Source organism: Taudactylus pleione, unplaced genomic scaffold (genome assembly GCF_031769625.1).
Source record: "Taudactylus pleione unplaced genomic scaffold, aTauple2 ptg000258l, whole genome shotgun sequence".
Classification (NCBI taxonomy): Eukaryota; Metazoa; Chordata; class Amphibia; order Anura; family Myobatrachidae; genus Taudactylus; species Taudactylus pleione.
Genome location: NW_028284660.1, coordinates 1,083,552 through 1,227,730, shown reverse-complemented (window position 1 = coordinate 1,227,730; position 144,179 = coordinate 1,083,552). Strand labels below are relative to the sequence as shown.

General features: G+C 46.5%; 1 protein-coding gene across 3 annotated transcripts; it reads left to right on the top strand.

Moving 5' to 3' along the window:
* The first annotated feature begins 38,031 nt into the window (after positions 1–38,031).
* SCNN1A (sodium channel epithelial 1 subunit alpha) lies at positions 38,032–138,634 on the top strand. Of its 3 annotated transcripts, none has more exons than XM_088480924.1 (13): positions 38,032–38,156; positions 69,233–69,541; positions 72,250–72,505; positions 76,539–76,729; positions 78,537–78,643; positions 83,587–83,750; positions 99,001–99,099; positions 104,876–104,993; positions 107,258–107,336; positions 111,198–111,255; positions 112,136–112,179; positions 116,635–116,710; positions 137,825–138,634. In XM_088480924.1, the coding sequence occupies exons 2-13, from the start codon at positions 69,234–69,236 to the stop codon at positions 138,218–138,220; spliced, it is 1,896 nt and encodes a 631-aa protein (XP_088337050.1). In that variant the 5' UTR covers positions 38,032–38,156; position 69,233; the 3' UTR covers positions 138,221–138,634. The 3 variants fall into 3 exon arrangements, with proteins under 3 accessions (XP_088337050.1, XP_088337049.1, XP_088337048.1); XM_088480923.1 differs by having other exon boundaries at positions 38,032–38,204; XM_088480922.1 differs by having other exon boundaries at positions 38,032–38,342.
* The last annotated feature ends 5,545 nt before the right edge of the window (positions 138,635–144,179 follow it).

Below are 144,179 nucleotides of genomic sequence, written 5' to 3'. Positions count from 1 at the left end.
AAGCATAGCTTTGGGCTATCACCCTGGGCCTGGGGTGTCCCAGGAGGGGGTGACACCTTTATTGGGGGAGGTCCCCACTTCCCGAGGAATCCACAGCCTCAGCTGACTAGGGAAAGATGCTGAATGCTTCAGCCGGAGGTACCAATATAAGCGTGTCCCCAGGCTGTGGCATTATATCCCGCTAGAAAGAGTCCGGTGCTGATTGTGTAAAATACGGGGGACCCCTACTTCATTCCCTCTCCTCCATATCTTACACAAACAGGACTGGCTCAAAAAAGCCCGCTGCTGGTTGAGCCTTTGGGGGGACCCCACATATATTTTGTTCTCCAATAATTAAACCTTTATTTACTTTTACAAACACAGAAGCACTTCACAGATCACACTGATCTGTGTAGGCTTCTGCAAACACTCTGTGAGGTGGTCACAATTGATTGAAAATTACTGTAAATAATTGTTATTGAGGTTAATAATACTGTAGGAACAAAAACAGGCCCAAATTAAGTGATCTTTAGTAGGTTTTTTTTTCATGTTTTGAAAAAATACAGATCCAAAACCAAACAACGTGAGGGTGGTTTTGCAAAACCAGAACCAAAACACGAAAGTTAATCAAGATTCAAAACCACAACACGGGGGTCGTGCTGTCCCAGTTGTAATGTCCTTGGCAGCAAACGGATCTAAAAAACAGATATGAAAAAACAAAACAGGAAGGTGCTCACAGTGTAGTAATTTGACTCATTCAAAGCTTGTGCAAAAGTAAATAATGTACAAACTTTGAAATTATTAAAGTTTAAGGCGAGATGTAATAGAGTGTGAGTTTTTTGTGTGCTGACCTTCTCGCACATTTAAAGGTCCGAATTTGTTACACAACTCGCCAAATGTAATAGCCTGCGATCTTGTGAGTTTGAGGCTGTTACATTATGAGTTCTCTCCTATGAAAACTCGAACCTTTTAATGCGACTAGCATTAAAAGGTCAGAGTTATACAGAAAACTTCACAGATCAATGAGATCCGCGAAGGCTTCTGTGTAAATAGTAAAAAAAACAATGCCGTGCCCACTCCCCCCCCCCCCCCCCCCCACATCCCACAAGCATAACCAGCCCCAGTTGTCCTGGTTCTTAAAATAAAGGGGGAAAAAATGCAAAGGGTCTCCTGTATTTTAAGAACCAACACCGGGCTCTGTTGACCCACACAGTGAAAAAAACAACACATTGGCCCCCACAGTAAAGAAATAAAACACACTGGCCCCCACAGAGAAAAACAACACATTGGCCCCCACAGTAAAGAAATAAAACACACTGGCCCCCACAGAGAAAAACAAAACATTGGCCCTCACAGTAAAGAAATAAAACACACTGGCCCCCACAAAGAAAAACAACACATTGGCCCCCACAGTAAAGAAATAAAACACTGGCCCCCACAGAGAAAAACAACACATTGGCCCCCACAATAAAGAAATAAAACACACTGGCCCCCACAGAGAAAAACAAAACATTGGCCCTCACAGTAAAGAAATAAAACACACTGGCGCCCACAGAGAAAAACAACACATTGACCCCCACAGTAAAGAAATAAAACACACTGGCCCCCACAGAGAAAAACAACACATTGACCCCCACAGTAAAGAAATAAAACACACTGGCCCCCACAGAGAAAAACAACACATTGGCCCTCACAGTAAAAACAAAATAAAAAATAAGACACATTGGCCAAAAGGATAAAAAATCTACTGGCATTGCCCCTCCCAGAAAATCAACCACACCTTAATTATTGCCCCAGCCCCCCGCATAATACTGACCTGACATGTTGGTAGCAGGAAAGAGAGAAGAGCCCCCAGTCCCTCCCTGTATGTACTCACAGAAATCAGTGTTAGGCAGCCAGCAGAGCAGACACAGCCTCACAATGGGCTCTATTTATTATCATTATTTTTACTAAAATAAAGTGAAAAAGGGTGTTTTCACACCCTTTTCACATTATTTTAGTCTCACCTTAAGTCACTAAAGGGCAATTGGAGTAGAATTCATAAAATTCTACTCCAACCCCTAATTATCACTTATTTTTAGTAATCAGATCGCATTTCCCATCATTGCAATGGGAAATGTGATCTGCCTGGTAGTGGTATAAATTGTGAAAAAATTACCGGGGGAAGCCCTGTGATAATAAGGCCACTTGGAGGTGGCGTTATCCAGGGTCTCCCCCGGTTACCGGACTCCTGCTCCACTCTAACAGGCAGAGCCCGGAGCCGGCCCCAGTGATCAGCTGTGTGGTCTAAACAGACCACACGCTGATCTCTGCTACAAAAAGAAAAAGAAAAAATCCAGTCCAGGGACCGGAGATAGGGGCTCTGGTGATGTCCTCCCTCCAGTCAGTTGGTCTCCCATCCTGCACTGGGACCCGGTCATCAGGTGACCGGGTCCCAGTGCATGATGGGATGTCAGCTGACCGGCGGCAGTGCCAGATTAATGTCCACATGGGCCTGGAGCTGAAAGTTATGAAGGGCCTATTGTGTGCCGCTGCAGGGGGTGTGACCAGCGCTGCAGCAGTGTGACTGGTGATGTGGGGTTGTGACTAGTGTGGTGTAGCTGTGATTTACATAGGGGTGTGGCCTGTGTTGTGGGTGTGTTTTGACTTCATACAGTGCCATAACCGCAGGTATGCGACCGGTGATGCTGCACAGAGCGCAGGGCTCTGTTTGCAGCACCATCGCTACCCTATGGCCTTTGTTACTGGCTAGCAGGGTGCTTGCACCCTGCAGCCAGTATCACTGCTGCAGTACTGCCCAGACAGACACCCTGCTGTCTTTGCAGCCTCCTCCGGATGCTCTGGGCAGTGTTGCACTTCCAGGTGCCGGTGGCCCAGGCCCCTCTACACGACAGCATGACGTCATGTGGTTATGGGGCAGTGCCGGCACAGGGCGCTCTGGAGCCAGCTGTTTGTGTGTGTGACACTCTGGACGGCTTGTATAAAACACACTGACCCGTTTATGTAAGCAATGTTTCAGAATTTGTATTTGTCATTTTGCTAATCCTGACGAAATAATGAATACAAGTTCTGAGACGTTGATTACTTAAATGTATTCTAGTGTGTTTTATACAAGCCGACAGTCATAATGTCAATATTGATTATGTTGACATTAAAGTTAATTTAAAAATGACTGTGTGTGTGGGGGGGGGTTAGGCCGGTATACAATCGGGAAACCGGCTGCCTTAATACCGACAGCCGGCTTCCCGACTGTCATATCCCGGCGAGGGTGAAATGCCGGGCGTCTATATCTAGACGCCTGTCATTTCCCCGATGCCGGGAGACAGGCGCCTGGCATCCCGATCGAAGGGATGCCGGGCGCCGCGAGCGGACAGCCACGGGGGGGGGAGGGTTAGGCTAGGGAGAGGGAGGGTTAGTGTTAGGCACCCCCCGGGGGACTTGGGTTTAGGCAGCGAGGAAGGGGGGGGTTAGGGTTAGGCACTTAGAAGGGGGATTAGGGTTAGGCACTTTGGGAGGGAGGTTAGGGTTAGGCACGCCTAAGGAGGGTTAGGTTAGTTTATACTTACCTTAGCGACGATCGGGATTTCCAGCGCTGTCGGGCTTCTGCTGCCGGGAACTCTGCTTTTGTCGGCCAGGCGGCCAGCGGTATTTCATACCGATTCCGGTTAGGCTCTAGGGCAGGGGAACCTTTTCTCTTCCAAGGGCCATTTTATAACATTATTCGCGGGCCAGGTGCAGGCCACGCTCACTCCATGTGACATTACATGAGGCGGGGCCACTATCCCTGGCGATTACAGCTATGCCCGGGGCATCCTAAGGATTTTCCAGGGAGCTGTAAGGGCTCCTGGCGGCACTGGTGCATCGATTCTGGCTGCAGGGTGCTATTCTAGGCACCCTGGTAGCCAGATGAGACTAGCAGAGAAAAGTTCAGAGGGCCAGACCAAATGACTCCGCGGGCCTTATACGGCCCCTAGACCTGAGGTTCCCCATCCCTGACCTAGGGGAAGGTTAAGGCTAGGCGGCGGGGGAGGAGGATAGGTTTAGACACTGCACGGAGGGTTAGGCATTAGGGGAGGTTACAGTTAGATTGGGGGGGCGTGGCTAAGGTTAGGCCCTATAGGGAGGGTTAGAGGTAGGGATTAGGGTTAGGCTGTGCCGGGGCGTTAGGCACTAGGGGAAGGTTAGGGTTAGGCTGCAGGGGGAGGAGTGGGTTAGGCACTACAGGGAGGGGTAGGGATTAGGTTTAGGGATGGGGGTAATACTCATCGGAAGGCAGGAGCAGCAGAGGTCATGACTGCTGGGACCCGGAAGCCGCGCTGGAGCTGCTACAGCCATCAGGAGCATGTTAGTGGGCCAACAGGGATGATATGTCGGCATTCCATCACTGTCTACATGATGAATGTCGACATATAATACCACACCCACTTTAGTCCCCATAAGTGTGCCTCAAGCTCCTGTACCCTCTCTATTTACCAATGTGTGTTATATATATATATATATGTTATATATACAGTATATCACACAAAATCAATCGGGACTCACAGTCCAAACTAAAGGCAGGGTGCCCAGGTGCCCTCCCAAGGAATATTCATACAGTAGGTGCTTGTTCAATCCTAGGAAAGAAGAGGGGGCACTCCGGGACTTGAATGCACAAAGTATTTACTTGAAAATTACCGACATTTCAGAGCCCACCCAACTCTTTTATCAAGGTTGGCTCTGAAACGTTGGTCATTTTCAAGTAAATACATTGTGCACTCAAGTCCCGGAGTGCCCCCTCTGTCTTTCCTAGGATTGAACAAGCACCTACTGTGTGTGTGTGTGTGTATATATATATATATATATATATATATATATGTATACACATACTGTACGTATGTATGTATGTATATATATATATATATATCTACACATACTGTATATATATATATATATATATATATATATATATATATATATACATATTTATACATTATATGCTCCTGTACCCACCTAATTTAACACACACATATATAGCCATGTAAATAAATATATATACAAAACAAATATATATACAAAACATACATAAATTGTACACAGGGGCCAAACATTACACTGACCTGTGGAATGTGACATGCTGGGCTGAAGTGCCTTCCCTCCTGAACTAGGCGATTGGTCTGGTGCACAGTCACAGGACACAGCTCTGCAGTAGGATGTACAGGAGGCGGAGCTTAAGGCACATAGGGGCGGGGCTTCGGCGGGCTGTAGTGGGCGGGGCTTAGGTCGAGCAGCCGAGAGGAGAGGTTGGGGGTGACAATGGGCTCAGCTTCGGGCGGCCAGTAAGTGAGTGAGCTGGGAGGTGAGTGAGCCGATAAGTGAGTCAGTTGGGCTGTCGGTGGTGACAGGAAAAAAAAAATCTTTTTTTTTTCCTGTCTGCACTGCAGTCCTTGTATCCTGTGGGCCTATTTTCAATGGGAGGCCTGGAGCTGTAGCTCCATCCGCCCCATTGTTAATCCGGCCCTGACCGGAGGACATCGGAGGACATCACCGGAGCCCCGATCACTGCAGGTGAGTGCAATTAAGTGAGGGGGGGTCGCGGGGGGGAGTCACGGGTGGATCGCGATTGTGGGGGGCAGGGTTTTGTAATGGGGCCGGGCTTAACGGCGCCCGGTCGGCGCATGCGCGGGCACTTGTCAGGGGATTTTTTTCGAAATTACCGTGATAATTGTTCGGAGGGGATTCGCAGGGACAGAGTTTTATCGCAAGCTCTGTCCCTGCAAGGGATTTTTAGTAAATCCCTGTGATATTGCCTGAATTCGCAATGCGAATTCAGTCGGTAATTTCACACTACAGTCTGCATTCAAAATGCGGATTGTAGTAAATGAGCCCAATGACTCACTCCCATGAGGCTGCGCTGCTGCTGATCTCCACGGGTGATCTCCAGCGTGCGCTGAAGTTAGCAATTTCTGAGTAAAGTCAGACCTTGTGCAAGTGTGCATGAGGCTCCGATGTTACTCGATGTTACCGATGGTTTTGCAGTCTTGCTAAGTATTACGGATGTGTGTAAGGTAAGGTGGGCGTCCTTATGTTAGGCTGCATATGGCATTGCGATTGCAATCTTTAGCATATCTTCGCAGTGAGACTGCGTGCGTAATCGCTATTGCGATCGTAATAGCGATCCTTGCTGAATCAGGCCCCACATTTTTTAGCCAAAAATAGAGATTTTGCACATTTTATCACCTGCCTCTGAGATGGTGAAAGCTTTTCGTTGGTTTCTGCCTATTGCGTTTTCGCACATGGGAAAACTCCAGCAATTGGATAGCGCGATATACACATATGGGTGAAAACGTTGAACGCTTTTCAACAAACGTGACTATTTACACGTAATTGAATACAGGCCTATATTGGAGATATCTGCTACAGTCCCTCTGCTTTCCATCACAAAAGCAGCTCCCATTGGTTTTTTTATGGGAGCTGCTAAAATAGTAAGTCTCCACAGCTCCAGATACTGTATCTTCCCCAAGCCTGGTCCTGACAGCTAACGCTATCTTTAGATGCGGTGTGCCATTGTAGTCTATGGGGTACAGTTATGCAGAATTTGAATCCCTTTCTATAGTGTCTGCTTGCACATACGCAGTAGCAATGTCGGACATGAACCTAAGATAATATTTGCCTACTCTCCCGGAAGTTGCAGGAGGCTCCCGAATTTTCGAATATAGCCCCCCCGCACCCCCGGAAGAGTGTCCAAATCCCCTGCATCCCCTCCACTTCCTAGAAAGTTGGCAGGATGGGGAGATAATTGCTGGGAATCACAGCTTTGTACATTATGGAGGGGGATACTCCAAATAGCGCAAAATTACATCATTCAGCCCCGCCCCCTCCTCGCAGTCCTGTGAATCGTGGCAGTTAGCAATGACTGGGTGGGGCCTAATGAAATAGGAGCCCAGCCCCGCCTCCAAAAGTGGCCTCCATTGCGTCTCCTCTCAGGGCTGCTGCCTAGAAGTAAAGTAATCACATTAGCGTGTGTTTCACTTTTTAGTATTTTTACACATCACAAGGAGGGGCTGTGATTCTTGATATATCATTTCTTATTGCTGCGATTTGCGGTGATAATTCATTATTATCATGGCTATAATGGGAATTTTAATGCACTATGACCCTCTTACTACTATCACACTTTACTAAAGCAAACTTGCATTTTCGATTCCTTGTTGACTGTTGTTTTCTTCTTCAGTGATATATCTGAAACAGGATGTATTATTATTACAAGTGTAACAGAAGTGTACGGTGGCTCAGCTGTAATAGCCACCAGGGGGAGAGCCAGCCAAAATCTACAGAGACTTGGGGGTATACTATATTTACTAAAGTGAGAGTTTTTAGAAGTGGAAATGTTGCCCATAGCGCAACCCATCAGATTCTAGCTATTATCTTCTAGAAGGTGCTAGTTAACTGTTAAGTAGAATCTTATTGGTTGCTATGGGCTACATCTCCACATCTAAAACCTCTCACTATAGTAAATATACCCCAGTAAATGAAGGCACTCAGGTAGGGCTTGTTCAAACGTATCTTATAGTGGAGGCTCAGCAGCAACATTTGGGAGCAGTGACTGCTTTCTAGCATCAGACAGGAGTCAGTTTCTCCGAAATGTTGCACAGAGACTTCACCATAAGATAAGTTAGAACAAGTCTTACCTGAGTGCCTTCATTTACTGGTTATTATCACCCACCTGAACTTGGTGCCTAAGGTATGTGACTGCACCATTTACATTTAAAAATCAGACATGCTTTGCACTCTCCGTAATTACACTCCAAACTGTGGGCCTGATTCCGACCCGGTCGCTCTGAATCAGGGCCGGCCTATTTTGGATTTCTGAACGGCCTCCTGGCCGCTTGCATAGCTGTGGGTGACCACCCACAGCTACAGCGAGCGGCCATGATGATGGTCGCGATGGTCAAGACCATCGTGACCCTCGGGCTTGCGACGAGACCCTTGTGGAAGGGTCTCGTGGCTGCAAGCCCCAGAGAGATTTCAGCTCTAACAGAGCCGGAATCTCTCCACTGACATCACTTGTGATATCAGTGGGGCCGCCCCCAAATGACAGGCGTTCTTATGGGAACGCCTCCGTTTGGGCAGCCAACCCCCCGGCCCGCCCACCAAAGGGGGCAAGCTGTCACTCAACATCGACAGCTCGCCCCCTTTGTTGCAAGACCCGGAGCGACGGATTGCCCGTCGCTAGCCGGGTCTCGCGCATGCGCACGACGGAGCCGGCTCCGTCGTGCGCATGCGCTGTGGGCCACCATCGACCCGGTTGCGAGCGCTCAGCGCTTGCGACCGGGTCTAAATCAGGCCCTGTGTTTCATTTAAATTCAGGGAATGTTTGTTCCAATGATTGCAATCATTTGTGAAGTCGGTCAACTACGTCAAAGCCTCCCCCCTGGCAGTGCCTGCACTGACTCACAAAATTATGAGAAATGCTCTGCATTCTTTGGCACCAGGTACCACAGGTTTTATACACAAACTATGTTTTTTTATGGGTTGAGTTCTGCTACCTCATATTATTATTAACAGTTATTTATATAGCGCACACAAATTCAGTAGTGCAGAGTATTTAGTCATTCACATCAGTCACTGCCCCAGTGGAGCTTGCACGCTATGGCCCTCATTCAGAGCCGTACGCTCTGAGCAGAGCGCACGCTCTGAATGAGGGCCGGGCTCCATTTTCATGGAGCGTCCTCCTGGACGCTCGTATAGCTGTGGGTCACTACCCACAGGCTATACGAGCGTGCATTGTGATGGTCGCGATGGTCGAGACCATCGCGACCATCGAATTTGCGAGCCGGAGCCTGCGGTTGAGGTTTTCAACCGCAAGCTCCGGAGTGATTTTGGCTCTATCAGAGCCAAAATCACTCCCACTGACATCACTAGTGATGTCAGTGGGCCGGCTTCTGACGGGAGGCGTTCCCGTGGGAACGCCCCCGTCAGGGAGGCACGCCCCCGGCACGCCCACCAAAGGGGACGTGCTGTCAATCAACATTGACAGCACGCCCCCTTTGATCGGACACAACGAGCGAAGGACTTTCCTTCGCTTGTCGCGTCTGGCGCATGCGCACGACGGAGCTCCCTCCGTCGTGCGCATGCTCAGTCCATAACATCGACCCACTTGCGAGCGGACAGCCGCTCGCGAGTGGGTCTGAATCAGGCCCTATATTCCCTATTACACACACACACACTATGATTTTTCTTTTTTAGGAGCCAGTTAACCTACTAGTGTATTTTTGGGATTGCAGGAGTACACAAAGTTTACTTAATGGAAGCACAGGGAGAATATGCAAACTCCACACAGTTTGGGCCGTGGTAGGAATTGAACCCAAGACCTCAGTGCTGTGAGGCAGTCATTGGTTTGAAGAGACAGAACCTCACCCACGCATTTCAATTAATGGGCACATGGGGAATTAGCTGACAAGAATTGGCTTACATATGGGAAAAAGGGATGCAGGAGAAAATGTGGCCAAATTTGTTTATTATAAACAATAGGCTTTAATTCACTAAAACCATCTGCAGTGCTTGAGTTATGTGACCATGCCATTTAAATAAATAATACACGTTCTGCACTTAGGTTGGGTACGGGAGGCTGGCAGTCGGAATGCTGACCGTGAAAACACCGATAATGTGCACTACAACATGGGGCATTGCATAAGGGGCACTACTACTGGGGGTACTGCATAGTGTGCACTACAACAGAGGGCACTGCATAAGGGGCATTATTAGAGGGGGCATTGCATAAGGGGCACTACTACTGGGGGTAGTGCATAGTGTGCACTACAACAGGGGGCACTGCATAAGGGACATTATTACAGGGGGCATTGCATAAGGAGCACTGCTACTTGGGACATTGCATAAGGGGCACTACTACACTGGGCATTGCAAGAGGGGCACTACTACTAGGGGCATTGCATAAGGGGTACTACTACTGGGGGCATTGCATTAGGGGCACTACTACTGGGGGTACTGCATAAGGGGCATTACTACTGGGTACATTTCAAAAGGGGCACTACTCCTGGAGGTACTGCATAGTGTGCACTACAACAGGGGGCACTGCATAAGGGACATTATTACAGGGGGCATTGCATAAGGGGCTACTACTACTTGGGACATTGCATAAGGGATACTACTACACTGGGCATTGCAAGAGGGGCACTACTACTAGGGGCATTGCATAAGGGCCACTACTACTGGGGCATTACGTTGCATATGGAATGGAAAGGAATGTTCCCAGAGTGATGAGACAAAATGGCACGGCCCCATTTTTCAGTGGCCATGCCCCTTGTGACATGTGACCATGTCCACTTTTTCGGCATGCCCACATGCTTGGGGGGGCTCCAAATACCCTAGTTATGCAACTAAGCAGGAAACATTCAGGGTTACAGTATGTAAGAACCTTAAGTGTTTTGTTTGTCCTGCTGACATCATCACTTATAGAGTAAAAGTCTGGGACCGAGGGATTGGGGAAGATCTAGGTGAAGTTAAGTGGGGAAAAATATTTAAATTAGCCCATGCATGTTCTTCCAATATTAATGTTATAGAGACCCAATACAAGCTTCTTTCCCGTTGGTACAGATGTCCGGACACTCTCTCTAAAATGGTGATAGGCGTGCCAAATATTTGTTGGCGATGTTCTAATGCCCCGGGCAGCCCTCTCCATATTTGGTGGCAATGCCCTACCCTCCCATCTTTTTGGAAGGAGGTTCTTACCCTATCTGCAAAAATTTTAGGCGAAGCAGTCCCTACAGACCCTCTGTTTAGGTTGTTCCATTTATTGTCCAGACCCCTCTCAAAATATAAGAAATCTCTGTTGTGCCATTTGAATAATGCAGATAAAGCAGTTATCCCGGTTAGATGGTGTTCCTCTTCTCCTCCAATGGTGATGGACTCGTTCAACAGAATAGATTTTTATATGGATATGGATGATATACTGACTTCTGCTGACGTTATGAGTCTTTTGGAAACACCTGGGTTCGTTGGATGGATTTTAAGGACTCTGATACCTGTAAGGCTATTCTTTCCTGCTCACACTCTTAGATTTTATGGGTATGTTTCTCAGTGTGTCATACTAAGGCCTCTGTTACTTGCTATTTTGGCCACTCTGTAACTTCAAAATATATCTATTTTAGGTTTAATTGGTTTCTGTAAATATGAGTTTAGACTTTGGATCGAAAGTGAGTACTTCTCCCCCTCCTTCTCTTCCCTTCCCCTTTCCTTCCCCTCCTTCTCTTCCCCTCCCCTTCTCTTCCCCTCCTTCTCTTCCCCTCCCCTTCTCTTCCCCTCCCCTTTCCTTCCCCTCCTTCTCTTCCCCTCCTTCCTTCCCTTCGTCTTGATGCCTTTTTGCTCTTTATTTTCATATTATGTTGGAAAATATTATTGTTTTTGTAGGTCTGTTTTTCTTTTTTTTGTGATTTATTAACTATTGATGATAGGTAATTCGATGTTAGATGTTTTTCCAGTGGTTCTGAAAGACTAACTGAATTTTTCCCTTATTTTCTATGTAATGATAGCTCTGCCACTGTTTTTTCTCTTTGAATGTATGTATTATTTCTATTTTGTTGAATTCAATAAAATATAATTTGCACTAAAGAGTAATGAGAGGGTGTAGGTGAAATTATATTGATAGAAGACGTGTATATACAGTATAAGGAAGTGATTGGCACAATTAGGTTGTATACCAAAGCACACACACATGGGCTGATGTAGACAATACAGATCCTTGCTGTGATGCATGCTTCTATGCAGCTGCACCACCCCTTTGCATCCATTTGTGGAAGTAGCCGCTATTCCTATCAGCATGCACAACGTGCCCTCAGAACACTACTACATGTGGACACCCCAATGACACCAGTTGAGCCCAATCAGCTATAAAGTGGAGATGTGACTAAGATGTTTACAACTTGAAACCCCCCCGTAGTTGCTCATGGTGGTAAACGCTCGGCCACGCAGCAGGTGCAGTACTTACAAAACCCAAGTTTCATTTGCAAAAAGGAATTTTGCTCCCCACTGTTTCACTGCATAGGTGCTAGACAGCCTGTATTGATAAAGTGGTCTGTGCTTAAAGTAGGTCTTGGGTTGGCCATAAAACATGCAGTATGTAACTAATGCAACAATATAATGTAACTCATTTTTATATGAGTTTATATACTGTATTTGTAGCTAATTGAAAGCTGGTACTGATAATTATTTTTTTAACTTATAGGAAGTTAGTATACAGTGTGAAACTTGGGGTTAATTAGCTCGGTAGACTGGGGTCAGTGGTGCAGTGAGTAGGTGCAGAATTAGAGTCCAGACGTAGCATTCCAGTTAAATAAACATAAGTAATGCTTTACTTCCAGCATGTGAAATCAGGAAACAGAAAAATAATAAACAAGCCTAGCCCTTGTGTAGGGCACTAGCTCACTTCTTGAACCCTCTCTACAGAAACAGCTAATCTGCATGAAAGTCTCTCTCAGTCTCTGAGATTGGTGGTCCTTCCTGCCACATGCAGGACTGGACACTGGCCTCCTGGCCTGGTATAGCTTTCTCAGCTTGTTGGCTGCCGCTTCTCACAAGGACAGTGTCAGAGGTAGAGGGATCTCCCTGCCTCCTTACAGGTATGACCCTGAACACATGGTCTGCTTCACTCACACTGCAGCCCCACCTGGACTGTCTGGCTGTGTCCACTAGCAGCCTCACCTGGGCTCTGGTTATACGGCAGCCATTGTACATCTTCCCACAATGCTTTTCTACTCTGTGTGGGCGGATCTCCCCTGCCCCACACAGAATCTGCTGCTCACCAGTGCCACCTCTGGTGATACTGCCACAATAGTAATACCAAGTGTATAGCTATATGTGCATGTTTTATTACTTGTTCTTTTAATACATGTTCTTTTAATAAATAATATGAACATTTTATATATGTAAAACTATATGAGTGGTATTGTCATCACACCAGCACAGTAATCGTCTTAATTATTACACATTTTTCTAGGGGTTGACAAATCCTCTAATTATCTGCTGCAGGGGTGGGGAACAAAGATCCAAAAGGACATATTGATTGTGCAGAACAAGCACTGAGGTTTTTGGAGTTTATGGAGACGTACACAAATCAACAAGCTGGCTTCAGCCCCTAGGAGCCAGATAGAGCGGCCGTTATAGCAGGGGAGTGGCTTCCAACGGGAACCACTCTCTCTGCAAATTGCAGTCCTCCAGACTGGCAGTCCAAGGGAAAGAAAACACCGCTCCCTGGGACTGCCTGTCCCGCATGTGATTAGCAGGGAGAGCTTCCAATGGGAAGTCACTGCCACTACCATGATGGCACTGCGGGTGGCAGATTTTACATTAAAGGGGGGGCTGCAGCCCTGCCAGAATAATACAGCTATACTCACTGGAGGATAGGACCCCAGCCACTCTTTGAATTATGTCTCTGACAGAGTATGGATGGCAAGTGGTCTTTTAGATATAATATTCAAACTTATTTAGCTAGATTTAGTAATATTAGAGCTGTCACAGAATAGACCTGTGCACATTTTATTGTTGTGTCAAGGCTTGGACATTTTATACTTTGTTTTTTACTTTTGTATATAGTATATATATATATATATATATAGTTGCAAGATCTTGTTAAGGAGTGTCATTTCCTAGGGTAAATGGACACACTCTGCATGCAGCAGCCTCATCAGCAACAGATATCAGTCCAGGGCCTTGGTACAAGTATCCACAGCTAGTTTTATTTGTGTAGCAAAATAAACAAAGTCATACAAATAAATCATAGTCTCTAACTAAACAGAAGTCTCCCTCTTTAAGGGTGGGAAAATATAATGTCCAACTCACACAAAACAGCATTTAAATACAGCACTTACATAAAGCCATAGCAGTGTCTCTCAACAGGTCTGTCAGCCTGCTTCCCAGGTAGTGAGAGACTGACTAGAGAGACTGCCACATCCTTTATCAACCTATCACAGAAGGTCTGGCAATCAAGGCTGCTAGACAGCTGTCTACCAGACAAAAGCAAAACATCTGGGGCATACATATATATCATCATTAACTTATCCAGTACTTTGTCACAATATATATATTCATTGCTGAGATTGCTATTTTGGGGTGTTAGAAGTTTGTAACCACTATGCTAATAATATAATAAAATATAAAATTTGTTCTGACATTGTAAACACTTTTATATAACTTGTGCTGTATTATCATATTTTCTATCATTTTCGTTTGTGGAGTTTTGCACACCCTCTTAGCCCCATAGTGCACCTGACTCAAAGTAGAGCTTATGCTGGCCATACACTAGAGCGATTACGGGTCGATTGCCCGATTTTAGACGCGTCGTTTGATGATTTATGTCGAATTCGTGTAGTATTTAGGTAGGATACAATCCGATGCACGCTCCTGCCGCTGTGTTATCATATCGTATGATCAGATGTACAGCCCATATTATCGATCGTAATCGTATGCAGAACGTGTGTGAGAAATAGCACCAAATCGTGCGGCCTGGACTGCCAGGGAGCTGCCGGGGAGTTCAAGGGAAAACATACGATGAATTGCATCATACTGCATCGTACTAGTGTATGGCCAGCATTATATAAGCAAAATAATCAGAAATTATAAATTCCAAACAAAGAAACAGCAATGATAATCAACATAGAAATAAAAATAAGGAAAATATTATATTGGGATGTAGCCAAAATGTCCACATTTTACTATGTCGACATTTTCACATTGTTGACATGTGAAATTTCAACATGTGAAATGCCGACTTTTAACGCAGACCAGCAGCAGAGGGTTAGGGTTAGGCTATGGGAGGTTAGGTTGGGGTTAGGATGCTGGAGGGTGGGTTAGGGTTAGGTACTAGGGGGAGGTTTAGCGGTTATGGTTAGTGGTCATGCATACTCGCTCACAAAAGAACGACTGGATCCAACAGAAGTCATCCCTAGGTCGCTGGACCTAAAAGACATAGCTGCAGGTTTTGGGACCACCCTACCAGGTAAGTCACCACGAGAACAACAGGGATGTTTTGACAATATTCTAATCAGCTTATATATGTGCTATTATTATGCAGTACACTAATTTGTAATTATATGACCCAGAGTGGGTGCTACTATTATGTAGCAATAATTATTTTGGGTTGAGCGTTTGGGAGTGGGGCCCCCGGAGTTGCTCTGGCTGGACCTTTTTCAGGGTATCACCACTTAATCACATATATATTTTCTATCACTTTTCTAATTGTTTGTTTATTATTTATGTCATTTTAATTCTTTATCATATCATTAACACTTATTGATTTATCCTTACACATCTATCCTTTACACTTCACTATCACCTTTTTTCCCCTTTTCGTGTGATGCCCTGGGGATGGTCCTTGGCTGGAAGTTTTTGGGGTACCTTGCTTCTCAGACGTGAACCCCTTAATGTTAGGGACGCCAGTATAGAGGAGCCTTGACGATGGCCTGGCGCTTATTCCTATATTTGCAAATGTATGTAACTAATACCTCTGAATCTCTATTAACATACAGGATTTAAGTATTTTTTGTTGATATTGCTGCAGTGAGCTGGAGGGAATCTTTTTTTTTCTGTGGTTCAGTGTAAACCATGCCCTTTACAAGCACCTGTGCTATGTCATTAAGCTGATATGAGCGACCACCATACTTTTTGTTGACATTCTAATCATGCCAACATCTCATCAGTGTCGACATGATTAATGATGACCTGGTCATATCGATATCCTCATGATGCTAAATATACCACACCTATCACTGTAAAGATATTTAAGGTAACTTAAATGTATTATACATAGAAAAACAAGTTATGCAACAACATTGAACTGATATAGTACCGGGGCCCCCGACTTTTGTCATTGCAGCCCTAATTCAGTCCATTTTTACAGGAAAAGAAGAACAGTTTCTCTGTGCAAAGAGTGGAATTATTTATTTATTACCAGTTATTTATATAGTGCACACATATTCCGCAGCGCTTTACAGAGAGTATTTGGCCATTCACATCAGTCCCTGCCCCATATTCCCTGTCACATGCCCACACAAACACACTAGGGTTTATTTTTGTTGGGGCCCAATCTACCTACCAGTGTATTTTTGGAGTGTGGGAGGAAACCGGAGTACCCGGAGGAAACCCACGCAAGCACAGGGAGAATATACAAACTCCACACAGTTAGCACCGTGATGGGAATCGAACCCACAACCTCAGTGCTGTGAGGCAGTAATGCTAACCATTACACCGTCTGTGCTGCCCCAAACTAGCAAAATCAAACTAGCTTAAGTGAAAGTGTCCTTTAAAAAGACTTGTATTTGTCATATAGGCAACTAGGCAGGGGCCTATTTACTACTGAGGATCGTAAATGCAAAAGAAATATATAAATTCTGCGCTCCCCAACAGATGAAAATGCTGCTCAGCAGTAATGTGATCCCCACCACATTAAATGAACTATAGAGAAAAAGATAAAACCAAGCGCAAATTCTTTTTAGGATATCGATACCAGATTTCTTCAATCCTCTCTGTCTGATTCCCCAAACAAGGTCCAGGTCTTCTGCAGTCACACTAACGCGTTTCAGTGGTAAGCCTTTATCAAAGTGACAGAGATGGTGAGGGACCATTTGTTGGATTGTCCTAGTCCAGAATATAGGAATTTCTATATAGGTGTTTACATCCTGCCTTGGTCTGAAGGCCTCTTAAGGTACACGGGCACTCTGTTGTATGTAAATAAATTTTGTTGAATTACACTATGGGATATTCCTGTTTTTGATTACTTTGGAGGATCTATTGATGTACATTTGAACTTTGAAGGCTCGATGTTATTATCAGAAGAGAGAAAAAGAGGAGTTGGACATCTTACACTTAGATGTAAGTAAGAGTATTATAAATGATTCCACTAGTTTGACATCTATTGATTGGTTGATTCCTTCTCTGTTTTGAGGATTGAAGAAATCTGGTGTTAAGAAGAGGATTGTTTTCATGGACATATTATAGGAGTCATCTATGGACATTTACATATGAGAAATCGATATCCTAAAAAGAATTTGCGCTTGGTTTTATCTTTTTTACTACTGAGGATGCCTGTGTACAGTGGGCCCCATTCTCTGAACAGTGGTCCCCCAGCCTCATAGTTTATCTTGTGCCAGGTCCCTCCACAAGAGAGCAAATGCTCTGACACAGTGACAGATCTTTGCTTTCACTACGCAGTGCCTTCTTCCTGAAGTTGTCACTGGGCAGATGGCACCGCGGAGGAGCAACCCACTTGCCAACAGAAGGTAAGTGTACTCTGGGTGCAGACTGTGTGTTGTGTGAGGCCCCCCTGGACCCACACACCCTGCACACCTTGTAAATACACCTATGCAACTAGGCCTAGCCATGGAAAGAAATGTCCAGGGGCTCTAATCTCCTCTCTTTCTGATTCCCTACACCATGAAGCCTGGGCTCATAGCTGCAAGTAACGAGGACAAGAACTTCTGAGCAACTCTCTGACCTCTCCCCATGCAATCTGTTGGGGGGAAAAAAAGACTCAAAGACCAGCTGCAGCTTGGAGAGGTTTAATTTGTCTCCCAGACTAGCGGAGGGACTAACATGTGGCCTGTACCAGAAACAGGCCCTACAGCAGGCAAGCAGCTGGTGGATCAGCCTGCTTTGAGTTATGATTCTAATTCAAAATTAAGGCCCTCATTCAGAGCCGTACGCTCTGAGCAGAGCGCACGCTCTGAATGAGGGCCGCCCTCCATAATTCTGGAGCGTCCTCCTGGACGCTCGTATAGCTGTGGGTCACCACCCACAGCCTATACGAGCATGCAGTTTGATGGCCGCGATGGTCGTGACCATCGCGACCATCGAAACTGCGAGCCGGAGCCTGCGGTTGAGGTTTTCAACCGCAAGGCCTGGAGTGATTTTGGCTCTATCAGAGCCAAAATCACTCCCACTGACATCACTAGTGATGTCAGTGGGCCGGCTTCTGACGGTAGGCGTTCCCTTGGGAACGCCCCCGTCAGGGAGGCACCCCACCAAAGGGGGCGTGCTGTCAATCAACATTGACAGCACACCCCCTTTGATCAGACACAACGAGCGAAGGACTTTCCTTCGCTCGTCGCGTCTGGCGCATGCGCACGACGGAGCTCCCGCCGTCGTGCGCATGCGCAGTGCACAACATCGACCCACTTGCGAGCGGACAGCCGCTTGCGAGTGGGTCTGAATCAGGCCCTAAGTTCAGACCCAGCAGCCTGGAAAAGTCATGAGAGTGTTAAATTAGTTCTCACAAGCCAGAAGAAATGAAGGAAATGAAGAAAAATGAATGTTTGCCAAAAATTGTGAAGATGCAAAGCAGAGAGATGAAGGAAAAAGGTAAAATGCAGAAATGTCAATTTCCACCACAATACCAGCAGCAGATGTCATGTTGCAGTGCACCATCATCACTGCCAACTGTAACATGTGAGGATCCACAGTAATACCAGTTACAGATGACAGGTGGCACTGCACCATCATCACTGCCAACTGTAACATGTGAGTATCCGCAATAATACCAGCAGCAGATGACAGGTCACAGTGCACCATCATAACTGACTACTGTAACATGTGAGGACTAGCAGTAATACCAGCAGCAGATGACAGGTGGCAGTGCACCATCATCACTGGTGGTAACGTGAGGATCACTAGTAATACCAGCTACAGATGACAGGTGGCAGTGCACCATCAGCACTGGCGGTAACACATGAGGACTAGCAGTAATACCAGCTACAGATGACAGGTGGCAGTGCACCATCAGCACTGGTGGTAACGTGAGGATCACTAGTAATACCAGCTACAGATGACAAGTGGCAGTGCACCATCAGCACTGGCGGTAACATGTGAGGATCACCAGTAATACCAGCTACAGATGACTAGTGGCGTAACTAGGATATTTGGAGCCCAGGGCAAGATGAAAAATGGAGCCTCCCCCCATATGTGCGCACTTGCCATAAAAAAATGGGCGTGGCCACCTGCCACAAAGGGCTTGGTCACTGAAAAATGGGGGCGTGTCAACATGACACACCACCGTTTCTCGTCACTCTGGGAACATTCCTTTTCATTCCATATGCATCTTAATGCCCCCAGTAGTAGTGCCCCTTATGCAATGCCCCTAGTAGTAGTGCCCCTTATGCAGTGCCCCCAGTAGTAGTGCCCTTTATGCAATGCCCTGTTGTAGCAGTGGCGGACCCCGGGGGGGGGGGTGTGGGGGCGATTGGAGCGATCGTCCCCCCCTAGCATAGTCCGCATCATCCGCGGAGCTGCACAGGCTGTGTTCAGTGATTGGAGCCTGTGCAATGCGCGGGGAGCGCATTACACAGGCTCCAGTCACACCACAGGCTAAACAGCTCAGTGCATGATCCAGGGCAGGGTAGTGAAAATGCCCTTCGTCGGAAGGACCTTGTCGATGTCAGGCGATGGGCGGAGCTGGGGGCGGGGCCAAAGGCAGTGGCACCTTGGCGGGAGGCACAATAAGTGACAGGGCGTCTATGGCTCCGTGCTGTATAGCTAGCAGCCAGGTCACGGAACGGAAGCGGGACTCCAGCGGGGGAGGATGCGGCAGCAGAGCAGCGGGAACCCACGAGTGGATGCGGCCAGTGACTCTCCGGCTGGCTGATAGTAAGGAGCTTGGGCTGCCTGGCAGTGGGATGCTGTAGGACAGTAGTTTCAAACTCGCCCCTCCAGCTTTTGTGGGACTACATATCCCAGCATGCCCTAATCCCAGCATGCCCTAAAACTGTGGCAGTGCATGCTGGGATGTGTAGTTTCACTGCAGCTGGAGGGCCCGAGTTTAACACCACTGCATTAAGAGGAGCTTGGTCTGTCTGGCAGCGGGGTGGAGGGGTACTATACCTGCTTGGCAGTGGGGTGCTAGGGCTGGCAGGGTGATAGAGGGGAACTATACCTGCCTGGCAGTGGGTTGCAGGGATGCTAGGGCTGGCAAGGGGATAGAGGGGTACTGTATCTAGGGCTGTCACATGGTGCGTATATATATAATGCTGGGGGCTGTCACGTGGTGTGTATAGGGCCACAACTAGTGGGGGGGGGCTGGAGGTGCACGTGCACCAGGTGCGCTGCTGCACCCACCGCCAGTGTCCTCCAGTCCGGCACAGCAGGGAGGCTCCAAGACAGACGCCCGCTGGGACTTTATTACCAGCAGGAGCCCGGCTCCTTCCCTGCAGCGCCGCGATAGCCGGAGGATGGAGTTCTCTCCTGAACTCCAGCTTCCGGCTCTCCCCACGGGAACTATGGGAGAGACGTCATGACAGCTCTCCATCATAGTTCCGAGGAGCAGCCGGACGGCGGCGGACGCAGGAGTGGGGTTTAAGGTAAGTATTGGGTTTTTTTACCATATGGGCACTACTATGGGGGCATTACTATATGGGCATTATCTCAGGGGGCATTACTGTAGGAGCACTGCTGCAGGGGGGCATTACTATGGGGGATTCACCAGGGCGGGCACCAAATGACTGTCTTGCCCCAGGTGACAAACAGAAAGGGGAGGTGCCAATACAGGAAAGAGAAGGAGTCATAATTAATCATTAAATCGCCCCCCCCTAAAAGAGCAGTCTAGATCCGCCACTGTGTTGTAGTGCACATTATGTAGTGTTCCTTATGCATTGCCCCCTGTTGTAGTACCCATTATGCAGTGCCCCCGTTAGTGCCCCTTATACAGTGTCCCTAGTAGTGCCCCTTATACAGTGCCCCCAGTAGTGCCCCTTATGCAATGTTCCCAGTAGCAGTGCCCATTATGTAATGCCCCCCGTAGTAGTGCCCTTTATGCAATGCCCTGTTGTAGCAGTGGCGGACCCAGGGGGGGGGGCGATTGGAGCGATCGACCCGCCTAGCATAGTCATAGTAGTGCCCCTTATGCATTGCCCACTGATGTAGTGCCCATTATGCACTGCCTCTTACACAGTGCCCCCATTAGTGCCCCTTATACAGTGCACCAGTAGTGACCCTTATGCAGTGCCGCCAGTAGTGCCCAATATATAGTGCCCCAGTAGTGCACATTATGCAGTGCCCCCAGTCGTGCCCCTTATACATTGCCTCCAATAGTAGTGCCCCTTATGCATTGCCCCCTGTAGTAGTGCCCATTATGCACTATCCCTTATGCAGTGCCCCATTAGTGCCCTCAGTAGTGTCCCTTATACAGTACCCCCAGTAGTGCCCCTTATACAGTGGCCCCAATAGTGCCCCTTATACAGTGCCCCCCCAGTAGTGATCCTTATGCAGTGCCCCCAGTAGTGCCCAATATATACTGCCCCCAGTAGTGCCCAATATATACTGCCCCCAGTAGTGCACCTTATGCAGTGCCCCCAGTAGTGCCCAATATATAGTGCCCCCAGGAGTGCCAAAAATATAGTGCCCCCAGTAGTGCCCCTTATATAGTGCCCCCAGTAGTGCTTCTTATACAGTGACCCAGTAGTGTCCAATATATAGTGCCCCCATTAGCGCCCATTATATAGTGCCCACAGTAGTGCCTAATATATAGTGTCCCTTATACAGTGCCCCCCAGTAGTGCCCCTATGCAGTCCCCAATATTTAGTGCCACTTTTATATAGTGCCCCCTATGCAGTGCCCACAAACACATAAAACACGCAGACACAAACACACAATATTATACTTACCGGAAGACTCGCTCCTGCGCCAGCCACTGTCCGCTGCTCCTGTTCCGCTCGGCACTATGGGAGAGAGACGTCATGATGCCTCTCTCTTCAGCCAGTGCGGGAGCCAGAAACCAGAGCTCACGAGTGATTTCCAGCCCGACTCTGAATGCAGCAGCCAATAAGAGTCTGTTTGACTCTTGTAGGCTGCAGTGCTAAAACAAACAGACCGCCACCAGCGTTTGTTTTAATATGTAGTGCCGCGGACCGCACGTGCCCTGGACTGCGTCCGACAGCGCCAAGGGCACATGCCCTGGTCGACCCCCCCACGTTACGCCACTGCAGATGACAAGTGGTAGAGCACTGTCAACAAAGACTACTGTAACGAGAGGATTTGCTGCAATACCAGCTACAGGTGACAGGTGGCAGTGCACCATCAACACTAACAACTGCATATTGTGTTTCCCTTACAGTAATGCAATCATCGCTTTGCTAAAGGTCAAGTCAATTAGGACTAAGGGGCCTCGCCTTTACGCCGCCTTTATGAGGCCTCGCTCCTGCCAGTCTTTAGATGAGCAAAGTTGCAATTAGGTTTCAATGCTGGCGCTTCAGAGAGTCCTGTGTCATCCGCCTGTTTATACACTGCTTTCTCCAACTCATTTATATATTCTCTTCATTCTTCCTGTTTATTGAGTTTCCAAATGTAAAATGGGTTACCAAAAAAAAAAAAAAAAGGGGAAAAGTACAGAAGGGGGAACGGGGGTGTACACAAAAACCTCTGTTGCAGCCAGAGATACACACAATATATCACATTTGCATGAAAACAAAACACATAACATCCCCACATTGATTAGCAAACACCATCAGAATGATATAATAGAGTCATGTCCAAAAGAAGGGCACCCTAAGAAGTGCATTACAGGAGCCTACCGATGGGTATCATGAAGAGTTAAATTCTTAGAAAGTATAAAATCCTAGGGGGGTTTATGTATATCCACCCAGCAATCACTCCAAATAATTAATTAACAATTAAGGGTGAAGAGGAGGAGTATTGGTACCCAGCTGTTTCTTGTACACAATGGCCCGTATTCAATTAGTTTCGCACCCGCGATACTTTTTCACATGCCGGACTTTTCGCCTACATCACGTATTTTAGTTGCGTAAACTTTTCACGCGCATCTCCGCGATTCGCCGTATTCAATTCAAAACACGCGTAAACGCAATCCGGCGAATGCAAACCAGGCGAAAAGTGCTGTCAGAATTGGGGAAATCAGCCTGACACCCCCTAAAATATGCACTAACATTGGGGACCAATGTACATGCCCCCGATTAGCCCTAATAAAGTTATTTGGGGTACTTAAGGTGTGTCATTTTCTCATAATTAGCGTCTTTGTACATGTGGTGAAGAATAGCATTAAGCAGTTTTTTGGGGGGGGAAATAAGTAGTCCTGTCAAATTTGGGGTGCTTGAAAATGGGTGCAAGCATGGTTTAAAGTTGCAAAACCTAAGTTTAAAAAAACCTACTAAGTGCACCAGAAGCAAGCACCTGCAAACTAAAGAACACTTCACCCCTACTTGCAGACCCCCCAAAAGTCTATTTAGCTAGTTTGTGAGTTTTTACCCCCCCACTTTGAACTTTTACGCCCCCTATTTTCTAAGTCTTTTTTGGGGGCGTTCCTCTCTTTTTTTTAGGTTTTTTTTTACGCAGTTATCCTTTGGGGGGCTGTCTCAAGGGTGCTGTGTGGTTTCCCCATCTTTGCACCCCTAAATAGCGATTTTGCAGTTTTTTTCGATACCTATTCATAGGCGAATCTTTTTCGCCTATTACATTGCATTGCGTTTTCGCGTACACGAAAAGTGAATGCAATTTAATACGGCGATACTTTTCAGACAGGCAAAAAGTTGCAATCAGCTAAACTTTTTCGCGGATCTGGGCTTTTCACACCTAATTGAATACGGGCCAATGTCTGGTAGCTTTCGCTTCAATTATGAAAATCATTCAATCAGTACATGTCCCATCACACAGCGGTCCCCTGAGGCTGGGACGCCTATATGAATTATGGTCCCATGGTTGTATTTTAAACCTGGGCCATCACCTCAACTTGGGGGCGATTCAATTGTTTTCACCGGCAACTGATAGTGCTGGGCGCCAAACAGAGCAATTCAATTGTTGCTCCGTTAGGGTGTGAAGAGCCAGCAGTGCCAGCATTTCTGCTCACCAGAGGCACTGGTCTAGGAGGGGCACCTCCTTGTTCAGCCTGCCAACCCCTAAAGGGCCTGTCTGCTACCCAGATGACCCATTCTAAACTTTTATTATTATTCATTACATTGAGCTTCATTTCCTATGTTTTAGCTATTTTTGACAATCTGAGGGAGGGAATGGAGCATCCCATGTCTAGTACCCGGCTGCAGCTTCTGTATCTTAGTGGGCAGGTCCATCGGCTGTACTCAGACAGAACAACCCAGGGAGGTTGGGCTCTGTCCATGAAGATGGAAGTGACAACGGCACTGAAGATTTAGAAGTGAGGAGCATGCAGCCTGCTATCTGGGACCTTGTCACTGCTAGAACTGGACAATGGACACCAGGAGCTGCACCCAGTCACCACAGTGGGGCTAAGCTTCCTTACTGACCCTTTTCCACTAGTATTGTTAGTATAGAGAATGCTCATATCATTCTGACTATACCCTGCAGAACATCGTTCAGGGGGAGTATAAAATGACAATCTATTTTCCTAGGTGGAGGGGGTATGACCAGGTCACAGAGGGATGTGACTGATGTTTTAAAAGATTCCATCTCAGTTGCTACCGGTGTGTATGCACCCCTGCCGGGTCCCACCACTAGCGATATCCTGCTGGGTACACATCGTGTAGTGTGTACCCAGCTTAACTCAGGTCATGCTCCCCTCTCTACGCTCTTACTAAGGTCATGTCCTCCTCTTTACACTCTAACTCAGGTCATGCTCCCTTTCTACGCTCTAACTCAGGTCATGGCCCCTTCTTTACACTCTAACTCAGGTCATGCCCTCCTCTCTACACTCTAACTCAGGTCATGCCTTCCTCTCTACACTCTAACTCAGGTCATGCCCTCCTCTCTACACTCTAACTCAGGTCATGCCCTCCTCTCTACACTCTAGCTCAGGTCATACCCTCCTCTACACTCTAGCTCAAGTCATGCCCTCCTCTCTACCCTCCTCAATGTCTCCTTGCATTCTCTATATTTTACCCCATGTTTACATATATCCTGCAAGGCCTCACATCTTGCCCCTCAGTCCTTCCCCCTATCTCATTACACCTCTCCTGCACACTGCATTTAACATTCTTCCTGCCCAACACACCTACCCTTCTGCCACTATTACAGTAGTCATCTTCCACAGTTTTCCTAAGGACCACTAAGTCCATTATCCCACCTCCCCCTAATAATAATTATATGCCCTATACAGCACTGATGTCCAAGAAATAAGCAAAAATTATTATATGGATGATGAGGAGATGAGTCTAGTCCTTCACTTTGACGAGGGTACCCGGACCCCTAGGTACGGCCCTTCACCAAGCACAGAACATCCATCCACTCCTAAGCATTACTGGATAAAGCAAACTCTGTAGTCTGAGTCGTAGCTCCCAGCCCCTCTGCCCACTGTCACAGCATCGCAGCCGTGCAGCATCATTAGGAGCCAGGCATGTGGTGGTATAACTAATCAGCTCAACTTCGGCACAACGGGGTAGATGAGTTGTGGATGCTGCTGGCACTCCCTCAAGGTCCGGCAGCCTAGTCTACAGCCTGATCAGCTTAATGACTGGGTGGTCCTGAGTCCATGCCCCCTGTGCGCCACCCCTTAATCCAGCTCTGTGACCAGTGTCTATTCATCTGTAGGCAAGAGCCTAAGGGGTCTGTTCATAAAGCAATGAAAAGACTGGAGAAGTGTGCCAGTGGAGAAGTTGTCCATGGCAACCAATCAGCTTTGTGGTTGCATTTATCAAGTACATTATATAATTTAATAGGTTGGAGCTGATTGGTTGCCATGGGCAACTTCTCCATTTTTTTCACTGCTTCATGAATAGACCCCTAAGTTGCTTAAGCGATGATTTGGCGCTGGGATGGAGACTCTGCCACAGGTGGGCGGAGCCTCAGTACAGTATGAGTCAGTATAAATTCCTGATCAACCTAGCAATGCTGTAAAATGTAATAAACAGCGAGGATGGATGCATTCTCATTACGGCACAAAATAAATGGAACATCCAGTCTTTTGTCATAACTATCAACTAGCGCAATATGGAATGAAAATTGTAAAGTAAATAAGTAATCTTCTGTTGCCGGGACCTGCATTCCCAAGTAACTAAGGGGTCTATTTACTAAGCAGTGTCAGGAGACAGAGTGAAAAGTGATAAGAAAGTGATAAGGTGCCAGCCAATCAGCTCCCAACTGTTATCTCACAGGCTGTGTTTGAAAAATGAAAATTCGGAGCTGATTGGCTGGCACCTTATTACTTCCTTATCACTTTTCACTCCGTCTCCTAACACTGCTTAGTAAATAGACCCGTAAGGCTACTATTTTGCCCAGGGCTGGCAACAGAGATCTTGTAGCCTATTACACTGATATCCCATCCCCCCTCGACCACCGCACTCTCTCTCTCTCTCTCTCTCTGTATATATATATATATATATATATATATATATAAATTTTCCGGGCCGTGGCGGCAGTGAAGGGCCGGCGCCTTTGGCCGCATCATGCGCAATGATATCACGATTTGCTACGTCATTCTTATTGTGTGCAGTACTGATAAGAAGCGGACTAAGGTAAGGACGCAGCCTGAGGCCTGATAGCGTGCGTGGAAGTTAGCAATTTCTGAGTAAGGTTAGGGCTTGTGCAAGTGTGCGTGAGGCTGCGATGGTACATCGATTGTACCGATGGTTTTGCAGTCTTGCTAAACATTACGGATGTGTGTAAGGTAAAGTGGGCGTCCTGATGTTATACTGCGAGAGCATTGCGATCGCAATGGATTAGCATACTATCGCAGTTGAACTGCGTGCGTAAATGCTATTGCATGTTGCATTCCGCAGTGAATACGGCCCTAAGTCACTGACTGGGTGTGGTAGAGCATCTTAATACAGGCAGGGGCGTTTCAAGAGAGGAGGGTGCCTGTGTGCAGTCTCCGACACAGGCCCCCCTCCTCTCCGTCCGGCAGCGCAGTGAGCTGTGCGCGGCCAGAGCCGGAGTTATAGACTCGGGGCACTAGAGTGCGCCCAGAGTCTATAGACTATGCGCTGGTAACCGGGAAAATGGCCACGGCGGCCATTTTCCCTGTGCTGCGCATGCACAAATGACGGAAAATGGCAGCGGCGGCCATTTTCCAGTCATTTTTACATCGCCAGACCCCCGCGCCGACGTGGGACTCCGGAGAGGTAATACTATGGGTGCAGGATGTGCGGTGCGTGGCCCCACCTGGACCCAGGGGCCCGTGTGCCCCGCACACCCTGCACCCATTATAGATAACACCCCTGCCTACAGGCTACAGTACTTGTGCCAAACGGGTGACAGGATCGTTATAATAAGGTGCTGTAGACCCATCTTGTGCCCCTGAACTTCTGTCCCCTCTGTCCTTGGGGCCCCTCTGAACCTCAGGACCCAGGACGGGTGTGCCCATTGTACCCCTGCTGTCGCCGGGCCTGATTTTGCCAGGTATATTTATCTACATAGAGAAGCTCCGACAATTGGCAGAGGCTCTGTTCTGGAAGCGTTCAACTTATATATAAACAGATGCCTGGTAAATACTTCTCCGAGATTGTTTGAAAACAGAGGAAAGGTCTCAGCCTGGTCAGAGAAAGCAGAACGTCATCTGTGACTAAGCAAAGTTTATGATGAGCACCTTGTATGACAGGACATTGGATAGATGCAGTGACTTTAGGGTCTGACTCTGCTTGGATCACAAGTCTGCAATCGCATACGCACCCGCTCACCGAGAAATTATGCAAATGAATGCGATCACAATGTGACCACCGCACGATATAAAGACGCCCACCTCCCATTACATACATCCGCAAGTCAGCAAAAGGGGTTATGTTTCGTTGCTAAGTGGGGGCCTTAGTCTGGAAATAAAAAACGAGTTACCCAGACCACAAACAGCGCTATGCTGTATCTACAGTATAGCGCTAGCTAAGTGACAGGTTACCCACGAGGTTTCATGCATTTCAACTGCTCTTAGCCAATCAGCGGCCAGTTACTATGACAATGGCAGGCGGACCCTTAGCCAATCAAGGCTAAGGTACAGGTCACCCACAAGAGTTTACTGTACTTTAGCCATGAATGAGTCTACCTGTTCTTAGTAGAGATGAGCGGTTCGGATTCTGTGGAATCCGAACCGCTCCGAAAATTGGGGATCCGAGTCTGAACGGCGGCTGCCTGATGTCGGATTCTCACTAGAGAATCCGACATCAGGGCTCCTATTGTGTAGGGCAGAGCGCTGTGATAGCGATCTGCCCTACACAGACACAAACACACTGCCGCCAGCGGCAGCTGTGTGTTTGTTACAGCAGCCAATGAGAGTCACACAGACTCTCATTGGCTGCTGTACGGAGGGAGCCGGCTGGAGCTCACACATGAGCTCCGTCTTCCGGCTCCCTCCTCAGCGTGTGACAGCAGAGCGGATGGCGCAGGACCGGGGATTCAGGTAAGTTTTTTTTTTTTTTAATTGTGTAAGGGCCGGGGGCGCTACTTGGGGGCGTCTGCTACTGGGGGTGCGGGGGGGCCATACTACTGGGGGGGCCTGCTACTGGGGGGGGGCTATACTACTGGGGGGGTCTGCTACTGGAGGGGGCTATACTACTGGGGGGGGTCTGCTACTGGGGGTCCATACTACTGAGGGGCCTGCTACTGGGGGGGTCTGCTACTGGGGGGGCCATACTACTGAGGGGCCTGCTACTGGGGGGGGCTTACTACTACTGGGGGGGGCTTACTACTACTGGGGGGGCCATACTACAGGGGGGCCAATACTACAGGGGGGCCACTACTGGGGCAGCCTACTACTGGGGGGGCATACTACTGGGGGGGCCATACTACTGGGGGGGCTGCTAATGGGGGGCATACTGCTGGGGGGGCCTGCTAATGGGGGGCATACTACTGGGTGGCATGCTAATGGGGGGCATACTACTGGGGGGGGGCTGCTAATAGGGGGCATTCTACTGGGGGCACTGCATAGGGGACCCTACTACTAAGGGGACTGCATAGGGGGCACCACTGCTGGGGGCATTGTGTAAGGGACACCGCTACTGTGGGCATTGTGTAAAAGGGGCACTACTGTGTGTCGTAACATAAATAAGAGACACTACTTTATGGTGTAATGTGAATCAGGCCCTATGTGCGGTGTAATGTGAATAAGATTGTGCACTGTGACTCATTGGGCCATAGCCCACTATGTAAACAAGTACTGTGATTCTACTTTTCATTTCTGCCACTGCTGTGTGGCAATGTGTCATAGATGTGCTTTATACCGTGGTGTCTGTGTCGTTGTGCCGCTGCTTTGTCGCTTAGTAACCAGTCAGCTCACTGCAACCTTTGGCCAATAATGTTGAAAACAATATTATAAGCTGTGATATGGTCTAAATTGACTGGAAATTAATGTTATTGAGGTTAATAATACTCTAGGAAGAAAAAAAAGACCAATTTATGTGATTTTAGCTTTTTTTGTCAATTTTTGTAAAAACAAAATCCAAATCCAAAGCCAGTCACCGCAGTTTGGCAAATCCAAATCCAAAGCCGGACGACGAATTAGAACCAAATCCAAATCCGGCAAAAATGGTCCGGCGCACATCCCTAGTTCTTAGCCAATCAGTTGCCATTGTCATAGTAACCAGCTGCTGATTGGATAAGAGCAGCTGAAGCGCAGGAAAGGTCATGGGTTCCCTGTCACTCATCTAGCACTATACTGTAGATACAATATAGCGCTATTTGTGGTACGGGTAACTCGTTTTTTTACTATCCAAAGACTGCATACCTATTGGAGAAGAGGACCGACCTGCGTCAGGGAGTTGGTAAGTATGTAGTGTGAGTGGAGGTTAGTACGGGTGGGTGAGTGTGTAATAAAATACGGGGGGAGGGTGTCTTGTCACTTTCTTTAATATTTTATCCACAGTGGGGGTACCAGTGTCAGTGGCCTGCTGGCACTTATAGTTCTACAAGTGCTGCAAGGCAGGCCTGCTTGTGTCTGTAGCCCCACTGTGATAAACAATACTTACCCTTTAATTACACCTGTACCCCTCCACCACCACCAGGGGGTGCCGGGAAGAGCCCGAGGATTGCCAGCCCTGAGCTGACCAGTTTGGGGCTACCGTTAAACCTTCTATCGGATGAGGTGTTGTCATGTGTGCAAACCACTTATCATACTAACATAAAATAAAGACACTGAGACGTGGATTTGGCAGATAACTTGATGGCGATTTATTGGAGAAATTAATATTATTTATTAATTCTTAAATTAATTAAGGATGTATGGTGGCAAAGAAAGGACGGCCAGAAATCAGCCAGATCTGCTATGCCCACACACAAACAACAAAAGACATAGCAGGCGTAGATCGCCCAGAGTGCATACACATAACCATGTAAACCATGTCAAACACAAAAGGTAATGCTCACCCTCTAACTTGACTACCCACCTGTTTAGGTGATGATACTGCCCCCCGTTAGGTTGGTACAGCCAACTACCAGTCAACGAAGGGAGAGCCCTTAAATCATAATTGCACCTGGACTGGTGAACTGCCGTTCTTTCCCGCCACTACATAATTAACTACAACAACCTGCCAATAATTGCAAAGGGAAGGGAGGGTGGGCAATCTGGAACCAAGAGGCTTTGGCCCTCACTTCTAGCCCCTTATATAATGTCTCTATTGTAAACCCGCCCCTGCTAACGATAGGCTAACTCTAAACAGTAATTTGCATACATGCCGGCCCCCATCCTAGAGGTTTAACACACCTCTTTTCTTATGCAATCTTTCGGTTTCACTAAACCTTCTATCGGATGAGGTGTTGTCATATGTGCAAACCACTTATCATACTAACATAAAATAAAGACACTGAGACGTGGATTTGGCAGATAACTTGATGGCGATTTATTGGAGAAATTAATATTATTTATTAATTCTTAAATTAATTAAGGATGTATGGTGGCAAAGAAAGGACGGCCAGAAATCAGCCAGATCTGCTATGCCCACACACAAACAACAAAAGACATAGCAGGCGTAGATCGCCCAGAGTGCATACACATAACCATGTAAACCATGTCAAACACAAAAGGTAACGCTCACCCTCTAACTTGACTACCCACCCGTTTAGGTGATGATACTGCCCCCCGTTAGGTTGGTACAGCCAACTACCAGTCAACGAAGGGAGCACCCTTAAATCATAATTGCACCTGGACTGGTGAACTGCCGTTCTTTCCCGCCACAGCAAGGTTCAGCTTATAGAACCGCCGCACCGCCACCATACCAAGTACTACCCCAATAACGCCAACTCCTCAAAAAGATCCCCAATAAACAATGACACACCCTCCTCTGTTAAATGAACTCCATCAGGTCTATACATATAACTAAATCGAAATTGAATGTTATTATGGTAAATGAAACGGCCATAATTGGCCATCACAAATTTGGCAACTGCGAAATTAAGTTTCTTCCTAGCTTCGTCATTAGCAGGAAAACTCCTAACCCCACGCCAGACCTGTCGAGGTACAATGCAAGACCAAATTAATTTACACAAGGGCCAGGCCGATAGCACCCTCGCCAAATCGTTGACAATATCAACTCGTAATTCTACAGTGGACCTCTGCCCTAAGTCGTTACCTCCTAAATAAGCCACCAAAATACGTGGCCTACCAAAAAGCCTTGCATACTCTAACAGTTTAGGACAAAAGGAATGCCATCTCATACCTCTGGAACCTATCCAACGGACCCTAGCTGAATATTCAAAAATTGGAGCTTGATTTGAACTCAAACCTAGCAGCCCAGAAAATATATGAGTGGCCTATAACCCAAATGTCCTGCGTGTCAAAGAGCAATCCTAAAGGTGGAGGAAAGCAGTAAATAAAAAATTAGTAATTGTCATAAAACAATAAAATTTTATGGTGTATTAGTGGGATCTGATAGAACATAAGTGAGTATCTGCCAAAAAGAAAAATTTTCTATTGGTCGCCGACTTTACTATTTGAAGTGGCTGAGACAAACAGAAGACACAAAGGGGAAGAATGGGTGGGGGGGAATTGGGAAAAAACAGGTGAACTCGGCAAGAGGTAAAATAAAAACCTGCTGAGGGATGGACTATGGCCTAATTAAATGATTGAGAATAGCCGAATTGAATCCGTCAGTTCAGGTAAAAATTGTAAAATCCCTCAAGACTCCCATTGCCAGCAATGGCGAGTAGCTAATCCCGAGTAGGACGGACAGGGGTAACAGACAAGACAGGACAGTACATGAGACAAGACAAAAACCAGGCAAGCATAAAATATAAACGTAACCGGAACAGACTGTGAAATGACTTTAAACAAAGGGCCTTCATGCCTAGGTCGAATGTAACCTTTATAACTATCCGATTTCCAATGTCCTAGGGCCTTAATTTCTGATGCCGAGAAACCCGCAGCTGCCGCCGAAGTTGCGGCTCCGATCAGAAACGAGTGTGTACCAAAATCTTGAGGCGGGAGGCCTAAAACTGATACACACCTCTTCAAAAACCAACCAAACTGGTATTTGGTAAGCGGAGTCCTGTCCATATGCATGAGTCATGAACCAGGAACATCCGGCCGCAATAACTCATACCGCATAGCTAGTGCCACGGGGCAGATCTGTTCGTCCCTAGATGGACCCAACGAGATCCACCTACCCCTACCAGTCTGGTCGGTCTTCGACTGCCGAATCCTACAGAGAACAGACCTCTCACTGACCAGGATATCCGAGAGGAGCATGGCGGCATCAACCCATTTGGATGATGCCACCAGCTCCGATACCCTCAAGGTGCCGTGAAAAGCCTCCGAAAACACCACTTGAATCAGGACCGCCTCATACGCAGTAAGAGCCACTCCGAGAACCGCCCCTAATACTGCCGGAAGCAGATGAGCGTCCACAGGTCTCCTACGGTCAGCTACTGGCCGGGAGACCCGTGCCCAACCCTTTAAAGCCTTCACTATCAGAAAACTTTTAGTAAAGTCAGGTTGGCCCTTCAATTTACAATAAAATGCAATGCCCCCCAAAGAGCGCGCAACAGAAGCCCTGGATCTGCCAGCCAAACGGAGACTCCAAATAAAAGAAAGCATCGAACGATGCTGACTCTTACCTGCCTGTTTGCTGCTACGGGAATAATCTTCCCATTCATTCCATGCCTGCCGATATGCTCGCAACGTGGAGGGGGCTAAAGACTGTTCTGCTTAGCCCTCTATGCCGGCTCGATCACCTGCCAAACATAAGATGGGCAAAGCACAACGTCAGCACCAGGGCCACAGATCGGGACCTAGCCCACTGGAAACGTGATAACGCATCGTCTATCTCATTCTCCACCCCAGGAACGTGTCTTGCCTTAAACATGATGTTACAGCGCAAACATGTGAGCACAGCTGCGCTAGCAAGCGCAAAACCAGCAGGGAAGCCGCATGTTGCTGATTGTATCGCATGGACCATGCCCAGGTTGTCACACCTGATAATGATGCTGCGATTGCGTAACCATTCCCCCCAGATTTCCAAGGAAACCATTATGGGAAAGAGTCTGAGAAGGAGTAAGTCCTTAGTCAAACCCTTTCCCACCCATTCTTCCAGCCAACGGCCAACGCACCAGGAGCCATCAAGGTAACATCCGAACCCCGTGGTGCCTGCTGCGTCGGTGAACAGCTGCAGCTGCAAATTGTCAGCGGCTGGAGACATCCACAACCGAACGCCATTAAAATCCCAAAGAAACGAGACCCAGACAGAGAGGTCCTGCTTAATCTCTGAGGATAAACGTAGCAAATGTCTCGGTTAGTGACACCAGCCGTGGCCCTTTCCAATTTACGTGAAAAAGCTCTGCCCATTGGAATTACTTTACAGGCCCAGGAGGGATTGCGCCTGCCGCAGGGTAATTCTACTGGAAGCCGTGCATTCCGCTATGGCATTACTTGACAGGCTTATCGAGGGGAATGCGACAAGAACCCACCGAGGTACAGATCTCGATACCCAGGAATGACAAGGGGAAGGGCCCTCCGTTTTGTCCACAGCAACGGGAACTCCAAATGAAAAAACAGCGCTCGTAAAGAAAACAAAAGATAACTGCATCTGCCTGAACCGGAAGGGCCGACACACAGAAAGTCATCGAGATAGTGGGCTATTCCATGACTACCGCAAAAATTAAATAAATAAATTCCGCGCACCAGTGTAGGAAGGTGCTAAAATGCTCGAAAAACGCACAGGACACAGAACACCCCATAGGCAAGCATTTGTCTATGCAATATCCGTTGTCCAAGCTAAAAACCCATAAACTGGAATGACTCTGGGTGCAAAGGAAGTAGACGAAAAGCTGACTCAACATCTATCTTAGCCATCAGTGCGCCCGGACCATAACACCTAATGACGTCCAAAGCATCGTCAAAAGACTGGTACACCACCGAGGAAACCTCAACTGGTATGGCATAATTTACTGACGAGCCTGGCGGATAAGACAGATGTTGCATGAGCCCTTATTTTCCTGGAATTTTCTTGGGAACCACTCCCACCGGGGAATTCACAAGATCCCTAATGGGGGTTCTGCAAAAGGCCCAGCAATGCGCCTGCGCTAACCTCGCCAGCCACTTTTTCCCTAAGAATGTGAGGCAATTCAAAGGCAGACTTCAAATTTCTAGGCGAATATGTGTCGACATCCCTGCAAATAGGTAAACGAAAACCAAAACTGAAGCCTTTTAACGAAAATTCTGCGTCCTGCAGAACCGGGTACCAACTCAACCATTTTGCTATCGCTGTGACACGGACAGGGGATGGAACTTTACTTAGCACTTGTGCCTTTTGCTGGCTGTGCAGGCTGCTGCTGGGCACCCCCCTTGAAACACTTGGCAACTGGGTGATTGCCACCACATCGCAAGCAGAGGTGACGAAAACGACATTTTAATGTGGAATTATTAAAGGCGAAGCATTTTCCCCAGACGCCTGCTGTTAGCCCTGACGAACTGAACTAGCTGCTTTGCACGCGTTGTACCCCTCATAGGCAGGACGCGAAGGCTGCGTGACCTCCAGCAATGTATATTTGTCGAAGTAGAAGCATAGCTGAGAATGGAGCTTCCCGGTGATAGCTGCTTGGGGCAGTGATTGCAATAATAAGCTGTGCACCCTGTAGAAATTCACTGTAGCACATGTATTCTGTCTATTTTGTAAGTTAAATGCTCAGAATACAGTATATAATACAATCTCCTCTATTGGCTGATAATAATGATTCAAAGGAGATAAAAGCTAGATCTTAGGTGCTATAGATAAATAAAGCAGTGTCAAAGCCATTACCCCTTACTGTCAGATAACGCATCACTAAAGCATTCTATTCCCCCAATGATACCTCAATGCCCAGCATAATACTGACACTGTTTGCTGCAACTGTTTTCTACCATTAAGAGGGCATAATCAGCACTTAGACCAGCTATAAAATACATCATACGAATGTACTGAATGATATAATTCTGGCATATACAGGACCAGCAAACACAGTAAGTAATTATATGTAGAAGTAGGGCCATCCTGTCTGAGCTGAATCTTTTTATTTCATGTGCCGGCTCCTTTACAGATCATATGAGCAAGTTGGGGAATCTGGGAGAGGGCAGAAAAAGAAACCATGCACTGTCCTGGACATAGATGCACAGATCGGTCCCCCTATGTACTGGATGGTGTATTATCCAGTATTAATAATTGATCCAATAGGTGATCCATATCAGTGCACCCCGTACAGTGCATGTTTTCCAGATCTAGTTGGTGCACAACAATATTCATTACTGGCTTTTTAACTTTTTCTACTGGCTGACACATTTAAAAGATCAACAGGGACTGTAGTGCTAGTTATTTCATTTGTGACACTGAGGGGATCCTAAAAAACATGCAACTTTAGTATTATATGCTATTTCTATTGTAGTCATCATGGTGTGGGCTGAGGGGGGGTTCAGGCAAGGCACTCATAAACCCCTCCTGCATTTGCCTATGGTGCTGGCCATTGCAGCCACAAAGATAATATTGACCAGGGGCATTAAGGACTGAAGGGAAGCACCCCTCCCCCGCACTGGCACACCTTCCACAAAGCTGCTGCAGCCTGAGGGGGGATAGAACTATCAATAGGGGAACCACACCTGCAGCTCCTAATAACATGGGGGCACTGTGGAGCCAGGGACCAGGGTCTGGGGAGGCTCATTACTAGGCAGGACATAGCTACACCCACCCCCAGCAGAACAAGAAATCAGAAAAGACACTGATTGAGGACAGAAAGGAAAAGTAAAAGCAATGATATGAAGTAAATGAAAAGAGACTAAATACAATAAGGAAAAGGAGGAGAGAAGAGGAGAAGAAGGAGAAGCACTAAGAGAGTTTTATTAAGGAAAATGACAACTGACAAAATGCACTTCCCTGTCCTGGAGCAATCTGGAACCAAGAGGCTTTGGCCCTCACTTCTAGCCCCTTATATAATGTCTCTATTGAAAACCCGCCCCTGCTAACGATAGGCTAACTCTAAACAGTAATTTGCATACATGCCGGGGGCACTACCAGCTGCTGCCATTTCCCACCCTAGGCTTATACTTGAGTCAATAAGTTTTCCCAGTTTTTTGTGGTAAAAGTAGGTACCTCGGCTTATATTCGGGTCGACTTATACTCGAGTATATATACGGTAACTTACATTATGGCAGGGGGACCCCACACTGCGTGTGTTCCTGCTGTAGTGTAATCCCCCTGGCTGGTTCAACCTGGTGCTGACTAAAGGAAAATAGGGGGAACCCTACATCGGTTCCCCCCCCACCCCGATTTTCTTTTACCAGACCAGGCTCAGAGGACCACGGCTGGTTACCCTTTTTATTTTTTTGGGAGGGTGGATTTAACCCTTACATGACTTTATTACACTAAGAAGACTGCACAGATCACAGTGATCTGTGCAGCACATCTGTCAAACATGCAGCTGACAGGCAGCTCAATCCAAATATGACTGAGCACACACACTTGCAAACATGATTGCATACTCCATCCACAGATACAATTCAGTCAAACACCATGCGACGCCCAGCGTGTTTAATACGGAGTCAGACACGATTCTAAAGGTGCGTACACACTTGCCGATATTTTGGACGACTGATCGATAACAATATCGTTATCGTTCAGTCGTTCACTATACCGTCCAGTTTGTACGCAAAAACGATGAACGATAACGACCTATGACCAACGATGCACGCTCCCGCAGGTTGTCGGTCTTTGTCATTCATCGCCCAAACATGCAGGCCAACCTGGCGATACTGTCAGGTTGTTGCATGTTCTGGGATGAGGGAGGGAGCCCGCCACTGAACGATATCGTTCATGATATTGTTCAGTGTTTGTGCTCGATGTCGTTAACGACACTGAGCACACCCCTGCCGGGGACACACTAGACAATGTCGCTCCTGAAGCGAATCGTCTAGTGTGTATGCCCCGTTAGTAAGTATACCCCTAGCAATCTCCAAGTTGCTAGGCTGGGTGAGTGCAACACAGCAATGACATCATCACTCTCTTCCCACCATCATACCTCCCAAGGTTGAGTAATCCCACACCGGGACGTCTCGCTTGCCAGAGGGGGCGTGGTCTCATGCCTGCTAGATCACTCATCTAGTGCATGACTTTTAGGGGTGTGATCGCAATTCACATCCCCATGTAATGCTGGAGGTGAGCCCAGCACTCCGGCTGCCTCCTTCTTCTCCCATAAAATGGATGCCGAGTGCCTGCATCCATCTGCCGCTGCTCTGCTATGGAGAAGTAGTACGGAGTCTGCACAGAAGGACTCTCCATCTTCAGCAAAGAGGGCAAAAGGAGAGGTCACTGATTGGTTACTACGGGCAATTTCTCCATCTGTCATCTTTAGGTTTGATACCACTCCTGCCATAGGCTGCCCAGTAATCACACCTCTTTCAAGTCTCCTCTTGCAGCCAGACCATCTACAATTAATGGGCACTAGGGTTGTCCAACAATTTCATTCATGACCTCGGCCATGCTGGAAGGCTACAGTATGTAATGAATCCACGAGCCCTTGCTCCCAACATTCTTCCTTTAATCAGATATTGTTTTTGTCCACCACCTGGGTTAATATTGATCTGTTGCCATCATTTATAATTATAGGAACACACTCACATGCATGTATGACAACAACCTGCTGGATGTGATTTGCTGTTGTGATCTCACCTGTCGGTATGATGTAAGGTGAGCTGTGTTTCTCAGGTCAGAAGCAGCAGAAGGGAGGGAGAGGGGAGGTTCCCAGGTACCGAGCTGCCAGATTCAGCTGGAAAAAAACCAGTTCAAACTTTACTTGGTCCAGCTCACCCACTGAGGAGGGGAGGGGAGCTGGGACAGAGTAAGCAGGTGAGGAGGAAGAAGCTATTGTGAGCTGGTCATTCTCAGTGGAGGAAGGTGAGGAGCAGGACACTGTGACCTGGGAGAATATATAAGTGGAAACCTGGACTAAATCTGCTGCTAAGGGGAACGGAAGCCACTCAAGAAATTAAATGTTCAAAAGTTCTTAGACTCAGCGCAGAACCAGGAGTTCAGGTTTGTCACTTCTGCCAGCTAAACCTATAGTACATAATTAGACAGCAGTGAGAGTGGTGGTGAGGTGCCACCTACCACAGAGCCAGAACTCTGGGTTATTTTCTATGTGATACCTGAGAATGGTTTCCGAACAGGTGCCCCCTCTCCCTGTGTACCTAGGTGCACATCTCTATATCTCTTAATGTAGTGGTTCTCAACTCCTGTCCTCAAGTACACCCTACTGGACATGTTTTTGCGATTTCTATCTGTGGAAGCAGGTGGGATAATCACTGACACAGCAAAATAGATTAACTCACCTGTGCATGATTAAAGACATCCAGAAAACATGACCTGTTGGGGGTACTTGTCGACTGCAGTTGAGAACCCGTGTCTTAATGGATTCATATCTGATCTTGCTGGAGAAATGTAATTCTTATGTGCTTAAAGAGTAAGGTAACACAAGGGTTGGATTGGGGTAACTGAAGGGAAGCAATACAGGGGCAAGGTCTGGGCATCCGTTGTAGATGGTGTCCATACAGAAGATACCGAACGTTTTATGTCCATGTGCCCTCTGTGTACAATTAGGAAATAGCTGTTACTATATAGGGAGCACTTCACTTCTGATCAATGGCCACGACTTGCCGGCATTCCGCCTGCTTTCCTGGCAAATCCCAACCATGAATGTCTCTGTTTTTTCCCCAGCATCCAATACAGGTGTGGTGTCGATTATTTATGTGTTTTGATTTATCAATTGTGTTTTGAATAGTGAGTTCTGTGAGCCCCAATTCCTTTTTTCGTGCACCTTATACTTGCATGCTGCAACCACGAAGATGATGTCATTTACATCAGTGGTCAGTTTTATTATATATCTTCTAAACGCTATATCATAATAAGGAATAGCCTATATCTTCAAGTATTATTTTTTATGTTTAATGCAGATTTCATAGCATTAGTACTTACCACTTATAAAACTATTATAGACTTTGGTTTGCACATATATCAACGGGATGTAGTCAGGAAACCGGCAGTCGAAATGCCGATCGTTGGCTTCCTGACAGTGAAAGCCTGGCATGGGACTAATGATAGGTGTCTAAATACCGACGCCTATCATTAGTCCCTCACCGAAATCCCGATGCCTGGCATCAGGGGCACCGAGAGAGGGTGGGGGGAGCAGGTACAAATTGCCCGGCTTGATAGATGGGCCCGGCGGGGGCCCTTGTCCGGCACCGCCCCCCCCTCCCTTCTACATCACAGCAGCCCAGCACACGCTGCAGTGGGAGACTGCTCGCAGCAGCTGGAGCAGTCTCCTATGCCTATGGAGGGAGCGATCATGCTGATCGTGCCCCCCATTGGCTGTGCGTCGGACTGAGGGTCTCACAGTGCCCCCCTCCCAGCGCGCGGTGCTGCTAAAATTATTTTTTTTCTGTTTTTTTCCTAAGGGGACATGGCCACGCCTCCCATGATTAGGCCACGTCCCCTGTCACCCGGGCCCGGCGCTGCTCTTGGCGGCCCTGCCTGGCATACCGAATGTAGGTAAGCCGGGCGTCGTGAGCTCATAGCCTCCCGGGGGGACTTAGGGGTAGGTATCCCCCCGGGAGGGTTAGGATTAGGCTAGGGGAAGGGGGGGTTAGGGTTAGGCACCTCCGGGGGGAGGTTAGGCACTAGGGGGAGAGGTTAGGGTTAGGCACTAGGGAGGAGGTTAGGGATTAGGCACCCCTAAGGAAGGGTTAGGGTCAGGAGGGGGAGGGCTGGGGTACTTGCTCACCTCAGTCGGGGTCTTCATCTGCCGGCCTTTCGGTGTCGGGATTTCATCCGCCGGGCTTAGGTCCAGCAGTAATACATACCGATTCCATATCGACATCACATGTGTATTATAAATATATTATGTATGCACTCCCAGAATGTTGACCTACCACTTGGAAGTGTGAGTGCTGTTCTTTTCCTGACTGAAGCTTTCCACTCTCTATTTTGCTAATTAAAGCTCAAATGTATGAGCAGGAATATGAGTAATCTGTTCACTTGCATTAATATTTTTTTCTCCTTACAGAATATTTTGTTTATATTAATGTTGGTAGTAGGAAGTTCCATTCCCAGCCATGAGTCTATCTGTGTGGAGTTTATATGTCCTCCCGTTTGCACGGGTTTCCTCCAAGGGCTCTGATTTCCTCCCACATTCTAAAAACAGAATTGGATTCTGACAAAATTAACATTAGTAGGTACGCGCGGGCACACTTGTATGTTGGGTACTTTAGGGGGTCTATTCATTACCACTTAATTTCTACAAAAGCAGCTGGAAATGAACATTTTCACCTGCTTTTATAGAAATTAAGTTTTCAGGCCATTCATCATAAAGGTAACGCAGGAGATATCACAGATAACTACTGCTTACCTTTCTCTCCCGAAATGTCCCCATACACTAGTATCACAGGAATCTCCTACTTACCTTCCTCTCCCGGAATGGCCGCTGTCCCCATACACTAGTATCACAGATATCTCCTACTTACCTTCCTCTCCCGGAATGGCCGCTGTCCCCATACACTAGTATCACAGATATCTCCTACTTGCCTTCCTCTCCCGGAATGGCCGCTGTCCCCATACACTAGCATCACAGATATCTCCTACTTGCCTTTCTCTCCCGGAATGGCCCGCTGTCCCCATACAGTAGTATCACAGGTATCTCCTGCTTACTTTCCTCTCCCGGAATGGCCGCTGTCCCCATACACTAGTATGGGGACAGAAATTCATCAAGCTCCGAAAATACAATATTTTTGGGGCTTGACTGTGGGATAATTCGCTATCTTCAGATGGCCTTTGCTCCCACAATGCCCTCCTTCCCTACGGGAAGGAGTCCACGGTTACGAAGAGGGATCCTTTCGTATCCCTCCGCAGCCCTGTCTGGCTCCTACCGCATACTATGGCTTTTATTCGCCTGCGTGAACTCTAGATCACGCAGGCGCACTAGTTTTACTGCTCTGAAAAGGTTCACTGCTCTGAAAGGAGCAGTGAAGAGATTTGGGGGGACTGTTGATTTTCAGATCAGCTGTTTCCGCGCCAGGCTCGCGGCGAAATGTTAATTATCGGGGTCCCTGATATTGAGCGTAATGAATAGAGCCCTTGGAAAGAGAGATAAAGTGGTTGTTGTTACTATGTCTCCATCCAATCGGCTCCTGTCATTTTTTTTCAAACGCAGCCTGTAAAGGGACAGGAGCTGATTGCTTGGTACTTTATCTCCATCCACTTTTATCTCTCTCCAAGGCTTAGTACATAGACCCAATAGACTGTAATCTCCAACTGCTGAACGACCTATACTCTCGGTACAGCACAGCTATATAAATAAAAACATAATGACCCTTCCAGAACATTATGAACATGCTCTGGGTGCTTTCCAGGCCTGCAGTACTGGGAAATTACCAGTAATGTTCCAGTGATTCTGCAAGAGATCATTTATGACCCTCGCTGCCTCTCACCTGTACAGCAGCCCTCTGGGTAGGACACTCTGTATAGGAGGAAAGAATAACAATGAGGTTTTTGTTAGATCTCTTTGGGAGATAAATCTGCAAGGGTTTTGGTTCGGTGAGCCTGGGAATTTTCACTCTTATCTACATAGTTCATCATTTGCCGCTACAATGATAAAACCTATATTTTCCCGACAAGATACTGGTTCTTGTTACCGAGTGTTACTGAGTTACACAGCATTTCATGATGTGTAATATACTGTGAGAATTGCTGAACAGTGCATCTATCTAAAGTACATAAAAAGGGGAACTTGACGTGGGTTTACTTAAAGAGCAACTGTCACCAGCGCAAAGGAGGCATTCATTCTGTGGGCAGCGCCAATACTACGCAGAAGGCAGCCTATCTAATAACAATCCTGAGACATGAGGCACACTGTGCCTCAAGCCTTATGGTGCATACACAAGGTCAGATTTTTCTTCGGATCTGAACGATAACGATTTCAAAAATCGTTCAGTCGTTCATATCTGAAGGAAAATATGACATATCTGACATGTATGAACTATGCGCGTTCCCGATGGTCAGATAACGATATCTGACATCTGATGTGTTTGCAGTCAGATTTGGACGAATCCATTCACTTTAACGCAGTCAAAAATCGTTCGTCGTTCAAATCGTTGGTCAAATCGTTCATCAAATCGTTCAGATCGTTCATCTGACAAATCTGACCGTGTGTATGCACCTTTAGTGATGTCACTAGTTTTTGTAAATTCCTTGTGGATTAATAGGCTGCCCTCTATTGTATATAGGTGCAGCCCACAAAATGGCTGCCTTTGGTGCACTTCAGTGATGTGTAGACTTTAACACATACTCCCTCCCTTTAGGTAGCCCCTCATTGCCCCCCTAGAATGAAACTCTTGCAGTTAGGGCTGTCTGTCCCTCTGTGGAGCAGTATAATTAGCTCATATATAGATTTTGATTCTGTTTATTTGTAACATTTGTGAATGTCTGTAACGGTTCTGATCATCAATCAGGGGCGTATCTACTCCCTTGGCCGGGATGGCAGTCACCAGGGACTTCAGCCGAGGGTGGGCGCCGCTCGGCAGTGCCACCTGCGGCCAGGGGTTAGAATCAAGACTGGCAACTGCCAGGACTGCAGTCCCTGGTATGCCCCTGGCTCCTAGATGTCCAGGGCCGGGTAGCCGCTGGCACTTGCCGGGAGCTGCCTGGTACATAGAATGTCACGCGTGCCGCATTGCTGCACTGAGGCGCCAGCTACAGCGCCAGCCAGAAGATGGAAAGTATCTGTGGGCTGCGGGGACAGGATGCGGGCGGCCAGGGGCTGGTGTTGGGGAGACAGGAGGGGGCTGGCTGGGACGACATTGTGAGTGCAGAGTGTAATTAATCAGAAAAAATGGGGGAGGGGTGCGCCAGTCCATTATTTTGCCAGGCATGCTCGGACCCCTAGATACACTCGTCATCAATGTGTTATTCAGGGGTCTCTTTACTAAGCATTGTTAGGAGACAGAGTGAAAAGTGATAAGAAAGTGATAAGGTGCCAGCCAATCATCTCCCAACTGTCATTTTTCAAACACAGCCTGTGAGATGACAGTTGGGAGCTGATTGGCTGGTAGCTTATCACTTTCTTATCACTTTTCACTCTGTCTCCTAACACTGCTTAGTAAATAGACCCCTGAGTTAGCTGCATGTACCACTCACAATGTACAGCACTATGGTACCCTTGTGCACTGTGCAGATCAGTCGATGAGACATACCTCACAATTTTCTGAGCGGCGGGTCCACAGTCAGAATGCTGGGACAGAATCGTTGGTGTCCATTTACTAGACATTCGGTGATGGGTACAATTTTCTATTAAATCATTTATAGCCGCAAATTGGTGGCGTAACAACGGCCCCGTGGTGGTTGGGGGGGGCGCGGGGGCAGGGTGTTGATTTGGAGTCCCACTGACAGCCAACCACCTGCAGCACGCATTGAGACTATACAAACAGTACAGCCATCTTCTAATGTGGCGCTGGTCACGAGACAATCAGAGCTCATGGACCGGCAGCCAATCAGCAGTGGCTGACGGTAGATGAGCTCCAATTGGTGCGCGACCAGTGCCAGTATGACCGAGGTTCTGTGTCTCAACTGTTGCTGCCAGTGCGACTCCAAATCAACACCCTTGGCAATCCTCACAGGAGGATAAGAGGCTGCTGGAGGGGGAGAGAGGGTGGGTAAGAGGCTGCTGGAGGGGAAGGGGCATAATGCATAAAAGGGGCACTACGGTGTGGCACAATGTGTAAGGGGCATTACTTAGTGTGACATAATGTGTAAGGGGCATTACTGTATCACAAAACCACACCCTTTTTATGGGAGCACGCATGCATTTTTGCCTTTAGTACATCACGCCGACAATCCTTGTGTTATCAACATCTCAATAATAATAATAATAATAATAATAATTTTTTTAATAAAGCATTTTTACATTGAGGAATAGTTTCAAAATAGAATTCATATTTTATTTAGGTGGCGTTACCCAATAGAAGCCTATGGACTTTTCTCAACGCTACCCCTTGGGGGGGATTTGATCCCACCCACCACCCCCTGCGGCATTCTGCGTAGGACACCAGAGGAACTTACGGGTGTGCCATGCTTAGTACATCCCACCCTGTGAGGATAAATGTACCCCCATGATGGGTTGTGCTGGCAAGGTATATTATTCTAGTTTTACAACTCTTCCTCTGGCGTCAATGTCCTTCATTTCTGCATCACTGCTCATTACTATCTGAGGCAGCTTGATAGGCAATGTACAGGTGTGAATGCCAACCCACAAACGCCTTGATCATAAATACATTGTAATCTATTGCAAGGCAGGTGCACTGACAGCACAGTTAATCTTTTTGTCAACACGCTGCCTATTGTTTCATTACGAGAACTGTTCAGTATCTCCTTCTTAGCACCTGCCACTGTATAAAGCAACTGAGTACTGAATCCTAATAACAACTGAGTACTGAATCCTAATAACAGCTGGGTACTGCTTCCTAATAACAGCTGGGTACTGCGTCATAATAACAGCTGGGTACTGCTTCATAATAACAGCTGGGTACTGCTTCATAATAACAGCTGGGTACTGCTTCATAATAACAGCTGGGTACTGCTTCATAGTAACAGCTGGGTACTGCTTCATAATAACAGCTGGGTACTGCTTCATAATAACAGCTGGGTACTGCTTCATAATAACAGCTGGGTACTGCTTCATAATAACAGCTGGGTACTGCTTCATAATAACAGCTGGGTACTGCTTCATAATAACAGCTGGGTGCTGCTTCATAGTAACAGCAGGGTACTGCTTCATAGTAACAGCTGGGTACTGCTTCATAGTAACAGCCGGGTACTGCTTCATAGTAACAGCCGGGTACTGCTTCATAGTAACAGCCGGGTACTGCGTCATAGTAACAGCCGGGTACTGCGTCATAGTAACAGCCGGGTACTGCGTCATAGTAACAGCCGGGTACTGCGTCATAGTAACAGCCGGGTACTGCGTCATAGTAACAGCCGGGTACTGCTTCATAGTAACAGCTGGGTACTGCGTCATAGTAACAGCTGGGTACTGCGTCATAGTAACAGCTGGGTACTGCGTCATAGTAACAGCTGGGTACTGCGTCATAGTAACAGCTGGGTACTGCGTCATAGTAACAGCTGGGTACTGCGTCATAGTAACAGCTGGGTACTGCGTCATAGTAACAGCTGGGTACTGCGTCATAGTAACAGCTGGGTACTGCGTCATAGTAACAGCTGGGTACTGCGTCATAGTAACAGCTGGGTACTGCTTCATAGTAACAGCTGGGTACTGCTTCATAGTAACAGCTGGGTACTGCATCATAATAACAGCTGGGTACTGCATCATAATAACAGCTGGGTACTGCATCATAATAACAGCTGGGTACTGCTTGATAATAACAGCTGGGTACTGCTTGATAATAACAGCTGGGTACTGCTTGATAATAACAGCTGGGTACTGCTTCATAGTAACAGCTGGGTACTGCATCATAATAACAGCTGGGTACTGCATCATAATAACAGCTGGGTACTGCATCATAATAACAGCTGGGTACTGCTTGATAGTAACAGCTGGGTACTGCTTGATAGTAACAGCTGGGTACTGCTTGATAGTAACAGCTGGGTACTGCTTCATAATAACAGCTGGGTACTGCTTCATAATAACAGCTGGGTACTGCTTCATAATAACAGCTGGGTACTGCTTCATAGTAACAGCTGGGTACTGCTTGATAATAACAGCTGGGTACTGCTTGATAATAACAGCTGGGTACTGCTTGATAATAACAGCTGGGTACTGCTTCATAATAACAGCTGGGTACTGCTTCATAGTAACAGCTGGGTACTGCTTCATAGTAACAGCTGGGTACTGCTTCATAGTAACAGCTGGGTACTGCGTCATAATAACAGCTGGGTACTGCTTGATAATAAAGAGTTGGCTACACACAAAAAAATACACCATAACACAGGCCTCCTTCTCTGAAATTAAGGCTGATAATGTTTTTTATATGTATGCACATTGCACATGCAGCTAACCTGATGATACCGTTCTGGGGCAGTAAGAGTTGACTTATGTAACAATGTCTCTTGAGATGCTGGTACAGGCACGGTGGAATTTGAATGGATTTTTTTTTTTACACTTGTTACAATTATAAAAATAAAAAAAAATGTTTAAGGAAATGGATAATAAACAAGAAATCGTAAAAAATATTTACGGCTTGATGCACGACTCATCTAATTTGGGATGTGATGCATGCTGCCGCTATTCGCATGCATGACGGCGTTGGTAATGCTGATATGCATGAAGGAATATGCAAAGGACCGCTCTCTCTGTAAGATCAGCCCTTTGCGAATGCGGGACTTTTGGGTCTAAGACCCAGAAGCACCACTGGCATCCTTCTGCACAAGCACAGGAGGATGCAGGTGCTGCGCGGGGTGCTGGGATTGGATCCCTCTGGCAGTACTCTCCCGATAGTAGCCCATAGGCTTCTATAGGTTAAAGCCGTCATGAGATGGCGTTACCCACCGCATCCAAGCTCCGGAGTGCATCACATTCCAAGACTTGGTGCATATGAGGAATGCGGTAAAACCTGCATTTTCGGGGTTTGACCGCATTGCTCCCCTTGCTGCATAGAATACAGCATTTTGCAATGATTTTCATCTGGTTTTGCCATCCTAAGATACTTGTTTAATAGACTTCACTTTGCAAAGGTCGAAATGCGAAAAACCTCATTGACTTTTAACAAATAGTCATGATAGTCTGAAAGTCTTACTGCTAACACAGGTTTTATTTATTTTTTTTATAGTTGTTTCACAATACTTGCTGCTTTCCCTAACTTACTGTTTTATTAACCACCCTCAACAATATTAACAAATATTACTGTAGCCCATTGTCAGACCCCATTACTGTACACCCTGTGCACACAGGCAGCATTTCTGAGAGTGGCGTGAGTTTTATGACATACCTTATTCATAATATCATGGTGTTCTCTACATAATTAATTCGCTGAAAAATCATAGACTTGTCTTGCTCTCACCCTGCTTACCACTCTAGTACAAGCCCGTCCCCCCACACAGTATCAGTATTTAGGTTCAGGGGCAGGATCTGAGTAAAGCTGGCAGCACACAAATGCCGCCAATTATACCAATCTTAAGTGGCAGGGTCATAGTCCAGTCCAGCCACACATGTGATGGTTAAATTGGATAAGATCTAGGGGTTTGGCACTTGGGGTGAGCAGTCAGATCTTTCAGCAGGGATATTAAGGTGTTTGGGAGGGGATCGGTATGAAATACCGCCGGACCTATGTCAAATCCCGACGCCGGAGGACTGGCAGCAGCGGAGATCACGACAGCTCCAAAGGTAAGTATTTACTAACCCTACTCTTCCCCAACCCTCCTTTTAAGGGTTGCCTACACCTAACCCCCCCCTTCTCTGCAGCCCAAACCTAGTTCTCCCGGGGGAGGGGTGCCTAACCCTAACCTCCCCCCTGGGGGTGCCTAACCCTAGCCCCCTTTCCCCTAGCCTAAACCTAAGCCTCCCAGGGGGGTGCCTAACCCTAAGTCCTCCCGGGAGCCCTAAAACCTAACCCTCCACCCCCCTTCCCCCCGGCTGTCCGCGCCCGGCTTACCTTCGTTCGGTATGCCTGGCGTCGGACTCCCGGCGTAGGTCTAATGACATGCATTGGGATTTTGATGCCAGTCATCAGTACCTTCCCGGGATTTGACAGTCGGGAAACCGGCAGTCTGCATTTCGACCGTCTGCTTCCTGACTGCATCCCATATTTATCAATAATGTCACAACAGCCCCAAAAATTACCACTCCTTATAGTCACATATAGCAGCAATTTGGAATGTTTCTTGAGGTTTATTTATGATCATGGCAATGCTGAAACAGCTGCTATGATAAATAGCTGTCCCAGCCAATGTAAAACTCTCTATTTTTTTTTCTCTTTAAATAGCGCAGTCGCAAAATTCCCATATGTGCTACTTTCCTGACATTTTAATGCAGGAAATATCTGCATTAAAATAAATGGCAAAAATACATAAATCGTTAGGGCTGAAGACCTTGATAATTAGGCTCTACAGAACAATAGATGCTATTTTTGACTTTTGTTTTTATTTTTTATTTTTTTTAATTGGAATAATGGAGTGGCACCACACTAACCAAACTCAGTTCTGCTATACTAATAAAAAGGTGCACCCTCTGCCTACATTCAATAGTGTACAGTAAGGCAGCCGTTCTTACACTGTGATATTATTTGTTGAGGGGGTGCTGCCTTTCAACTTATTAACTACAAGTACACAGAAACAAGAGAGCCCAGCAGGTCCAGATAACGCATAGTTAATTCTAGCACCCTGCACGTAATTGGTGAGGAGCGCATATTTTAATTTGGAAGGGGCTGCATTTTAGACTTGACTTATCACTATACCTACTGTAGCTGTAGTGATACATCATGTATAAAATTTTGTCTGTCAAAATTAAAATATGCCCTCACTGATTACATGCAGGGTGCTAGAATGGGGATGTAGTTATGTGACCGGTGGCCGCAAGTTGGGTCACAATCCCAACTGCAGAATGCCGCCAAAGGATTTATTATAGGCGTTGAAATACCGACGCCTATCCTAATCCCAACGCCGGAATCCAGGACGACGCCTGCCCTAACGAGGTAAGTCCGGGGAGCCCGTCCTGTTAGCCGCGGGGGGGAGGGTTAGAATTAGGGCAGTTCGGTTTTGGGGGGCGGGGAGGGTTAGGCACCCCCCGGGAGGGTTAGGTTTAGGGGGTGGTAAGGGGGGGTTAGGCACCACCCCGGGAGTTCAGGGTTAGGCAGCCCTAAAGTAGGGGGGGAGGGGAGGGTTAGATCACTTACCTGCTGCTGTCGGGATTTGCATTTCAATCCCATTCCGCTAGAATGAACACTAGTTTACTATGTATAACACTTTCAATGTGTATTTTTGTCTAAGTCATTACATAGTTACTCTTGTTTCAACAAATGTGTTAAAAACAGTGAAATAGGGGTCTATTCATCATCACTGAATTTCTACAAAAGCAGGTGAAAATTAAGTTTTCGGGCCACTCATCAAAAGGGTATCTCCTGCTTACCTTTCTCTCCTGGAATGGCCCGCTGTCCCCATACACTAGTATCACAGATATCTCCTGCTTACCTTCCTCTCCCGGAATGGCCGCTGTCCCCATACACTAGCATCACAGATATCTCCTGCTTACCTTCCTCTCCCGGAATGGCCCGCTGTCCCCATACACTAGTATCACAGATATCTCCTGCTTACCTTCCTCTCCCGGAATGGCCGCTGTCCCCATACACTAGTATCACAGATATCTCCTGCTTACCTTCCTCTCCCGGAATGGCCGCTGTCCCCATACACTAGTATCACAGATATCTCCTGCTTACCTTCCTCTCCTGGAATGGCCCGCTGTCCCCATACACTAGTATCACAGATATCTCCTGCTTACCTTCCTCTCCCGGAATGGCCGCTGTCCCCATACACTAGCATCACAGATATCTCCTGCTTACCTTCCTCTCCCGGAATGGCCCGCTGTCCCCATACACTAGTATCACAGATATCTCCTGCTTACCTTCCTCTCCCGGAATGGCCGCTGTCCCCATACACTAGTATCACAGATATCTCCTGCTTACCTTCCTCTCCCGGAATGGCCGCTGTCCCCATACACTAGTATCACAGATATCTCCTGCTTACCTTCCTCTCCTGGAATGGCCCGCTGTCCCCATACACTAGTATCACAGATATCTCCTGCTTACCTTCCTCTCCCGGAATGGCCGCTGTCCCCATACACTAGTATCACAGATATCTCCTGCTTACCTTCCTCTCCTGGAATGGCCCGCTGTCCCCATACACTAGTATCACAAATATCTCCTGCTTACCTTCCTCTCCTGGAATGGCCCGCTGTCCCCATACACTAGTATCACAAATATCTCCTGCTTACCTTCCTCTCCTGGAATGGCCCGCTGTCCCCCATACACTAGTATGGGGACAGAAATGATCAAGCTCCGAAAATATAATATTTTCAGACCTTGACTGCGGGAGCATTCACCATCTTCCCGCAACCTGCTCCTTCCCTATGAAAAGGAGTCCTGGCTTGCAAAGAGGGAACCTTTTAGATCCCCCCCCCCCCCATTCCTGTCCAGCTCATGCCACCAGACACTGGGACTTTTGTGCGCATGTGTGATCTGAAGGCATGGGTCCCCCTGGATTGCTTTGATTGATCTGACTCAGTGCACCACAGTACAACAAATTTTTCCTTCAACACATTGTAACGCTTCACTGTTTGTTTTTTATATATGTATTTCACACTTTTTTTATTTTTATTCTTCATATGCAACTGCGGCTGCTCTTTAACCATTTCTTTTACACTTCACGTTTCTTATTAGAACGGCGTCTTGGGGTGGCTTAGCTGGGCTAGTTTGGGGATGTCCTGCGCTCTGGATTTGAACCCTAGTATGTTAGGGACCTACCCGACAGAGGTTACCCAGATGTGGTGGGTAGGCCCATAACCTTGGCAAAGATTATGCCAAAAACCTCCTATTCAGTGCAAAAATGTATTTATATACAATCAGTTAATTTGGAGTTGAGCATCTGTATTTCTTTTTGTGTTACTCAAAGTACGCCAGCATGTAAGGCGCCTTGCTCTCTCTACGGAGCAGCACATGAAACTCCACCCTCCCGCCCTGCCTGCGGGCCACTCTGAACTGAGAGGTGAGGGTGGCGCTCGAGAAATGTGCTGCGTACCTGATGCAGGGGCAGACAGACCTAACTGCAACTGGGTGGGCATTTAAATTTTGCCTGCCCAGTTGTGATGTCATTGTAGGCAGTTCCTGCGGCCAGCATAACTGGTCACATTATATCTGCAAGACATATGGCATCTGCCATGCTGCACGACTGATGCGATATATCTGTGAATGACGTCATTCACCGATATATTGTGTGTACATACAGGAACGATATATATGTGTACCCTTAAATGTCGGTAAGTATGTCTTGGGCCCCTCCCAACCTAAGAAGGTTCTGACACCCCTGTCCCTAATATAGCTGTTTCTGGACAGTTGCTGCACAGATACTCCCATAGACAAATACTTGCATTAATATAAGACAGTACATTTGGCTGCCGCTGACTTAAGCCCTTGTGGCTGCATTGCATCCAAATCGGGCCCATAGTGGCTATTTACAGGAAGAAAACCTTGCTCTTATTTGCTCATACTGTATCTCTAGGGGAAGTGAGCAAAAACAAGTTAGGCCTTCCTGTCTGGATAACCCAAGTAATATTGGTGCTCGAGTTTCAGGTAGAGATGTGCGCCGACCCTCGTGTTTTGGATCTGGATCCCCCTGGTTTTGGATCTGGATTGGTTTTGCCAAAACCTCCCCTCCGTGTTTTGTTTTTGGATCTGGAGTCTTTCTTAAAAAATCATAAAAATAGCTAAAATCACATAAAATGGGCCTGTTTTTGTTCCTACAGTATAATTAACCTAAATAACATTTATTTCCGTTAATTTCCAATCAATTTTGACCACCTCACAATATTATTTGCTTCATCTAGGCCAAAAGGTTTCATCCAGCTAGCTGGCTGACTAAGCTAAGTGACACAGTGGGCGGCACTAACGTGGCAGTTCAGTTTCTAATTTCCAACACTGATACAGTGTGTTATACCAGGGCTCGACAAATCCCGGTGGCCAGGTCGCCATGGCTACCAGATTTTGCTGCCTGGCTACTAGATTTTGCAGTGAGGGAGGAAGCAGATCCTCATCACCTCCGGCGGAGATTCGTGCCTATAGTACTGCAGTGTTCATATCATGCACAGGAGTGCATGTGCTGAGTGTCGCCTGTGGTGACTGCTGTGCCTGTGTCCGTCCTGGCCTGTACTGATGACTCCTCTCCATCCTGGCCTGCTCTGATCCCTGCTGTCTGTCCCAGTCTTCGCTGATCCTCCTGTACGTCCCGGCTGTCTCCTATCTCCGGCTGCACAGAGCTCCTCGGTAGTAGAGTCTATGCGTGGCCAGGGATTGCGGAACGGCTTCAGAGGGATAGTGGTGTGACCGCGAGGGGAGGGGGTTTTGTTGTACTTTCTGGCACCATTTTTTTATGTAAAATGTGGTCCGTTATTACTGGAGGGTGAGGGGTGGAGCAGGGGAGTTGTGCAGAGCAGTGAGGGGGCCTTCATTTTACTGTATCCATTCAACTGTGACTATTTTGTGGACTAATATAGTGTGTATAACAATTACATAACACACAGAGCTGTGCTCCTCACTCACTCCTGTCATTTTTTTGAGGGGACAGTGGTCTGGCTCCTAGATTTTAGAAAAATTTGTCAAGCCCTGTGTTATACAGTGTGGGTTGGATACACCAATAGTGCACTTACTGTGACAGCAGTGTCGGCAGAGCGGGGTTGCTGACTGTGTCCTCAGTACATGGAATGGCAGTGCTGCGGTGCTGGCAGTGTCCTCAGTGAAGGGTACCGGTGATGTCGGCAGTGCAGGTGTGCCAGCGGTGTCTTTAGTGCAGGTTTGCTGGCTGTGTCGGCAGTGCAGGGGTGCCAGCAGTGTCTTTAGTGCAGGTTTGCTGGTTGTGTCGGCAGTGCAGGGGTTGCTGGCGGTGTCCTCAGTACATGGAATGGCAGTGTTCTCAGTGAAGGGTACCGGCGGTGTCGGCAGAGCGGGGGTGCCTGCGGTGTCCTCAGTGCAGGTTTGCTGACTGTGTCGGCAGTGCAGTGGTGCTGGTGGTGTCCTCAGTGTGGGAGTGTCGGGGTCGCTGACTATGTCCTCAGTACATGGGGCAGGAGTGTCAGCAGCGGTGGTTTTTGCAGCGGGGGATGCTGCCAGTGGGGTTGTCGGCAGCGGGGTGTGCCGGCGGTGTCAGGTGGCGGGGGATGGCGGGCGCCATCTTCTTTTTCCCTCTCTGTGTGCATTTTTAATGGGCTTAACACTGATTGGCTGAGAGCCATGACAGATGGCTCTCTCAGTCAATCAGCGTTGAGCCCACTCAAAACATAACCTCGCGACCCGACAGCAGGGTCGCAAGGTTTTGCCTCATGTGAGGGATCCGGGGCAGGCAGTGAGATCTGAGCTTCGCTCGGATCGCCCCAGACCCCCGAAATTCGGGTGGGTTTGGATCTCTGAGCTCCGAACCTGCTCATGTCTAGTTTCAGGCAGAACATTGTGGCTAATTGTAACTCCCCTTGGTGTAGTAAACTGCTTATTTTTCAAAACTAAAGTTTTTTTGTTTAACATTTGCATTTAGAATAAACAATTTTGGGACCACAACTCTGGTGCCTGGCTCCACATCCCGTACCCTTGTCTAAGGGCCTGATTGAGAGGTGTACGCTAATGGTGCTGCTATTTTTGGAACTGTGGTTGTGTGAAAATTAGATGAGCGGGTTCGGATCTAAGAGATCCGAACCAACCAGAACTAAAGAGAACCGAGTCGGATCCAAGCGGGCTCTGATTGTTCCCGCCAACTCGGATCTCCAAATCGAGGCAAAACTAGAGAGACAAAATCTCGAGGCTCGCAAGCTTTCGTCTCCTGTATATATAAGGGACGTGGCGGGCGCCATTTCACTCTGGCTGTGGAGACTGAACAGGGAGAGTGGGTAGTGTAGGGCTGGGAGAGGTGCTGGTGCTGCTGGTCCATTCTTGGCTGGTGTTGTGTAACTTATGTTGTGCTGTCTGCTGCGTCCATCTGGGCCCAAGTTCTGGACCCAAATAAAGTTGTTGTTTTTTTTTTTTTGTTTAATATACATTTGTCTGTGTGCATGTTAGGCTTAACCGCACAAAATACAGCAAGTCGGCAATGCAAGCTAGTGCTGCCCGACTCCAGCCCAAAGTTCTGGAGCAGAAAAAATTAAAAAAACTTGTCTTCATTTTCTAATAATAGATAATTGTCTGTACGTGTTAGGCTTAGCCGCACCAGACCTATCAAGTCGGCAACGCAACGCAACTGCTTCAAAACCACAGAAAATATGGAGGGCTGTCGCATGACAGGAGAGCAAGGCTAATAACCACATGTTGTAGCTGCCACCAGCAGTGCAAGACCGTCAACTTCCTCATCCTCTATGAAGGCCCATGCCCCGGGGCTTAAGTCACGCAATCGATATGGTAAAGCTACTTTTACGGAAGTAAAGAAAATCAAAAGGCAAGTTATCATTCGATAAACAAAACATTGCCAATATGCCCTTCACTACACGAAGTGACAAGGAAAGGATAAGGCCTTGGACTTTCTTTAGGAAGACTGCTGATTCTGATAGCCCTTTGGAAAAAAACAACTGTGTGCCCTGAGAAATCGAAATTACAAATCCCCGAGGAGAGTGCAAGTGTGTCCGCGATTGCCATGTGTGAGCCAGACTTAAATACTAGTGTACTGGAGGATCCTATGATTGAAAACCACAAAAGAGAAGAGAAAAAAGGACTCTTTGTGGGGGCACACAATAGGTATAGAGATGTAGCTGATATCAGCGAATTTAAAAATTAACCTTTATTCAACATGATATTAAAAAGATGAGCAACTCAAAACAATACAACAAATGGAAAAACAGACAATACATATATGAATAAATCAAGGGAGATGAATTCTCCGCTGAAAAGACAGAAAAAATAATACTGTGATGCTATGAATACTTATATGTGCCTATAACCACAGCATAATATTGATATCGATTGGTTCAAAATTCATGCTTGATTGCCTAGATACATATATACATAATTCAAGGGAGATGCTTTCTCCACGAGGAAATTCACCCCTGGTACTAATGTCTCTCTTAATGATATTGTAAGAGATAGACAAACGTATATAGATAGATCAGGGGAGATACATGTACCACTGCGTGAACCTAGTAAGATAATACTGTGATGAAATGAATATTTAATATGTGCCTTTGGCCACAATACAAAATTTCATACCTATTAATTCACAGTTAAACCATATCAGCATATGCAACAGATTATACGTATATGTTTAAATTAAGGCAGATGTATTATCTACAGATTAAATTTATATGATATCAAGGTATCTCTTTGTGGTATTTAACAAAGATAGGCACACAGAAAAAATTCAACAAACAAGACAAAAAATACATGTATACATAAATCAAAGGAGATATATTCTCCTCAGGGGAGATGTATTCTCCCTGTGGATTGAAAAAAGCCGGGCGAGATAATGCTATAGTAGCATAACTATAGAATATGTGCCTATTGGCCACAATATAATGTTGTTAACACAGTATGGGCATATGGTATCAAGAAAAGATCACTTTAAATGATAGTGTCTCTCTCCTAATGGGATAAATTCCCATGAGTTAACATACACGCATTTGTATGTATGCGGGCAACATCTTGCAGACGTAGTCATTGAGGAAGCTTCTGTAGAATTGCACATGGAGGAGGAGTATATTTTGGTAGTTGAAGGCGCTAAGGATGATGAGTATGTTGATGATGAGGATGTTGATGCCTACGATGTCCTTTGTGTAAGTAAGGTAACAGCTGTTGCCCATGGATTGGAAAAGCCAAAGCCCATTGTTGTCATACCGGGACAAAAGACAAAAAAAATCCACTTCTCATGTATGGAATTATTTCCACCCCGATATGGACAACAGTTGTCAAGCCATATGTGCCCGTTGCCATGCAAGAGTGAGTAGAGGGAGGGACATAAACCACCTAGGAACCTCCTCCTTGTGACATCACTTGGAGCGCATTCCTCAAATATCAAAGTGTATGTCGCCAAGTTCCTAAACTCACTGTCACCTACCTGCTCCCTCTCTGTGAGATCCATGCCCTTTGATCTCCAACACCAACACCTGCATCATCAACATGCTCATTAATCATCGGGAGTAGTCTTGCATCCTATGTTGGTATTCGAAGCATGATTGACTCCTCTCCTATCCGTGATTCCTCAGAAGGATCCTTGATGACTACGCCTGTTGCTGCTGGTGTTGCTGTCAGTGGCTCTTCATCCCAGAAGGAGACCAGGAGGAAGACTACTTGTAGCGTATCCTCCAAAAAACAATTAACTGTCAATCAATTGTTTGCAAGGGCAAACAAGTATGACAGCAGTCACACAGTTGCACAGCGGATTACTGACGCCATAACAGCTATGCTGGTATTAGATGTGCATCCAGTATCCGCCATTACTGCAGTGGGTTTTCAACAGTTAATTCAGGTGCTTTGTCTTCGCTACCAGATCCCTTCTAGATTCCACTTTGCTAAAAGAGCAATTCCAAATCTGTACAAGAACATTAAAAAACTTTATTAATGTCCTCAGAAATGCCATTGCATCCACTGTCCACTTGACCACTGATATGTGGACAAGTGGGACAGGGCAAACTAAGGATTACATGACTGTGACAGCCCACTGGGTAGGTGTATTGCCTACAACAGCAGCAGCAACTTGGACTCTCCTCGGGTTTTGTGATTTCAGACAATGCTACCAATATTGTGAGAGCATTACATCTGGGCGAATTCTAACACGTCCCATGTTTTGCTCACACAGTTAATTTGGTGGTGCAACATTTTTTAAAAACTGACACAGTCGTGCGGGATATGCTCTCGGTGGCCCGCAAAATATCTGGACATTTTAGACATTCGGCAACCGCTTGTCGAAGATTGCATGACCAGCAGGTACTGTTAAATATGCCCTTCCATCAGCTAAAGCAAGAGGTAGTAACTCTGTGGAATTCTACCCTTTAACTGCTTCAGCGGATGGAGGAACAGCAAAAGGCCATCCAGGTCTATACAAGGGATTATGACATAGGCCGTGGAGGGGGAATGCACCTTACTCAAGTGCAGTGGAGAACAATTTCCGTGTTATGCAAGGTTCTCAACCCTTTGAACTTGCCACACATGAAGTTAGTTCAGACACTGCCAGCTTGAGTCAGGTAATTCCTCTCATCAGACTTTTGCAAAAACAGCTGGAGAAACTGAAGGAGGAGGTGAAACGGAGCGATTGCGCAAAGTATGTCGGACCGGTGGATCAAGCCCTTGATTTACTTCACCAGGATCCAAGAGTTGTCAATCTATTGAAATCTGAAAAATATATTTTGCCCACCATTCTGGATCCTAGGTTTAAGTCCTATCTTGTGAGTTTTTTCCAACTGACAAAAATCTAAAACTGTGCAACGATGTTGGTAAAAAAAAATTTCAGCTGCAGCCGCACGTGAAACTCCATAATCTCCTCCTTCAGTTTCTGCAGCTGCCAGGAAAAGACTCAATTTTCCTTACAGAATGCTTGCTGGTCATGCAGATCAGTCACCAAAAAATTACATCTGGTCGGGCCTGAGAGAACTGCCTACTAGTGACATGTCTTCTACCGTGACTTGGGGCTCTATTTACTACAATCCGCATATTGAATGCGGATTGTAGTGTGATATTACCGAGTGAATTCGCATAGCGAATTCAGGCAATATCACAGGGATTTACTATAAATCCCTTGCAGGGACAGAGCTTGTGATAAAGCTCTGTCCCTGCGGATCCCATCTGCACTCTAGTCGCGGTATTTTTGGAAAAAATACCGCGACTAAGAGCCCGTGCATGCGCCGACCCACCGTAGCTGCTAAGCCCCGCCCCCCACGATTGCGGACCCCCGCGACTCCCCCTCCCTTCATTACACTTACCTGCATCCTCCTGGCCTCCGATGATCTTCTCCGGGCTTACCGATCAGGTGATCTCCCATACTGCACTGTGGCCCGATCACCTGATGACCGGGCCGCTGGGCACTATGGTAGACCAGCTGACCGGAGAGGAGCCATCACCGGAGGCCCGATTACCGGTCCCTGGATTCAGGTAAGTAAAAAAAAACTTGCAGTGATCAGCTTGCGGTCTGTTTAGACCACATAGCTGATTACTGGTACCGGCTCCCGCCATTGCTCTCTCCGTTAGAGCAGAGTGGGAGCCGGGTAACCGGGGGAGACACTGGTATTTTTTTCACAATTTATTTTTAGTAACTATGGTCGGATCACATTTCCCATTACAATTATGGGAAATGCGATCTGCTTTACTAAAAATAAGTGATACTAGGGGTTGGAGTAGAATTTTACTAATTCTACTCCAATTGCCCTGTAATAACTACAGGTGAAACTAAAATAATGTGAAAAGGGTGTGAATACACCCTTTTTCACTTTATTTTAGTAAAAATAATGTTAATAAATAGAGCCCTATGTGTGATACGGCCTCCATTCACAGAATGGTGGAGGACTATTTCAGAGATAACATCCTAATAGGCATGTCAGACAGTCCCTTTCAGTGCTGGCAGGAAAGAGGCAATTTGGAGGCCCATATACAAACTGGCTTTGCATTACTTAAGTTGCCCACCTTCAAGTTTGTACTCCGAAAGAGTTTTCAGTGCAGCTGGCAACCTTGTCAGTGATTGGCGTATGAGGTTACTTCCTCAAAATGTGGAAAAGATGATGTTCATTAAAATTAATTACAAATTCCACGAGGAAGACCTCTACCAACAATTACATTAAAAAAATTACAGAGGCGCCTATGGTGGAATCCATCGGGGACGATTTAATATTGTGTGAAGAAGAGGATGTACACACTGATGGGGAGGATGAGGATGACGACAACTTGTAATGTAAAGCCAGTTTGTGTATGGGATTATTTTCATTTCTATGTCCAATGCACATTGGCAGCTTGTTTTATGGGGGTCCAAACAAACCAATAATTTCAGCCACAATTGGCAGTCCTTGTCGCTGAAATGATTGGCTTGTTAAACTGTCCTGTTGTGTATACAACATAAGAGTGGGTGGGAGGGTCCAAGGACTATTCCATCTTGCACCTTTTTCCATTCCATTATGTGCTGATTGGGGCATTACTGCCTGACATTTTAAATTAATGTTATGGTTTGTTTAGGAACCAATGATTTATTTTTAAGTTAATGTATTATCAATTTAACAGCCAGGGGCTGTACCAATGAATTGCTTTTTATTAATTATTCAGCCAGGGGCTGCACCCAATTAATTGTTTTTAATTTATTTATTATCAATTTAACAGCCAGGGGCTGCACCAATGAATTTATTTTTATTAATTATTCAGCCCAGGGCTGCACCAATTAATTGTTTTTTTTATTAATTTATTATCAAATTTTACAGCCAGGGGCTGCACCAACTATCAATTTTTAAACCTCAAGGGTATCCCAACCATCATCTTTGCACAGTCCTCAACTCTATTAATAATTATATCAATCAGTTTTGAGCCAGCAAGCTGGATGCAACCTTTTGGCCCTATAACTAGATGAAAAAATCAATATTGTGAGCTGTGAGGTGGTCAAAATTGACTGGAAATGAGTAGAAATAAAGGTTATTGAGGTTAAGACTGTAGGAACAAAAAAGGCCCATTTTATGTGATTTTAGCTTTTTCTTTTTTTTTTTTTAAGAAAAGATCCAGATCTAGAACCAAAACACGAAAACAAAACATGGAGGTGAGGTTTTGGCAAAACCAGGGGAGATCCAGATCCAAAACACTGGGGTCGGCGCACATCGCTAGCGAAAATATGCTAATGCAACAGCCGTGTTTCTGCAACTCCAAACCCTTTATCTCCCCAGACAGCACCTGCATCCAGCCCCTTACAGGCCACAGATACTTACCTTCTCCTGTGTCTCTCAAGGCAGCACCCCTCCTGTCTCAATCCTCCCTACACATTTCTGTCTGTGATCCCCCGACATAGATAGAGAGATAGATATATATATATCGAGAGAGAGACACGCAATCGCGCTGTCATGCACCAATGTTCCGCCCCCAGTGACGCGGCAGCTGCCGGGCCCCGTTCCCTTTGACCGCATCACGCCCCCAGCCGTGTAAGCCCGACAGCTCCCACCCAGAAGGGGAAAGCTAAATGTCGGCAAGCCTTATTCATCGTCTTCTTTCCCCCAATAAGCCCTGCCCCTTTGCCCTATCAAGCCCCTTGGGTTCCTGGGAAAGGAAATCTGGCTCCCCATTGGTTGGTGGCAGCCATCTTTCTGTAGCCTGCTATGGGGGCAGCCATTTTCTGTTAGCCACTGGTGCAGCTTCAGTCTGCCAAATCTCAAGCAGGCGGCCCTGAATCATTAATGGAACCCTGCCCCCTGGCCCAGCCTGCCCCTGATCGCTGGACGGGCCCGGGACTTCAGACTTGGCAGTCCGTCCCTGATGGAGGCCCTGCATACACAGCATCGGACGCAGATCAGGCACGCATCAACTCCTTGAGTGAATCTCTGGTGGCGCAGTATTGCAGCCGTACATGAGAAGCTGGTGCCATGTTATTTGTGTACAGGATCGCAGTCACTGACAGAAAAACACGCCCTAAAAACGGCCTTAATTTTAGCTGTCACTCCCCATTACCGCCCACAAAACATTTGTTTACTGTCAATCACTTGCAACTGAATCCTCACGGCAACCGTAATCGCAATTCAATCGCCGCATGTGCGCATTGTGACTGGGAAGCATGTGCAGACCCAGAGCCGGCCTTGGGCATAGGCAAACTAAGCAAATACCTAGGGCACTTGAAATGTCTATTGGCATTCAAGCCTGCCTAGGGCCGGCGCGGCACGGGGCACCTGCTGTCGGCTGGGGAAGATGCTATTGCCGCAGCGCCCACTGTTTGCTGCTGCCGGACCCGATCGGAGCTGTCAGCTGAGCTACGTTTGGGCCCGGCAGCAGCAAACTGAGCAGGCAGTGGCGGAACAGCCAGCGGTGGGGGTGGGGCACCTGGGCAGCGGGGCTCTCCTAGTGGTTAGACGGCCGCGATCGGAGCTCTCAGCTCTGATCGAGCTGACACAGGCAGCTGACAGCCAGCAACAGTCAGCGGACTGCCGCTGTGGGAGCAAGCCGATTCAGGGAGGCTGGAGTAGAGTAGCAGACTCTGTACAGTGGGGGCAGTGGGCTCTGGGCATGAACAAAAATGGCCGCTGGTCTCTGGAGGTGGGCTGCTGTGTATGCCCAGCCGCAGCAGCTCCTCCTCGCATGGGTCCTTGCGGAGTCCAGCAGGCTGAGCCTGCACTGACTCACTGCCAGCGCCACCCCCACAAAGCGCAGTGAGGAGGATTCAGCAAAGAGCTGCAAAACAGCAGGGATGGACGCACAGGCAGCCAGCCAGTCAGTTTTACAAAGTAAGTGACTGTGTTATACAAATGTTTTGATTAAAGTCAGCTCTGCATGTAGTGAGGGGTGCTGGTGCTGTGTGATGGCCGGGTGAGGGGTTATTGGTGATGGGTGTAGGGCATACTTACTGACATTATACAATTGCTTTCCGGGTGGGTAGATGATTCTGGCCAGTTCAGGGGGGCGGCTGGGCTGTAGATGTAATTAAGCCTACGAAAGTCAGCGATTTGCGTCATTTAGCCCCGCCCCCTTCATACGGACTCGCAAATACTGCATTAAATCTCCCCATTCTGCCCACTTCACTAGGAAGTGGCCAGGATCCGGGTGATTTGCCTACACTGCCGGGGGTGTGGTGGGCTACCCGAAAAATTGGGCAACTTCCGGGAGTGTAGGCAAGTATGGTGTAGGGCAGGCAGGGCCGGTTCTATGGTTACGCATAGTACGCGGCCACGTAAGGTGCCACATAGTGAAGGGCACCGCGGCCGCGACCATGCAGATTTCAGTGGCTTACCGCGGTGCAGACTGTGTCTCTGTGACACAGCTGCACCGCGCGTGTAGCGCTGACCGGACGGAGTTCGGTCAGCGCTACACAGTGCCAAACACACAGCCGCCGGTGCCGGCAGCTGTGTGTTTGTTTCAGCAGCTGATGAGAGTCTGTCAGACTCTCATCAGCTGCTGCAGCTCCCACTGCGGGAGCCATCTTCCGGCTCCCGCAGTGGGTAATGGTAGAGACGTTGTCATGACGATGTCTCTCCCATAATGCAAAGTGGCCCTGGAGAATGGTCGAGAGTAGCTGATATCGGCGGCGGTAGCAGGAGCGATGGGGGTTCAGGTAGGTGTTTTTTGTTTTTTTTTATTGCGTGTGTGTCTACTGGGGGGGCTACAAGGGGGGATTACTACTGGGGGCACTTGAATGGGGGATTACTACTGGGGGCACTTGAAGGGGGGATACTACTGGGGGCACTTGAAGGGGGGATTACTACAGGGGGCACTAGAAGGGAGGGCTACTACTGGGGGCACTTGAAGGGGGGATTACTATTGGGGGCACTAGAATGGGGACTACTACTGGGGGCACTTGAAGGGGGGCTACTACTGGGGGCACTAGAATTGGGGCTACTACTGGGGGCACTTGAAGGGGGGCTACTACTGGGGGCACTTGAAGGGAGGATTACTACTGGGGGGGACTACTACTGGGGGAACAACAATGGGGGGACTACTACAAGGGGGGTCTACTAGGGGCACTACAAGAGGGGAGATTACTACTAGGGGCACTACAAGGGGGGACCACTACTGGGGGCACTGCATGGGGGGAGGACTACTACTGGGGGCACTGCATAGGGGGACTACTACTGGGGGCACTATATAAGCTTACTAATGGGGGCACAAGGGGCACTGCATAGGGGGGGGCGCCAAAAAACCTACTCGCTTACCAAAAAATTTGGGCTAGGGCCGGCCCTGAGGGCAGGGATGGGGAACCTCAGGCCCGGGGGCCATATAAGGCCAGCGGAATCAGTTGGTCTGGCCCTCTGAGCTTTTTTCTACTAGCCTCATCTGTCTAGCAGGATGTCTAGAATGGCACCCTGCAGCCAGAATCTATGCAGCAGTGCCGCCTGGCGCGTCCTTAGGAGGCTTCAGACGGTGACACCGCTGCTCTTACAGCTCACCGGAGCATCCTCAGGATACTCTAGGCATTGCTGTAATCACTGGCGATTGTGTCCACTCCCTGCGTGACATCACACAGAGGGGGTGTAACCTGCACAAGACCCACAAATAGTGTTCTATATATATCAAATTGGCCCTCGGCAGAAAAAAGTTTCCCCACCCCTGGTGTAGGGTGTGGCTTTGATCTGTGCTGCTGGGAGAAGGGAGAGGGGTTCTGTATGAGGGGTGCTGAATGAGGATTGCTGTGTGGGAGAGGGGTGATGGATATTGTTGGCTGCCTCTGTGATCTGTGCTGCTGGGTGCTGTGCTGTGAGACAGGGCAGGGGCAAAACTAGGATATCTATCACCCGGTGCAAGGCAGCAATTTTGCGCCCCCTCCCTTCCTGTATCTGAAGTTTGTCCTTGCTCGACCATGCGGACGGCTGGAATAAACCCCCTGGCAATGAGCATAAACCCCCCCTGGCCAGTAAGGACCTCTAGCACTTGTCTCCTCTTTGGCGGCAGCCATTTTTGGATGGCCGTTTTCTGAGTCTGCAGCCCCCAAGCCACCTTGAGTCAGCTTTTTTCACCCCCTGCAATCTGGCACCCGGTGCACGTGCACCTCTAGCACCCCCCTAGTTGTGGCCCTGGACAGGGAGAGGGGTGCTGGGTCAGCTGCTGAACTATCGGTGGTGCAGCCGGTACATTTGTGCATTTAGCACCTGTTTCTTTCACAATAAGAAATAAGCCATAAACCAATGTGTTCTATTTGGTATCGGTGTATAAACACTAAGCTTGGTGGTGAGATTAACAAAAATCTTGCCTAGGGCTCTGCACAGACCTCTGATAATAGCTCATCTGTGTGAACACTGAAATAGCGTACAACTCAAGACACCTACAGTATGTCAATAACCAGTGTCCCCACTGTATATCAATTGTCGGTGACAAGAAACGTCTTGTAATATAAACAACAAATGTTCACCGCATTTATGACTCTAATTAGCAATTCTTAAACGTCTCTGAAATACCAGTCATACTATAACAATGTGTACGTTTTCCTTTTGGCTGAGGAATTGCATAATATTCATTGCAGATATCCTATTACAAAGGTATTACAATGTTTTCAAGTGGTGTCAGTAAGCGTCATGTAAATTTTGACATTGCCTCGCGAACTAATAAAATCTGGGCAGCATCACCGCTAAACACTTAAGTGCTAGAATTATTTCTATAAATAGGATAATAACAAGGTCTGTGTCCAAACCACGTTCCATTAAGAACAAGATGTGATTTATTCATGGGATGATTCACAATTATTATCATTTCTTGCCACTGTTTTCTGTTTAATTGCTGACTCACAAACCGTTTTCTCTACTGATTAGAATAGTTGTTCTTAAGAGGCATCCCATTCATACTATTTCATTTACACAGTGCCTCACAGAGGAGGCAGCCATTTTGTGTGCAGAACCTATGTTTATATAAAAAAAAAATGTTTAATGTGAGCAAACAGTTCATCAGCGACTGAAGCACTTCCTGACTTGTACCCCTTTCACACCACATTGCTGGGTCGCACCCAAGATTTGTACACTGGTCCATCACGGGGGAGCCCCCTTTCACGCTAGCGGCCTGACCCAGCTTATTGCTGGGTCAATGACATCACCGCAGTTACGTGCCAGGCCAGCGCTTTGAGATGATATAATCTCCAAGCACCCGCTCTTCCTATGCTGTGAACTGTTCCCTGTTCACACTGCACCGCGAGCCGGGCTGAACGCGTGCTCAACCCTGATCGTTACCCGGGTTGAAATACTGGGTTATTTTAACTGGGGCCCTTTCACACTGGGCAATATCCTGGGTTGCTGCGCATTCATATGAAATAACCCAGGTTATTGCTGGCAGTGTGACAGGGATATCATATTTATGATGCTGGTTTCTAGTGAAGTGATAGATAATATTGGTTCGTCCCACAAAATGGCTTCCTTCTCTCAGATAGGAGTACCTGAAAATAATAAATCTAAGTAAAGGATTTCCAGTGGAAATATATAGTATATATCAGGATGGGGATAATAATTAATGAATCCTCAAAAAGAGCAAATGAAACGGGGGAAAAAGTTATAGTGCTAGACTGATATCATTTCTCAGCTTTGTTAGTAGACCCTACTCTGTGTCACCCTCTCTGTGGCCACCTATCTTCTATCTCAGCGTACCAGAGCCCAGTCCTTACTGGGCCCAGCAGTGCTGGTCCCCTGGGTCTGCGGTGCTCCATTCACGGGCAGGTGTTGGCCGGCACCTGCCGCTGTAGTCCCCTCATTGCCAGTGGTCTTCTCCAGTCCCGCCAGCTGCTGCTGCTTGTGGCTCTGGTTGCAGAAAACTGTGACTCCCATACGGGGGCACGCGCTGCTCTGCTTGAGATTTAAAGAGACAGGTGTGCCAAACCTGATGGGTCACGTTTGGTGCTAGATTTTAATTCCCTCCCTGTAAAAGGAAGTCTGTGGGCACTGGTCAAATGCCTGAGTTTTAGCTCCTGCATCTGTTCCCAGTGAACTCCCAGTGCAAGTCATAACGATTCTTCTGGTTTACTTATCTGGTACTGTTACTAGTGATTTCCTAGTACTACAGTAACTTTGGCTATTCCTGATTCTGCTCGCTCCCTGGTACCGCATTGCCTGCCTGGTTTGGACCCATTCCTGATGACTATGCTGCAGGTCGCCCCAAGGTAACCAGTATTACTGCCTGCCCTCTGTTCCTTCATACCTGCTAGCCCGTACATTAGAACCCAATCAGAGGGCCGTGACCTGCGTATCGGGTGCAGTGAAGCAAAAAACCCTTGGGGGGGGGGGGGGGCGTCATCCCTGTTTTGGGTATATGCCAAATCCAAGTGTACGCTGAGCATCCACACTATCCCCTAGGAGCAGGGTCCTCCTCCCCACTGTCTCACAGCCTTCTTCTCTAGCACTTCTACGACAGCCTTCACCTTCCCAGCTGTATTGTGTATGGAGAATTGTGTTGATAATTGTTACCTGTGCTCTGTTTATAATTTGGTTACTGTATTATAATGTAATGTTCTGTGTACAGTTTACTGTATGTACGGCGCTGCAGACCACTTGTGACGCCCTATAAATAAAATGTAATAATATCCACCTAAGAGTTGACCCCCTTCCCTCTGATCCCCATATCATAGCAGTGCCCCCCTCACAAGCCACCTTGTTCTAACTTACTCAGTCACAGACACGAGTACCTACTACAAGATCAGTACATTAGCCTTCTGAACTGCTTTACATAGTCCTCAAATCCTCCAAACAGTCCTAGTTTTAGGCATATCCATGCTTGAGCACATGTGACTTAATTAGCACTCAGGAACTGTGCTCCATAATGGATATCCTTACAACCTGCACTGTGAGAGGGCTTAGAGGACTAAGGGGTCTATTTACTAAGCAGTGTTAGGAGACAGAGTGAAAAGTGATAAGGTGCCAGCCAATCAGCTCCCAACTGTCATTTTTTCAAACACAGCCTGTGAGATGGCAGTTGGGAGCTGATTGGCTGGCCCCTTATCACTTTCTTATCACTTTTCACTCTGTCTCCTAACACTGCTTAGTAAATAGACCCCCAAGTTTGGAAAACCCTGCTGTATGGTGTCCTTACTATTCTGATGATCTGTTGGATTACAGGTTGTTTGAGACAAGACACAGTCCAATTCAACTAAAGAGTGCGCGGAAGTTAGAATATTTCAGAGTAATGGCTTCTTAGCCTACATAAGGAGAGATGTATCAAGTCACGGAGAGACATATGGGGAAATGTACTAAGCCGTTGAGTGATAAAGTACAAAACAATCAGCTCCTAACTGTCACTTTACAGGCTGTGGGCCGTATTCAGTTAGACGCGAAAAGCAGAGATCCGCGAAAAAGTTTTGCCGTGTCGGAAACTTATCTCCGTATTCAATTCCAAATACTTTTCACTTCCGCGGAAAGTCAATGCGATGTTATAGGTGGAAAGGATTTGCCTCTGAATAGCATTCATTTGGAGTGCAAAGGTGGGGAAACCACTCGGAACCCTTGGGACAGCCCCCCAAAGGACAACTGTGTCAAAAAAATACCGGAAAAAAAGTTAACATCCCAAAAAAAGTATTTTCATTTTGGGGGCAAAAAAGTAAAATGTGGGGGGGACAAAAACTAGCGAAATAGACTTTTTGGTGGTCTGCAAGGATGGGTCAGGTGTTTTTGGGACTGCAGGTGCTTGCAACACGTGTGTGTGTTTTTTTTTTTTTTTTTGTTTGTTTTTTTTTAACTTCACTTTAGAGACTTTAAAATATGTTAGCACCCATTTTCCTGTACCCCAAATTTGACAGAACTACTTATTTTTACCAACAAAATACTGCTTAATGCCATTCTTCACCACTTGTGCAAAGACGCCAATAAGAAGCTATTGACACAACTTAAGTACCCAAAATAGCTTTATTAGGGCTATTTGGGGACATCTACATTAATCCCCAATGTTAGTGCATCTCTTTGGGGGGTTCAGGCTGATTTCCCCATTTCTGACAGTACTTTCCGCCTGTTCCGACTTGGCGGCTTGCCGTTTTCTTGTGGTTTGGAATTGAATAGGGCGAATAGCGGTGGCGCGCATGATAAGTTTCCGCGTCCAAAACACGCAATGTAGGCGAAGAGTCGGGCAGGTGAAACTTTATCGCAGACGCGAAACTAATTGAATATGGCCCTATGTTTCAAAAATGACAGTTAAGAGCTGATTGGTTGGTACTTTATCTCCATACACTTTTTTACTATCCAATGCTTAGTTCATCTCCCCCACAAAGTGGAGAAGTTACCTAGAGCAACCAATCTGCTTCTTACTATCATTTATCTAGCACAGTCTATGGGGTAAATTTACTAAAGTGAGAGTTTTTAGAAGTGAGTTTTAAAAGTGATGTTGTCCATAGCAACCAATCAGGTTCTTGCTATTATCTTCTAGAAGGTGCTAGTTAAATGTTAATTAGAATCTGGTTGCTATGGGCAACATCACTTTTAAAACTCACTTCTAAAAATTCTCACTTTAGTAAATTTACCCCTATGAGCTGGCAGACGGTGATTGGTTCCTTTGGGTAACGTCTCTTTGTCTCGCGAATACTGTGTTACCATGTTTGTACTTAAATTTAACTCAATTTCCATTGTAGGCACCTTAGACCACTCTACCTCATTAGACACACATACTAAGGGCCGTATTCATTTGGCGATGAAAAAGCCGTTCTTTGTGAAAGCGTTTCGCTGGTGACGACATTTCGTCAGCAGTAACTTATCCCCGCATTCAATTGTGTCGACTTTTCGCCGGTGCGGGGACTCAATGCAATGTACCCGGTGGAAAAGTTTTGTTTATGAATAGCTGTTGGGAAAAAGTGCAGAATAGCGGTTTTGGGGTGCAAAGGTGGGGAAACCACCATGCACCCTTAAGACAGGTCCCCAAATGTAAACTGCGTCCAAAAAAATCTTTAAAATATTAAAAGAACACCCCAAAAATTGACTATGAGAAAGGGGGAGAAAAAGTACTAAGTTGGGATACAAACTAAAAAACTCGCAAAATAGACTTTGGGGGTGTCTGCAAGTATGGGGGAGGTTTTTTTATTGCAGGTGCTTCCTGATGGTGCAATTTTCACGTTTTTTTAAAACCTCACTTTTGCGATTTTTAACCATGCTGGGACCCATTTTCATGCACCCCTAATTTGCTAGGACTAGTTATTTTCACCCAAAAAAACTGCTAAATGCTATTCTTCACCACTTGTGCAAAGGCGCTAATTAGCAGCTATTGAGATCATTTAAGTACCTCAAATACCTTCAGCAGGGCTATTCGGGGGTATCTGTAGTGATCCCCAATGTCAGTGAGTATTTTGGGGGGTGTCAGGCTGATTTCTCCAAATGTGACAGCACTTTTCACCGGGTGCCGATTTCTAATTGAATACGGGATAAGCAGGGACGCACGCGATACTTTTTCACATGGAAAACCAGCGATGTCTGCGAAAAGTCCGGCATGCGAAAAGTACGGGACTTTTTGCGTCTAACTGAATATGCCCCTAACAAGGTTAAGTATTATGGATTATTAGGTTTTCATGTGAACTTGCTATAAATGAAATGTTTGGAGCAGTAGACCTAATTCCTGAAATTTGGTTGTTTGGTTTTGTCTCTCCAGGATGCAGGAGGAGAAGAAATCGGAAAAGGAAGGCCTCATTGAGTTCTATTCCTCGTACCGAGAGCTCTTTGAGTTCTTCTGCAACAATACAACCATTCATGGGACCATCCGGCTGGTGTGTTCACGTAACAACCGCATGAAAACGGCCTTCTGGCTAATCTTGTTTCTGGCCACTTTTGGACTCATGTACTGGCAGTTTGGACTCCTTTTTGGGCAGTATTTCAGTTACCCAGTGAGCATTAATCTTAATGTCAACTCGGCCAGATTGCTGTTCCCAGCTGTGACTGTGTGCACCCTAAACCCATACAGGTGAGGAATGCCAGAGATAACCTTGCTGCAGTCCTCTAGTTAATGGACCCATGAGATGGTCAAAGTCAATAACCAATACATCATTAGTTTCTAGACCAGAGATAGAAAAAGCATTACAGTAGAGGTCGTTCACAAAACCGCAATACTTGTGGGACTGCAAGTTATACTTTGTGACCCACGATCTCCTATTATTGTACACGTTCTCCTGGTTTTATTAGAGATGAATGGTTCAGTTTTGGCTCGGATCTTCCCGCCAAGTTTGGATCTCAGAAGGAGGCAAAACGTCCTCTTTCACGGACATCACGATACAGATGTCTGCAGAAGATGAGGTTTTGCCTGGTTCTGAGATCCGAACTTGACGGGAAGATCCGAGCCAAAACCGACATCATCATCTCTAGCTTTAAAGAGAAATGCGCGGATCTGAGCATCAAGATGATGATGATGCTGATGTGTCCGGGGCCTTATCCTGAGAGGAGTTGAGTGGATCTGAATATTTCGGGCGGGATGCAGCAAAGGGGGAAATGCGGTTAAACCCCGAAAATGTGATGCATTCCGGGGCTTGGAGATGGCGTTACCCTATAGAAGCCTATGGGCTTCTGTCGGGAGAGTGCTGTTAGAGGGATCCAATCGGATTCCTCCCCAAATGCGATGCATCACGCATCCCGCTCTGCATGTTGGACCCTTTCTAGATGCTTAGGATTTTTACACAACCTTGGCAGTGAAGAATGGACCTTAATTATACTTTCAGTATAATGTGCCTACAACTGAGCTTTACTGGAAGGTACATAACACCCTTCTGCCAAAGTAATACAGGTTGAGTCTCCCATATCCAAGCTGCTTGGGACCAGGGGTATTTTGGATAACGGAATATTCCGTATTTTGGAATATTTGCATTTAATAATGAAATGTCTTGAGAATGGGACTCAAATATACACACAGAATGCATTTGTGTTATATACACCTTATACACACAGCCTGCAGGTAATTTTATACAATATTTTCAATAATTTTCTGTCTCAAACAAAGTTTGTGTACATACATGAAATGTATTTGTTTCATATACACACGGCTTGTAGGTCATTTTATACAATATTTTTAATAATTTGTGCCTTAGACAAAATTTGTGTACATTGAACCATCAAAACTCAAAGGTTTCATTATCTCAGTCATGCCAAAATAATTCCGTATTTCGGAACATTTGGATATGGGAGACTCAACCTGTACATATAATTAAACCTTTAAGGCTTGAACAGGCAATGTTTTCTGAGGGGAAAAAAGATAAAACATTTTAGGTAATGAAGTTCATTCTCTTTAAGCAGTAAAGGCAGGAGTTTTTGTGTGCCCTTCCTGCTCTTTAGGCCTTGAACATATCCAACGATAACTCTTATTATACAAAAGTAGGTACAGAGTGATCTTTTTAAAAGAATGTGAACGCAATGTGGAAAGACTAGAATGTGCACCTACTGTCACTTAGCGTGTGCATGGTATGCGGTGACTTAGTTTGACATAGTGAAAATGTTGATATTTATTTATGAACGCCGATTTATATAGCGCATACATATTTAGCAGCCCTTTTACAGAGAATAATTGTCCGTTCACTTCAGTCCCTGCCCCAGTGGCATGTATACACATATACACACTAGGGTTCATTTTTGTCAGGAGCCAATTCACCTAAGTATATTTTTGGATTGTAGGGGAGAAACCCATATACTAACTCCACAAAGTTAGGGCCGTGGTGGGAATCTAACTCAAGACGTCAGTGCTGTGTGGCAGTAATGCTACCCCTTCTGGGACATGTAGAAGTTTCTTTTCCTTTCACGTTCAAGACTAAACGTTACGACCTATGTATACTGCCCCTTTACCGAGCCTCTAGCAATTCCAGTATGTACTGTACAGTCCTGGCAGCAAAGCTAACCAGTACACTGCCACTAAGCAGAGCAGTGCTATCATAAACTAAAGGTGCATATTTATCAAAGTTTGCAGCCAAACCCCAAATGTTCCTTTATCACCACATATTGCAGCGATTTGGAATGTATTTTCAGGGCTATTTTTTTTATATCCGGTTGAGCTCTACTAATCAATTGTAGACCCCCCCAACACAGTCAGAATTTGCTGGTAAAAGAGAGTGAGTGATCTACAGTAACATATAGCCATCATATAGTTGCTTTCATCTAACAATAATTAGATGGATTAAAGCAAATTGCCAAATGCTTTCTTTGCGTTACTGAGCAGTTGTCTGGCCTGGTTTGATTATTACTGGTGCATACTTCTCTCCCATCTTACAATGGCACTGAGTCATTTGTAGCTTTCTCATAAATAAACGTCATAGAGGGTATTTATCAGAGCTTGGAGAGAGATAAAGTACCAACCAATCATCTCCTAACTGTCATTTTTCAAACAGCCTGTAACATGACAGTTGGAAGCTGATTGGTTAGTACTTTATCACTCACAATTTATCTCTCTGCAAGCTTGGATTAATGTTATGCTATGATGTTTATCTATTTCTCTCGACATTCTTTTTTTAATTTTGTATTCATTGATCCACCTATACACAAGTTTATTGAGCCAGTACAGCAACAGCAAGACATTTCATCAGACACAGGACAGACAGACAGGACAGTCTTTCGTTATAGTTACAGATGGGCACATTGGTCTGTTTTTTTAAGAGTAGTTTCTTAACCTGCATTTGGGTGACTCTCCATTGCCAGATACCATTCTATCCTTGATGACCTACATATACTGGACAGAGAAACACAGGAGAACTTATATGCTCTATATAAGTATAATGTTACTGGGGTGCAAGGGAGAATCCCCACAAACAGAAGAAAACGTGACACCAGGGAAGGTCTTCCTTACCCTCTTGTGAGGATACCGGTTGGAGAGAGCCTTCACAGGGAGGTCCGAAGTGTGGACAATGAAGAGCTGCAAGTCAAACGCAAAGATTGGAATATAGGCTTCAAACTGGTGAGTAGAACAGTCGTCTCCTACTGGTACCTTCCTTTGTCACTGCTTTAAGTTACAGGGTAATGCCACAGCATACCTCGAGGGCTGGGCTACAAGGTGTTTAGGAAGCTTCCCCAGAGCCACTTTGCCTCATAAAGAGGCCATGAAGAATCATCAAATCATATTATAACATCATAGTACCAACACAAATGGAAATTAAATCTAAACAGGAGCCCACTCCCCCATAATCAATTCTGTTGAGCGCCTCAGGTAAATAATAGTGATGTATCCAAACAGAATCTCCTCATTTTATAAAGGAAAAAATCCATCCCAAGATAGGTTAGTGGACCTATGGGTATGTGAGAGGGCTGGAAAGGGTCACACCCACGCATACCTTCAGGATGTTGTCCCTCTCGTGGTCAGTCCTGGAATGAGGTTAGTCAGGACTCTAGAAGACAGTCAACCTAGGTGAATGACCTCCTCACTGTCACAAGTGCTGCAGACACCTGCCTTCATCTATAAGCAATCGCAGGCTCAGACGATTTCTGTCTCTAGCGCTCGCATGCGTCAGACATGGGTTCTTAACCGGCCTATAATGGTGCGTACACACTAGACGATATGCTCCCTGAGCAATATCATCTAGTGTGTTCCCGGCAGGGTGTGCTCAATGTCGTTCATGACATTGAGCACACCCGCTGATTGATAACATTAACGATATCGTTCAGCGCCGGGCTCTCTTCCCCCATTCCCCAACATGCAGCAACCTGACGAATTCGTCAGGTTGGCCTGCATGTTAACCCGATGAACGATGATGACGAACGACCCGCAGGAACGCGCGTCGTCGTTATCGTTCATCGTTTTTGTGATTAAAAATGGATGATAAAGTGGACGACTGAACGATAACGAAATCGTTATCGTTCAGTCGTCCACTTTAATCGCCCCCTGTGTACCCACTATTAGACCGGCAGCGTGTCTTCTACACGTTGCACCCTGCGGGCTGCACACTTGATTGACGTCCTCTGAAAAATGAAGGCAAGCCCTCCCGCAAACGTGCCTAATTCCCGACTAGAGCGTACCACCCCACTGATCTAACACACAGAACATGACAACACTAGCAGTACTGACCCGAATAACAACTTACTCTGTGGTCAGCTACGGTACAACTAAACAGCGGGTGTTGTGTACTACCCTATCTAGCTCCCAATCACAGTCCATCAATATAAGTAATAGTACAATCAAATGCAGTCAAAACAATCGGGCCCAATCACCCTAGCCTACTGTTAATGGAGACCTGACTAGAGGATCTATAATTGCAGAATAGCAGGGAGAATTTGTAAATAGGATTATTACAGCTACCTACCAATTTGGATCTAGAAAGGAGCCACTCCTATGTATTTAAGTAAACCCTGTTTTAGCGGGAAAATGTCATCTGATATGATCTCTAAAGGTTAGAAAACTCCCCTCACAGTGGCTAGTAGGACACACAAACAGAGGGCCTGATTCAGAGCCGGATGCTCTGACAAAGCGCTCGCTCTGAATCAGGGCCGGTCTTTTTTTTTTTTTTTTTTTTTTTAGAACGGCCTCCTGGCCACTCGCATGGCTGTGGGTGACCACCCACAGCTATAGCGAGTGGCCAGAAAGATGGTCGCGATGGTCAAGACTATCGGGCTTGCGACAAGACCCTTGTGGTAGGGTCTCGTTGCCGCAAGCCCCAGATAGATTTCGGCTCTAACAGAGCCGAAATCTCTCCCACTGACATCACTCGTGATGTCAGTGGGGCTGCCCCCAAACGGAGGCGTTCACATGGGAACACCTCCGTTTGGGCAGCCACCCCCCTGGCCCGCCCACCAAAGGGGGCGTGCTGTCACTCAACATCGACAGCACGCCCCCTTTGGTACGAGACTCGGAGCGACGGATTGCCCGTCGCTATCCGGGTCTCGCGCATGCGCGCAACTGAGCCGGCTCCGTCATGCGCATGCGCTCTGGGCCACCATCGACCCGGTTGCGAGCGCTCAGCGCTTGTGATCGGGTCTGAATCAGGCCCAGACTGGCCAGTGCAGCCAAATGAGGGCTGACTTCTACCTAACTACTGTAGGTGCCAAAGAGATGTATCAATCCTTCGAGAGAGAGAAAGTGAAGAAGTTAGTCAGAGCAACCAATCGGCTTCTGGATATTCTTTATCTAGTACAGTCTATAAAATGACAGAGTCTGATTGGTTGGTGTAGAAATGTCTCTACTTTGGGGGAAATGTATCAAGAAATGTAAAGAGTGGAGAAGTTGCCTGTAGCAACCAATCCGCTTCAATATAGCATTGATCAAGTATAGTAGATTCTATAAAATAATAGGTAGAAGCTAATTGGTTCCTAAGGGTAACTTCTCCACTTGACCTCTTTCTCCACTGCTAGATACATCTCCCCTTTATCTCTTTTTAAAAGTTTGATTAATCTTCCCCCTATGTAAGGTAGACCTAGCAACCTAATGCACTCTACACATATCATTGGTGGTTAGTTGAGTATGTGGACCGCACAGTCACCACTTAATGGGTACTTGGGCTTAATGCCCGACCTAAGGCACTGCTGATGGCATGGGCTCTAGCGGCCAACGTGGGGCTAGCAGTAGCTAGGTCTACTGCCTTACTCTAAAGGGCACTGGATAGGATTGGGCTTAAGGCCCACATTGGTAATTTAGTGGTGCCCCAATTACAGGAAGTAGAAAGTAGGAAGTGCCCAAGGATAGCTACTTCTCCTGACACATACAGCTTCATTCACTGGTTGCCAAAAACAGAGGAAGTTCCCAGTCAGCTTCACCTGGGTAGCAGAGGGTTTGTTGAGATGGGTTTTTAATCAAAAAGCCCCCTACCATTCCATGACTTCGGTACCTTATTTCCAGTCATCCATCATGAGGAAATGTGGTGTGAGGAGAGCCGCTATTGGCTTGCTGTCGGCACCAAATACAGAGGTCCAGCTGCAAGCTCTGATTGTCTTGTCACATTGCCCTACCAGTGGATGAGCTTGAATCTTTGCAAATTCAAGCTCTCCCAATGCCAGAATACGGAAGCAACCTACCAGAGTGGGTTCCCACAGTGCAACCTCCCTGCCACATGGAACCAGCGCCCCTTCACAGATGGGTAGCACAGAATAATCAGAGGTCACACCAAGGTAGTGCACATCAATGATTTATCGTAGCCAGACATAAAAAGCAGTAAGACACTGGATGGCTATAATGATGTTTGTGTGTGAGTATTGTGCACCAGGCTGGGACAAGTGGTGAAGATGATGTTATGCTGTCCCTGTCTATAGTAACAAGTGTAGGGGGCTGATATAATGTACCTCGGCTCAAGCTTGACAAAGATGTGCAGCCACGCCCCCGAAATTATGAGGCCGCGCGCCTTCTGTAACAAACTGGATGGGGCCCATATTGTCCTAATGTTGTTTAGCCACATTTGGCCCGACATTTTTAATCCTGTCCTGGTTGTTGTCCTAAAAAAGCTCAGCACTTTTTGTGGCACTAGGGGGTATTTAACAACCTTTCTAAAGAGGATCGGTGGAGAATTGCTAATGGCAATTCTATATGTCATTTATCTAGTAAATACTATGAAATGATAGTCGTGAAGCTGATCGGTTGCTACAGGAGACCAACTGTCCTCTCTTTTTATAAGGTTTGATGCTTCTCCCCCACTGTCTCATAGCTTGTTACAAAACGCTCAGAAGCTATTACCTATACTTACACACTGAAACCATGCCATCCATTGCAGGTAATTTGTAGGTCTGAATATACCATTGGTGTCCCCTATTTTGTTGCACCCTCTTTCTTGGGAATAGTAAAGAGTCATTTTCTAGACACACAGGAAGACATCAGAGTAATAGTTGCAGGATGCCATATACAGTATAAACCACAAGAAGAGTCATTTGCAAGTTGTCTGCCCAGTGTTAACTGACAGCTCCAAATACTTCCAGGTGTTCTCCATGAACTGGTCGGTTGAGTCAAAGCTTGTAGAATCTGAAACCTTTTGCCATAAACTGAATAATCCCCATATTATTTTTCTTTTCCGTAGTGTAATGAGGCCGGAGACGATTGTATCTCCAAAACCTACAGCTCAGGGGTGGACGCCATCCGGGAATGGTATCGCTTCCACTATATAAATATCCTAGCCAGAGTACCAAACAATGATAATGTCAGCAAGGAGCTGCTGGAGAACTTCATCTTCGCCTGCAGATATAACGAGAAGCATTGCCTGCAGGATGGGTGAGGAGAAAGCTGGGGGCAAGGATGGAACTAAGGGGGTCTACTTAGCAATAATCACCATATTGGCTTGAATATTGTTGGACAATTTTGTCGCGTTTATTCAGTGGCGTCGCTCTGGGGGTGCGGGTCGCACCGGGTGTCACCCTCAGAGGGGGTGACTCCAAAATGCTGGCTCCTCAGTGACAGGAGCTGGGTGCTGCTGTGTGACATTCTCCTCCCCATCACAGAAGGGGAGCAGACAGTGGGCCTGATTCAGAGCTGAACGCTCTGACCAGAGCGCTCGCTGTGAATCAGGGCCCTCCTCCATGAAAATAGAGCGGCCTCCTGGCCGCTCGCATAGCTGTGGGTGACCATCCACAGTATATGCGAGCAGCCAAAGAGATGGTCGCGATGGTCTTGACGGTAGGGTCTCCGTGCCGCAAGCCCTGGAGTGATTTTGGCTCTATCAGAGCCAAAATCACTCCCACTGACATCACTAGTGATGTCAGTGTGGCCGGCTTCAGACGGTAGGCGTTCCCATGGGAACGCCTCCGTCTGGCAGGCACGCCCCCGGCACGCCCTCCAAAGGGGGCATGCTGTCAATCAACATCGACAGCACGCCCCCTTTGGTGCGAGACCCGTAGCGATGGCAAGCCCGTCGCTCGCCGGGTCTCGCGCATGCGCACGATGGAGCTCCCTCCGTCGTGTGCATGCGCAGTGGGGAACATCGACCCGCTTGCGAGCATCCTGCCGCTCGCGAGCGGGTCTGAATGACCCCCAGTGCACGCCCCTGGGCCCTGAGGGATTTCCCACAAGGCCTTTTAGGCCATGCCCCTTTTCTGGGCGAAGTGCACACTGGGTGTTGCTATGCCCAACGACGCCTCTACGTTTATTATCAAATTTTACTTTTCCCTGCTATGCAGCAAAATACTCAGGCACAGCGTTTGTGTGAACACACTGTGCATGCAAAGTCCCCACAGGCAGTCTGCAAAACAAGAAGGCGCTTATACTGTAGTATGTAAAACATTGATTACTGTCAAATAAGTACTGTGCGTACTTTTTTGTAAAAATACGAATGCTTATCTCAAAGCTCTTCCAATTGGAGGTATGGTCAATCAGGATGAGATCCTCTTTGGGGACGATTTCTTCCCCACTTTGTGAAGATTTCCAAATAAGTGTTGGTTGCTTTATATCACTGAGTTTATCATTTAGAATAATATAAATTGTAAGTAGTGCCAATTGGGAAAATAAAAACAAGTACCTATTGATAAATAGGCTCTATAGTCCTCTCTTTATGTAAGGGTGGCAACATTTATTGCCGACCAAAAATGGGCGGTGAACCGGCGATTAATACTTGGCTGATCTTGTGGAAACAGATTAATGAAATGTGCAATAAGTAAGACCTATTGGTGATTTAATTCATGACAACAGGCAATGAAATTTTAAAACTATAATGGTCTTTTTTTTTTTTTTTTCCCCCAGAAGGGTAAAATAACAAGTGACATATTAGTGTCGGCATGCTAAATGTTGACCTTTTAATTGTGTCCACCATTTAACCCTGTTGAGCTAAATACATGTGTACTGGTTGACCTAATGAACATGTCCACCTTTTTACTGTCGACATTCAGAACCCGTCGACTATCTGAATGTCAACCTTTATACTGTCGACATATTTATATCATACCCGAGAAGACAAGGGGCCCCATGAATTCGCTATGTGGCCAAGCAATTTCTAGCAATTGTCTGTGTTTGTGCAACAATCCGCAAACCCAACTGTGATGTCGTTTATGAAAGTTGGATATAAAAATGCTTTTTGTTCCTTCAACAGGAACTATTCGCAGTTCCACCATGCGATCTACGGAAACTGCTACACGTTCAACTTTAATCGTTCTGAAAGTGACACGTGGAGCTCCTCTATGCCTGGCATCAAAAATGGTTTGTTAATGTCGATATTTTGTCAAGTGTCTGTGTACCTAAAAGACGTTTGTAACATTTTCCGCAGTAGCGTCCTTCCAAGTGGTGCCACCGGATGGGGATAGGATTGTAGTGCGCCGGCAAAAAGGGACGCTTGTAATGGCATGGCTTCGAAGGTAGGGGGCGTGGACTCACGACCCAAACCCCCGTTTTAGTCACTCGGGGGTCCCGGAGGTGCTGACTGCCACCGGGGACCAATCTGTGTGCAGTGTCTGCTCCCTCACTGTGTCAGGAGCCGAGTGATACATGTAATGCTACAGTGCAGCAACCGGCTCCTGTCGCTGAGGAGTCCGCACTTTGGTGTCACCCCTCGGTGGGTGACACCCTGGTGTGGCCCGCCCCCCCCCCCCCTTGTGACGCCACTGCCTGTATATTAGAGATGAGCAGTTCGGTTTTGCTGAAAACTATTCGGCTCTGAACACACCCGAACTTTGGGGTTCCGAGTTCCTGCTCAGATCACTTTGAGGTTCAGAGTAGAACAGAGTCCCGACTAAAAAAAACTGATCTTGCGTGTTTTGGATTACATTGAATTCACTCCCTTCGTGATTTCAGGTGCTGTGAGGTGGTCGAGAATGACTGGAAATTAATGTTGTTGACATTAATTATAGTATAGGAACAAAAGCAGGGTCCAAGTTACATGATTTGAGCTGTTTTTATGAATATTTAAAGAAATCTAGATCCAAAAGCAAAACATAACCTAAAAAAGTTGAGGGTGGTTTTGACAAAACTAACACAACAACGGTGATTTAGAACCAAAAAGAAAACACGGGGGTATATGCGCACACGCACAGACATACTAAGGGACATTATGTATAACAATAAGGCTGCTCTATGCAGCGCTGAGTATGTTGGATTCAATTGATGGGGCGTATATCTTGTTGAATTCAGTCTAAAGACTTTTTTTTTTTATTATAGTCCTCCTTATATGGGAGACCCAGCGCTATTTGTCAGCAGGAACTCGGGGCTTGATTCAGGCTCGCTCGTAAGTTGCGTTTGCACGCAGCCGGCAGCTGCTAATATATGCAGGAGCTGCGATCGCACGGTCAGACTTTAGTACGCCCACTATGTCTTAGCGTGCGATGGCAGTGCGATCGCAAGCCAGTCTTATAACACCCCCTTTCCCTTCGCAGCACATGTCATCTCCACGAAGTGTATGCAATATCAGTAACATCGAGAGCCATCGGACGCGCACGCAGCACTTGTGGTTGACCATACCCTGCCGCTAGCACTGCGAACGCTGCAGTGTGAAACACAGCCAGGTGACGTGTACAATGACGCTCCATGTTAATTATGCACGCCCACGAAACACCGCTAGAACGCACAGGCACGCCTGCGTTCGCAAATCCACCCCCCCCCCCGTTTTCATTGACCTTCCCGTCAGTACCCACAATCGGCTCGTCCTGTCACTCAATCTTGCGAGCCTTCTGAGCTTAACGTGTGATCGCTTCCCGACCGCAGTGACTGGCTTTCGCATGCACACTGCGACTTATACACATGCGCAGATAGCAAAAATCATCCAGCTGCGAGCGAATGCAGCCTGGCGAGCGGGTCTGAATCAGACCCTCAGTTCCTGAACCTCTCATTAACTATGACGTTATATCCTGAGCCATAATGTATTTTCCATAAGATAAGTTTAACTTTAAAGCCCCTAATGAGTGCATACAGTATATGTGTGTGTATGTATGTATATGTGTGTATATATATATATATATATATATATATATATATTATATATATATAATCTTATATATAATAGTTTTCCTATAGCTCCACCCCCAGTAGCTCCACCCCCAGTTCCTGAACCTTTTTTTCCAGAAAGATCGCCCTGGGGAGACCTATAACAAGTAGGCAAACAGATTATATTTAGTATTCTTCTAAGGCTGGTTAAGTAGAAGTTAAACACTGTGTATCAATTTGTATCCGAGCACAAAAAATATTAATTGCCTACTTGTTATATGTATCAATTTATGCTAAACCTTAAATAGGCATCATTGTCCATGTAAAGCAATTGGCATTGATTTAAAAAAGGAGCTGACTGATTAAGTGAATGCTTTTTTGTTCTAATAAGTTGTTTTTAATTGTGGTGATTTTTTTTTTTTTAGAGTCTTATACCCCTTTTACACCGGAGCTAAAACCCCGGGTTATTGCAGGGTTAACCCGGGTAGCTCCTTGGTGTAAAAGGGGAGAGGGTTGAATCGCCGGGTCGAGGGACCCTGCAATCCAACCCAGGTAACTTGCAGGGTTTAACATGGGAATAACCCGTGAAACCCTGCAGTGTGAACAGCGCACTCCGGGTCACGGTGACCTGGAGCGCGCCGCATGCCGGCTGATTGGTCCGGTTTCAGTTGCGCTTGGAGATTACGTCATCTCCAAGCGTCTATACAGACCCGACTCCGGTGTGAACGGCGCCGACTCGGGAATGTCCTGGGTCGGCGCTGGCTAAATTCCGGGTCTGAGTTGGAACAAAGTGGTATAATACACAAGTTATTTTATATCTGGTATACTGTATAAAATCTGATCGAGAGTAAGAATCAATCATTGGATTATAAATATTGCTAGCCAGCATTTGGTACATTTCATTGAAAGAATATATTTTATGTACTTTTAGAAGTTATTAATTTGTTAATAATTATATTTAATTTTGCTGTTTTCAGCGCTTTTTTTTTAATATATATATATATATTTATATATTTTGTCACGTGTGAGATTAATAGGTTATGAGTAGATCTCCCATATAGAGAGCTGCAGATTCAGCATTTATTATTTTACTGCTTTCCTAACTTAAATTGTGTTTCAAAAAAGATTGGCGCCAGGTACATTTTTGTGTTATTTTTCTGTTATCTGATGGAAGGATTGTCTGATTACTTTTGTGGATGTTTTAAAGTCATACATACGGATACAGATCATGGATTAGGTCTCCCATATAAGGAGGACTATAATATACAAAAAAAAGCCTTTAGACTGAATTCGATAAGATATGCGCCCCGCCACTAGAATAAAACATACTCAGCGCTACATAGAGCAGCCTTGCACGCAGCAGAGTTTTTTTTTTTTTTATAAGGCGCTTTTTTGCAGGAAGATTCCTATTTTAGATAGTTTCGTTTCGCACCAACTGATGCCCCCACACACTGTAGCTCCACCCACCTCTGCCCCCTCCCCAATGGTTCCTGAACCTATTTTTCTTCAAAAATAGCGCTGGTTGTGATGCAATAAATTGTGAGAACGTTCTGTCCCAGCAAATAAGAAGCAGATGGCTTACCGCATGTGCGATGTCTTCACGTTGCACAGCTGATCCCGGTCCAGCACTGTCCCCTCACCCAGCCATCGGGGTCTCACCCTGCACTCCTGGTCCCCATAGCGCCCTGTGGGACCTTTATAGATGCCATGCCCGTGAGCCTTGCCATCCTGCCAGCCACTGTAGTATGAACCCTGTCATCAAAAATGAATCTTCCCTCCCCACTAGACAAGCGTAGAACTCTGTCCATTCAGCAGTGCGGGGGGCTGTGGCAGTGCCGGGGCAAAGGAGGAGGTTCCTGGTGATCAGGTCACCCCAGTAGCGGCTGCTACATCCTGAGATAGAGTCCATGGTTCCACACGTGGAGGTGCCCCTGCAGTGCTCAGCTCCGAGTGGACCCCACACACCCCAGCATATTGGGGTGTGAGAGGAGGATCTCCTGGCTGGGGAGGGGGTGTTGGGTAAGAATAAAGCTGCTGCAGGTTATTAACACTCTGTGCTATGCCCTCTTTCCTCTATGCCAATGTCTCCCCATATGCCAGCTCTCCTCTGTGCCCCTGCACCCCTACCTCCTCTAGGGATCGGTATGGAAAACCACCGGACGCATGTCCGGCACCAGTGAAGATCCCGACAGCTGTAAAGGCAAGTACTAACTAACCTAACCCCCCTAACCCTAACCCTCCTTTAGGGGTGCCTAACCTCCCCCTGTAAGTGCCTAAACCTAACCCCTTCCCTTCCCCGCAGCCTAACCCTAACATCCCCCCCGGGGGTGCCTAACCCTTAGCCCCCCATGGGCAGGGGCGCCGAGAGGGGGGGGGAGCGGGTACAGTTTACCCGGGCCCAGGCTTCCAGAAGGGCCCGGCAGGGGTCCGGGTCTGGCGCCGCCCCCCCTCACTTCCTCCCTCCCTCCCTCCCTCCGCAGCAGCCCAGCACACAGCGTGTGCTGGGCTGCAGCGGGAGAATGCTTGCTGCTGCTAAGTAGCAGCCACAGCAATCTCCTATGCCTGAAGGGGGGAGCGATCACACTGATCGCACCCCCCACTGGCTTTGCGCCGGGCTGAGGAGCTCACAGCTGCAAAAGTCTTTTTTTTTTTTTCTTCCAGGGGGCGTGGCCATGCCTTCTGAAATTAGGCCACGCCCCCTCTTTACCAGGGCCCCGCGTGGCTCTCTACGCCCCTGCCCATGGGAGCCCCTAACCTAACCCTTCCCCCGTGGCTGTCCGCACCTGGTTTACCTTCGATCGGTATGCCGGGCGTCGGGCTCCCGGCGTAGGTAAAATGACAGACATCGGCATTTTGACGCCTGCCATTAGACCCCTGCCGGGATTAGACAGTAAAATATGCCTGTGCTTTATTTACAAACTACAACAATATCACTGTAATAATTAAATGCATTGTTATTTTCTCTGAAATATATATATATATATATATATATATATATATATATTATAATATAATTTTTTTTTCATTAAATGACCTTCAATTGTTCGGTTATTAGCCAGATTATTTTTTTTTACAATTTTAGTAGCTCTTCAGGAGGTTTCATTTTTCTAAAGTAGCTCACACCTCAATTGACGTTGGAGACCACTGTCCTAGGTAGTGATAATGTTCACTGGCTGTGTAAGTGGGGACTGCCGAGCCAGCTCTGAAATGTTTCCTCTCCCTTCTAGGTTTATCCCTCGTCCTACGCACAGATCAACATGACTATATCCCGTTACTGTCAACCGTGGCCGGAGCTCGTGTGCTGGTCCATGGCAATAAGGAGCAAGCTTTCATGGATGACAATGGGTTCAACATCCAACCTGGCATAGAGACTTCTATTGGCATGAAAAAAGTAGGTAACTTCAATTGCTCCCAAAGAGTAAAAACAGTATTTAAATGGAATTGGTTTATATCTAGAAAATATTAACTTATAATCAAAAAGTGGTGAAATTGGCAAATATAATATTATTATTATTAAATATTCTTATTTATCAAGGGGTCACATACTTTGTACATTCCCTGTGGAAACCGTGTAACTTGAGCTATCCAAAGTACCTATTATTATTATTTATCAAGGGGCCACATACTTTGTACAGGGCTGTGGAAACTAACAGTGTAACTTGACCTATCCAAAGTACAGTAAATGTAAATTGACATACAGTATCTTAGGAATAATACAGAGCAATAACCCAACAAACTATTGAGAAAGCAGACAAGGGAAAGGGTTGGGTAACTTGTGGCTTGATGAGAAAGTGGAAGTGGAAGGCATAAAGTGGATGCAGAGGCAGGAAGCCACGGATGCCAGACTTAATAACCTTATGTGAATATGTAAACAAGGACAAGGGGAGGGAGACACAATTGTACAAGAGTAAATTGCACCAATCAATATCAGGAAATAGTGATAAAAAGAGAGAGAAATCAGGGGGTGCTCCCTGGAGTATATGTAATGGTATGTAATAGAGTAAAGAAAAAAAGAACTCCTTGTATGAGGCACACCCTGGATAATAGAAGAAAAAATATATAAAGAAAGATATAGAAAGGAAAATGTTTAAAAATTAACCTTTCATCAATTATACAAACTATAAAACCAGGCATAGACCAACAAACAATTATCAATCCACAGACAAACAATATTGAGACAGTGTTAAACCAGCAGGAATATCTGCATGAAGAATCTCTGAATTCATGGACCATAACCAGCCTGTATCATGATAAGCACTGAACCAGTGTTATAGCTGTAGTGGCCGGTTGATTGGGCATGAATTATAAACATGAAAAAAAGTTAATAACATCTAATATTCATAGAGGGTAGCATCCTCATATGACTAGGCGAAAATATAACAGAACAACTAGCTGTACACCTTACCCAGATAGGGCCGAGAAATTCTTAGGTATAAAGTAATAAGAGGCGTCCCTCTTTTGATATGTTTGGAGAATATAATAATATCTACATAGATATGAAAGGCAGTGTGTGTTCTTATGGGTCAGCTTCTGCTGTTCCACGTCTTATGAATATAGAGGACGTTGAATGAGTTTCACTGGCATACATAGAAACAGTGCAGCCCACTTCTGTTAGTGTCAATATTGCTGTGGAAAACCTGTTGCTCAAGGCAGCGCAGGGACTCACAGTATAGACAGCTAATGAGAGAGCAGGGAAGAAAGATTAGAACAGTACCTGACAAGAATATTCTCCAAGTGGGTATAGGGTGAAGGGGTCCTCAGTGCGCACTGAGATCCCCCAGCTGACAAGCCGACGCGCGTTTCACCGGAAGCGTGCTTTCTCAAGGAAGCTGACCTGCTGGTTTAACACTGTCTCAATATTGTTTGTCTGTGGATTGATAATTGTTTGTTGGTCTATGCCTGGTTTTATAGTTTGTATAATTGATTAAAGGTAAATTTTTAAACATTTTCCTTTCTATATCTTGCTTTATATATTTTTTTTCTTCTATTATCCGGGGTGTGCATCATACAAGGAGTTATTTTTTTCTTTACTCTTTTATAACCTTATGCGAATGCAAGGATTCATGTGTCTGCACGTAGAAAGCTCGCACCTCCAATTGAATTTACGCCAGTGACTGTGGTCATGAGTTATCTGCACGCTCACCAGCCTCATTCTAGGTGCAAGAGATATGTTAGAAACTGGCTTCCCTACCCCGTACTCGCCCACAACACACCCACAAATCAGAACGGTTCAGTGCAATCGCATTGTCGCCGCCTAATTCACACCCAAAACGTCCATTCGGCATAGGACGGACATATGTAAAGATGCCCAAATTCACACCTGGGCATGCTGTGTATGCTGAAATTCTTCATTTGCGCCCTTGAGCAGAGATCTGTCGTACCCCGGTTTAGCCCCAGAGTCGCTGGGGGGAGCTTGGAGATTAGGGGAAAGGAGCACTGGAAGAAACAATGGTGCTGGGCTACCTTTGAGCGTATACACACTACGAGGCGTCAGCTGTTGGGCCTAATATTGTACTGCGGTAATCAGAAGATTCACAGCATTTTTATATTTTGAACCTCTAGCTTCTGGCGAGCAAATGAGTTCCAGAGGAGGGGTGGACAATCTGGAGAAATCCTGGAGATGGGCGTGAGAGGAGGTAATAAGAGTGGAGTAGCCGGGGCAATCACAGGAAAAGCAAAGGGGGCAGGAGAGAGTGTGGACAGAAATCAGGTTGGAGATGTAGGACCGGGCACAGTGATTAAGGGGGAGATGTATAAAACCTCCGAGAGAGATAAAGTGGGAAAGTTCCTAATGGCAACCAATCAACTTCTAGATATTATTTATCTAGCACAGTTTTTAAAATGGCAGCTAGAAGCTGATTGGTTGCTATGGGCATGGTTTGTTAGATAAGAGCTTTATAAATGCGGGTCAGGCAATTGTATGAAGTAGGTGGCAGTTGGGAGGGGTCAGTGCAGAATGGTTAGAATGGAAAATGAGATGAGTAGCCGCGTTCATGAAATCTTTGAAGTCGGGAAAAGTGAGTAATGAAGAAGGAGATGGTGAGTGTGTGGGGATAAGGATTTTGGTGGCATCAGGGGTGAGAGAGGGCCTGATCTTAGAGGTATTGCAGAGGCGAAAACAGCAAGTGAGAGATTTTAAATGTGCAAGAATAAGGAGGCAGGCAATGATGACACCCGGGCAGCGGACTTGAGGGACAGCCGCGAAGGAGATGTTTTTGATGTAGGGCTGGATTCAGAGATGGACGCAAATGCCGTCGCTGCTGAGATCCCTTACGCAGTGGCCATGCGAAAAACTGATGCCCCCGCTGATATTTGTATTGAGGCGCCCACCAGCAGCATCTCAAGTTCACTACTTGTGTTCAAGGACACGCACATTGCTCGATCTGACTACTCAGTAACCCTTTGGCCGCGCAGAATTGCCAACGGAATTAAGATGCCGGAACCTTAACCACTGCATACGGGATCGCAGACACAGGCTGTGACGTGCCCTCAAAATGGTCACTACATGCCTGTGTTTAAGTCCCCACCACCCGCCCCACCCCCCCATCACAGCCCATAAGCAATCCCTGACTGTCAATCACTTTGTAAATCCTCTGCAACCGTCGTCGCAAGACCATCGCGGGACACATGCGCAGTGCGACTCTGACGTATTCTCATTTGCAAAAAACATCGGCAGTGTGTCCATTTCTGGATCAGACCCATAATGATGGTTGGGGTACAGGGTAGGGGACCTGGAAGCGGGACAGAAGATGAATTTTAGTTCTGAACGTGTTTTTGAGGAAACCCTGAGGCATTCAGGAGGACATGGCAGAGGGGCTTGTCCCTGAGAGAGGACTCTGGGGGAAGGATAGGTACATTTGTGTGTCACCAGCATAAGGGCGGTATTAATGACTGGAGTAGCTGATGAGTTTTGTGATGGAGGAGGTGTAAAGTAAGAAGAGGAGGGGTCCCGAGATGGGTCCTTGGGGGATGCTGAGTGATAAAGTGATACTAAAGAGAGAAAATAAATGGATATGGAGGTTAGTCTTGATCCATGAAGACAAGGTAGAAGGGGAGGTAGGGGATGGAAAAGAGGGGGTCCGAGGGGTGAGAGATCTTTGCGGATGGTGTCAATTTCAGAAGTGAAGTAGATGACTAAGCCAGGACAAACCGTGAGGAAGCCTAACAGATTTTCCCTTAAATTGCCATTACTGCACCACCCAAATGTATTGGATCCGAATCATGCATATAGGGCCGTATTCAATTAGTTTTGCATCCACGAAAAAGTTCCACCTGCCCGACTTTTCGCCTACATCGCGTGTTTTGGATGTAAAGACGTATCATGCACGTCCCCGCTTTCTGCCGTATTCAATTCCAAAACGGGCGATAATGGCAAACGGCGAGTGCAGAACAGGCGGAAAGTACTGTCAGACGATCAGCCTTACACCCCCCTCCCCCCCCAAAAAAAAAGATGCGCTAACATTGGGGATCAATGTAGAAGTGTTCCAATAGCCCTAATAAATCGATTTGGGGTACTGAAGTTGTTTAAAATCCTTGTTATTAGCGACCTTGCAAAAGTGATGAAGAATGGCATTAAGCAGTATTTTTGGGTGAAAATAAGTAGTCCCATCAAATTTGGAGTGCTTGAAAATGGGTGCCAGCATATTAAAATGTCTCCTAAAGTGACGTTTTTGAAAAGTGAAAATCCTCCGTCAAACAAGCACCTGCAATCCCAAAAACACTTGGCCCCTTCATAGAGCACCCCCAGAAGCTTATTTCGCTAGGTATTTAAAGTTGTCTCCCCACTTTTGTCATTTTTGCCCAAAATTTCAAAGGCGTTTTTGGGGTGATCCTGGAATTTTTTTTATTCTTTTTTTGGGTGTACCAAGGGTTTCCAGTGGTTTCCCAACATCTGCACCCCAAAATAGATTTTAGACACTTTTTCTCCACAGAATAGCAGGTGAAAAAAAATCGCCTATTTCAGTGCCTTGACTTTCCGCATAGGCGAAAACGGAATGGAATTGAATATGGGGTAAGAAAAAAAAATGATATCGCAAAAAAACACGCGGTCATAGTGTGACTTCTCTAAGTGCAAAGAGTTGTTACCTCCACTCCTCATTTTAAAACATGGGTAGGAATGTAGGGCAATGCTGTGCAAGTCGTCTTATATGTAAAGCATTCACATGATTGCAGACAACCAGTTCCTGAGGGGAAAAACAAGGAAGGATCACACCTCACTCTTGGAATTCTAGGTTTAGACCTGCAAATTGCTCCACCACATAAGCCAACCAAACAGAACGAACACCCATACTCCTGCCTCTCAACTCGCATAAAGAAGAAGGGGTCAGCCGCGTCTTGCCCTGACTGTACACCAGTGCTCAACAATCCCATATCCCTCATTTATGCGTAAAGGAGCCTCCCACTCATAAATCAGAAGCCAACGGAGTATTAAGAAAAGAAACATGGCTTTGAAAAAGCCCCGATGAGAACAGGGCGAGACATGTTCGCGTCTCAGTCACATTGTTCCTGGAAGTGGTCTTAGATCTATGGTCCTCATTCAGAGCCGGACGATATTAGCGCTCACTCGTCTTGAAAATAGGGGTGGCTATTCAAATGAACCGTTCGCTGTTTGCGGTCTGTTCACGCCTCTAGGTCTGAACGAGCGAACAAAACTTGCGGTCGTTTTTTGGGAAACTACGCCCTCTGGCCGCTCGCATCCTACGTCATGTCAGCTATTTATTAGATTAATCGAGTACATTGACCAGCGTATTAACTGCTCGCTATTCTTGTGGTCGGTTTTTGCTACCACAATTTTGCGAGCAGTTCTGGCTATAAAATAACCCAGTGACGTGGTCAGTGACGCTGCTGTATTAATTATGCACACCCATAAAATGCCCATTTTGACCTTTAAGCACACCTGCGTTCTGATCTCCACTCCCCGTTTTCAAGCACCTTCCCCTGTTACCACCCACATACGCCTCATTCTGTCACTCAAATTATCAGGCATTCGCTATTTTGCGAGCACATGAATTTCGACCGCACTGACTGGTTCGCGCATGCGTATAACGATCCGTACGCATGCACAGTTGGCCAAACATCGCTCGGAGCAAACGAGCTGCCGCTTACGAGTGGCTCTGAATCAGGCCCTATATTGCTTACCGGAACTGACTATTTCTACGTCCTTTTTCTCCGCTGGACAGACTGGACATCCCCAATTTGTCTAGGACCTGTCTGTGGTCACCGGCCTTTTTGCACAATGTGAATGAACCAGTCCTTAGAATCACGTCCATTTTGTAACCAGCCTGGGAATGCGTAAATGAAGTACGGTACTCAAGGCTAAGGGATCCCTTACTAAGGGCTGGATAATACGATCTCTGCTGGGAGGGACATGTCTCCAGAATCCGGGACACTAATTTAGTATTTATTTCTGCTGATTAACAACATTGTAATACCTTCAGTGTTATATTCCATTACGTGTGACGTTTAATCACCTTCCGCAAGGTGTCTACTGAGTGCTGATCTCAGATACAGATCTGACTCCCATTGGATCTTTTATGTGGTAATCTGCTGTCATGGACTACACTCCCCACTATGCAATCTGTTAGGAGTAATTAGTCTAATAGTTCACACTTCGCCTTTGCCTTTTATCTAGGTTATTTCATGTTCACAGGGCCTGATTCAGAGCCGTTCGCTATTTGCGGTCGTTCGTTCAAAAACAAGGGGTGGCTATTCAAATGATCCGTTCGCAAAATGCAGTCTGTTCACACCTCTAAGTCTGAACGAGCGAGCAAAACATACGCTCGTTTATTTGTTAAAAACGCCCCCTGGCCGCTCGCACCATACGTCATGTCCGCTATTTATTAGATTAATCGAGTACATCGACCAGCGTATGAACTGCTCGCTATTCTTGTGTTGGTTTTTTCAACCGCTATTTTGCGAGCAGTTCTGAGTTTAAAAAAACCAAGTGACGTGGTCAATGACGCTGCTGTATTAATTATGCACTCCCTTAAAACGCCCGTTTTGACCTTTAAGCACGCCTACGTTCGAATTCCACTCCCCGTTTACAAGCACCTTCCCCTGTTACCACCCACATACGCCTCATTCTGTCACTCAAAATAGCAGGCACTCGCTATATAGCGTACAAACGATTTTCGGCCGCACTGACTGGTTCGCACATGCGTACTAAAAACTGTACGCATGCGCAGATGTGCGAACATCGCTCGGAACGAGCGTACGGCCGCTAGCGAGCGGCTCTGAATGAGGGCCATTGTTTTTCTCTGTGTTATGGCACATACACATGTCAGATTTTCCTTCAGATTTGTACAATACCTATTTAAAAAATTGTTCAATCATTCAGATCTGAAAGGAAATCTGACACGTGTCCCTGCAACGATGAACGATGCGCGTTCCCGTTTGTCAGCTAACGATATCTGACATCTGATGTGTTTGCAGTCAGATGTGGTCAATTTTCATTCATTTTAATACTGTCAAAAATCGTTCGTAGTTTATGAAATCGATTGTAAAATCGTTCGTCGTTCATCTCTCTCTCTCTATCTATCTATCTAACTATCTATAATATATATATATATATATATATATATATATCTCCCAGCACTCCTGTGTCCTGCAGGGGTGTGCGAATACATCCAAATAAAGAGACAGATAGGAGGCACTCTGCAGGCTTGTCCTTTTAAATATAAAAGTCCTTTTATTGCCGACATTTCGAGGACCTGAAGACAGGGGTCAGGTCCCCGAAACGTCGGCAATACGGCAATAAAGGACTATTATATTTAAAAGGACAAGCCTGCAGAGTGCCTCCTGTCTGTTTCTTTATATATATATATATATATATATATATATATATTAGGGGTGAGCGGGTTCGGATTTCTGAAATCCGAACCCCCCCGAGCCCCCCCGATCCGAGTCCGATCCGAGTCAGGCTCGACTTTTCCCGCCTGACTCGGATCTGACATCGAGGCAAAACGTCATCATCCCGCCTTCCGAGTCTCGCGGGTTTTGGATCCTATATAAGGTACCCGCGTCGGCGCCATTTTCTCACTCGGCTGTGGACAGTGAAGAGGGAGGGTGGGAGTTAGTGCTGTGTAGTGTAGTGTAGTGTAGTGCTGCTGTTGTCCACTACTTCAAAGTCCATAGGGGCTGGCTGTGTTGTGCTGTGCTGCTGTTGTTAATAGGGGCTGTGTCCACTACTTCAAAGTCCATAGGGGCTGGCTGGACTGTGTTGTGCAGTCAGTTCCAAAGTCCTGTGCAGTGTCCCAGTCCTAAAGGGGTGCTGTAGTGTTGTCCAGGGGGTGCTCTGTCCATCAGGGGTGCTCCCCCCAAGTGCTAAAAAAATAATATATTTTCTGTGTTTGTGAATTGTGTGCGCAGTAGCCGCACGTGCATCAACAAAGTAGTGCCAAGCGTGCGCCTGTGTCATAAGTAAAGGGCCGGCTGGCTTGACCGTTAAGGGTGCTGTAACCCCCGAAAGTACACTCCAGTCCAAACCAAAAAAAAAATTATTTTCTGTGTTTGTGAATTGTGTGCGCAGTAGCCGCACGTGCATCAACAAAGTAGTGCCAAGCGTGCGCCTGTGTCATAAGTAAAGGGCCGGCTGGCTTGACCGTTAAGGGTGCTGTAACCCCCGAAAGTACACTCCAGTCCAAACCTAAAAAAAAATTATTTTCTGTGTTTGTGAATTGTGTGCGCAGTAGCCGCACGTGCATCAACAAAGTAGTGCCAAGCGTGCGCCTGTGTCATAAGTAAAGGGCCGGCTGGCTTGACCGTTAAAGGGTGCTGTAACCCCCGAAAGTACACTCCAGTCCAAACCAAAAAAAAATTATTTTCTGTGTTTGTGAATTGTGTGCGCAGTAGCCGCACGTGCATCAACAAAGTAGTGCCAAGCGTGCGCCTGTGTCATAAGTAAAGGGCCGGCTGGCTTGACCGTTAAGGGTGCTGTAACCCCCGAAAGTACACTCCAGTCCAAACCTAAAAAAAAATTATTTTCTGTGTTTGTGAATTGTGTGCGCAGTAGCCGCACGTGCATCAACAAAGTAGTGCCAAGAGTGCCCCTGTGTCATAAGTAAAGGGCCGGCTGGCTTGACCGTTAAAGGGTGCTGTAACCCCCGAAAGTACACTCCAGTCCAAACCAAAAAAAAAATTATTTTCTGTGTTTGTGAATTGTGTGCGCAGTAGCCGCACGTGCATCAACAAAGTAGTGCCAAGCGTGCGCCTGTGTCATAAGTAAAGGGCCGGCTGGCTTGACCGTTAAAGGGTGCTGTAACCCCCGAAAGTACACTCCAGTCCAAACCAAAAAAAAAATTATTTTCTGTGTTTGTGAATTGTGTGCGCAGTAGCCGCACGTGCATCAACAAAGTAGTGCCAAGCGTGCGCCTGTGTCATAAGTAAAGGGCCGGCTGGCTTGACCGTTAAGGGTGCTGTAACCCCCGAAAGTACACTCCAGTCCAAACCTAAAAAAAAATTATTTTCTGTGTTTGTGAATTGTGTGCGCAGTAGCCGCACGTGCATCAACAAAGTAGTGCCAAGAGTGCCCCTGTGTCATAAGTAAAGGGCCGGCTGGCTTGACCGTTAAGGGTGCTGTAACCCCCGAAAGTACACTCCAGTCCAAACCTAAAAAAAAATTATTTTCTGTGTTTGTGAATTGTGTGCGCAGTAGCCGCACGTGCATCAACAAAGTAGTGCCAAGAGTGCGCCTGTGTCATAAGTAAAGGGCCGGCTGGCTTGACCGTTAAAGGGTGCTGTAACCCACAAAGTACACTCCAGTCCGAACCAAAAAAAAATTTATTTTCTGTGTTTAGCCGCACGTATATATCAAATCGATATAACATAAATGGAGGACCAAACTTTCTCCGATAAAAATAAAATAGAGAAAGATCAAGAACCACTTCCTCCTAGTGCTGAAGCTGCTGCCACTAGTCATGACATAGACGATAACATGCCATCAACGTCGTCTGCCAAGGCCGATGCCCAATGTCATAGTAGAGGGCACATACAATCCCAAATGGCAAAGTTCAGGAAAATGACCTTGAAAAAGACATTTAAATCAGCTGAAGAGAAACGTAAACTTGCCAATATGCCATTTACGACACGGAGTGGCAAGGAACGGCTAAGGTCGATCCCTAGTATGTTCATGACTAGTGGTTCAGCTTCACATGACGATGGAAGCACTCCTCCCACTAAAAAAATCAAAAGAGTTAAGCTGGCAAAAGCACAGCGAAGAACTGTGCTTTCTAAGAAGATATCACAAATCCCCAAAGAGAGTCCAAGTGTGGTGGTGGTTGCGATGCCTGACCTTCCCAGCACTGGACGGGAAGAGGTGGCTCTTTCCACCATTTGCACGCCCCCTGCAAGTGCTGAAAGGAGCACCCACAGTCCACTTGCTGATATGCAAATTGAAGATGTCACTGTTGAAGTACAACAGGATGAGGATACTGGTGTAGCTGGCGCTGAGGAGGAAGTTGGCGAGGAGGATTCTGATGGTGATGTGGTTTGTTTAAATCAGGCTCCGGGGGAGACAGTTGTTGTCCGTGGGATGAAAAAGCCCATCACGGTCATGCCTGGGCAGAAGACCAAACATTCCACCTCTTTGGTCTGGCAATATTTCTATCCAAGTCCGGACAACAACTGTCTTGCCATATGTACCATATGTAAAGGTGAAATAAGTAGGGGTAGGGACGTCAACCACCTAGGAACATCCTCCCTTATACGGCACCTGCAGCGCGTTCATAAAAAGTTACTGTCAAGTTCAGAAACTTTGGCTCAGACCGTAAGCAGTCCAGGGACACCTAAATCCCGTTGTCCTGTTGTATCCAAGCGCCTGCAAACCACACCGTCAACTCCCTCCTCGTCAATTTCCTCCTTAGTCAGGATCGGAAGTAGTCCTGCAGGCCATATCACTGGCATGACTGACTCTCCTATCCGGGATTCCTCCGGAGGATCCTGCATTGCTACGCCTACTGCTGCCGCTGCTGCTGTTGCTGCTGCTGCTGGGAGTCGTTCATCATCCCAGAGAGGAAGTAGGAACACCACTACTTTTACTAAACAATTGACCCTCCAACAGTCCTTAGCGAGGAGGATGAAGTACGACAGCAGTCATCCTGAAGCAAAACGTATAACTGAGGCCTTGACTGCTATGTTGGTGTTAGACGTGCGTCCGGTATCCGCCATTAGTGCAGTGGGATTTAGACAATTGATGGAGGTAGTGTGTCCCCGGTTCCAAATCCCGTCTAGATTCCACTTCACTAGGCAGGCGATACCGAGACTGTACAGAAACGTCAGAAAAAGTGTCCTCAGTGTCCTGAAAAATGCCGTTGTACACAATGTCCACTTAACCACGGACATGTGGACAAGTGGAACAGGGCAGACTAAGGACTATATGACTGTGACAGCCCACTGGGTAGATGTATCACCTTACGCAGCAACAGCAGCAGCGTCACCAGTAGCAGCATCTCAGAAACGCCAGCTCGTTACAAGGCAGGCTACGCTGTGTATCACCGGTTTCAGTAAGAGGCACACCGCCGACAACCTCTTAGAGAAACTGAGGGAAATCATCGCCCAGTGGCTTACCCCACTTAGACTCTCCTGGGGATTTGTGATATCTGACAACGCCACCAATATTGTGCGGGCATTACATCTGGGCAAATTCCAGCACGTCCCATGTTTTGCTCACACAATAAACTTGGTGGTGCAGAATTTTCTGAAAAGCGACAGGGGCGTGCAGGAGACGCTTTGGGTGGCCCGAAAAATTTCTGGCCACTTTCGCCATTCAGCGACTGCGTGCCGAAGACTGGAGCGCCAGCAAACACTCTTGAACCTGCCCCGCCATCACCTGAAGCAAGAGGTTGTGACGCGGTGGAACTCAACCCTCTATATGCTTCAGAGGATGGAGGAGCAGCAAAAGGCCATACAAGCCTATACATCCACCTATGACATAGGCAAAGGAGGGGGTATGCACCTGACTCAAGCGCAGTGGAGAATGATTTCCGTGTTGTGCAAGGTTCTTCAGCCCTTCGAACTTGCCACACGTGAAGTCAGTTCAGACACTGCCAGCTTGAGTCAGGTCATTCCCCTCATCAGGCTTTTGCAGAAGCAGCTGGAGAAAGTGAAGGAGGAGCTAAGACGGAGCGATTCCGCTCGGCATGTGGGACTTGTGGATGAAGCCCTTCATTCGCTTTGCCAGGATTCCAGGGTGGTCAATCTGTTGAAATCAGACCACTACATTTTGGCCACCGTGCTCGATCCTAGGTTTAAAGCCTATGTGGTGTCTCTCTTTCCGGCCGACACAAGCCTGCAGAGGTGCAAAGACCTGCTGGTGAACACACTGTCAGCTGAAGCGGAACGTGACACGTCAACGGCTCCTTCTTCATTTTCTCCCGCAACTGGGGCTGCCAGGAAAAAACTTAGGTATCCTAAGCAACCCGCTGGCGGTGATGCAGGGCAGGCAGGACCAAGTTTGGACATCTGGTCCGGACTGAAGGACCTGGCAACAATTTCTGACATGTCTACTGTCACTGCATATGATACTGTCACCATTGACAGAATGGTGGAGGATTACATCGGTGACAGCATCCAAGTAGGCATGTCAGACAGTCCATACCTGTACTGGCAGGAAAAAGAGGCAATTTGGAGGCCCCTGTACAAACTGGCTCTATTTTACCTGAGTTGCCCCCCCTCCAGTGTGTACTCCGAAAGAGTGTTTAGTGCAGCCGGGAACCTTGTCAGCGAAAGGCGTAGGAGGTTGCTTCCACAGAATGTGGAGAAGATGATGTTCATCAAAATGAATTATCAGCTCTTCCAGGGAGACCAGCCTCCAGAAGGTACAGAGGGACCTGTGGTGGTGGATTCAAGTGGGGACGAGTTAATACTTTGTGAGGATGAGGATGTACACACTGAAGAGGGTGAGGAATCGGTGGATGAGGAGGATGAGGATGACATCTTGCCTCCGTAGAGCCAGTTTGTGCAGGGACACATTAATTGCCAGCTTGTTTTGTGGGGGCCCAAACGAACCAATCATTTCAGCCACAGTTGTGTGGCAGACCCTGGCGCTGAAATGATTGATTTGTTAAAGTGTGCATGTCCTGTTTATACAACATAAGGGTGGGTGGGAGGGCCCAAGGACAATTCCATCTTGCACCTCTTTTTTTCTTTGCATTATGTACAGTTTGGGGCCTAGTTTTTCTAACTGCCATCCTGCCTGCCACTGCAGTGTCACTCCTAGATGGGTCACGTGTTTGTGCCGCCCACTCGTGTCGCTTAGCATAGTCATCCAGCTACCTCGGTGCAACCTTTTGGACATAAAAACACTATTGTGAGGTGTGAGGTGTTCAGAATAGACTGGAAATGAGTGGAAATTAAGGTTATTGAGGTTAATAATAGCATAGGAGCAGAAAAACCTACAAATTCTGTGATTTTAGCTGTTTTTATGCTTTTTTTCAAAAAAATACAGATCCAAAACACAAAACCCAGAACCCAAAACACGGAAGGGTGGTTTTGGCAAAACCAATCCAGATCCAAAACACGAAGAAAGATCCAGATCCAAAACCAAAACACAAAACACGAAAAGTGGCCGGTGCACACCCCTAATATATATATATTATATTCTCAAACAAATGCCCTTAACTTGTGCTAAAATACACTTCAATGAAAATTGTAGACAAGACAAGCTGCACCTCTTTTTAGGCCCCGTTAGAAGAGCCCCAAGAAATTTGTAGAACCAAGAAAACTGAGTGCGCTACAATGATATTATATTGATAATTTCAATCTTTCATCTCACATTGTATATTTATATATACAGGGGAAAGAACAGAGGGATACAGGAGAAAAGGAGGAAGAATAGAACAAGACGGGAGGAAAGGGGGACGAACAGAGAGAGATGGAAGGAAAAGGGGATGAACAGAGGAAGATGGGATGAAAGGGGGAAAAACATGTTGAGACAGAAGAAAAGAGGGAAGAACAGAGGGAGACAATAGAAGGTGGGGGAACATATAAGAAAAATACCTACACAATAAATACTGACTTGGTGAATATAGTGTGTGTGTGTTTAAACTTACCCAGAGTGCCATCTTTCTTTCGGTCTGTGCTGGGTCATGTTGTCTTCATAGGCAGAAGGTGAGATTATTTGTGGGGGGTAGAAGTCTCCAGCGGTTCCTACATCACAGGGAGGGAAAGTAGGAGGCTGGCTGCAACATGCACACTGCAGGGGAGGGGGTTGCACTCACTGTGTGACTGCGGGAGGTTGCTGACAGCAGGGTACCCTGCGGGGGAGGTTGGCTGAAGGGGGCAGCTTAGATTAGCACATGCTGCTGGGAGAGGGTTGGTTACACTGGGGGGTTGGGGGTTGCAATGGAGGAGGAGGCTGCCTGCAAGGTGGGTGTTGACTGGCTAGGGCAGCGCATGCTATGGTGGAGGTTGGTTGGAAGGGGCTGGGCTGCTAGATCAGCGCACGCTGCAGTGTTGCTGCTGCTATACAGCCTGTGTCCAGCAGCAGTTCAAACACAGCGTAGCAGGTTGAAGTTCTCTCCAGGGACAGATTTCGAGGGGAAGTGGGCCCGGCTAAGGGCCCCTTGGGACCCGATGGGCCCTAGGTGGGTGCCTAGGTTGCCTAATGGTAAATCCGGCCCTGTCCCTACATTGAAACATGGTGATGGCAGCATCATGCTGTGGGAATGTTTTTCAGTGGCAGGGATTGGGAGACTGGTCAGGATAGAGGGAAAGATGAATGCAGCAATGTACAGAGACATCCTGGATGAAAACCTGCTCCTGAGCGCTCTTGACCTCAGACTGGGGCGACAGGTCATCTTTCAGCAGGACAACGACCCTAAGCACACAGCCAAGATATCAGGTGGCTTCAGGACAACTCTGTGAATGTCCTTGAGTGGCCCAACCAGAGCCCAGACATGAATCCGATCTGAACATCTCTGGAGAGATCTGAAAATGGCTGTGCACCGACGCTTCCCATCCAACCTGATGGAGCTTGAGAGGTGCTGCAAAGAGCAATGGGTGAAACAGCCCAAAGATAGGTGTGCCAAGCTTGTGGCATCATATTCAAAAAGACTTGAGGCTGTAATTGCTGCCAAAGGTGCATCAACAAAGTATTGAGCAAAGGTTGTGAATACTTATGTACATGTGATTTCTTAAGGTGCATACACACACGATTTTTTGAACGATGATCGTTAACGACATTGTTCAAAAAAATCGTTCACTTTCTAAGTTGAAACCATGAACGATTATCGTTCATGCGCGCTCACGTTTGTAGTTCAGTCAGACTAACCAACTCAACGATTTTCATTAAGGGAATATGCAAAAATCGTTTGTAGTTAAAAAAAATAATCGTTCAATACATTTAGTTCATTTAAAACATCGTTGTGTGTGTACGCACCTTTTTAAGGTTTTTCTTTTTTTATTAAATTTGCAAAAATCTCCAAACATTTTTACACGTTGTCATTATGGGGTATTGTGTGTAGAATTTTGAGGATAAAAATGACTTTATTCCATTTTGGAATAAGGCTGTAACATAACAAAATGTGGAAATAGTGAAGCGCTGTGAATACTTTCCGGATGCACTGTATAGTATGTGATTGATTGCATCTGCAGCAAACTTTAATTGCTACCAGTTTGTTTAATAACCTCTCTCTGGTCATCTGCAGGAAATGGTGTCTCGCCTGGGCGGGGATTACAGCGATTGCTCGGAAGATGGCAGTGACATTGATGTAAAGGATCTGTTTAACAGTGAATACACCCAGCAGGTAATATAAACAGGGGGGTGGAGAATCTTTAGGTACTGTAGACCAAGAAAAAGTATATATGTGTATATAGGAAAAGAAGATATGGGTAAAAGATGATTTTGTATCAATATATCCTGAATCCCTAACATGTAATACTTTTTTAAACTTTCTATCGTCAGATGATAGATGTGACCCATAAACTTAAACTAAACTTAACTAAAATAAACACACAAGACCAAGTTATGCCGCTTAAAAAATAACTGGTCAGCTTTATTTAGTTACAATGGTAGGTATGGTGGCAGAAGAAAGAACGGCAAACAACCAGCGCCCACTTGTCTTAGGCCAAAAGTATATCACAACTTACGAGGGCCAACTGTCCCAGACAAGGGCAAGTGTGATCTTAAAACTTGCAAGGGCCAACTATCCCTTTCAGAGCAAGTGATGCGGCCTCCGATGCCAATGCACCATTCATCCTGCTCGGTCGAGAGGTGCCGCTGACCCCAATAGGGTGAAATCAGCCTAACCAGTGCATTGAAGGGGTGCGCTCATACTGCCGCAAGATGGACGCTTCAATATTGCCAGTCTTTCCCTGCTATGAAATAAAGCCGATACAAAGACACAATAGGGGAGGTTGGGTGAGAGATCAAATTCAAAGAGGCAGAGTTAAGACTGTAGATTCCCCACACCCTCACATAACACTGCACCTAACCTCTCATCCTATCACCACACCCTCTCACATAACACGCCCCCTAACCTCTCATCCTATCACCACACCCTCTCACATAACACGCCCCCTAACCTCTCATCCTATCACCACACCCTCTCACATAACACGGCCCCTAACCTCTCATCCTATCACCACGCCCTCTCACATAACACGGCCCCTAACCTCTCATCCTATCACCACACCCTCTCACATAACACGGCCCCTAACCTCTCATCCTATCACCACACCCTCTCGCATAACACGCCCCCTAACCTCTCATCCTATCACCACACCCTCTCACATAACACGCCCCCTAACCTCTCATCCTATCACCACCCCCTCTCACATAACATGCCCCCTAACCTCTCATCCGGTCACCACACCCTCTCACATAACACGCCCCCTAACCTCTCATCCTATCACCACACCCTCTCACATAACACGGCCCCTAACCACTCATCCTATCACCCTGCCCTCTCACATAACACACCCCCTAACCTCTCATCCTATCACCACACCCTCTCACATAACACACCCCCTAACCTCTCATCCTATCACCACACCCTCCCACATAACACACCCCCTAACCTCTCATCCTATCACCACACCCTCTCACATAACACGTCCCTAACCTCTCATCCTATCACCACACCCTCTCACATAACACGCCCCCTAACCTCTCATCCTATCACCACACCCTCTCACATAATACACCCCCTAACCTCTCATCCCATCACCACACCCTCCCACATAACACACCCCCTAACCTCTCATCCTATCACCACACCCTCCCACATAACACACCCCCTAACCACTCATCCTATCAACACACCCTCTCACATAACATGGCCCCTAACCACTCATCCTATCAACACACCCTCTCACATAACACGGCCCCTAACCACTCATCCTATCACCCTGCCCTCTCACATAACACACCCCCTAACCTCTCATCCTATCACCACACCCTCTCACATAACACGTCCCTAACCTCTCATCCTATCACCACACCCTCTCACATAACACGCCCCCTAACCTCTCATCCTATCACCACACCCTCTCACATAATACACCCCCTAACCTCTCATCCCATCACCACACCCTCCCACATAACACACCCCCTAACCTCTCATCCTATCACCACACCCTCCCACATAACACACCCCCTAACCACTCATCCTATCAACACACCCTCTCACATAACACGACCCCTAACCTCTCATCCTATCCCAGCTGCCGACCCATTGTCAATTAAACGCAAACACCCTTAACTCCCTGACTAGAAGTTTATGTGCCCTCGGTTCTAGCTCAAACCTCTGTTATATTTTTATTCTTTAAACATCCTTCATGGCAGGGGCATATCTATAATGGGTGCAGGGTGTTCGGTGAACACGGGCCCCTGGGTCCAGGGGGGCCCTGCACCGCACACCCTGCACCCATAATATTACTTACCTCCCCGGAGTCCCACATCGGCGTTTGGGTCCAGCGCTGTAAAACGACTGGAAAATGGCCGCTGCGGCCATTTTCCCATCGTATGCGCAGTACAGGGAAAATGGCTGCTGTGGCCATTTTCCCAGTGCCCTGTGCATACACTATAGACTCTGGGCACACTCTAGTACCCAGAGTCCATAACTCCGGCGCTGGCCGCGCACATCTTAGTGCGCTGCCGGTCGTCGGGCGGAGAGGAGGGGGGCCCATGTCGGAGACTGCACACGTGCCCTCTACTCTCTAGAAATGCCCCTGCTTCATGGAGTAATTGTTGTTAGTAGCATTCTTGCCAGTAACCTAAATATCTAAGCCAATACTATTAATGAAGCCATAATCCAACGTCATTTTGAGAGGGTGCATTGGAGCGGTGAAGTAACCAGGATAAAACTAATGCCATCAATCAAGATAAAATGTCTGACTGCAAGGTAATCGCCTGGCATAACAGCCCAGGTGGGTGCCATGCAACCCCTTTGATCCACCTGCTGCTACCAGCCAAAATAAGTAGCTAGAGGTGTGGTACACTTTTCATGTGGGAGCCACGCTGCCACCAATGAGTGTGCCCCACCCCCCCTCTCTCCCTCACCTATAAATGCCTTATGCATTATCTAAAGTAGCTGTTGGTGTAGGGAGATATTGAGACACTGAGGTCATGTGATCATTCACAGCCTATGTACTGAAAGCTGGCAGCTTGATTATGTCACAAGAAGTCTCTCAGGAGCACAGTTAGAGATGGAGAGGAGAGAATTTGTTCATCACGCCCCTGTCCCTTCCATTTTTACTAGCAAGAGAGGTGCATGATCCTCCAGAAGTTTGTGGAGACTCCCTGCAATTTGTGAGACTTCAGGACTTTCCTGGAGGGTAATGAATACAGGGATCCCCGCAAACACCGAAATAAGCGTACTGGTACTGGGAGAGCTGCTGGTAGTCCAGAGTTATATTGACATTATACAGATTTTATTTACACGCTGATTTTCGCCTATTTCAGTCACCATCTGGTGACAGGTACACGCCTAGGGTTGAGTGCTGTAGAATACCTATTATCTAGCAATCGTGTATAGTAGGTATGCAAGAATGGATTTAGGGCCTAAATTAGCCACTGCGACGGCATTTGCATCTTGAGTACTTACTGCGTGCGACGAGAGTTGCAATTTCTGAAGACAGGTCAGACCTGCCGTAATTCTGCGTGAAGGGCCGATGTTACCGATGTATACGCAGGATTGCGAGGTCTTACGGATGTGCGAAAGCGGTAGTGTGGCGGCCCTATGCCGGGTGAGCAGTTGCAGACATTGGCATATATTTCACAGCAGTACTGCGTGCGTAATCGCAGCTGCGATCGCAGTAGAGATCCGTAGTGAATCGAGCCCTCAGTCCACATAAATACTGTCTGCAATATCCAAAACTGATACAGTAACAAACACAGGACACTCTCTCGTGGTTCTGCTTTGTGGGGCCTCTGAAAGGACGTGTTGTAAGTAAGATCACTTTCCTTCCTCACTATTGGTGTCACTTCCACATTCATTGTTTCACATCTACTTGCCGTTATTTAGAGACTAATCGTCCATCAAATCTCCTTACTTTTATTTTTTATTTATTGTTGATATTGATGATTCTGAGTCCTGTGGTGTCCCCTGTCTGTAATAGTGTGTCGTAATCAATGCTTTATAGTAGAGATATGATGGTTCAGTTCGGATTTTCTCACTAAATTCGGATCTCAGAACCAGGCAAGACATCATCTTTTATGGAAAAACATCATATTTCATGGCCAAAATGTCACGTTTTGTCCATGAAAGATGACGTTCTGCCTGGTTCTGAGATCCGAATTTGGCGGGCGAATCCGATCCGAACCCGCACATCTCTACTTCATAGGTGTATACAATAGTATTGTTTTTGGAACTTGTTCTTTAAATATGATAGAATAGGAGAAGTCTAAAGTAAATAGTGGTTTAGAGCCTTGGAGGACAATATGGAAGCCTGTGTTGCTGCAGAACACTTACTGACAGACACGCTCTTCTTCCATTTTTAGGGCTTCCCATTGTAGGATAGGATGTTCTTGTCAGTGTGTTCTGTAACTTATCCTGAGGTCTGGGCGCGCCTGAAAAAGTGAGGGACTCGCACTAGCACTGTGTGGAGCATATATTACGTGCTTTCGCACTAGCACTATGCGGAGCATATATTACATGCTTTCGCACTAGCACTATGTGGAGCATATATTACATGCTTTCGCACTAGCACTATGCGGAGCATATATTACATGCTTTCGCACTAGCACTATGTGGAGCATATATTACATGCTTTCGCACTAGCACTGTGTGGCGCATATATTACATGCTGTCGCACTAGCACTGTGTGGCACATATATTACATGCTGTCGCACTAGCACTGTGTGGCGCATATATTACATGCTGTCGCACTAGCACTGTGTGGCGCATATATTACATGCTGTCGCACTAGCACTGTGTGGCGCATATATTACATGCTGTCGCACTAGCACTATGCGGAGCATATATTACATGCTTTCGCACTAGCACTGTGTGGAGCATATATTACATGCTTTCGCACTAGCACTGTGTGGAGCATATATTACATGCTGTCGCACTAGCACTGTGTGGCGCATATATTACATGCTTTCGCACTAGCACTATGCGGAGCATATATTACATGCTTTCGTACTAGCACTGTGCAGAGCATATATTACATGCTGTCGCACTAGCACTATGCGGAGCATATATTAGGTGCTTTCGCACTAGCACTATGCAGAGCATATATTAGGTGCTTTCGCACTAGCACTATGCGGAGCATATATTACGTGCTTTCGCACTAGTGTTGCAGAGTTGGACGCATTTCAATTGCATCTACACTGGTAGAGCTGGGTAATTATGGTGCGTTCCCACGAAGGTTGGGTAAGTTCAGGGATGGAACCATACTTGCCTGCTCTCATGGAGCCTGCGGAAGACTCACGATTTTTTGGGGGAACCCCTCACCCGCGCCCTCAGAAGTGCCTTCTCCCGCATCCCACCCCCTCTTCAAGTTCCTAGTGAAGTGGGCAGAAATTTTCCGGGGATCAGCGGTCCGCACGTAGAGGGTGGAACCTAATGGCACGATGAGAATCTCATCATTTGGACCGCCCCCTATTTAAATATGCAGGATTCACATCATTTTACCACAGGGGGTGGGGCCTATTGATGCAGATAGGCTGGCCCCACCCCTATCGCCAGAGAGGAAAGTGATGAAGTAAGTATGTATGGATGAAATGTCCACCAATCATCTGGCTATGCAGACCATACTTGCCTACGCTCCCGATTCCTGCGGGAGGCTCCTGATTTTTTTATTTTTTTTTCGGGTGACCCCCCACGCCTCTGGAAGAGTAGACACTTCTCCCGCCTCCATCCTACTTCCTAGTGAAGTAGGCAGAATGGGGGAAATTTTCATGGGGATCGGTGTTCAATTTCTAACCATGTAACCTTTATGACCATGTCGATATTTGGAATATTTTTATGACCGTGCAGTTAGTTAGGAAGTAAGAGGGTGATGGATCATATTGGCAGGACGGCACTTGGGATATAAATTATTCTCTGCCTTCTCCTATATTGTTCCCTCTTCTAGGCCTGTGTACGTTCCTGCTTCCAAGCTATGATGGTGGCTCGCTGCGGCTGTGCCTATGCCTTCTACCCCCTTCCAGACGGAGCGGAGTATTGTGATTACAAGAAGCACAAGAGCTGGGGTAAGACTGTAGCAGACGAGGACCAAAACCACAGAATGCAGAACACACAGCAAGCAGTGCTACATCCGGGGGGAGCTTTGAGAAACCTATCCAGTTCCTGTGCTATATTACAGCAGTGTATGCCTGCTGCAAGGCTTTATACAGCCTGTGGTGAAAATTAACATTTTCTTACAGTACATTCATTGCATGTTATAATGTAGTGTTGCTGGATTAGTTGAAGTGAGTCACATACTGTATACGGTGAATTCAAACTGCTACTTGTCTCTTTCCGGACCCTGCCGCTAATGACTGGTCACTTGCGGACACTGCATTGGAATGAATGGGGCCGCAATGATTGGTCAGAGCCTGTCCGTTCCTGCGCTAGTGCTTGTTATTCTTATAAGGGGTACCCTGGGCTTTTTTTCTTTTAATTACGTGTTTGCAGCAAACGCACTGGTATGCCGGCCATTTGTGGCTTCATAACCCACCACACATCACTGTAATGTTGCCCACCTCGCAAACTATTGCATTCGGAGATCTTCCGATCAAACACGCCAAAGACTTTGACCCTATTACATTTCCCCTAGAAACTGACAACCTTTTTTTTTGTTTGGTTGTTCCAATGCTCCAAAATTTCATCTGTTGTTCCCTCTGCCTACTGGTTAAATGCACGAATGCCTCATCTGTTTAGTGGGTACAAATGGCATCCATAGGATAGCCTCAGCGGTTCATGTTTTCCAGATTCTTAGGGGTATACTATATTTACTAAAGTGTGGTTTTTTTTTAGAAGTGGAGATGTTGCCCATAGCAACCTATCAGATTCTAGCTATTATCTTCTAGATAAATGATAGTTGGAAAGAATGTGATTGGTTGTTATGGGCAAAATCTCCACTTCTATAAATCCGGACTTTAGTAAATATACCCACTAGCAGGAGCACATTTTTGATAAAGGATATCCATTTACGAACGAGTTTCATTTATTGCACAATATAGCGCTGCAGCTCGCAGGACAATTTTAATTTTCTTACCCTGTATTCATCACTGACCTGCTTGCCGGTGATCGATGGTGTTAGTGAGCAGGCAACAGGGCCGGATTAAGGGCCATATGGGCCTGGGGCTGGAAATGACCATGGGCTTATTGTGAGAAGCAGAGTAGGTGTGGCCAGTGCTGTGTGGGTGTGGCCAGTGCTATGTGGGTGTATACACCCCAACACGAACAGCAAAAAAGTCTCCCTAAATACATAAAAGTATAAAAATTGCATCATATTGTGAGGAAATTAGAAAAGAAAATGTATCCTTTTGATTTATGGATGACGTTGTGGCTTGCTGGCATCTGGTCATCATGCTGCTTGATGATGGGCCTATTTTTATGTGGAGGCCTTGAGCTGTAGCTCCATCCGCCCTATTGTTAATCTGGCCATGGCAGGCAACAGTGTTTCCTGTGCCCGCTGTCGCTGGTGAATTAATAGGACAGGGCAGCCTCCGGAGAGTTGGACGGAGGGGGCAGAGAGCTGGAGATGGGAATGGGAGGAAAGGGGCGGATATCTGGAGGAAACGGGCGGAGAGTGGGAGGAAAGGGGCGGAGAAGAGCTGTAGCAGTGCATTTTGGGTAAGGACCCAGATGCCGCAGCCTCCCCGCCGGGACCATAGTACTAATATAACATCAGAAAAAGCACAGAGAAAACAAATTCTGCCAACGAGCGCTATATTACATGTACCACTGGTTGATAAATACCGTATGCAATACTTTATGGGGGATAAGAAAACAAAATAGCGCTGCTGGAACTCTGCAGAAAACCAGAGCTGCAATTATCCATAAATACAAGAAACAAGGCTATCCTGTCTAACGGGTCTTAAAATGGTTAAAACTCGTTCGTAAATGGAGCCCAAAGAATAACTCCAGCTTTAGGAGGGTTTTATGTTATGAGGACACTTGTGGTATTTTTGAAAAGACGCAATTCGCAGCATCGTACAGTGAGGAAAATTTATAAAATGGACGCTAAACCCCCATGAAAAGTATCTAAAAATAATAGACAGAACAAAATCCTTAATTCCCCGTCCAATAATTCATAGCTCATACAAATTACATGATATTTATATTTTATAAGTAAATCTGTTATTACAAAATGTTATCTTAAATGAATGGATGACAACATAGTGCTATAGTGACTGTGTATTTTATTCAGGGATAAGGTCCAATGTCACATATACGGTCATTTTATAAAGTACTGCACCTCTATTACACCGGAGCTAAAGACTTAATTATTTCTTTAATAACCCAACAGGTTACTGTTACTATAAACTCAATGACGAATTGAGTCATCACAAGCTGGGATGTTTCGCTAAGTGCCGCAAGCCGTGCCTGTAAGTACCGCCATACTGCGAGCTGGAGGTTTCCTGTGTAAGATGTGATCCAAGGGTTTTTTTTTCAATGCGGGCTATTCAGCGGTATAAGGCGTACACAGGGATCAATCTGATATCAGACCAATCTCTCACACCACTGAAAGCAAAGACTGGCACTGGGTCAGGATATTTGATACTTTATGCGCATAAGTCATCCTCTTGAATATCGATGGGAAGATTGCCACAGAAGGGCCCGGCCCCAGCCCCCAAAGTGGTCGTTCGCATCTCCTCTGCGGGCTTCTACCAGAGAGGAGAATTAAAAAGTAGGCAAGTACAGATGTGTCCTTTATATATCTTTACTGCAGTCGCGCTAAAAAGACCACCTCGGCGCGCCAGGTCCCGTGAGATTCTGCTAGTGCCAGGCGTCTTTTTTTTATTTTTTTTGCCGAAAATACATCTGACACTAGCAGAGTAGCACGGGACCTGGTGGCTCACTCACGGCGGGAAAGTTGCGTTGCGTGGTGTATTGAGGCTAGATGTATGAGGACACATCTGTATACCTATACTTTCAATACAGACGGAGATCCGCATTTATTTACCAGCAAGCAATGCGGCTGCATCTGCATCCAACTTGCGAGCAGCTCTAAATCTGTACCAGAGTATCTCAGGTTGAATTGTTTGCGTAATGTTGTCATTTTTAATATAGTTTGGCTGCACTGTTTTTTGTGTTTTGTTTTTTTTATCAATAAAACGCCAAGATTACTAATTTTTATCTATCTGAGCTATTCGTTTACTTGGGTGTTTTTGTTTAATAGCTAAAAAGAATATAAATATATATATATATATATATATATATATATATATATATATATATATAGATAGATATAGTGTGTGGATATATATAGATGGATATAGATATATATATATATAGATATATATAGTGTGTGGACATATATAGATATATATAGTGTGTGGATAGATATAGATATAGATATATATAGATAGATAGAGATATATATATATATGTATAGTTTAATGTACTTTAGCAATTTTTCCTTTGCAGTATTATTTGCTATTAATTAACTTGAACTACTAATTAGCACTATTTTATATCTATACACCTAGAGCTATTCTGTATTTCAGCCATTTTATTAATTCCTTGTAATATGGCTTTGAGCATTTCATTATGTTCGCTGCTGTTTATTGCTATTTTGATCTGTGCTTATTTATATTCACTAATATTTATTTAAGCTTTTCATTTTTTTTGTTTGTTTTTTTAGCCATTCTTTAGCTTTTATTTTTTTTTTATTTATCCCAACAGAAGTAAGGCTTTATTGCATTTTATAAAAGTCTGAGTAATATGTCTCCGCTGGTAGGGGGAAAAAATGCCAATGGCGCAATGTTTCCCAAACTATAGAGACATTGACTGTATTCCGATGACGCTGTGACGATGTTGCAACCTTTGAAAGCTCGTGGTTTGAGACAAATTAGGAAGTTTACAACACATGTCCGTGCTGCCTTCTTCCCTATTTCGAAGAACTTTGCAATCCGCAAACTGAGTTATTTGTGGCTAATAGTGAAGTAAAATAACTGTTTAAAACTAAATATAAATTTTTATGTTGCTCCTGTTCCAACGATCTGTGGAAATGCTGATCTTGTAAATCTAGCATCCTGAATTTCTATCCCACCCCTTAAGATGTCTGGCAGTGGCTCCAACCATCGTCTTTGCAATTGCAAAATCCCGCACCTTCCCACACCTAAAACAACAGTTCTCAGAATTCCGTCCTTCCATACCCAGCTCTTTTGCACGCCACTTAATTACACAACTATAGCACAATGGTGACTCAGCGGAAGGGAGGCCTTAAATGTTGGTACTTTATTAATATGAGTACAGTGTCGGACTGGGGCATGAATGTCCCACCAAGGGAATGCGGGGACCCCCTGAAGAGACTGGACCATCCATTTGGGTAGGTGTGGCCATCAACTGGAGGGGTGTGGCCAGTGTCAGAATGGGGAATGAAGCAGCCAGTAAAGTACCAATAAAATTGTCAAAATGATATATTGGCAATAAAATGTACAATGTGGAAATTCTCCCAACACCACAAATGCATTTGAACACACTGCAGTGCCCCCAGTTCACATAATGCCACACTGCAGTGCCCCTTACTCACATGCCATCCTGTTTTGCCCCTAGTTCACATTAATGCAACACAGTGCCCTCAGTTCACATTATGCCACTCTGTAGTGCCCCCAATTCACATTGTGCCACACTGCCCTAGTTCACCTCAGTATGTAGCAGGCCCCAGTTGTCTCTGCTGATTTGATCTTGAATCTTGGATCCTGCATTCTTCAGCAGGATATCTGAACTACCCCAGTGTCTGCTATGCTGCGGCCATACAATTTTTGCCACGTGGGACATTCTTGTGCCTCCTCCGTGCTGCTCCCACCCATGCTGAAAATGTCGCTGGACATTATTCATTGCGGCCTGCACCCCATCTTCCCACGGGACATCACTTTTTGTTGTCATACATGTGTGTGAATGCACCTGGGCAACCACCTCACCAGGAATCCACTCTGCCCACTGGATAGGTTGGGCCCGCCTCTCCATGGTAGCGTTCAGGGCTCGGAGTTAGTGGGGCAGAACTGGGTTAAGAATTTCAGATCATCACTTCCTAATCATGCTTCAAAAGTAAAAATGAAGCATAACCTGCTCCTAACTGAAAGGCCATCTAACTATCCCCAAATATATAATAAATAAATATTTATATATAATGTGTGAGTTTGAAAGAACGCAAAGGCCGAAAAGTTATAGTCTGGATCTGCTGTCACCATTGTGATTTTGGCGAGATTTAAAGTGCCAATTGGCATTCTCATATTAAAAGGAAAGATGTGCACAGACCCACGTGTTTTGGTTCTAAATCATGGTCGTGCTTTGGTTTCAGCAAAATCACCCTCAAATATTTTGTTTCTGTTTTGGATTTCTTTAAAAATGTATTTAAAAAAAAAAAAAAAACGCTAAACTCATGAAACTTTTTGTTCCTACAGTATTATTAACATCAATAACATTAATTTCCAGTCAGTTTTGACCACCTCACCAGCACCTGAAACCACAAGGGCGGGACTTACATACTGTACAATCCAAACCACGCAAGATCCAGTTTTTAGCTCTGAGTTCCGAACTTGCGAGAAAACCAGTCAGGACTCTGGGCCTGATTCAGACCCGCTCGCAAGTGCACAGCGCTCGCAAGCGGGTCGATGGTCCCCCACTGCGCATGCCGGAGCCAGCTCGAGACCCGGCCAGCGACGGGCGCTCAGTCGCTACGGGTCTCGCACCAAAAAGGGGCAGCTGTCGATTGTGATTGACAGCTCCCCCGGTTTGGAGGTGGGCAGGGGGGGTGGCTGGCCAAACAGAGGCGTTCCCAAAGGAACGCCTGCAGTTTGGGGGCGGCCTCAGTAGTGAGCTTCCGGCTCTATTAGAGCTTTAAGCTCACTGGGGCTTGCGATGGACAAGACCCTACAACAAGGGTCTCGTCGCAAGCCCGATGGTCTCGACCATCGCGAACATCACCTAGCCGCTTGCAAAAGCTGTGGGTGGTCAGGAGGCCGGCTCTGAAAAAAAAAAAATGCCGCCCTGATTCAGAGCAAGCGCTCTGAAAGAGCGTCCGGCTCTGAATCAGGCCCTCTATTCTACTCGGGACCACAAGGTTCGGATGTGTTCAGTTTTCAGCAAAACCGAACCGCTCATCTCTAGTTAGAAGTAGGAAAGATTGTCTGTGTGGAAGGAACGTTTCGTTCTGAAGGGAGGAATATCTGTCCATTCTGTTAAGGCTCTGTATATGCACAAGAGGTTTGATGTCTGCTGTCTAAATTTTTTTCTTACAGGCTGACTGAATATCAACTTAATGCAGGATATTCCCGTTGGCCAACCAAAGTCAGTGAGGTGAGTCCTTTTCCCTGTAGATGGTAAGGTTTTTCCTGTCTGTGAGTACCCAGCCTTGTTTCATTGTGTGTTCCCAATTTTAAAGGGCAACGGAATATGATGGCACTATATAAATTAGTTGTGAGGGCACTGTCTATTTGGTATTCAGTTATGCCCGTCATCTGTCAGATAACTAGAAACCATCGCCTCACTTCTCCATGTTACTACTGTTTAAAACAGGAAATGGCAGGATGCATTCTCCTGAATAGTTTCAGCCTACAAAATGGCCGCCTTCACATGAGAGGTCCGTGTTAATGAGGCTGACCACCTGCAGTTGGGCCTTAAGTGTTTCTATCCTACCGTAACAGACCGCAGTATGAACTGGCTGTCCTCTTCACAGCTCTGTTCATGGAGACCTATTCATTTCCATGTTTTCGTGAGTGATCATGCTTCATAATCACTCACTGTTAAATTAAATTTATGTATTTTTGCATCCTCAAGCGAGCGAATAAAGGCCTTGGGGAAGACACGTTAAAAAAAAAAAAAAAAAAAATTCATCATATATCACATTTTTATTTGTATTGTTAATACCGTAGCACTTTTCCCTGTATGGGGTTACGAATGTTGGTGGCGCAGACGATACAAATTGCATTGTCCATGCTTTATCTGTGTTGGCACCCAAAGCCTCGCTTGAGTACAATGATTCGTACTAGGAGGTCCATTTGCATGGTAGAGCTCAAATAACAAATTCACCTGCATCTTGATAGGATAATTCCATCATATCATATACTTCCAGAGCATTTTACCTCCACATATTAAAATATTAATGTTGTGTGCAGTTGTTCTATAATTTATATAATTAAATGCAGTATTTTATGTGACCAAATGTCTCTTGTTACAGAATTGGGTGTTCCACACATTGTCACAGTCCAATTTTACTGACAGGTAAGAGGTGCATCTGTTGTCCGTTTCTGTATCTTCTATACCGAGCTCCCTTGTTAAATATAGAAATGTGTAAAATTTGCCTTCAGTAAGCATGATTTCCACTGAAACATCGTATCCTGGATTTCTCACGTCTCTACATCCAGTTACTGTAATTTAATAGCAAATTCATTGAGAGTACTAGAGAAAATATATTTCAATCGGGCTTTAATTTAATAGCATACAGGTTGAGTCTCCCATATCCAAAATGCTTGGGACCAGGGGCATTTTGAATAACAGAATATTCCATATTTTGGAATATTTACATACCATAATGAAATATCTTGGGAATGGGACCCAAATCTAAACACAGAATGCATTTATGTGTTATATACACTTTATGCACACAGCCTGCAGGTCATTATATACACCTTATGCACACAGCCTGCAGGTCATTATATACACCTTATACACACACAGCCTGCAGGTCATTCTATACACCTTATATACACAGCCTGCAGGTCATTCTATACACCTTATACACACAGCCTGCAGGTCATTCTATACACCTTATACACACACAGCCTGCAGGTCATTCTATACACCTTATACACACACAGCCTGCAGGTCATTCTATACACCTTATACACACAGCCTGCAGGTCATTCTATACACCTTATACACACAGCCTGCAGGTCATTCTATACACCTTATACACACACAGCCTGCAGGTCATTTTATACTATATTTTCAATAATTTTGTGGCTCAAGCAATGTTTGTGTACAGAAATTTAAATTAATTTGTTTCATATACACCTTATACACACTGCCTGAAAGTAAATTTGATAAACTATTCTTAAGAATTTGTGCCTTAAACAAAGTTTGTGTACATTGAACCATCAAAAATCAAAGGTTTCACTATCTCAGTCATGCCAAAATTATTCCGTATTTCGGAATATTTAGATATGGGAGACTCAACCTGTATTATATTACCGTCTAAGGGCCTGATTCAGACTTGCTCGCAAAGCGTTATGCACTCGCAAGCGGGTCGATGTTGGGGCATTGCAAATTCACTCGCTCCGGGGCTCGCTACAAACGGGGTGGCTGTAGATGTGGATCGACAGCTCGCCCCGTTTTGTAGGAGGGGAGGGGGGTGGCTGGATAAACGGAGGCATTCCTGAAGGAACGCCTGGTGTTTGTGGGCAGCCCTACTGACATCACTCGTGATGTCAGTAGTGAGCTTCCTGCTCTATTAGAGCAGGAAGCTCACTGGGGCTTGCGGGTACGAGACCCTACCACAAGGGTCTCGTCGCAAGCCTGATGGTCACGATCGTCGCGACCATTAGCGAGCGGCCAGGAGGCCGGTTTAAAAAAAAAAAAGTGGCGGCCCTGATTCAGAGCGAGCGCTCGCTTTTTGCGAGCGGCTCTGAATCAGGGCCTAAGTCCCCCAACTAGTTTTTTTTTAATGCCTTTCTATAAGTGTACTTATGGTGTTTATTTATGAAAGTGAGAATAGCTTTTTCTCCGGTGTTTCCATAGAGAAAGGACTTTTCTAACCTTCTCTTAGGTGATGATAAAGTTTATGCCTAATTAGTATTGCTTTCCTCCATTCCTCATAGACCGCTATGGGGACGGCAGCTTAACTCTACATAAGAAGCGTCAGCAATGGGACACCTGCAAAGCTGGAAATGTTTCTCTTCATCCCTGTCAGACAGGGGTGACACGAGGTGGGGAGTGGGTACTAATTGCCCAGGCCCGGCAGTGTCTTGGGAGCTTGTTGGTGACCCAGTGAGCTGTGGAGGACAAGGAATGTCCCCATCTGTGGTGTGTGCCTCCATTTCCTGGCAGCGTGCATTGTATTCCCAATTTTCCGGAGCTGGGATGACCCCGCCTTTCAGATTTGGCCACACCCCCTTGTATCTCCAAGACCCACATATTGTCTCCACGTCCTTGGTGGCATCACTAGGGAGTTATGAGCCATACAAGGTGACACCAAAATTGCAGAGCTGTTCTGCTAATTTGGTGTCACCGAGCAGCGTGGAAGCAGTGATGGATGATGTACGCATGCGAGCATGATCAATGTCCCCTTTTGTTTGGAGAGGCTGGGGACGCTACAAAATGGCACACATCGGGGGGGCGTGGCCTCTCGGGTGCGAGGCTTACCTATGTGATGCACTGGGTGTCACCACCCATAGTGACACCACTGCACGGCCAAGCTGCCAGGTCACATTAATGTGCGCACTTTTCATGTGTGTTTCACAGCGACACTCCGCCGGCAGCGTTGGGCTGCTGTTGAAGCAGAGAAATCCACTGGTTAGTAATTTGCGACGCCACTAAAATTGTGTATTGCTGCAATATGCACCACTGCAGATTTTTAGGGGTCTATGTACTAAGCATTGGAGATAAAGTACCAACCAATCAGCTCCTAACTGTCACTTTATAGGCTGTGTTTTTAAAAAAATAGTCAGGAGCTGATTGGTACTTTACTTCCATCCACTTTATCTGTCTTCAAGGCTTAGTGCATAGACCCCCTTATCTCCGCCCACTTTATCTCTCCCCACGGTTTAGTACATAGACCGCTTAGTTAGCACTTACGACGCATAAATTGATCCATGTGAGAGGTTAGGATGTAATAACCTGGTATCTGTGTACACTGTACAGGCACTAGCAATGCTGGCTGTGCCAGAACACAGGAACGTGTGTGAGGGGAACATAGACCTTCTCTTCATTTCCTGTATTAAATCACCATAAAGCTTCACCTGCCATCCACCATGACTTTGTATTCCATTAGCCCATATTCAGAGGGCACAGAGCTCCAACCGATGGTTACTAGAAGCCGAGCTTTGTGATTGATGGGGTTGAGAGAGTCTTCTGCTTACTGCACCCCTGTACATTGTTTCTTTATTTTCACATCTGTAACACTAATATTTGCCGATCAATCAACTGAGAGGGAACACTTGCTGTGACCATGCTGCTAATATTATTACTATTAGTTGATGAGTGCCTTCATACGCACCTGGCTGTGAATGTATTGGGACAACTTTACATTTTTTTCCATTTTGTTAGGGGGGGGATTGAATACTGGGAGGAATTTAGTTCTTGCCCATCAAACACAGTTTAACTTGCATAACAGAAACCACACAAAATTAAAAAAAAACTTGCTCTAGACAATAAATATGTATCTTTATCAGGGAATTGTTATATATATATAGCTCAGGGAGGTAATGGTAGTAAAACATTACTACAGTTGTAATCCATGTGGATTCACAAATTGGGCACCCTGGCACCAAGAGCGTTAAACGAAACCTTGGAACTACTGACCACTGTTTTCTATTCTATGATCTCACTATGGGGCCTATTCATCAACACTAAAATAACGTTTTTTAAGGACATTTTCCTTAAATAACGTTATTTTGGTATTCATGAACAGACTTAGCACAGGAGATATCACAGATATCTCCTTGTTAAGTTCCCCTGTGTTAATTTCCACACTAATGTATGGGGATGTGGAAATTGTGGTATTCATCAAATTCCGAAAATTATGAATTTTCGGAATTTGATGCAGTTACTATTCGCCACTGTGAGGTGGCGAAGAGCAGAATCGACTTACCTGTATCCGCGTGTGCAGGTCCCCCGACGAGTCCCTCCGGCGCTCTGCTCCGTCCTCAGGCTCCGGAGGCTGGTGGACATGTGCGGACAGGTAAGTCGGGGGGGGGGGTAGGTGAGCGGAGGGGGATCGGTGGCGGGTACACAAACTTAACGCATCTGTAGGCAGTGCTGCGCATGCGCTGGTTTTACAGATGTAACAGCGCATGCGCAGCACTGTTTCCAGACGCGATAATGTAGTGTAGGCAGGGAAGAGTATCTATTTCCCGAAAGCTGTCATCGCAAAAATGACAGCTTTTCGGATTAGATACTTATGGAGAGGTGGAATGATGAATTCCACCTATAATTAGGTAGAACTCCATGAGAGTTCTAAACCTAATTATCTCTAGAGAATTTTTAGGTTTAATGAATAGGCACCTATGAATGAGAAGTTGTGTTTTACAATTGGTCTTTATTCAATTATATAATTGTATTATCCTTCAATTACTTATTTTAGCAACCTCGGAACATATTACTTATACATCATACACCAGAATGTTGATGTGACATTGCAACATTTATGTATGCCTTTGGTTTCTAATTAATTACTCCTAATTATTATTAATTGTCAATACATAAAATAGAAATAGAGTAAACTGACATAAATGGCTTTCTGGTTTTGAACAAACTTTTTCATGTAGTGATTTATTTCAGGACATTTTTACTTAATTAACTGTATTTTGAGGAAATGCCAATAACTGATTTTTTTATTTTTTTTTAACCTGGGTAATTTTATACACTGTATATCGAATGTAATAGTAATTCATCATCCAACCTCGCTTTTCCCATTGACGGTGCTTGAGAATGAGAAATCTTAATCTGCTTTGTTACCAGGAAAGGGATTGCAAAACTGAACATTTACTTTGAAGAAATGAATTTTAAAACCATCCAGGAATCTCCTACACTTAACGTAAGTTGATCATGGTCTAATTTGTTGCTTGGAACTGTTTTGTATAACTTTCTTTCCAGCAAAAGCTATCTGTGTTGGTGAGTCGAGAGTGGGGCCTGGCAGTGCAGTGTGCAATACAGTTACCTTCCTCCCCCACAAGAATTTACAACATTACAGGGCACGTAGCTATACCCCCTGTGGAGACATCGCCCTCAGTATTCAAGTCCACCCAATGACAGAGCATATACACAAAGGTAGCAGGCTTCCCACCACTTCACATCCTACTTTAGCAGACATGGTGGAGCCACACCGAGGGCCAGCAACAGAAATCATGTGACCCGGTCCACCTATTTTTGTAATTTTTCTTTTTAGGGGCCCCCATCCCCGGGTCCCTAGCAAGTGTGCCTTTCCAGCCCACCCAGTGTCTCTCCAGCCCCCCTAGTCACCCTCCAACTCACACACTTCCCTACTTCTGGCAGCCCGCAGTGGCTCCTGTGTTCTGTTTCAGCAGTGACGTCAGGCACGTTGCACCGCGATGAAGAAAAAACATTATTGCAAAAGCAGTTACTGCAGCTCTCCGAATGGATCCCATTTCCTGCGCCCTGCTGATCACTTCAGGAGCGCGGGCAACATTTAGTTCTAGTTATCTATGGGGCCCCCTGGAACCTTGGGGCCTGGTACAGCTGTGCCCCTAGTCCCTGCGTTGCTGGGCCTGGCAACACCGCAGGGTGTCTGTAAGTGAGCTGAGGAGTGGGGTTATGGCTCTGGATGGACAGGTGAAAAATAAATAATACTGTCGTGCTGTCAGATAAGCCGCTGGGAAAAGGGATGGTCAGTCCCAACAATAATCAAAAAAAGAAATTGGTAAAAGAACCAGCGCTAATGAATCCAAAAATTCAAATACATAATTAAAAAGTATGATGGACGGTTTTAGGCTATAAAACAATGCATTTAATTAATTATCACAAAGTGGTACACTAAAACCATTGCATGCATTGCATAGTTAGGTATTCAGATTTGCAATAAAAAAAAAAAACAATGAAAAAATTAAGGAAAAAAACACAATCAAGATTAAAATGCAAAAGTATATCAATTAATAGCGACTCCCAATTGGTGTATACTGGGATTAGGACTCCCTCCTATATGTCCATAAGGATAATAAAGCAGCACGAGAAATTACCAGTACGTAGAGTGTATTTCCAAAAGTCCTTTTAGCATCCACTGTGTATTTGAGTAAGGTAAACAAGAAAAAACACCCAGTTGGTCTTTGAAGCACCGCAATCCTTGTCACGGAGGTTTAAGTAGTTAGGGCCTGATTCAGAGCCGGACGCAATTAGCGCTCGCTCGTTCAGAAAAAGGGGGTGGCTATTCAAATGAACCGTTCGCTCCTTGCAGTCTGTTGCCGCCTCCATGTCTGAACGAGCGAACAAAACATGCGGTCGTTTATTTGAAAAATACGCCCCCTGGCCGCTCGCATCATACGTCATGTCCGCTATTTATTAGATTAATCGAGTACATCGAACAGCGTATGAACTGCTCGCTATTCTTGTGGTTGGTTTTTCCTACCACTATATTGCGAGCAGTTCTGACTATAAAACAACCAAGTGACGTGGTCAATGACGCTGCTGTATTAATTATGCACACCCATAAAACGCCCGTTTTGACCTTTAAGCACGCCTGCGTTGTGATCTCCACTCCCCGTTTTCAAGCACCTTCCCCTGTTACCACCCACAAACGCCTCATTCTGTCACTCAAAATAGCAGGCATTCGCTATATAGCGAACAAACTATTTTCGCCCGCACTGACTGGTTCGCGCATGCGTATTAAAAACCGTACGCATGCGCAGATGGGCGAACATCGCTCGGAACGAGCATACTGCCGCTTACGAGCGGCTCAGAATCAGTCCCTTAGTCCAAAGAACATCCAGTAGATTTGGGAGTTTGTAGAAATAAAACCTCTCAACGCGTTTCACTGGTAAATTATCCACCAGCTTCCTCAGGAGTATAGGTATATAGATCTGTGGTTCACTGATGGGGTTTAAATACCTACTCTCAATTAGAAATTGCAAACACATGTGATTACTGAATACCCGATTAGACAAAAAAACGTCCATCAAAACCATTAAGAACTTTCCTTGGCAATCTTACTCATGCTGGCCATCCACTATACAACCATCCGCCAGACATCCGTCCAATCTGGCTGGCCGGAATGAAAACCCGGCAATGCACGGGAAAAACAGACAATTCGACCACCTGCTCACAAACACTGGAAAACAGACAAAAATGGTCGTTCAGACAAATTGGTTAAAACACACGAATTTAACCAATTTGAACAATTGTTTCTTGTCCGTCTTCCAGTGCTTAAAACCACATGATCGACTGGATGGACAGGTTACTGGGCAGATGAAGGTTCTACCGCAAGTGGATCATAAAGCGTCCCTAGAGACTCCCTAAATTCGGGAAGACATTGAGCTTAGGGCCTGATTCAGAGCCGGACGCTCTGACAGAGCGCTCGCTCTGAATCAGGGCCGGCCTTTTTGTTTTTTAGAGCGGCCTCCTGGCCGCTCGCATAGCTGTGGGTAACCACCCACAGCTATAGAGAGCGGCCAGGAAGATGGTCGCGATGGTCAAGACCATCGCGACCATCAGGCTTCCGACGAGACCCTTGTGGTAGGGTCTCGTTACCACAAGCCCCAGAGAGATTTTTGCTCCCAGAGCCAAAATCTCTCCCACTGACATCACTCGTGATGTCAGTGGGGCCGTCCCCAAATGGAGGCGTTCACATGGGAACGCCTCCGTTTGGGCAGCCACTCCCCCGGCCCACCCACCAAAGGGGGGCATGCTGTCACTCAACATTGACACCACGCCCCCTTTGGTACGAGATCCGGAGCGACAGTTTGGCCGTCAATATCCGGGTCGCTATCCGGGTCTCGCGCAGTGGGCCACCATCGACCCGCTTGCGAGCGCTTAGCGCTCGCGAGCGCATCTGAGTCAGGCCCTTAGTCCCTACCATATGAAGTGTGGCTCCACAGCCGGCATTGCACATCAAAGGGACCATGCCATAGACGCTGGTGAAAGATTTCAGTTTGTAATTTGGTTGGTGAAGCCCCTGGTATTCGTTTACATTTTTGTGTTGAAAATCTTAATAATAAAATGTCTTTCACACACCATTTACCTAGGTGATTTCTTTAAGAAAAGTCAGTACTGGATTATAGGTAGGGTGGATGAGGAGGTGAACCAATGGGCCACCACACATAAAGGACCCCCACAGGGCAGAAGCCATTGCCCTGATGCTGCCCCTTTTAGGCATCTGGATCCCTACCCAAGTCTCCACTCGCCTGCGCTACTTGTTCATGGTCCAGCTCCTGGCAGCGTCTGTAATGCCAGTCAGTGGAGACTGGAGAGCTGTCTGGGGACCAGTGAGCAGGGCTCGAGTAAAGTTAATCACTGGAGTGCAGGGACCACAATGTGGAGATGGGGGTGTGTGTGTGTGTGTGTGTGTGTGTGTGTGTGTGTGGTGGGGGGAGGTTGTGAAGAGAGGATATTGCTACAAAACATAGAGATGGGGGGGAAAGGAGCTCAGGACATCAATTTGCCAATAAAATTGTTGGGAGCGTCCATAAGTTAGTTGCCAGGGGCCCTCTATAAACCATAATCTTTCCCAAGAAAAGTTGAGGTACTGGGGTGAAGAGGGGTGGCAGATAAAACTGACCTACGAGCAAAGTCAGCTCTCAGAGGGGTCTGTGTACAAAGTCTTGGAGAGAGATGAAGTGGACGTAGATAAAGTCCCAACCAATTAGCTCCTAACTGTCATTTTTTAAACACAACCTGTAAAGTCACAGTTAGGAGCTGATTGGTTGGGACTTTACGTCCACTTTTATCTCTCTCCAAAGCTTAGTACATCTTAAGCACACCTGTGCCTACTGTCCTGGAAGTTACAAAAAGAGCTGGGAGCGCTAAAAATCACTTGTTAATGGTTTTAAGTTATTTCTAATCGAGATATAAAATTAACAAGGGACTTTTAGCGCTCCCAGCTCTTTTTGTATCTTTGCACTAGTCTCTACAGGGGTCAGCCACCCCTTCCTGGTGAGCTGCATTGAAGTTCCATGTCATCAGAACATTATTTAAGCGCCCATCCTTCTTCTGATTCTCCTGGAAGTTGCAGGAGATTCCTGTTGTTTTTTGTTTTTGTTTTTTTGTTGTTTTTTTTAGTAAAGTGGACAGGATGGAAAGATTTTACAGGGAATTCACAGGTCCATAGGGAGGGGGTGGGGCTAAAATTATGCAAATTGCATCATTTAGCCCCTCCCCCTACTCACGGACCCACAAATCACAGCCTTTTTCTGTGGTGGGGTGGGGGCCTAATGGCGTCTACAGTCCGGCCCAGCCCCCCAAAGATGTCAGCAGAATCTCCTCTCCTGGCGAGGAGTTCTGTAAAGTCGGCAAGTATGTAGTACATAGACCCCAATGTATCAACCAGTTAGCTCCTAACTGTCACTGTACAGGCTGTGTTTGAAAAATGACAGACAGGAGGTGATTGGCTGGTACTTTATCTCTCTCCAAGGCATAGTACATAGACCCCAGAGCAAGAAGATGTAAACATTACCCCGGTAGCCTCACACCCTTGTCACCCATGAGTGTTAAAAACCTGTGTTTATTATGTGCTGCTTGCTGCTGGTAACTGTCAGTAATAACTATGAGCCGTGCCAGAGACGTAACTAGACTTTTTGGTGCCCTATGCCAGAGAGAGCATTGGCGCGCCCCCCCCCCATTTTTTTAAACAGGGACATGAGAGAGCGCACCTGAATAAAGGCCATGGCCTCGTGGGGAAGGGCCTGGGAAGAGATGGTGGAGGCCAGGAGTTGCTGGGGATAGAAGAAGAGGAAGCTACAAGTGAGAATGTTGATAAACAGGAAAATTGACAGGCCCGAACAGCGCCTCCTGCCCTGTGCCATGGTACAGGTGGCACCACCCTAGTAACGGCCCTGAGCTGTGCAAACCTCTTCTTTCTATTGACGTCGCTTGTATTTACATAACATTCTTCTGCTTTATCACACGAGGAAGGAACGTAATGTGGGAAATGAAGGATAACTGAAGCATAAACTTGTTCAGGCCTCAGAGAATACTGATTGGATGGAGACTGGTTGCTCCGGGACAGAGCCGGGTGGGGTTCTGGGAAACATGTCATAAGACAAAAGCAGAGCGTATCATTACCATATCATTACCATGGTCTTGGCAAAGCTGCTACTGTTAGGCAGGTGTAACCTGTTCTCTCCTACTGTGAAGTGTTTATCCTTTAATTGTTTCATTTGACTTTCAGTTCTGTCTTGCTGTTAGCCATATTTTGCTGTACAGCGGCCAAGTATTCTTACTATTGAAAACCTTGCTCCTTTCACAGTCCCCCCCCCCCCCCCCCCTCGTTATACTGTGACCCCATCTTGGTGTAAAGCCGAGAATAACAAACTACGGCGCTCTGGCTGTTACGAGATCGCACATTCCAGCATTGTTTGCCAGCCGGAGGCAATGATTTGCATGTAGACTTCATATTTCAAAGCCGGTTAGTTGAAAGGGAATTCATCAAATGTTAGGGATTTAGGCCCTCATTCAGAGCCGTACGCTCTGAGCAGAGCGCACGCTCTGAATGAGGGCCGGGCTCCATTTTCATGGAGCGTCCTCCTGGACGCTCGTATAGCTGTGGGTCACCACCCACAGGCTATACGAGCGTGCATTTTGATGGCCGCGATGGTCGTGACCATCGCGACCATCGAAATTGCGAGCCGGAGCCTGCGGTTGAGGTTTTCAACCGCAAACTCCGGAGTGATTTTGGCTCTATCAGAGCCAAAATCACTCCCACTGACATCACTAGTGATGTCAGTGGGCCGGCTTCTGACGGGAGGCGTTCCCGTGGGAACGCCCCCGTCAGGGAGGCACGCCCTCGGCACGCCCACCAAAGGGGGCGTGCTGTCAATCAACATTGACAGCACGCCCCCTTTGATCGGACACAACGAGCGAAGGAAAGTCCTTCGCTCGTCGTGTCTGGCGCATGCGCACGACGGAGCTCCCTCCGTCGTGCGCATGCTCAGTGCAGACCATCGACCCACTTGCGAGCGGACAGCCGCTCGCGAGTGGGTCTGAATCAGGCCCTTATTTTGTTTTTGTCGTTTCAAGGCTATAACAGTTTGGACAATTTGTAATGTAAATAGCGGCAGTGTAAAGCTGGGTACACACTGGCCGATATATTGGCCGATCTGTTGATCGGCCAATCGTGCCCCCGTGGGCCAGTGTGTACAGACGATATGTCTGTGAATAACGTCGTTCAGACATATCGCATTGGCAAGTGTGTATGGGCGATCAGCTGGTCGCCCCCGTACACAGGGGTGCAGAGGGGGGGAGCCGCGAGCAGGAACTACTTACCCGGGTCCGGCACAGCTCCCCATCCAAAGCAGCCCAGCACACGCTGCTGTGTGCTGGGCTGCACTGGGAGACTGTCCGAGGCTGCTAAAGCAGCAGCCCGAGCAGTCTCCTCTGCCAAAGGGGGGGGAGCAATCACGCTGATCGCGCCCCCCCCCCCATTGGCTGTGCGCCGGGCTGAGGGCCACACAGCGCCCCCCTCCCCAGCGCCACAAATGTGGTTTTTGTTGTGTTTTTTTTAAGGGGGCGTGGCCACGGCTTACTTGATTAGGCCACGCCCCCTACCCGGCCGTCGGGGCACGCTGCAGCATGCAGATGATGGTCGTTCAGTGTGTGTGAATGACCATCATCTGCAGATATGTCAGGTGTGTACCCACCTTAAGGTTGTTTGGGAACCCGCACACTGTCTACATCTAAACCTCTCTTATACGGGAGACTATCTGACTATCTAGGTTTCTTTTTTTTTTCTTCTTCTACAATTATGTAGAAACTGCAGTTTCTGCATAATTTTATTGTTTGTTGCTATGTACTAATGGCACAATGCTGGAGATCTCACAGAAATTAGCACTGCAGATCGCAGTTCCTATTATTATCAATGGGGACTACGATCTGACCCCTATGTACCAAACAGAGGGCATGATTCAGCACGGAGCGCAAGGCTGCGGGCGCACGCACCCGACCGATGTTTGTGTTCTGCGTATGCATCGCAGTGCGCGAACTGGTGGCTGCCATCGAGAAGCAATGGCAGTGGGTATGCAGTCTCATCGTTCAGTGATTGACAGGAAGTGGCCATTCGGCGTTGTGACAGGGGTGTGGTCGGTGAAACGCAGGCGCGCCTCTGCGTGGTGACACCGTTACAGGGGCGTGCAAAATGAAGCCCCTGCGGCGGCATTGAGCTGTAGATAATGACAGGAAATTGGGTCCGATGGTTCTCAATGTTGCCGATGTTTTTGCACACTTGCATAGGTATTGCGGATGTAAATAAAGGGAAGAGGGCGGCTTGATGAAGTGGTGGGCGGCTTTGTATAGTGCTGCGATCGCATTGTGATTGCACTCATTTGCATAATTGCACAGCGGTCGGGTGCGTACGAACGCAGTCTTACGAACTGTGCTGAATCAGGCCCCGCATTTGGTCCCGTTAGTTTACACCACTTTCAGATGGTGTAAACAGCCTTAACTCTACGGAGGCTTGCAAGCGAGCAGGAGAGAAATCTTCCGCCCACTGTCGGAAACTGACGCTGGGCGGAATCTATGACTCATCGCGTTTTGCATGTGATGCATCCCGCCAATCTCCGCATGCATGGTGGCGTAAATAATGCCGGTATGCATGAATAAAATCACAATGTCCTTTGCGATAGAAGGACTTTCCGGGTTTATGACCCAGAAGTCCTTCTGCGCATGTGTCTAGTAACGCACACGCCACGGAGGGTGCTGGGAGCGATCTGATTGTATTCCTCTCGCAGCACTTTGCGAATAGAAGCCCCATAGGCTTCTATTGGGAAACACGCTCTAAAGATGGTGTTGCCCACCACATCCAAGTCCCGGAATGTATCGCATTCCCGAGCTTGGCGCATATGTGGTAAGTGGCCACACCTTTCGAAGAATACGTCATTTTCGGAAGTTTGACCGCAAAAGCCGCACTGGCGCATCCTGCCCACACCTTAGTACATAGCGGGGATATTTTTCATTACAAATGAAAATATCCGCTGCAAAATGGATCCTTAATAATCGCTGAGAGAGAGGAAAGGGAGCGCTAGGTATAGAAGATATTGTTTTAATAAAAAAAACTAAAATGAATAGGAAAAAGTCATATAAAAAATGCATAATCAGCATATAGAATATACAGTTAAAAAAACATGCCAGGCCATTGGGCCAAAAATATTCATGAATAAATGTAAAATAATAAATCACCAAGACGGATCCAATGGAGCAAATTATCACACAACTTTGACTTATGCAGATGTTAAAGTCCAGGGTAACGGCAGGTGCTGTTAATAAGGAAAGCGTGTGGTCTCCAATTGTATATAGATCCAGTCACAAATAGCATGTAATCAAATGTGTCACAACAGTATCAATTTATAATAGAAGTTGCTAAAATCTTTCACCATTGCGCAACATAAGTACCTAGAAATACAGCAGACTTGGATTCAGCCATTTACTGACTATTATCATTTATTATTATTATTTTTTTTGTATGAAATTTATTTTGGGAAGTAGATATGTGATGATATGAAATTTCAAAATAATAAATCATAATCTGCTCTGCATTGTAATGCCTGGTACAAAACCACCTATTACACTAATATAATACACTACAAACACCACAACGCAAGCCTCCCGATTTAGCAGCGTTGCCAGCAGTGATCTAGCTGTCACTATGTAGGCCACATTTACCACTTCCATATACTGTAACGTGCTGACTGCTGAAACCTTTTACTACGGACCCTGCCCACACGGTTTTGCCTGTGACACTCGGCACAAGAAATAAAGAGGAAAGAGACTTTTGCATGGAGAAATTAGGTCACCGCTTTTATTATTAATAGATTGGAAAACTTAGCGATATTCACTTGAGAATGTGGGGGGGGGCAAAACAACGGGCCTGTGGACACCAGCTGCATTGAAGTCCCCACTCGCAGTCTCCTTGGCTATGCCAGTCACAGCCTCCTCCACACTGTTTTGCCTGTGTGTTGCCCCTCCCCCCTTTAACGCTGAGGCGCAGGGTTTCTGACGCACGTTGCCGTGGATGCAGTTGTAGCAACCCCTCTTTGTGAATGGCATAGAGGCGTAGCACAACCTCCTGCCACCCCTGCTAATGTATAGGGGGTGAGTGGGGGGGATACACTCTGTTGATTGCTTGGCTGTATTGGAAAGAGCGCTTCTGAGAGCTGCCTTCTATTAAATGCCCCCAACCCTTGCAAGAGTGTCTGGGAGTGATGTGCTGGCTAGGGGGAGGTGTGTTCCTGAATGCGATACACGCTATCGCTGAGGGAGGGCTAACTCCAGTTAGGCAAAAGGGGGGATGACCTGTGGCCTGCAGCCCCCTTCTCTTATATGAGCACAGCTGGCAAGACAGGCAGTCATTCTCTTTGTTTATCCCGAGTACCACTTATGTATCCACCACAAAACATCACCACTACCAACACTGTAAAGACAAGTAGCATCAGGGTGTTCAACAATCCCTACTCGCACCTGCTGTCTTGCTACCAGTTGGTGCACCACCACCCTCAAAAGACAGCTCCATTACCCAACAGTCCAGCTACTTCAGTGGACAACTGACAACTCAGTGGTGCAAGGACATGGTGATTCATAGAACCTGTGCTATAATACTACTCCCATAATGATAACCATACCAGCAAATCCTCCATCTCCATCACCATCAAGGAGGATGGAAGATACAGTCCTGGCTCTCAGTGATCTCTTCCATAGTGGCTACCCATGTAATGCTCTAGTCAACTTGAGATCCAGGGACCTGAAATAGTAACGGAAATGTAGCTACTCAGGAGTCGTCCAAGCAGGACACAAGAGACTAGGCCAGAGGTTCCCAAGCGCAGTCCTCAAGGCAACCCCAACAGTTCAGGTTTTAGAGATATCCATGGTTGAGCACAGGTGGTTAAATCAAATTGACTGAGGCACTAATTAAGTCACCTGTGTTCAAGCATGGATAGCCTTAAAACCTGGACTGTTAGCATTCCTTGAGGACCATGATTGGGAGCCTCTGGACTAGGCTGTTTAGGAGAGATACTTTATATCTAAGTTCAGCTCCTCGACCATGGGTGGCTGGTTACAACGAAGCACATACTTGAACTACAAATATCTATGATGCATGGAGGGTCCTATCTGTATCCAATCTAGGGATGTGCGCCGTACCATTTTTGCCGGATTTGGATTTGGTTCTAATTCGTCGTCAGGCTTTGGATTTGGATTTGGATTTGCCAAACTGCGGTGACTGGCTTTGGATTTGGATTTGGATTTGGATTTGGATTTTTTTACAAAAATTGACAAAAAAAGCTAAAATCACATAAATTGGTCTTTTTTTTCTTCCTAGAGTATTATTAACCTCAATAACATTAATTTCCAGTCAATTTAGACCATATCACAGCTTATAATATTGTTTTCAACATTATTGGCCAAAGGTTGCAGTGAGCTGACTGGTTGCTAAGCGACAAAGCAGCGGCACAACGACACAGACACCACAGTATAAAGCACATCTATGACACATTGCCACACAGCAGTGGCAGAAATGAAAAGTAGTGCACCCACCCAGTGGGGTACGGCCAGCAGAGTCACAGTACTTGTTTACAAAGTGGGCTACGGCCCTAGGAGTCACAGTGCACAATCTTATTAGCATTACACCGCACATAGGGCCTGATTCACATTACACCATAAAGTAGTGTCTCTTATTTATGTTACGACACACAGTAGTGCCCCTTTTACACAATGCCCACAGTAGTGACCCTTTTACACAATGCCCACAGTAGCGGTGTCCCTTACACAATGTCCCCCAGCAGTGGTGCCCCCTATGCAGTCCCCTTAGTAGTACGGTCCACTATGCAGTGCCCCCAGTTGAATGCTCCCCAGTAGTATGCCCCCCATTAGCAGGCCCCCCCAGTAGTATGTCCCCCATTAGCAGGCCCCCCCAGTAGTATGCCCCCCATTAGCATGCCACCCAGTAGTATGCCCCCCCAGTAGTATGGCTCCCCCAGTAGTAGGCTGCCCCAGTAGCAGGCCCCCCCAGTAGTAGGCTGCTCCAGTAGTAGCCCCCCCTGTAGTATGGGCCCCCCCTGTAGTATGGCCCCCCTGTAGTAGGCCCCCCCAGTAGTATGGCCCCCCCCGTAGCAGGCCCCTCAGTAGTATGGCCCCCCCAGTAGCAGACCCCCCCCAGTAGTATAGCCCCCCCCAGTAGCAGGCCCCTCTGTAGTATGGCCCCCCCAGTAGTATAGCCCTGCCCAGTAGCAGACCCCCCCCAGTAGTGCAGACCCCCCCAGTAGTATAGCCCCCCCCCCAGTAGCAGGCCCCTCTGTAGTATGGCCCCCCAATAGTGCAGATCCCCCCCAGTAGTATGGCCCCCCCAGTAGCAGACCCCCCCCAGTAGTATAGCCCCCCCCCAGTAGCAGGCCCCTCTGTAGTATGGCCCCCCCAGTAGTATTGCCTCCCCCAGTAGCAGACCCCCCCCCAGTAGTATAGCCCCCCCAGTAGCAGGCCCCTCTGTAGTATGGCCCCCCCAGTAGTATAGCCCCCCCCCCCAGTAGCAGACCCCCCCAGTAGTGCAGACCCCCCCCCCAGTAGCGCCCCCGGACCTTTGACAAGTAAAAAAATAAAAAAAATAAAACTTGCCTGTATCCACGCGCCCGCGCCGTCCGCTCTGTCACACGCTGAGGAGGGAGCCGGAAGACGGAGCTCATGTGTGAGCTCCAGCCGGCTCCCTCCGTGCAGCAGCCAATGAGAGTCTGTGTGACTCTCATTGGCTGCTGTAACAAACACACAGCTGCCGCTGGCGGCTGTGTGTCTGTGTCTGTGTAGGGCAGAGCGCTATCACTGCGCTCTGCCCTACACGCGAGGAGACCTGATGTCGGATTCTCTAGTGAGAATCCGACATCAGGCGGCCGCCGTTCGGCCCCGAACGGGGATCCGAGTCAGGCGGTGAACACCCGAACAGGGTTCGGGTGGACTCGGATCCCCAATGTTCGGAGCGGTTCGGATTCCACAGAATCCGAACCGCTCATCTCTAATCCAATCATTAACAGTTTCTCTTTAAGGGGTCTATTTACGAAGCAGTGTTAGGAGACAGAGTGAAAAGTGATAAGAAAGTGATAAGGTGCCAGCCAATCAGCTCCCAACTGTCCTTTTTCAAACACAGCCTGTGAGATGGAAGTTGGGAGCTGATTGGCTGGCACCTTATCACTTTTCACTCTGTCTCCTAACACTGCTTAGTAAATAGACCCCTTAGGGCGGGATGTACGAAGCATCGGATCCGCGTACATTCCCCCAAGTATCGGGTTCATACCGGCGATGATATTGCCGGTATCTACCTAGAAAATTTCAAAGGACAGCTCTCCCGGTAAGAGCTGCCCCTTTTGCGATAGAGGGACTACCAGGTTTACGACCCAGAAGTACCTCTGCCGTCCTTCTGCGCATTACGCAGTGTGTGCTGGGATTGGATCCCTCTCGGGGTTCATTGACCATAGGCTTCTATTGGGTAACACATCTAAAGATGGCATTTCCCACAGGTTCGAAGCACCAAAATGCATCGCATTCCGGTGGATAGTACTTAGGAGGAATTAATTAATCCCCGAAAACAGCATTTTCAGGGGTTTGAATGCATTTCTTCTCTTAGTACATCCCGCCCTAATACTTATACATTTTCGGGAAATGGTCCAGATAGTAAAAATTCCCTGTCGCTGCTTATCGAGGCAATAAGAAATTACGGATTAGCAGAATTTACCATTAATTATATGCATGGGCACTTTTTTGTCCGATGTGTAAGAAGCAAAGTGATCGATAATACTTAACCTTCTGGTTTGGACCCCGACACCCTACAATGTACAGTATGCACGCCCTGCTGACTGCACATCCCTGCTAGCAAACCGTACTGGGAAATGGATCCTTGGTCTCGGGAGTTCGCTCCCAGAAAATGTAGTGTAATCTAGCCCAGGTTACAATGGCAAGTTCCAGAATGCAGGTTGGTAAATTTTACCATTTAGATCCCCCCCTTCCCCCTCCCGTCTTCATAGAAACCTATGGGGGCTGCTTTTGTGAACTGTTTGAGAGGTGGGGGCCCATGTGCTGACTCCATACGAGTCCTTCCGCTCTGCAGTGCAGTAGTCTGCATTAAAGCTCCATCAATTATACTGTATTGTGTTAGCCATTCTGAAATAATTTCTTTTGGCTAACTGTAAGTTTGAGCATAAGGAGGGTAACAAAATCATGTAATAGTCTTTTGCTATTGGTGATGCAGGCTTCCCTGTGGTGATGTATGGTAACCGTTATGATACTGTAGGGTCTATTTACTAAGCAGTGTTAGGAGACAGAGTGAAAAGTGATAAGGTACCAGCCAATCAGCTCCCAACTGTCATCTCACAGGCTGTGTTTGAAAAATGACAGTTGGGAGCTGATTGGCTGGCACCTTATCACTTTTCACTCTGTCTCCTAACACTGCTTAGTAAATAGACCCCTGTATGGTGCCTTGAGCCTTATGGTATAAATAAAACCCACTTTGTTCCTCAGCCACTGTGACTGGCTATGATTCCTAACTGCTGCAGTACGCAGGCCCCTTCCTCCCTAGCACCACACAGTAGTCACAGGTAAGATGGGGGAACCACCTGGGCTCCTGTAGTGGCACTTATTGCAGAAATTAGGATATGAGGATAATTATTCAGCATCACAAATCAAACTCAAAAATGGAGAAGTTTAAAAAAAAAAAAAAAAAAAATCAGCAGGAGAGGAGGCTTTGGGCCATAAGAGGGGTATTTGGAAATTTTCAGAAGAAAAAATAAATTCATCCAGTAATGCAGGATATTACGGCAAGTTGATTTATTTTATCCATCAGTTTTGCAGTCTATTAGCAAGTTCTCATTTTGAACAAATAACATTGTCAGCACAAGATTTCCCTATAGATTGTAAGCTTGCGAGCAGGGCCTTCCTACCTATATATCTGTCTGTTATTACCCAGTTTTGTTCTATTTGTTTCCAATTGTAAAGCTCAATGGAATATGCTGCGCTATATAAGAAACTGTTAATAAATAAAATAAAATAAGGATGCGTTGCAGGTCACTAGTAATTACTGTATACTCTGGGGTTTGCAACTTGTGATCAGCCCACATTACTCACACAATGGTTTTGCCACCAGGCTTCCCTTTGTCATTTATAAAAAATCAATAAAACACACAAATATACTAAACACCCAACTCCGCCTTCAGTCAGACAAGAGCGCTGGTACTTCCTTTACTTATCTCATTTTCATTTTCAACTATTTCTATATTACAAAGGAGGAGCTGCTATTCGTATTACAGGATGTCCTCGATCACATGACTTTAAGTAATTGACCTGTACGTACTCTCCTGCATCGTGCCCATAAGAATGACTGACTACCTTTGTCCATCTGCAAAGATTCCTCCCAGTCACCGCCCAGGAACGGACAAAACGTTGGTAGATCAATGCAGCTCAGTCTTGCGACCCTTTTTGCAGGCACTGTGGGACGCATGCGTTATGCAACTTTTCAAGGATTTAGATGCATGGGTAATTGTAAAAAAATCGCCAACTTGCGTAACCATCTGCATTGCTTCCGAGTCAGGATGAGCCCCGGTTTACTGATCTCTGTGTAGCTTTGTTACACAAAAGCCCATACATTAGAATCACAGACCGGATTAAATCCTGCTTTTAAAGTCAGTTTGAGAGTCATCCAAAACAAGATTTTGGGTGCTAATGCTGCCGCAACTTGCATCTTCTACCACAGCGCGAATTTATGCTAATGTTGCAGCCAATGGCTTCCTACTGAGACGCTCAACAGCTGCTTCGCTAATCCACCGCTGTGCGTAAAAAAACGCACCATCGAGCATTGTACCAGCCCTATGGAGGCGCAGAATGTCCGTCTGAACATGGCTGCCAAAATCTGTGCAAAGAAGCATCGCTGATCGCAACACGCCTGCATCTGGCTGTTACCGCCCAGGAAACTATTTGCCCCATGCATTCAACAACGGTACTGTGTGCATCTCTGATTTAGGCCCTTTGTGCTGTGAGACATATTTATACCGCACGTCAATGAGTGTAGAGGATGAATTTACCAGGGGCACTTTTTTATCTGCACAAATTCCAAGGTGACTACATTTAAGTCTGCAAATGTGTCCCCTTACCAGGGTTCGCTGGTTACTTTAAAGTATACTCCTTATCACCAGCGTTATCTATGGTTTGCTATCCTGCAGCAACACTTCCAGTTTCGGGCGCTGTCCTTTTGGCCTATCCACGGCTCCAAGGGTATTTACCAAAATTATGGCTGTCATGGTGGCCCATCTGTGGAGTCAGGGTATCTGGCTACTACCATATATGGAGGACCTCCTCTTGTTGGCGAGTTCTCTAGAATTGTTTCGCTACCACTTGCAACTGACAATTGCTTATCTACAGGCGCATGGGTGGTTAAACAATTGGAAAAAGTTCTCCCTAATTCCCTCACAGATGATGGTTCATTTGGGGTCCCTTCTGGATTCTCACTAGCAGAGAATCTTTCTGACTCCAGAAAATATCTCCACGTTACGAGTACGCAGATGCCTCCGCAGTCGCCAGGTGTCAGTTCACTCGGTGATGCAGGTTCTAGGATTCATGGTGTACATCTTCGACATGGTGGAATATGCTCAGTTTCATTCCAGGCCCCTGCAGGGGCTGATCCTCTCCCCAGAGGTGCTCTCCACAGAGGTGCTCCTGTCCGTGTCCTGGTGGCTACTGATGTCTCATCCAACCAAGGATCCCGGACTGGACACTCCTAACAATGGATGCCAGTCTCCCCGGGCTGGGGCGCAGTGACCGATCCACACTCCTTTCAGGTTCGGTGGACAGCAGTCGAGGCATCCCTGCCTATCAACATATTGGAACTTCAGGCTGTGTACAGGGCCTTATTATGGCAAAGCACATTCTTCACAGAAAACCCGTGCAGGTTCAGTCCAACAACACCACCACAGTAGCTTATATCAACCATCAAGGAGATTCGACTCGTATTCGGGCAGCAATGACAGAAGTGTCATTCATTCTGACATGGGCAGAATCTGATCTCCCGGCCATTTCGGCAGTGTTTGTTCCGGGAGTTCTCAGTTTGGTAGCGGACTTCCTCAGCCGTCACGACATGCATCCAGGGGAATGATCTCTTCACCAAGAGGTGTTTCAACTCTTAGTGGACAAATGGGGTCTCCCAGAGGTGGACCTCATGGCCTCCCGACACAATCACAAGTTACCAGTGTACGGGTCCAGAACAAGAGGCTGAAGCAAGCTTGGTGGACGCTCTGTCAGTCAAATGGACCTTCCGGTTTGCGTACCTATTTCCTCCAGTCTCCCTGCTTCCTCGGGTTCTTCGGAAGTTCAAGCAAGACGAAGGCACTGTCCTGCTGGTTGCTCCAGCTTGGCACAGACATCATTGGTACTCAGATCTTCGGAGTCTCTCCATCGACACTCCATTCCTGCTGCCTCAATGTCCGGACCTGTTGTCTCAAGGTCCTTGCCTTTGACCTCATTAAAAGTGCATGTCTCTGCACTGTCAGTGTGGTTCCAACGTAGAATTGCTCTGCTCCTGGATATCCATACCTTCCTCCCAGGGTGTCCTCCGGTTTCAACCTCCTCTTGTCCCCCCAGTGGCTCCTTGGGATTTGGTGGTAGTTCTTTGGGCCCTCCAGGGTCCTCCATTTGAACCACTAGATGTGGTGGAACTTAGGTGGTTAACAGCTAAGACTCTTTTTCTTCTGGCTATTACATCTGCCAGGAGGGTGTCAGATTTGGGAGCGCTCTCCTGTTGTTCTCCCTTTCGCACTCGCCCTGAGTTTCTTCCTAAAGTTGTTTCTAGTCTCCATATTATTCAGGAGATTATAGTACCAGCCTTTCAATCACCAGACAGGTGAGGCCTCCTTGGATGTGTTCCGCGCCCTCAGGATTTATGTGGACTGTACCAGTTCCCTTCGGAAATCAGACTCTTTATTTGTGCTCTATGGATTTCACAAGAAGAGATAGCCAGCCAACAAACAAACATTGGCTAGATGGCTTCGTATGACTATCTCAGGAGCTTACACGCAGGCGGACCTGCCTGTTCCAACTTCTGTTAATGCTCATTCTACTCGGTCTGTGGGTCCCTCGTGGGCAGCTTGCTCTTTTGCCTCAGCTTTTCAGCTTTGTAAGGCAGTCATGTGTTCTTCTGTTCAGCAAACAAAAAATGGCAGCTGCTCAATCAATCTGGCAGTATTATTAAGGTGCATGAAAGAAAGGGGTCATACCAAGTTAGAAAAAAGGGGGGGATTTAACCTCCTATTGTTCCTCAGCACACTGAATTATACTTGCAACAATATATGAAGACTATATAGTAATAGGAATTCAGAGATATTAGTTGCATGCATTTGCAAATACATGGGAAGCTGCTAGGCCACGTAACTGCTTCTCTGTCACTAGCAGCCCCTAACACTAAGGGGTTCACGTCCAGGGAGCAGGGCACCCCAAAAAAATGTCCAGCCCAGGACCCCCCCAGAGCATCACACGAAGAAAGGAAGAAGGGTGACAGTGAAGTGTAAAGTATAGATGTGTAAGACTAATTAATAAGTGTTGAAAAAAGGGGTTAAAATATGTGAAAAATTACATGAATAAAAGACAAACATTAAAGGGGATGTGAGAAGTAACTGTGTATTAAGTGGTGATGCCATGAGGAGGCCCAGCCAGAGTAGCCTCGGGGGCCCCATGCCCAAACGCTCACCCCAAATGTAATATATATCAATTATAAGGCCTCATAATAAAGACCGTTCTAAGGTTTTGTGCCTTTGATACCTTCGACTCTCAGGATGCCTCCATTGGGCGCCGGATTCTCCACTCAGTGCAGGAGCATCCCCACCCTTAAAAGGACTGCTTTGGGACATCCCCAAGGTCTCCCTGTGGAGTCTATGGACCCTGAAGAAGAAAATTAGAGTTATGGTAAGAACTTGCCTTTAACTCTTTCTTCAAAGTCCATAGGGTCCACAGGGCACCCGCCTTCTCTCTCTTATCCTTCCCTGGCCTTTGGCTACTTACCAACTGAGGTGCCTCTGGCTCGGAGGCGGGGTATAGGGAGCAGGGCCGGCCCGTCCGTTACGCCGACTACGTATGTGCGTAGGGCGCCAGCCAGCGGCCAAACTCATACCCTCCTCCCGGTGCCACACTCCTTCCCCGCCCCCGCGCCACACTCCTTCCCGCGGCCGCCGCAGGGATTCTCCATTTCCTGGGCGCCCGCTGATATTTTACCAGCGGGCACCCAGCTTCCCACAGCGGCAGCCGGAGCTCACTCCTGAGCTTCGGCTAGGCTTCCCCCCATGGGCACTATGTGAGAGACGTCATGACGTCTCTCCCATAGTAACAAGGAGCAGCAGACACAGGATCGGGGCTTAAGGTAAGTGAGACCACACCCCTTTCCTTTGTCGGGTGCACGCGCCTTCAGCGTGTGCAAATTCAGCCAGGGGGCGCGAAAATGTATATTCGCTTACCAAAAATATTCTGCTCGGGCCGGCCCTGATAGGGAGGATGGAGCAGTGCATACTGGGAGCTGAAAGCTTTTAACTGCGTGGTGCCTGGAATTGGATTCAGTTCCATCACCTACACCCAAAGGTCTCCCTGTGGACCGTATGGACTTCGAAGAAAGCGAGTTAACAAAGGTAAGTTCTTACCATAACTCTCATTATTATCTGCAAAGTCTCACTTAGCCTAGGCCCAATACAGTATTGAAATTTCCTCTATAAAGGAAGAAGGTGAAGCTGTGTGATTTCTGTTTTAATAAATCTGTGCAAATATAATGTTTTGAAACCCTGTTAATCATTATAGGAATGTACAAACTGGTCCTTGTACATTATAAGGAAAGAATACAGGAGGAAGTAGTGTTTAATGACAAATGAAAACCGAGTACATGAAAAACTGTCCTCTTCTCTGCAGTGCCCTCCATTTATTTTGTATTTATTTATTACCAGTTATTTATATAGCGCACACATATTCCGCAGCGCTTTACAGAGAGTATTTGGCCATTCACATCAGTCTCTGCCCAAGTGGAGCTTACAGTCTATATTCCCTATCACATGTACACCAGGGACGTGCGGTGAGGTATATGGCAGAGGAGGCACTGGCTAGTATCCGAGCCTGATTTGCACATACATATATGGGGTTTGGTATGAGATCCCGGCTGTCAGGATGCCTCTGTTCAGAATACCGACAGCAGCATCCCGACACCCATAAGAAGTAATGGTAAGTATTTTCCCTACCATAACCTACCTCCCTGGTGCCTAACTCTAACCCCTTCTTCCTAGTGCCTAAACCTAATCTCCCCCTGCTCGCACCCTAAACCTAACACCCCCTCCCCGGTGCCTAACCCTAACCCGCCCCCTTATACCTAACCTTAAGCTTGCTAGCTAATGCTAACCTCCCCCTAACACCCCAATACTTACCTTCGGGATAGTGGTGCCGGGATCCTGAACTGTCTGATTTCGGCGCTGGTATTTAGACCGTGGGCATTCTGCACGCCGGGATGCCGACTACATCCCCATATATATACCCGAGGGTTCATGTGGGAGTTTGCTAAATTGGTGCAGACCACAAGTGCAGCAGTATATAGTGCTGGAAATTTGGTGTGTTTTGATCAGGGGTGTGCAGAAAAGGTAGACGGGCTGTAGCAGGTAATACTGCAGGTAGCGGACAGCACACTGGTGTATAGGATGAGCGCTGACTACAACAGGGAGAGCAGATGATGATGATTTCTTGCTGCAGAATGGAGAGCGCTGGACCCAGGCTGAATCAGTAGTAGGAATAGGACCACTCCGGATAACACCGGAGCAGAATTGGAACAGATGCAGGGAGCTCAGGAACAGAGAACCATTTCTGAAACAGGAGACCAGGAGTACCTGGAAGACTAGTTGTACTGGCAATGAGCAGGTGGCAGAGAGCGGTTTAAATAGGGAGCTCTAACGCAGGATTGGTCTTTGAAGTCATGTGCTGCGTAAATACACTGTGAATAGCTGTGATAACCGTCTCTGCTGCCCTCAGGCAAGATGGCGGCACTAATGCCACTCTGGACTGCTGCAACAGGAGAATATTGATATGACTGGCCAGCAGACACATGCCAGCTAGTGAATCTGCAGCGCCCAATGTGGTAAAGTGGTCTAAGTCCCTTTGTGACATTTGTGTGGCCCACCCGTCACTTTCACATCCACTGCCAGCCTATTGGGATCATCCCAAGGTACAGTACCACACCAATAAGCTATGGCAATTTAAAGTAACGTCACAGCCTAATGAGTGTATATATAAATTAATGAAGAACAAATACATCCACTTTCTGTCCATCCAGAGCAGGGCGGCCAATACAGTTGTTGCCTCCATCATTATGTGGCAACTAATCATTAAACATATAGGGAAGACGAAGGAGATGGAAACTGACATCTGCATTGCATGATTAATTGTGATTAATCAGAAGACATGGCATCAATTCAATGTACCAGGTGCAGTATCAGGGCACGAATAGGCCCTTGGCCAGCCCCGTCTGCCCTCCGCCCCAGCACCTGTGATGTCATGACGTCACAGAAAAGGGTGCTTGGACCAGGAAGATGAGAGCAGTCCTAAGGCTCTTCAGGCTGTTGGGTGCCATTCCAGCAACCCTACATGCCAAATACAGGTGCCACCAGGGAATTAATTCTACCTACCCCATGGCCATGTGCCCTGGGTGGCGTCACTGGCTGCACACCACTTGTTAAAGCCCTGGGGGTACCTGACCTAAAAGGGTGTCCCAGGGTGGAGTGTAAACCATTCATGTGAGTCTTAAATCCAGTTCCGGGACACACTCTTCAGCCCGGTTTGCCCCATTGGTGCCAAGTCCACTGATTTAATAATGATAAATGCTAAAAAATAATAAATGGCCTTTTTTGAACACTATAGAGTATGTACAGTGGCCCGGGCTGCCTGTTGTCCACCACCTGTATTGTGACAGTATGAGCATAATTTTCATGTTGGCCATTGTTCTCGTCTCTTTTCTCCTCAGATGGTGACACTTTTGTCCTTACTGGGAAGCCAGTGGAGCCTTTGGTTTGGCTCCTCCGTTCTCTCCGTCGTGGAAATGGGCGAGTTGGTGTTCGATCTTATCGCTATTGGGACGATTATTCTCCTTCAACGTTATCACAGTCGTCAGACTCAAGGCATGGAAGAGACGGGCAGAGCTCAAACCCCCGATTCCTCCTTTGATCCTACAGAAGAGAGAAATGCCCCCATTCAAAGCATTGTCCCCTCAGACCGCCAACTGAGGGTCGTAGCGGATATCACTCCTCCGCCGGCCTACGAGACCTTGGACCTGAGCTCACTCGGAGGTGGATCCTCCCGTGCATCCAGCATACGTAGCCACATTTCCCACCGTGCCAGTTCTGCATGGCGAGGTGAATAAGGAAAGGTCGTTTAGAAAATAAGGGCATGAAAATGTGTGTGTATTAGAAGAGGTGTAACCAAGCTTGAGAGGGGTATGGGAAAATATAGTCACTTTATAAAGCAAAAGGTAAAAACAAACACCAAACCAAAAAAAAAAAAACTCTACTATTTGACCTAGTTTATCTCTGTAAGGGAAAAACAAGTTACGTGGTCATTAGGCTGAGAAAATTATATCCAGTTCAATGGTTCATTTCCTGCTGATCTAAGCTCTGCTCGTCCAAAACTTTTTGATGTTGTTTTTTTTTTTTTTTTTTTAATTTCTCAAGTAAAAAAAGAAATAAAAAAATCTTCTGCACTCCGTGAATCAACAACCAAATATTTATTTTTTTAAATGAAAAACCCCTCTCTGTATTAAATGTATCGAATCCTGTAATCAGTTTCTCTGTTGAAAACAATGCAAGGAAACCAGCTATTGTTCTATCTATAAAGCGGTACAAAACTAGCACATTTCATACAGGACAGCCAAGTCCTTCCACACTTCTGTAGCTAAGCTTTGCCTTTTCCTGTAGGCTGTGAATACGCACATTAGACAGGAGACTACAAGCTCTGTTTGCCTTATCAAGCAATGCACTGTACTCCAGTCACTATGCTGCTGTTCCTTCCTTTAACTGACCTCGGACCCTTCACATAAACTGAACCGTTTTAGGAAGCGGTTTGGGGTTCTAGGAGGAAAACGGGTCACCGAGTGGGAGCGAGCAGGAATTCAGTAAACAATGGCAGCTGGCTACACGAAAAACCCCAAGCTAGTTGATAACATTGATTGTAGGGGGATGCACTAATAAGTTTAGTATTATAGCCTTATTTTTTGTTTTGTTTTTTTAGATGCCTGACATGGAAGAAAAAAACTTTTTTTTTTAATATGGAAATCCTGCCTTAGTTGTATGTGCTATTCATTTTTTTTGTTTTAGTTCTCCTTACGGGAGCAGCAAAATGTCAATTGATTATTCAGGACAATATTCTTTTTCCGTGTGGCCATAAATATTGCAGGAATGGATGCTGCCATTTTGTTTGTTACTCAGCAGTAAGCACAACACGTCAGTATTAACAGCAATACATGAGGTTAATTTACTAAAGCTTCTAAAAAGAAAAAAGTTAAGGCGTTTCCCATAGCAACCAAACAGGTTCTAGCTATCATTTGTCAATTACTGTGTGTAAAATGATAGCTATAATCTGATTGGTTGACATGGGCAGCACCTCTACTTTTACTATTTTGAAGCTTTGAATCTAAGAGAGGGCACGTAAATGAGAACTGGCACTTCTTTAAGTTGATAAGTTCATTACTGTGTATATCATTGCTGCATGCCCAGTCTATCAAATCATTAGGGAATAATAACATTACAGGCGTGAAGTGCCTCTTGCCTCAGCAATGTCACAAGTTTCTAATGCATCTAAAACAGTGGTCAGGGAACAAAATTCCTGGGGGTAATGGACGGACAGCCGGGCATGCATATGAATCATTCTAATATAGAATAATTCATATGCATGCCCGGCTGTGCCGCAGGGAGGCTCTAAGCCGGACGCCCGCTGAGATGTTATTACCAGCGGGCGCCCGGCTCCTTCCCTGCAGCGCCGCTTTAGACGGAGGCTGGAGTTCTCTTCTGAACTCCAGCTTCCGGCTCTCTCCATGAGCACTATGGAGGAAACGTCATGACATCTCTCCCATAGTTCCGAGTAGCAGTCGGGCGGACAGGACGGCGGCGGATGCCGGAGCGGGGATTATGGTAAGTGTTTTTTTTTGTACAAGCTGCACTACAGGGGCATTATATGGGGGCACTACTACAGGGGCATTATATGGGGGCACTACTACAGGGGCATAACTATGGGGGCACTATTACAGGGGCATAACTATGGGGCTACTACTACAGGGGCATTATATGGGGGCACTACTACAGGGGCACTATATGGGGGAATAACTATGGGGGCACTACTACAGGGGCATTACTATGGGGGCACTACTACATGGGGCATTATATGGGGCACTACAGGGGCATTATATGGGGGCACTACTACAGGGGCATTATATGGGGGCACTACTACGGGGCATAACTATGAGGGCACTACTATGGGGCATAACTATGGGGGCACTACTACAGGGGCATTATATAGGGGCACTACTACAGGGGCATAACTATGGGGGCACTACTACAGAGGCATTATATATCCTTTCATATCAAGGGGGTAACGTCGGCGTATCTAAATATATTTTGGGGTAAAAGGTAAAAAAGTTCCCTGACCCATAATCAAAACGCTGAATATTAAGTAGCAAAAGTGTCACTGATTCCCAGTGAAGTGGGTGGCTGCATTGTTACATTAAGCATACAAAATGGCCGCCTTCACTATGTGGTGCACTTCAAAAGAGCTAGTTATTGTGGAGGAATAACTTTGAATATGGAATACTTTGGCAATGGCAGTATCCTTGCTTCTTTTTACGCTATAAATCTAGAAATTCAGAATGAATTCTGATATATTTACTTTTTAACATGTGATATGTTTACCTCTAGCCACTCAGAATTCTCTGTTACTTTGCATTCGGCTGTTCCTGAGGTAAATGTATTTTAACACTGTGAGCAGCTTCTTTAAAATTATAAGGCAGTGTTATTGTTTTAGAGAAGTATTTTTCATGCTGTTACCACTGCTGTGAATCCCTCCCATAATCACTGTGTGTTTGCAGTAGCCCAGAGGTTCTTAACCCATGAGTCATGACCTAAAAATGGGTCTTCAGTTTCCGCTTTGCTGAAGTGAAATTTCCCCCTACTATAGTGTGCTTCAGCCTTTCACGCTACACAGCAGTAAGGTTGTTTTGTTCAACTACTCATTTCTTAATTATTAGATATCAGCAATGCTCCTAGTTTGCAGAGAAGTGTAACGTTATTATACAACACTTTCTGGAACAATAAATCATAGGTGTCAGGTTGGTGGTTCCCCAGCCTTGTGCCTGTCGGGGGCAGCCATTTTGTGGGCTGAAGCAATACTCATCGTACAGCATCCCATCAAGTCCACAAGGGGCTACTGTTATTAGTAAGACATGAGACACCTTGTGCCTCATGCCTCAGCGATGTCAGAAGATATTAGGGACTTGATAAACTGTATCTGTGTGTTCGGCAAATAAAATTGGGTTGTTCTTAGGCCAGTATGTGTAGTGGATAATAGGCCTAAATCGTCCTGCGCAGAAAAGAGGGAGCACACATATTTGCATATATGCAGATTTGTATGACTGTGAACCTAACCGAAGGCCGGTGCACACACGTGTGCACCGACCTAGTTAGCTACGCCACCCGACGGGGTGCCGGCATTGACAAGGGCATACACACTTGCCGATGCCGCCAGCGACGGAACAACGTCTGAGGCAATGCTGCATTCGGGAGCGCGCATCGTCGGTGACAATGAGGGTACACCCTAGACCAGGGGTGTCAAACTCGTGGCAGTGGAACTACACATTCCAGCATACACTGCCACCATTTTGCTTTTTGGGCATGCTAAAACTGTCAGGGCATGCTGTGATATGTAGTCCCACAACACTTGCACCTGAAGAGGCAGGAGGGGGCGAAGGAGTGGACTGACGTAGGCAGACTATAAAGGGCACTGAGGGGATGGGAGGGTTTGGGGGGGGGGTTCGGCAGGTACGGATTATCTGGGCCCACATTTCTGTAGAGGAATAGGAATGTAAGGTAGGCCCAATGTGTGGACATAAAACTATGGGATTTCATTATGCACAGATTTCATGTGTCCGTATTTGGCATTGGGATACTTTAGTGTGGAATATAAGGCGAGATGCACTAACACAGTGCAAAACTTACCGCCAGTCACCGCATTTGTACAGATCACACACATGCACTAACATATGCGATCAGTACAGCAAAGGACAGCTCTTCCGATAAGAGCTGTCCTTTGCAATCTCCGCTGCGCCCTGGACTTCCGGGTTTATGACCCGGGACTCCACCTGCGCATGCGCAGAGTGACACGACGGCTGCGGGGCATGCTGGGAGGGATCCGATCGGATCCCTCATAGCTGCGTGATGCAGTAGAAGCCCATAGGCTTCTATAGGGTAACGCCAGCAAAAGCTGGCATTACCCACCGCATCGAAGCCCGGCAGCCAGGACAATAGAGCATACGGAAAATGCGGTAAAACCCCGGAAACTGGTTTTACCGCATTTTCCATTAAGTGTCATACATTGGGCGAGATGCACTAATCAAACATAACAAGAAGATCTCTTTTTCTGAATAGGGACATTTTAATAGATAGGATTTAAGGAAGGGGGATGTGAGAACTCAGACTAGTGACTTTTTTTATTAAGTGAAGTAGTAGATGGATTAGAAATTGTTAATACAGATGTGTCCTCATTCACTTATTATTTTTGTGACCTATGTAGTGAGACACTTGGCACAACATAGACGCTCCGCCACGGGTAGTGAGCGCTGTACTTTTGTGCAGTTTCCTGAATTTTGCATCGCAGTCGCATACCAAGTCTGTCACAGTGTACCCTGCACACTAGATTAGTACTTTTTTCACAAAGAAATTGGAACCGAAATTGAGTATTGAAGCATAATTATGCATGGCGTGGGTAACCTTAATCGATATCACTTTCGCCTTTTTAGCCAGATTAGTGCCTGAAACGCACACAGTACATGAAATGCCAGCGTCGGTATTTGGGGTACCCCTGCATTGTACATTTGCCGCATTAGTGAATAAGACCTATTCTGTGAATAAACCTCTAGCAGAACACTTGGTGCGGCTAATTCGGCCAATGTCCGTGGCACTCCAAACGGGGCTATGTTCCACGATTTCTGGATAGGTGTATGTGGACACCTGTATATACATTTTTATAACCGAAGAAAAACGAGAAATTAAGAATAATTGATTAACAACGTTGTTTGTCAATTGGAGGTTAAAAATTCAAAAAAAAAGTGTGAATTTCCTTTCTAACACTTTTGTTAGTATTGTGGTGATGGAACTCTGTACAGTTATTCTGACTTTTGCTCTTTTTATACACCTTTTTGCATCCACAACATAACTTTGTATATTAATTTTTTTTCCCCTATTGTACATTTGTCATGCTGTACTTTCCAGTGACTTGTACACACCGCTATTAACTGTATACCTGGCATGGCACTGTATAATGATAACCACCATAACTGTCATTGTTGCTGTATGTTTCTCTTCACTGCAAGATTGTTTTCAAAACTGTTTAACCGGACAGTGGCCTGCATACAGTAGTGGCAGCCATTTTGTGGGCTGAGCCAGCGTGACTAAGGGGTCAATCCTATTACATGCCAAGGGTGCGAGTTGCCGTTGCAACGGCGTTAAAACGCCGGCAACGGACCGTCACTTCGCACTCTTCGCTGCTGGATCCGAGCCCGACTTCGCCTAAATTTGCTCGGAGCCCTATGGGGAAGCCAGCACTTTTAGGCGAATACGGGTGGCCGTTAAGCATGGCTGATGTCGCGATGACTCGCACCCGTGAGTACATCGCATGTAATAGGATCGACCCCTAAGCATGCAGCCAGTGAGCTCACCAATATGGCAACTAATGCTTAACTCCAACATTGATGCACATGGATAAACATTGCATCAAAATAAACCAGTTCCCTCAGCCCATGGACTCCCCTAATTCATCCCAAAACTGCCTTATTCAACTTATTCAAGCCAATTGCACACAATCTGGTGAAGATCTGCCCACTGCCATATAAGGGAAGCCGCATTTAGGATCCATAAATCAGTGTACCCCTGGCAGAATCGGGATTGTTGGTAGGTATGTAAGTAATATTATCACTGAGACTGAGGCAAAATGGCTGCCCTGGCTGTGCGTAGGTCTGGTCCACTTTTTGTTTTTACTTTGTACTATTAATCAATGTATATGGGTAACTCTAGGTTCTTTATGGTAATAATATTAATATAAAATAAAATATATTAAACCTA

Excerpts from the sequence above, each read along its gene's own strand:
- SCNN1A (XM_088480924.1), top strand. The coding sequence starts at position 69,234 with ATGCAGGAGGAGAAGAAATCGGAAAAGGAAGGCCTCATTGAGTTCTAT. Across the intron at positions 83,751-99,000 it reads CTTCTATTGGCATGAAAAAA|GAAATGGTGTCTCGCCTGGG; the intron begins GTAGGTAACTTC and ends GGTCATCTGCAG. Across the intron at positions 111,256-112,135 it reads GGCCAACCAAAGTCAGTGAG|AATTGGGTGTTCCACACATT; the intron begins GTGAGTCCTTTT and ends CTCTTGTTACAG.